At 41.9% G+C, this 102,952-nt stretch overlaps 1 protein-coding gene across 1 annotated transcript; it reads right to left on the bottom strand.

Moving 5' to 3' along the window:
• Positions 1-8,748: 8,748 nt before the first annotated feature.
• Positions 8,749-80,941, bottom strand: LOC139218997 (matrix metalloproteinase-17-like). The gene is made up of 10 exons (XM_070850761.1): positions 80,801-80,941; positions 39,149-39,281; positions 38,005-38,140; positions 26,399-26,685; positions 20,682-20,858; positions 19,977-20,079; positions 17,630-17,712; positions 16,776-16,928; positions 16,360-16,617; positions 8,749-9,074 (listed from the first exon to the last, which is right to left on the bottom strand). Exons 1-10 carry the CDS (start codon positions 80,939-80,941, stop codon positions 8,749-8,751), a joined length of 1,797 nt encoding a protein of 598 aa, XP_070706862.1.
• Between the last annotated feature and the right edge of the window lie 22,011 nt (positions 80,942-102,952).

Genomic DNA, 102,952 nt, shown 5'->3' with positions numbered 1-102,952 from the left:
ACTTTGATAAGTGGAAGGAAAAATGCCATGTTATCTTGATTAAAGTTCTAATTGGTGAGCTTGGTCACCCCTAGGTGGAGAGAGGGATGATCACGATCATTATCATAATCATCATAATGATCATAATGATCATCATTGTCATCATCATGGGCTTTATTTGTTGCATGTGTGAGATGTAGAGGAGAAGAGAAAAGGGAAAGTGGGACAGAATAAAGACTTATTATCTATCCTGCTAAAAACAGAGACAGGGTTGGGACAGCGGAAATGATGCAGGATTATGGCAAACGAGGAGAGCGGTGAAAGGGACCGAGGAGGGTGACGACTGTTGAAAGTTTAAACGGAGAGAAATGACAGGTGAGAGAATGAGAGACAGTGGACAAGAGGGGTGGACATGATGGGAAGAGCGGGGGAGAAAATTGGAGAATCTGGGAAAAGATGGAGACACATGGAGCAGCTGGAGATGGAAGAGCATCACATAAACTGACAAAAAGAAAACTATAGGGAGGGGAGGAGATGAGAGCAACATCTACAGGGCTTTCACAGAAACCAGTGCTTACATTATGTGTGAAATATATCCAACTTGTTCCAGCAAGCTCAGTTTGTGTGAGTGTCCAGCAGTATACAAGCTGTGTCACGACCATTTCATCAACTCACAGCTCTTCTGAGCAGGCAACTTTCCAAGATAGAGGCCTTTGAAAGAAGAGAAGAAGAAGAAGACATCAATTCCAGGTCCACATGGGGGATGGTGACTGTCTACAGACAGAGAATAATGAGATCACTATAATCTGTTAAAAACATGCTGAATGCAAAAACTCACAAAAGACAGAGTTAACCATCACTTACGTTTTTCTTTCTTTATTTGTGTGTCCAGCTTTTGTAAGGGTAGAAGATTAAGACATCTGTCTTTATTCCAGTCTTTCACTTCCTCCTTTGTATCGATACATTTGTTTCCCCGTCCAGTGTTAACTTTTTCTCATTTAGGATGTCAGCGGTAATGTAAGATGGCTTTGAACTTGCAGAGACTTGCAGAGACTGGTTCATAGCAACACCACAGACCACCCGCTTAAGTGTCCTTGAATCCAGTTATAAATGCAGAACACTAAATTAGTTGTGTGGATCTCTCAGGAATGAAATGTGCAACCTTTAAACAGTACGCTAAATCAAAAGTATGGAAATATTTGTTTCTGTTTGGTTGGATGAGTTGATGCATTTCTGACAAACACTTAATTATCATGTATTACCCTTGAGGGAAAGTCTTTCCACAGCCAGGTGCAAATGATAAACGTGCACATAATTTAATACTACAACAATAGCAAACAGACTGTGGTGTGAATTCATATCACAAAGTTCCAGTTGCTAGTTTTTTAGCCACATACTGTTCAGCTGAGGGGTGTGCAGCTCAGAGGCCATGGAGCTTCTGCAAAATTTGTATCCTGCCACCCTTTGCAGATTCTTCTAACACACACTAACACAAGGAAGTTCTATCTATATAGGAGGTGATAGATAAGCATTTAAAACTCCTTCTGTACCAGAGGAGGGCAGTAGAGGACTGCAACAGAGTGCACGTCTCTGGTCTCTGGTTCTGTGAATGTCATGGAAAACTATAATGAGTGAAAAGTGATAATCTTAAATCATTGTGTCCTTCGACCATGTATCGTATCTTAGAAATAATAAGCCATGGCAGTATTCACTCAGGAAATGTCTTGTACTTCGTGACAGTATCATGAAGTAATAAAGTATACCAGGAAACATTGTCTGAAGTTGTTCAAAGAAATCCTCTGAGAAGTTGAGTTGCAGTGGAAAAGTGTAACCGCGTTGTCAAATCTCAATTATTTAAAAGAAGATGACTTTTTGGGGATTAAATTTTCAGATGTTTTGACACACAGTGGAGGGACCAGTAACATCCCACTCTAGCTGCTATCAAAGAGGTGTTGCTTAAAGTCAGACGGCAGCCATTTGTAGTGTAATACTGGTGCAGCATTGTCCAACAATACTGGCGCATGCTATGCTATCATGAATTAGTCATAGTGGTTCTTCTCAGCCAAGACTCAGGCTACAGAGTGCCGGTGCAGGTCTGCATAATGACGCAGCGCTGACAACAAGCTGCAGTTACACCGATACTGTGATGGTTTGGGTGTGTAAAAAATGTTGAGTCAGTTATTCTTTACTACTCTTCCATGTGTTTCATTGTGTCACAGCGTTTATGTATGCAGGACAGGTGGTGCATTTAGCTGTAAGCGGGCCGCCAGCCTCCATCACAGGTGTCCACTCTGCGGGGATTTGCTCTGGTTTTGAATATTTTAACTGCTCTGTGGTTCCCTCAGAATGATTGATTGGTTCTCCCATGCCCACATTAAGTCTGCAAAGGCCCTCAGGTGTTCACTCTGGTTAGAGAAGAGACTCCATATCCAGCAGTGTCTCAATATACTAACACTTTGCAAAACAAGCTTTATGTAGGTTGCCTCTTAAATTACAGTTTCAATGTCCGATTATAGCACACTATATATGACACATTACCCACAACGTCTGTACTCAGTGTGACAGTCACATAACTTACGCACACAGAGGTATCACAAGTCATCACGTCCATGCAAGGGCATAATGACCTGTTTTATCAGGGCACACTGATGTGCAATGCTTTGTAATGAGGAACTATGCATGTACAACTGTGCATGTGGAAAAGCACATAAGCTTACTTGCACATGCAAAGTAATGTTCTAAAGTTGAGCTTTACTGGGGCACAAAAGTACCAGGGGCCCAACGGTCTTATTTTTATAGAGATCATTATTCTCCAACATGATTTTGAGGGGCTCGGGTTACTTGAAAACTCGTGAAAATTTGTCGAAAAGTTGTGTGACCAGCAGGTGAAAAGTCAAACTATGATGTCACAGGTCATGTGACAATGCAAAACATTATCTCCACTCTCTGAACCAACATTTTTGTTGAGGCTAAAATGCCGCCATGTAATGAACACCAGTTCACTTGCAGGAGGATCAATACAGAAATTCACAAATAATGAATGCACGTTCTTCATGTCTTGTGCATGATACAGTACATCATGGACAGCCGCCTCCTCCAAGGCTGCTCTGCACTGCTAACATCATATGCTGTGAGAACTGTGCCCTGCTCTTCTCTTCAGCCTGACAGTGAACCTACCCACTTGGTGAAAAAGTTGCATAGCTGAATGGTAGCCAACTTTTTCATGTAGATGGATAGCTACCAATCTTGCCATAAAGGTCAGTGCTCTTTCAAACTCATCTCCGCACTGAAATGAACTTTTAGGACTTGATCAGCATAATAGTTTTGTCGGCAAACTGCATTGCTATGCTCAAGCGTGTGATCCTCGCCAGTAGGTCATGCCAGATAATTAAAGTGAGAAGCTGAGGGAAATTCAATACACTCTATTACAACTGAGGGAGCCTTGGACTCAGGGGAGACTTTGGTATTCATAGACTGGATATAAAGCTTTTCTAAAGTATGGAGTAGCTCTAACTCCTGTTGGAAACACAAGTGGCCTGTAAACGTACCAACATGGACTTCAGTAGTGTCACACTACAGATCAGGAATACCCTGATACGTGCATACATCCTCCACAAGCCCTGAAACTGACAGGTGGCTCTGAAGGGAGCTCTTTACTTATGGATGTGATCACATCAGAACGCCGCATTTAGGAGCCGTTGGGAGCGAAACGTGTTAAATATTGTCCATAACTCTAAAGGAAATTCATTTCAAGGACTCCTGTGGTATTGCTCTCCTGTAACATTGGCTGGAGAGTTTCTGTTAAAAGGCTTCATGGTGATGCAGCAGAAATAGATAAATCTTTTTATTTTATTTCACACATTCTTTAGCCTTGTCAAAACCTGGTGACTACATTACCCACAATGCAACACAACCAAGACATGCAGGTCGGCCCACAGAGATGTACCTTCACTTCTCTCTAACTCCACTCCCAGTATTTTTTCATTTTCAGACTTCGTCGACTTAAGTGACATAACTTGAGTCTCCTTATGGAGCCACAAAGGTTTAATAAAACTTTATCACATGTACTGTGGTTCTCTCCAAGACCAGTAGACAAAGTTCTCTTTAAAGATATGGAGATTTAATAAATGTAAATGTAAATTATCATAATCTCAAACTGTAGCGACACGTATTGTTTGAGGATAAACTGTTTACATGCAAAGCAGTACACCTTGTTTGTTTGGAGTGCATTAATGAGTCACGTTCAACCTGTAGGATTATAAATGAGAACACTGGGCTTTAGAAAGTCATGTGCTGCTGTCTTATCTGGACTGGATTAAGAAGCTCCGGGGTATTTCACAGTCATCACCCGATAAAATGTGTCAAGTTGTTCACCAGAGAAAGACCAGATTGACAGTCCAGCAGAATCAGGAGTGTCTCTGCTCTCATCACCTGCCCTGTATTTCCCTTTTTTTAAATTCTGTTGCTCGTTTCACCTGTGCCTCATCAATCTGAGTATCCTCTCAGTCTGGCAGAATAATGATGAAATTACCTATAAGCCAGTGTTCTGAAAAAGACTTTTGGTGTTTTTAGTGTTTCGTATATTCTGCTTATACCCATTATACATTTTTTATTTGAGTTAGCACATGACACATGTGGCTTCATGCATTGCTTGTACCCTGTGCCTATTTTTGCAGCTCTACTCCACACATGTTCCATCCAGGGGTGAACTTTGACACGTCCAGAGCTGTTACTTTGTCACACCACACGTCAGGGGTGGCAGCGATGCCTCCGCTCAAACTTTGGACTGAGTGGAAATGAGCAGGTGCACCCTTCCTGCAGAATCCCTCAGCTTGTGTGGGCAAGAGTTGAATTCAAAGTGACCTTCTGAGGGATATGACGGCATGGGGCTGCCAGAGCCCAGTCTGACAAGTCTGCCAAATGATCCGCTCTCTATGCAAGCTTGAACCGGCTCTTTCTGTGGACACTCCCTTCAACCTCACTGCCATGCATCTTCTCTGAGCCAGGCTCTTGACAGCATTACTTCCCCGCAGTGCAGTGATGGTGGGACCAGTTGTACTTTGGTGCACACACACAGTTACGTATACATGCTGTTTAATAAAGGACTCCACTGGTCAGTTCTTCTGCACAGGCTATTTGTTATATGTTGCATTTCAACTTAACTTGTGAGTTTGAGAGTTTGGCATCTGTCTGCCAAGGAGCCACAGACATGAGACAGAAGTTGTTGTTGAGTGTTCATTGTTTGAACCTTTTCCTCTGTTTGTGGTGGATTCTTTACGGTCTAATTTCTACAAATGTTAGCCATAGATGTCTCTGCATCTGTCTGCCTGTGTGTCTTTGACTTCCAGAGCTGGATCAGTGGTTTCACTGAGAGTTCCAACCAGATGTTCATTACATAACATGATGATTAAGTTATTTTTCATGAAGTTCTTCTGAAATATACCACGATTAAAGTTAAACACATCACACCTAATATATTTACATCTCTATATGTCTCTATATATATTTCTAACATAATCAGTGCTGATTATACTGCAGGTCCTCAGACAGGAACACACACAGTTCAGAGCCTGAGGAGACAGAAGTCCTAATTTTAGTGATGCAGACCAGCCTGGCTGGAATTATTTCACACAGTGGTTAGACAAGAGTGCTAATCAAGGCCAAGCCAGTTTGTGATGCCTTAATTAATTCCAGCGAATGTGGGACTGCTGATAGGAGTGAAAGGATATTCAAAAAAGCAGTAATTTAACACAATTTGAGATAATGCTCATTACACTTCCCAGATCAAAACTGTTAAAAAATACCTACAAACCGTTTTAATTCTAACAATAAAGTGTGGCTAAAATAGCAGCTTAAATTGGATGAGCTGGACAAACTGCTGAAAAGTGACCCGTCCTGCAGCGTTTGCCCCTGGGAGCAGGTGATCTGCCGCTGGCCGACAGACCACACCAGTTATTTAACACCACTCAAGTGTGTCAAGAGGAGGAAAGAAAGATTGCTGCTCTTATTCGTGTCACATCCGAGCCTGCTAGGCTTGACAAAAGGCAGATGCAGGGGGAATAACAATGGATTCATTTTAAACTAACATGATAATAAATTATGAGAACTGTAAAAAAGCGAAAAGCATAAGAGAAGTACAAGCTATTACAGAAAAACACAATGGCAGCTGTGATTGTGCATGTAATGTCAGGATGCAGAATACTAGAATTGTAAACAGAGTAATAAACAATCAGCAGGAGGTTTGTTACAGCAGACATAAAGGTTGATGCTTTTTAGTTTTTACCTCAAAACAGATGGAAATGTGGTCGTACATGTTCATCCGCAGCCTCTTGCATAATCTAATCACGTTAATTGTGAAGTGAGGGTGAAGCCTGTGACTGACAAACAACGTTCCCAAGCACTCATCTTAGTTTTTGCTGACCCACAGTTCACTTTGATCTCCAGCTGTGCACAGTATTGGAGCTGCTCAGTATTCTTGAATCAGGTCTACATTTACATTCCTGATGAACAGCAGTGACCGTTACAAGAAAAAAAACATGCTTAAGAAGATCAGAGAGCTGGATGGGAGCTCCCAGTTGGTGTCTGCAAGCTGTCACGTTACCTTCATCTGTCTTCAAGACTGGGCTTCTTTTTAGTGACACCGAATAATTACACACTCAACCTACGCAGCTGTACCACTGAGTACTCTAAATAAACGTCTGCGTGCACATCCAAGTGACCACAGTCAGCCGGTCAAGTCCTTCATATTCTTTTATTTTTCTACAAAAATATTTTACATTAGAAAACACACCATGAAATATACACAGCCTGCTTGGTTTTGCAGTAACCATGAAGCATCACAACTCAAATATATCTGTGTCTATATTTAAATTGTAAGTAAATATATCAGCAAGAATAAAACCGGTTGCTATCTCGTGAGGTCTGCTAGCGACCGGGTCACCGGGTTGATGAGTTGACAGATGAAGGAAGTCGTCCAGCGGCGAGGAGAACGGCTCCATGAACTGTAATCTGATCAAAGCAGTATGGTATCACATTCTAAAAGTAATCTCATCATCATCATCATCATCATTTATTACAAAAATACAACAAAACCAACACTACCTCTGGTAATGGCAGGGAATGCTTCTGTAGCAGGGTTGAAAATGATGAGCTCATTATGACACATAAGCAGCGGCTCCTCAGAGAGTACAGGTGGAGGACTTACGCTAGGATAATGGTGTTAAGTGACACTGAGGAACTCTTTTTAATTCACCTTTCTGTCTTACAGGAAATTAATTTCTCTCACTTCCCACAGCCCTTTAAGTGCATTTAGGTGCCCTTTAATTCATGCAGCTGTACTGGGCGGTATTCGCCTGTCTACCTGTTTACAGCCCTGAATGCCATTCATCTACGTGTCAACATCCCAGCATGCCATTCATTTGTCTCCCTGTCAACATCCAATGGGGCCATTCATCTGTAAACCTAACTATCTATCTGCACTACATTCCAGGGTACTTTTCACCTGTCTGTCTAGATACATGCTGGGGTGTCAGTCACCTGTCTAACTACAGCATCTATATCCTACAGTGGTACTCTTTGCCCTGGTTTAAGGCTTTCAGGCAGCTCCTCCTGTCAGGCTGAGTTTAAAACAAAAAACAAAAAATGGTCTCATTCTCTCTAGGATTGGTGAACCGAAACCAAAATCATGGTCATAACTGAACTTAAACGCAACAAGCCGATTGGTGGAGAATGCTGGGAGGCAGTTACCAGCCTGGCAGGAAGTTCTCCTTGCCAGGCACTATTTAAAGCAATAGATCGACATTATGGGAAATGTGCTCATTTGCTGTCTTGCCCGAAAGTTTGATGAGAAGATCAATACGGTTAATGGTTAGCTTAGCTTACACTTAACTATACATAACTGCCTGGAAAACCACTGCATCTTCACTTAAGTCTTCTGTTATCACGGACAGAGCTGTTTCACCCATTTCCAGTCTTTATGCCAAGTCAACTAGCTGCTAGCTGTAGCTTAATATTTAGCAGACAGACCTGAGTGGTATTGATCCTCACATCTAACTCTTGGCAAGAAAACGAACATGCATATTTCATTCCCAAAATGTTTTCTTTAAAGGTAAAAATGCACCTTTATATTTATTCATCTGTCTACATATCAACATCTCAGGATGCCATTCATTATTGCTGTAAACTTGTTGTACATGGAAAAAATAACCATTACAGGAGCTGTTAAAATACTGCTGTATTACATGTACCTATGTATTTATATGTATTGTATGTCTGAACGTACATACATGTGTGTATGTATTTCATATGAACATATTTCTGAACAGCCACTCAGTTAGCTTCCTATCAAAGATGAGACGGTTCAGTCATTCAAGAAACTAAGAGAGAGAACTTCTAGTTCTATTTAACTCAATTTGTATACCACAGTACTAGCATGTTCACTCTCAGTGGCTTGATGACTACATTTACTCTAGTATGATAATGTAATAATGTCTGTCTGTCTGTCTGTCTGTCTGTCTGTCTGTCTGTATGCATGTGTGTATGCATGTACTATGTATGTATGTATGTATGTACTACCCAAACTGCAAGGCGCTTCAGAGGACCATCAAATGACGTGAAATAAATAACAGCAAAATAATAGCAAAAACATACCAATTCATATTTATATGAACAAATTTTCCCTTTTTTCATTTAGTCTGCGTGTCCACTGGCCCTCCACCAAAGAGTCTCTTCTCTGCACCCAGCTTGAGAGCGTTGTCCCGTGCTTTGGCATCATAGCAGTTCAGAGCGGAGGGCCAGCGAGAGCGTCCAGAGAGGTGGCAGCAGCCACAGGGGGGACGGGGAGGGGCGGGCACCTAAAGGCGAGGCGGTGTCAGAGGTGCAGGAGCACACCTCGTATCCATTCTCTGCGTGGTCGGGGTGATGGTGCACGTTGCCTCTCGTCTCCGTGCTTTTGGGCTCTGTGTCGGGAGAGTCTGACTGCATCTCGGTGCACAGAAGCCAGTCTTTAGCGATGAGGCGGGGGTATCCTGCCTCCGCCTCCATGTCACTGCCCGGCACCCTCCAGTACTCCTTCCCCTTGAAGAAATAGGATGAACCTTTGGAAAGAGAGGACACAGGTTTGGTATCAGTGTATGTAACATAGAACAGAACAAACTTCCCTTAAAGTCTCTTTCAGACCCCCATTATTTTGCAATAATGGATTTCAGAAAGGGCCTTAAGGGGCCAGATTAAAATGCAACAAGGATGCAAATCAAGTAGTAGGATGCAGCAAAATAAATACATTAGCAGGATTATCGAGAAACAACTAACAATATAGATGTTCTTTCGCCGCTTCCTCTAACTTATTTTTGCTTCCCCTCCAGCTTTGTTCTCATTCTCAGCATACATCTTATCCATCTCTTAAATCTGTGATTCCTCACTCACTGTTCACCATCAGTTGTCACCACATTTTCATAATGTCTCTCTCCTCTCCCCCTCCTCCCTCTATCTCACTGTTTTCTCTTTATCCCCGGCTCGTAGATGCAGCCTAAAAGCTTTGAAGTGGCCTCAGTCCCCTGGTCTAAAGGTGTGCATACATGTGAATTTGTGCGTTCTTGTATATACATACATACATGCATTTCTATGTGTCTTTGCCTGGTATTGGGCATTTTGCTGGGACTGCATCCTCTTCTACGTTTGGCTTGCTCCCACACACACACACACACACACACACACACACATCAAAGAGCTTGGAGCAGGACCTCTGAAGCTGGCGAAAGCTCAGACACAACACAGACCTCTAAGCACCTGACAGGGAAGAGAGCTTCTACACATTGAGCTGCGAGCTGCTGCAGGAGAGACAGGTGATGCTGTTTGCTCCCGCTGAGCGTGGCCTGAAATAAGGACTCAGTACATCCTGCTAATTAGTTGTTTTGCTGCCAGTTCTGAACATCTACAAGTGCTTTATCAAAGCCTAATCTGTACAGCCAACTGGTGGAGGAATTTGCTCGGTAAAGGCTGCCAAAACAACACAAGATTAAGCAAACATTATTAATCCTTTTGGGAAGGTAATACATCCTCAGCATTTGACCTATTGTAATTGCTTAGGAACAGCAGGCAACCTTTCCTCAGTACCTGGGGAACAACTCTAGATGAGGCCCTTCTGTATTCAAAGGAAATGTCAGGACTGAGCCGGTATAATCATTTTGAGCTGTCATTTTCTTAGACAAAATTATTATCATATATAATAAAATCTCAAAAATTGTGCAGTCATAAAATGGAATTAATATGTTTCCACTTAACTCAGATTTATATCACACTTCTTATCTCCTTATACCCTTTTAGTCCCACGGCAAAGACTGATCTTTTGTCATTTCTCCATTTATGTGGCCCTCAAAGTCATTTCTAGCTTCAAACGTGGGTGACATTTTCTTCTTCAGGGTATGTGAAAACACGCATTTGCGTAAATTATTTGATGTGGATTATTTATTCAAGTTTGCCTTGAAACATTTTATCACAAAATGCAGTTATGAGAAGTCTGAAGGTGTCAAATATGACGGGAAAGTGAAATCTACAAGGTTTATCTTCAGCAAGTATGACTTTGCAAGAGCTTCATGACAGATAGATAAAACAAGCAAAAACAGACAAAGCACGACAACAAAATAACTCTTACTTTAACTTTTCAAAGCACATCTCGAATTTCTGAGTTCACAGGGTGTGCACATGTTGCTTGGATTTGCCAGAACAACACACACACACACATGGGCTGATCGAGCATAATGAGATCCACACAAACATCGACTGCTTCATGTGCAAATCTCACTCAAGCACTTTGCAATAAATGTAAATGTTTTGGCCCATTTAAAAAGGTCATTTCATACAAATCAATTTTCATAATATTTTGAAGCTGAATAGATTCTGAATAGATTTTTTTTTTCTTTATTCTCAAGGCAATGTCATATTCATTACTTTTAATATCATTCAGGATTTTCTTAACAGTTTCCTTATTGATTTATTTCATATTTTGTGACTCATTAAGTCTCAAGCTATTGTCCTCCACACGTCCCCATGCTGCACAGTGATTGAATCAAGTCATGAAACAGGCTCTCAAGTTTCCACCTATTCAGCCAGCGAGTCTCAGTCACAGCGAGATTATTAAAGAAATATTTAAAAAAATAAGCTGCTGGAGAAAACTGTAGATGCAACGTGGTCTGTCGAAATATATTTAAACGTTTCATGTGATCACGCTCTTTACATCCACCAACAGGGTGGATTCTAAACGGTCCTTTTTGATCACTTCTCTCCTTTTCTTAATTCCATTTTCAGTACACACTAATATTCCCTCCTCATCCTGTGCAATGTCATGCTAATGCAACACATAATTACACAGGGCCATCTTTGCACACACACACACACACACACACACATGTATATGTGTGGGTTTAATGGGCATTAGACATTTTACAGGAGGTAAAAGACCAGACTGTTTTACCGGCACAGATGCACATAGTCTGTAAAGATTACTGATGTGGCAGATGAAGAGGCGTGACATGCTCCAGTAATGATCACATTACCTCCTGGAAAGCCAGCCACGTTGACAGAACGACGAGGGGGGAAAGGGGGGAGGTTAGGACAAGGTTTAAAAGCAAGGTGAAGGAGACAGATAGGAGGGGAGGAATACATGCATCAACACACACTAATTGAATAATATAACCTAAATTCACATTTGAACTGATGCATTTTGTTGGTGTATCATGGTTGGTGAGTATCACCTTGGGCTATCTCTAATGACTGATCCAATTTCTGTTGACAACTAGAATACTCAAATAGTCAGTCCGATAAATGCCTGATAGCGTTATTTGTACATGGATGATATTGATGAAATGATTATTTCAGACCTACTGTGAATGTACCTGCTATCTTGAGTGTTATATTGACATTCAGGAATATTCCATTAATGCTTCTCGTACTAGATGTAGCTGCTGCCTTCAAACTGCCCGAGTTTGTTCATTAGAATGATTCAACAAAAGGCAGGTGTCATCGCTCTGAGAGCTGATATAAATATCCTGCTAATCTGCTCTGTGTGTGTAGAAAGAAAGAAATCTGGATCTGGAACTGCACCGTGAATGTATTTCTTATGTCACACAGTGTCTAAGAAACCTGAACTAATATTTTTTCCTTTGACGTAGAACTTTTATGTTTCCTGCATAAACAAAGTCTTCCCTCTGACTAAACTGCTCAATCAAAGACTCTAATTGATGGATTTATTTATGCATGAAAAAGGTCATCAGTGATGGTTTTTCACTGTCACTTTCTGGGTCAGTGGTTGACCATGTGTCATAAAAACTATGAGCCAATGTGTGGCAGCTAACAGAGGACGATACTCTTGTTGTCCATCTGGCACCGACGCTTCTTCCTCGTTTCACAGACTAGAATGATATTCTGGAAACAGCTTAATTATACATGAGAAGGACCCAGAAGTCTTAGCTGTGGCCATTGAGAGCCACAGTCACACTCCCATACTGCAGGCCACAGTCTGCCAAGTCAAGTCAAGACAAACTTATTTATGTCACATTTCAGCCTCAATTTGCAAAAAAAAAGGGCAACATTCACACAAACAATGACACAAAATAAAAACCTAAAAGAAAAGGAGGTATTCTTTTGATTATTACTACTATTATTATTACTATTATTAAAAAGATCATAATGCATGAAAGCGCCATAAACTGATTTAGAATTTATTCTGGGAATAGTGAAGAGACCTTTACTTGATAATCTAAGGCACCTATCTGGTAGGTATTCAGCATCCAGGAAGGTACTAAGACATTCATAGATTTAAAAACAATAAAAAAAGAGCATTGCAGCGATCCAGACACATGCGCAACTGTCGACATACAACCGTTTGAGAATAGTCTGTAGCTCTCAAAAACAACTGGACAGAGGTGACTCTTTTCAGCAATGCTGTTATGATAGCATGTTTGAGACCTGCGGGGAAGATTTCAGAGAGTAGATATGCATTAACAAGCTCAAGGACATCATCTACCGTGCAGCTGAAAGCATTTATTGATTTTTATTTTAACAACTAAGTGGGCACTGGGTCAAGAGCACATGTTGAAGAAGTTAACTGCTGCACCACTTCTTGTAGTTCACTATGCTGAATAAGGTCAAGGTTGGACAGAGTGCTGGCACACAGCACTGAGTAAAAGAAGAGGAGTCACACCCACCAGAAAAGGAAGCCACAATATTATTCCTAATGTTGGTGGTTGGAGGCAAATTCACTCCATTTCTCTCACAAGTGGAGCTCAGCAGGTGTTGGTCTAAGAGGATTAACTGGTGTATAAATTGTAGTAGGAATGTTATAAGCAGCATTGTTGACACTGCTGCATCACAAGCGAACACAGCGCTGTAATAATGAGCCTTTAAAATAGAAAAATAGCAGCCGTGTAAGAGCTACTGTCTGTCTGTGACTGGCTGGCTGAGGGTCGCCACTTCCTGTGTCCATTGTTTCGAATGAAATGCCCTGTAGTGTTTCATACAGTCCAGCCAACATGCCATGCTTTGACCTAATGGATTATTACAGCCTTTGGTCCCCCTGCTGTGTTTGCAGACTCAAGCTGTATAAACACGGTATCTTAAACTTGTTGTAAAACTGTTTCAATAAAGTTATTAAACAGTCAGAAAATGACAGAAACTGGCATTTATTCTTGTCGTATCGTGTATTACTTTGATGGATATTAACAGATGGCAAAACCAGGCTAAACCTTTGCATGGATGTCTGTTTTTGAGCCATGAGAAATGCCAAAATGTGGCTTGCACCAGACTAGGTGAGGCTTGTTTTTGCCTAGCCGAATGCCTTTTGCTCTGCAGCTGTTGATCACTTGCGGGCGCTACAGGCCAGTTAGGATGAGTCAGGGGTCAGCAGTCAACAAAGATATTAACAGTCAATAAAAAACTTTCAAAAGTTGCAACTGCAAAGAGTAATTCGTCATACGAGCACAGACATGCACAGAAAATATTAGGCTGATCGGTCCAGTAGTTTTAGAGATTAGCCACGGACGGACGGACAGACAGACACACACACAACCACATACGTTATCCCCCTCAGGGTGATGAGTGGCAGAGATACTGAAAGTTTTATGACATTGAAAGATGCCAACTTTAAAGAGCTTCCAGAGAAAGAGAACAACAGAGTGACAGAGTCAGGTCGAGGATGGCCAGAGGTTTTCAGAGAGTCTGAGAACACTGTTACAGCTGGACAGAACAGTGGGAGACACAAAGGTCTGCGTCGGGTCTCGCTCTGTTGCATATCAGAACTAGTTAAGTCTGTGTGAGGACGGCACTCATGCATCAAAGTTTAACAAACTATCCAAGCTGAAAGAGGAGATGAGTACAGACAACTTGGGAGCCTGATGAATACCTTTTATTCTCAGCAAGGCTACTGGGGAGTGCATGCCAGATCTGAGGCCGAAATAACAAGGAGAAAAGTGCTCAAACAGAAGAACTGCGAAAACACAGTGATTTGGAATACTGGATGCCAATGCTTAGAACATATAATCACTTTCAATATTCATTTTTGTGTTCCACTTAAGCTTGAGGATGATTACAAGATTTGCATGATTAAATAATGTTTTTTTAATGACCATCTCAGCTGCCTCTTCTCTGTAGTTCACCCCAACTGGCACACTGAGAAATTATACCAAAGAAATCATGTGGATCAACCAGGGACAGATGTGTACAAATGTAGACTAACACGCAGACAGCCACAGAGAAGTGCCGCGAACATCCACCGTATCAAGCTGAAACCATTTGTTTGTAAAATCATTTACTGACTGTAGACGGCCCCAACATATTATCATTCTTATTTCTGCAGGTGGAAGCAAAGCAAAGCGTGAGTCTTAAAGCAGTATTAAAGATGTCACTGGCCACATGGAAGCAGCAAATCAAGCTGTAAAAACAGCACAGACATACGATCACCTGATATATAATAAAGATAAATAAGTAAATATCATTCACATCACGTTAGAAAACAGTTGCTTATTTGTCTGTTGGTCTCATCTGTCATTTGCACATTTGCAGGGTTCAGTCAGTGAAATGTGGAGTATATGGCATGTGTGCTGGAGTATGTGTGTGTGAGAGAGGGAGAGAGGGAGGGAGAGGGAGGGAGAGAGAGAGAGGAGACTGTGATGGTGATAGGAGGGCTGACTAAGGATGATGATGCTGATGCAGATAAGGTGAGGACTGATGCAATGAGGCTCTCTGCCTGAGGGCAGACTGTAAAATGCATGGAGTAAAGAGCAGCAGTTCTTTTATTTACCTTTTATTCAGATCCTTTACAAAAACAACTGCAAGCTTACTGACTGCTCAGCTGCTCAAATGACAAACGTCTGTTTTATCCTGGAGCAGGAACAGGCCTATCAGAAGACAGATCTATAGAGGTTAATGCAGGAGGAACCTTCTCTGTTAGACCTCCTTGATTAGATTAGCGATCATCCCATCTTAGTGTGCCCCCCCCGTGAATCTGAGCGACTTCAGGGCGCTCACAGCGGCAGCATGGATTAATAAGGGGAGACCAGCTTCAGGATTCATAACACCCAACATGGCTCTCCGCTGTGTTTGGAGTGTAAAGGTCAAAGCTGTTGTTGGCAAGCTGAGATTCCAGTCTTACAGCCTCCTTCTGGTAGACAGACTCGCTATCTGTAATCTAAAAAGTTTGTTGTCTTGAAACTTGGGCATCACGCATCCTAAAGGTCCCTGCAGGCACCTGAACACGCTACATCTACACTTCCTTTTCCATAACCACAGCCACAGCCACATTTTTCATGGCTCACTGATTATTTGTTTTTGTGTCCATACATATCATATTTGCAAAGAGCCCATATAGCTGTATGAGTTTTTGTGAGGATGTGTATATTATGTGCACTCATTTATAGTGTTCCCTGCATGATAAAATACTTCTCCGACATTGTTATTCGTAAAAGAATGATAAAAATGATCATTAGCGCCAGAAAAAGCTTCCAAACATTATCTGCAGGTAATAACATAGATGGGATTTATGCTCACGTAAGCTAAACTAATTGTTTACAGCCTTTAGAAGAGGAGCTGCCAGATGCTGCTGCCGGCCCAAATAATGTTCACTTCTGCCAAATTCCACGCCAACAATTACCTTCAGCACATTTTTCTTATAAAGTTTTTCATGTAAAGTCTCCAACTTCGAATTAAATTTACCTGAGTGCCGTAATTTTCCATGGCTTTTCACAGTTCCCTTTAGAGCCACAGAAGGCTTTATAAACCTGTATTCACATTTTAAGTAGTTTCCTACTGATGGAGAACTTAGCAACTCTGTTAGTTGATGTAAAATGATCAGTGAAAAAACCCCAAATGTTGATTTTTATGGCCACTCACCATCGGACCACCTCATGGCGTCGTCCAGCTGTGGCGGCAGCCCCTTCCAAAGCGTGCTGTCTTTAGGGTAGCCCAGGTCCATGCGCCTCAGGTGGTCATCGTAGCGCCAGTAGTGGTTGTCTTTGAAGAAGTAGGTTTTGTCGTTGTGCAGCCAAACGAAAGCTGCATCCACTCCCTCCATGGGTAGGCCGAAGTCGCTGATTGGACGAGGGTACCCCTCCTCCACGATGTTGTCTTTAAATATCCAGTACTTCAGACCTGAAGAGGGAGGAAGAAATTAAACCTTTATAGAATATAACTTCGCAATTACTACGGAAACATTTAGAAAGACATCAGTGTCATTTGTGCTTGTAATGGAGTAGCAAGAAGCCAAATGGACGCTGAGGGAAACCTGAAATCAGATAAGAGGGATTTACCTTTGAAAAAGACTATTTTGTGGTCGCCAGGCCTCTCATACACAGCATCCACACTGTCCAGGTTGGGTGGAAGGCCCCTCCAGAAGCGATGGATCTGAGCAGGACGAAAGGACACCAGGTGCTTCTCTCGAGTTAGCCGCCAAAAGTACTTCCCTGTGACAGACAGGAAGTGGTTAGAGCCTCTTCACGACATCCTGTAGGAGACTATTAGAAGAAAAGCCACGTTTAGCTATGACACAGAGTGCTATGTCTGTAATAACCGTCAACGTGACTATTAAAGTGATTTTGTTACCTTGTTCCATTTATTTGTCTACCTTTACTTACCTGTGGAAAAGAGCATTGGGAAGTATGGCGGTTAGCCTGGTGCTTAGGTCGAGATAACAAATATAATATAACAAATTAGCAGGAAGGAGGCCCTCAGTCAATACACATCATGTTTTCATAAATAATTTTCAATATGAATTTATCTTGCATGTTTTGCTTATGAAAGCTCTTTTGCTTTATAAATATACAAGCAATGCTGGCTAATAAGCCAAAAAGATCCATTTCAAGCTTAGCAGATAATAAGTGTACAGCAAAACAGTCTGGGCCCTGTGGGACCACTTTGTTCATACTGCAGGATACGTGATGGTGTGTGAGTCTGTGACACGAGCCCGGGGAGCCACACATGACTTGGTTTTCTATTGATCGCTGGAGCCACCATTGTCTTTGTGCCCAGCCCCTGTCCCATACTCTTTCACTTTATCTCCTCTCCATTCACCTCTTTTCTCTCTCTTCTTTCTCACTGTCACTCTCTATCTGTCTGCCTGTCTGCTTGTCTTTCTTGCTCGTTTTCTCCTTTTAAGCTTGAATACCTTTGAAAAAGAAGGCCTCCCCCCGTATTTGGGCCACAGCATCAAAGTGACTGGTGCATCTGTCTGGGGCATCTCGTGCCAGCCTGAGAGAGGAAAGTTGGAGGATGGAGGAAAGAAAAGTTAAACAGAACAGAGTAAAGAAAGGGGAAGGAAGAGACATTTTGTTTGTTAAACAGGAAAAGGAATGGAAGACAATGAAGTCAAATTCATATATTTACTTCTAATAAGGTATGCATTCATGAAAAAAAACAGCAAAACCAAATAAAGTCATTTGCATAAATAAAACAATGTGATAATTGCATTCCCCTATTGAGAGAATGTGTGCATGCATGTGCATGTGTTTCCTTCAATTAAATAGGCTAAACATTGGGTGATATACGATCACGCGGACACGGTGAGGTCCCCCACTGCATTTATCCCCGGGGTTATTATGTGATTTAAAGCACTGACGTGGTCGGCCTGCCAATGATGAAGCCATTAGCACCACAGGGCTGCCACTGTGAGTGGGAGGCCACCCTCGAATTATCAACAAAGATCTCCATTCAGAGCTCTATTAACACAACACCTCTGCCTAGTGGTCAGCGTTTGTGACCCTTGTCAAGCATCATCCAGCTTTTCCATGCAACACCACCAGACGGAGGTGGTGAAAATGAGTGATGTGACGATTTTAATGAGGAAAAGAAGCCTTTGTGTGTCTGTTTGGTTTAAAGCTGCTGCTGAGTTTTTGTATTTTAGTGTGAGTGTATACATGGAGGTCAGCAAGCATTGGGTGTTGCTGTCAGTGTAGTTTGAAGCACAGCCTGATCACTGCCTAAGCAAGCTGCCCTCTCTTGATCCTTTTAATTCAAGAGACAGTTAACACGCCGGCAAAGCAACTAAGGTCTGTTTGCATTTGTTAATAATTAACATATCAAAATCTATGAGGTTAGTTACTGTAGCAAGTTGACATTCGCTATGTAAATCTTTTATGCCCTGCTAGTCGATGTGTCGATGATATTCAGACATACACGAGCCACAGTCCCAGCAAATAAAGACAATATTAATAAGACATTTGCTGGTGAGGGGGAGAGATACTGTAGCGAGCCGGCCTGGCTCCTGCAGGGAGCAATCATTAGAAAAACGGTTTGTATGCTGTGTGGTCTGACTGGCACACTGCGCTGCTGCACCTATAGAGTCTGCTGGTCTGTCTTTGGTCAAGAGTGAGATATATTTACAAGCACTGAACAGATTGTAAGGACAATTTGTTATTCACGGTTCTTAGAACAAGTTATAGTGCCACCCTCACGTCAAAGTTGTCAACTGGATGAATCATATTTTAATTGCCTTAATGAGCACTCTTTGCCCAAAAATATCCACCCGCACATATTAACTGATCGTATTTATGCTCCATCAACTATCTCTGATAGTTCTGAGTGTTACATTAAGTCTCTCTCTCTGCCCACGTAAGGCTAAATGATCAGCGAATGCCTACATGGTTGTGAAATTTGTTTTCATGGTGGGCAGAGAGGAAACCTACTTAGTGTGGTGATCCATCAGCCTTTTGCACCAGCACACTGCCACGACACTGAGCGCACTCATGCTGAGCACACTGTGAGCACACTCCTGAGATGAGCAGCCACTGACCTGTGTGTGAGGTACGCTTAACATTTTTATATGTTTTTAGTTCCCCAGCGTGGGTACTTGCACCCCAGAGGGTACTTCTGCAGATGCCAGGGGGTGAGTGAAAAGAAGATAGGGTTGAGGAGTTAATTTGATAAAACAGAAATTATGATTTGAAGAAAAAAAACAAAAACACATCCAGCTGTAATACGAGAGCCTCATGTGGTGCAACAAGAGTGCAGAAAGACTAGAGAGTGGTTGAATCAGATGGCTAAAAGTAATGGATGAATGATTAGAGTAGCAAACAGTTACAATCACTGGTAAAGTGATTGTAACATCCATCACTAGATCCATTTTATATCATTAATAGTTTAACAATATGCAATATAAAAACATTTCAGGTCGTGGGTAGGGTAGTTGAGTTGGCTTCAACAGGCTGCAGGTTTGCTCCACGCTTTGTGGATTTAGTGGCTGTTAGAGGGTCTTTTTTATTCTTAACTGCCTTTCTGTGTTCCTCTATAGGGGACATTTACTACAGCCTCTGCTCCAATATCTTCACCAAAGCAGTGGACAGAGAGATTAGGGACCTGAGGGAGCTTGGAAAAGAATGAACCACCGGCCAGAATAGGAAAGAAAATATAAAGGAGACGATGAAGCATTATTGATGAAGAGTGGACTGATGTGGATCATTTCACAAACAGCTGAGTTCTTTGTGTTGCAATGGAAGGACACCAGATATCAAACGTACAGGAAAGTGGATCTGTTTTCAGGAAGGTCCAGCAGGACAGGGGGTTCGGCCGTCTGGGAGGAGCTCCCTGGCTGGTTTGTGTGGGACACTGAGTCTCTGACACCTGGGGAGCATATATGATTAAAGAGAGTTTGATTTCATTGGGTCTTGCAACTGCCTGTGAGAGGAAACAAGCAATTTAAAGACATGAATTTATGCAAGTTTGCAAATAAATAAATAAAAAAATAAATGCAAATTTACGTGGACCAATTTGTTTTCTATTTTTTGTAATTCCACTTAAACTGTTACCCTGTGAGTCAAAAAACTGGGAGCTACACGTGCTGCTGATTTTGATTTGTTAGTTCTGTTCCTCATCTTCAGCATTACTACACATTCATCTTATTGTACCACGCTTACTCCTACGCTAGTGTCTGTGCTCTTTCTTAATTCAGTTTGGTTCATGTCCCTCCCTCGCAGTCTTGGCCCTCAGCATTCTTTCCTGCACTTCATTCTTGTCTTCAAGATCATTAGTCTCTCCGCTGCACACAGCTCCTCTCTATATCAGGCAATGATGTGATAAGGTCATATGCCATAAAGAGGTCCAATTAACTCAATGCAAGCTTTCATTAATCAATAACCTTTCCCTACAGAGCTCATCAATTGCTCTCTGTCACACACACACACACACACACAAACACAGAGCAGTGGATGGGTGTTTCCTCGTACCGTAGAGCTGCCAGACGCGGACCTTGTCTTCATAGGGCAGGTCGTATTTCAGAGGGTCTCCTACGGGACCCTGGTAGTACGGCCTCATGATGGACTCCATGGCTGAGGTGTGGACCAGGCCGATGGCGTGACCAAACTCGTGGACTGCAACCGCAAACAGATCCATCCCATGGGAGTCTGAAGGAGAGACGGAGGAAGATCACCATGATGCTATATCGACATGTGGAACTCCTCACCCACTCAGAATGAATCATGAAGGGGTTCATTTTAAAGTTTAAACTGTTAACAGTTAAGTTAAACATCAAATAAATGTTTGTGTCATGCACTTGCACATGTCACATATTTGAACTTGGAACTTGAATAACACAGAAAGACACACACTCTCATTTAGGGGAGCAATCAATTTAATCATCAAAGCAACTAAAGAATGCTGCACACAGCATACTTCTTTCTTAAACTGTAGACAGAGCTCCTCTGTCCTCGCTCTCAACATTTCAAAACAGATCTGCACCCTTTTGGGGAAATAATAATACATCCAATACCATTAATGGAGTCATAATGAGACAGGACAATAAACTCTGAGTATTGGTATCCTTTAGAAATCATCAATGACTTCTAGTTTAACTGCTTCTGTCTCACCTTCAGCTGCGACCGAGTTCACCGTGCCCCTTAAAGTTTGTGACTCTTCTAGAACCAACACAACCCCTGTTTGCATGTTTATCCCTTTTATGAGGGAACTCTATAGGTTGCAAGTTAAGAGGCGTGACAGACAGCTCTGGTGGCTGTGAGTGCTGTTAGGCATGTGTTGTAGTGAGATAACTATGGTAATACTGCCTGAGCCCCGGGCTGCCAATCAAAACCTGAGTGTGGAAAGACACCTAAAGAGGCTGCAGGCTATTAAAGCACATTTCCCTCGATGTTCAACTAAAAAAGAAAAGGCAAAGCCTCCAAAAACTCCTTGTCTGGCTCTACTAAGCAAGACAAAACCGGGGGTTAGAGATTTAGATTAGTAAAAGTGTGAGTGCTAGCGTGTGAAGCCAAGCTAGCTTACAGTTCCTTGGTGGCTAGGCTGAAGCCTGCCTTCTGTTAACCTTATGTTGGCCTCGACTGGGGAACACCTCAGTGCTGTGGTCTGTCAAAAGACAAAGGACAATTGGAGACATGCACTTGTGCTTACAACACCTGGGATATTCAGAGCGCAAATGCCAACTCTAATCTACAGGAGCACATGGTGCAGAGAGGAAAGGTGGATAAAAGGAGGGATCGAGGGGGAGAGAACAGGGATTCAGAACAAAGTAGCTACCATGTCATCGTATTTACAGTCCATCTGAGGTTGACAGTAAAAAAAAAATCCTAATGCCTGCGGACAAAGTCAGAGCAGAGAGATTTGGGTGGATGAGCGAGACTCATTGAGTTCGACACTCGTGGCACAAAGATGGAGAGAGAGAGACAGACAGAGGTTTAGAGTAAACAGGAGCAAGATGATATTACTGCATGGTCGAGGGAATGATCAGTAACATCCAGCTGTATTCAGGTATTATAAGATACTGTATTAAAAAACCTCATTACTTTGATACACAGCAAACACAATAAAATGAGGGGTATTTCTACTTTGGATATAGCATCATATATCCATAGCCTGCAGCGCTGCGCTGAAAGTTTAATAAGGATGTTATAACATACGGCAGATGGAACGAAGCATCAGCACAACTAGCCGAGGGCTATCACTTTCATTTGATGTGAATCCTTGTAGCATTCTGACCTGGCATTACCTTTGTGCCATTGTGACTGCGTTTTTTTTAAATCAGGATCTTAGATGTTCAAAGCAGGTCAAACCTTACTGACAGTGCTGTCAACATATTCACTCCATCTATTCACAGGTGAAATTAGCAGAACTCCAGCAGCTGTTGCAGTTTAAATCCCACAGCTGGATATGTGTTGGACTTCATAAGTGCACAGATGAAACAAAGGTCAATATGAGCAGCATGGCTTGTGCACACACACACACACACACACACACACACACCGTCATGGCTGAGTCGAGAGCTGCGCCCTCCCCATTTTGAAGTGAAGTGAGATGAGAGATGGCAGTGTCAGGCAATATTTTAGAATTCATTAAATCGAAGACAAACATCGATTCTAAGAGTTGGAGCATGGTGCAAATAACAAAGATGAACAATAAGAGGCTTAATTTTTTATAGAAGAGTTGCTCAAGCAGAACAATTTATGTATTGGTTGATCTTTTTTGCAAGACTGAAACTATTTCATGAGCTCCCCAAAAAAAATCCATTCTGCCAATAGCTGCAACCATAGCTGACCCACATATTTCATTCCTGCATTTTTACCCTTAGTACGATGCCGCTGCCCATACACTGTGTACTAGACTGCTGGAATTACAATGATGGCTTCATTTCATTCTGTGCTTCCGCTTCAGCTTAGATCCCAGCCCTTATTTGCTAAAACTCAAATGGTGAAGCTGGTCACGATACTCCTGAGGAGGAATAGAATCCTTTGAAATACAGTATATGAAAAAGGTGTCTGCAGAAATGGAAAATTAGACCTCTGCACTTTATATTTATCAGAGTTTACCGAATTTCATCCAGCCTCCAAGAAGTGAGACTAAAACACAAGTCAGACTCTTGAACTCTCACTCAAGTCATGGAGTTATGATGCATTAAATATGGAAATCAGAGAATTCTGACCAAACCAAACAAACAATGTAGTGGTGACTGTTTCCAAATGACCTCAAATCACATCTTGTGCATCCTGTTCTGCAGTTTCATGTTACTGACCCGCCGGGATACAGACAATCGGCCGATAACATCCCCACTGCCAGCGTCTTGGTCAGACAGTCATTAAATGTAACTTCAGCTAATCTGTATGTGTTTAGAGACACTTGCCCACTCTGTGATTTTGGTCTGCCCAAGGCAAAGTAGATATAAAGAGCTAAAGTCATTTTAAAAATTAATTGAAAGGAAAGGAAGTCTGCTCCGTTACAGCTCCGTTAGTGAATATTTAGTGCATTAAATTAGGCAAGTTGGCAGCTCTAGAAAAGTGATCCTTTAAGCTACTCAACAGACCGGATGGCTGCTATACAAAGCAGGAGATGATGTGTCACATCAATTCCCCAAATTTAATTAATACATTTTCAGTTTGCCACAATGACCAACAACCAACATGTAAGTGCATCTGGCTCCACACCGGTGACTGTGAGGAAGAAAAGAGGATGCAACCTGTTGCTTTTCCAGACAAACACAAAAATTAACAGTCATGGTGAAACAACACTGTTTATAGGACTGTTTGGATAAACTGATTGTTATTCGTGGCCCGAGTATAAAAACAGTAGCCAAAACTAACTCAATGTGAAATTACAACTGTAACTTGTTTTTAAAGCTGCTATAAAACCTATTTTTTGTATTAAAGGTGCCCTGTGGTGTTTTCTAGTAGACAAACAAAAGCTAACATTACTAACATTTGGTGTTTCTTACCAAAACGATTTAAATGATTTAATCCTTGAGGTGTGACAGAAGTGTCGAATGCATTTTCTTCCTCTTGAAATGTTTTCAAAGCTGACATTTTTGAACATTTTAAATCCTGCTTTCTTTCCATCAGTGTCTACTAACACGGCGCTGCCTGCAGTGGGTAGATCAAAATTAAAAGTAAAAAGTTCTAATGCTTTAAAATGACCTAAATGTTGGGCTGAAACATTTGAATACCACATTGCATTGGAGTCACACAGTTAATTGGTTGGCTATTATTCTTTCCAGTGCATTAGAAAGAAGGAGAAGATTTGAAATTCTATAATTAGCAAAGACTTTGGCCTAGAGGTAAGTCCCAAATTGCTGAAGGCATTTGAGCGGACAGTCTCAAAGTAAGAGTATGAGAAAGAGTGCAAGGGCAATATCTTATTTTAATAGTGTGCAAATAATATATCTCGTACACAATCTGTATCTAAAGTCACATCAACTAAATTCTGTTTTAAAAGAGAGTCACAAAAGGCAGCTGTGTAGAGTCCACGGCTGTTTTTACTGGCATTGATTGGCCATAAGAAAGAGAGCGCTTCAGTGCCTTTACAGAGTGCAGCCGAAGAGGAAGATGCCTGATTTACAAATGGAAGAGTCTGCTGTGTTGTCCTTTAATGCACATTTCACCCCTCACTGCGGAGAGTAAAAGAAATAATAACCTTGAAAGGGGGAACATCTCACAAGGTTAGATGATTCACAGCCACCATCTCTCACTCTGTGTTTTTGACTGCATGCCTTTTAACAGACTGCCACCATTGTTGAGTAATTTAATCATTATTCATTTAATTGCCATGCCATCGTGTGCTGCTACTGCTGCTACCCTGCTGGGAGGTCTAATTGGAGCAGATTGGGCTGCTGTAACACAAGGCCCACAGCTTGAACACGGCAAAAACAAATAACGGAAACGAGCGAACGTCCTGGCTGCATCGTAGGCTGCTGGTACAGTCAGCATCATCCCATCTCTAGTGAGGAGGAGAGCGCAGTGAGCCTGCGAGCCAGAACAGCCTGTTTGCTACCTGTTGGACAGAGCCGAGGAGAGCTGTTCCACCACTTCCAGCCTCTGTGCTAAGCTACGTTAGCTGGTGGTAGCTTCATATTTAACAGACAGATCAATCTTCTCATCAACGAATAAGAAATAAGGAGTGTCAAGCAGCAGGACGACAGTGTAGAATTACTCCATTATGAGTTGAAGTCCTGCAACGTGTGAGTATACAGCTGGTAAAAGTACAAGCTTCGTATTTTACAAGATGCTCTTGACATACACTAGGGTTGGAGTACAAATACCCAAGTTGAGTAGGCCCTACAAGTACTTGAGTACAATACTTGAGTAGATGAACTCTCCACGAACCACTGCTCCTCACTGCAAAGACCGACTGATATTTCTGCACAAAACAGTGTGTCCACAGCCCTGGAAAACTCATCACTGTGTCATTGTGTTCAAATCACTCTTTTATCGATTGTCATTGAGGCAGCTGCTGGTTGACATCACAGATTATGGTGTAGCTTCGAGGTCTGGTAGAGACATGTTCCTCTCAGCCCGCTATTGCCATAAATCAAAGGAAACATTTTGGTGTCAGGTAAAAGTCCTTGTTTCTCTATTCCTTGTTTGGAACGCTCGGGTCTTGTGAAAGCCATATGGCATGATTTAACAATCAATATGAGTAAACTTCAATTTCTTTTGTTAATTGCTATAATAAGCATTCCTGGGTATCAGTGGTGAATTAGAGTAGATTGTTTGTTTATGGCAGTTAGAGGAAATGAAAGGATGCCTTTTACGCCTCCTAATAAGCTTGTGATAACAATCATCACTGCTTTAGTCACTGCTCTGAGTGAAGCCAATCTATGTTATTTTCATTGTTGTGACATATCAAATATCAATTATAGAACGTGGAACGTGTATGAAGGGTGAGAACACAGCTCAGCTCTAAAACACAGTCAGTGGTTTTGGATATAGAAGTGTTGGCGAGCACGAGAGTTCAAAATAATGTCTTTTAGTTCTTTAATTTAGTTATTTTTCATTTCTTTAAGTTCTCTAGACACCGACTGTTTCGGTCTCCTCATTATAAACGACTGGGGAGGCTGTTTTGAAGAGATGTTTCCCAGAATATCACTCCATCCTCCGTCTTTCACTAATTAATATAAGACATGCAGATTCACTGCACGTGTACGACACTTAAAAGCAGAGTTCCTCACCTGGAGATCTGAAGGTCCAGGCCTCGTCGTCGTCAAAGTGTGTATCCCCAGCTGTGAACCTCTCTCCAGGGAAAAACGCGTGTGCCACGGTGCCCCCTGGCCCATCGAAGGGATATCCATCATTATGGTCGGCCTTAGTGAAGTCGATCTGAATGTCTGCATCGCTGCCGGCCACCTCGTGGAAGTTAAGGGGTGCGATGTCGCTCCAGACCTTCAAGGCGTAGTACATCAGGGCCCGGACAGTGTCCCTGCCCAGCAAGGCCGAATCCTTGGGGAACGTCCTCACTCTGAGGGAGGAGAGTGAACAAACAGTAGGTTACAGAAGAGAGGAAAGAAGGAAAGAAGGAAGTTGCTTTTAGGTGCCAGATTTCACCACCTTGAAAAGGCCTTTAGCATTTTTCAGCATATTTACTGTTTTGAATTGATTATTTTACATGTATTTCACAAAAAAGTCCTCTGTACCTACCAAATATAGAATAATCTCCGTATCCTAACGCTCTTTTATGGACATTATTCAATGTTTACTAGAAAAATACAAGGTAATAAATGAATAAATCCATTCTAAATCCTCACATCCAATCTTTAAACTGCTATTTATAGTAAGACTTGTGTCCTCTTTCATGATTTACAGCGACGTCTTTTAGTTATTCTGCCGTTTGCAGTACAGTATTAAAAGAGAGTGACTTTTTCTGTCTGATTTCTAGTGCAGCTTTGATGTAGTTGATTACTTACTGATGCAGCTTTTAACAAGAATAAATTCCTCCTTTCACTCTTGTGTTTGGAAAGAAAACTTCTAATACAGTGTGTTAGAGCCAGAAAAGCGGTAAATGAGACACAATTGAGCAGACTGGAAGTCGGTCAGCTTTAGTCCTTCAGCTTCTGAAGTATGCTTTTAAAGGAAATCCTTTTACTTAAAATAAAAATGACTTTGACAGTCATTTCGCTCTCTGCCTTGCTATTTGAGGGGCTACAAATTCAATTCACTTTTTTAATTTATACATTCATTTATCAGGGACAATACACATTAATTAACATAAAGAACATCAACACATTAAAATATGATGTACATGTGAATTTAATTTAGCTAAAGGCTTATACATATTCTTATTCATACATTCAACACTATGAAAACACAGTTCAGAACCAAGCTTGTAGGACAAATAGCAGCTCATCACCTGCCATGGCAGAAACTCAAAGATGTCTGGACTTTTGGTTGCATCAAGGTGGGTGTTTTATAACTTTTATCTTCCTTGGAGTTGAATTACTCCTCTGCTGCTCATCGTTATGCCCATAACACCACAGGTATCAACCGGTGATAAAACTATGAGGCCCCTGCGTCTCTGTAGCTTTACAGACTTAAATGTCGTTGGGGAAATTCTGTTCTAACATATCACAGCTAACAGCTGCCAACCTGACTTCAACCAGCTTTGTCAACCACCTTCTACCGAGACATTTAGTTTATGTTCCTGGTCAGCAGTTATCTGCAATTGACCCTCACTTAAAATTAATGGAAAAAAGAGACAAAGCTTCATGTGACCCTTCAAGCTCTCCTCACAAGATAAATAATTACGGGAAGCCCATCCAACAAAGCTGTGAGCTGTGGTTTAGAGCTCTTCACAGGTTGGTTCATCCATCTTACGGCGTTTATCCTGCTCATGTTTTTTCAACACCCAAGGATAACTTCTGAGAGACAACTTTTGCCACCAGCTACATTTCAGACCTTTCATCCCCACATGAGCCTCAGCAGCAGCTGCTCTTATGACGGAGCTTGTAGCTCAGGCTGACCGGACCTTTACTGTCAAAGTCAAACTTCTGAACACCTGCCAGAGGAGCTCACACCAGAGAGACATCTTAAATCACTGCTTATGGCGCACATACAAGTAAGCATGGTCCGTCTCATTTTACTTCAGCTTTAGTTTAGTTCTTATTTAGCACATCTTACTAGTTATCCACTCGTCACCGATTGGTAATTCAGACAGTTACCTCGTCAGGCCATAATATTTGGCTGTATAACACAAGTATCTAGTGATTTCTATAAGTATCTATAAGTGTTTTTTATGCTTTTTTACAAACTTTCTTGTTTTCCTCTAATGAACAAACTAGTGATGTGAAAAGCAGGTCTGTTCGATGCCCCGTATGACTCGAGTCAGTCCATTAAAAAGATTTGTACAAAATACTCTCTCTGAATTGTAGAATGCTCGACCGGAGCTCCGACTGCACAGTCACCCTCACTGAAGTGAAACATGGCCGAACAGTTTATTCTCATGGACTGTTTAAAGAAATGCTCACAGCTTCACGCCAATGCACAAGTGCCATTGACCTGCAGTATTTCTACTGGCCAGCAGGGGGCGACTCTGTGTAGAAGTCTATGGGAAAAAGAGCCTACTTCTCCCTTGATTTATCACCCAGGTAAAGACTTCAACAATGAGTTTAGGGTCTTAATCGCTAGTTTCAAAATTTCTTCAATACACCATTTTGCAAATTATGGTCCCATGTATACGGGAGGTATGTTTTAAGGCAGGATTACCTGTAATTAACCAACCAGTGGCAGGTCATGTTAAATCCTAACCAATCTGAAGGCAAGAATGTCAAAACCAAGATGCCGACAGCCACAATGTCAAACTTGTGGCTTCGAAACAGCAGTGCTGTTGGTGGTATCACTTTTATAAACACACAAAACTCTGTTTATAATTCTTGACATTTCAAAAGTTTTCTTACTGAATGTTAATGGTTTTAACTTTCCCCAGTTTGTCAGTAAGGCCTCATGGTCACTCAGTAGTATGTTAGGTGAATGAATCAGTGAACATGGACCGTTCCCTCCCCGTGAAAGGACCTGAGACGGTCTTCAGAAATCCTGTTTTTAATCATTTTGTGTTCATCCAAAAGATTTCTTCTTTTGAACAGATAGCTCAAGAGCAACCCAACACTTGTTAAAACCATCTCTACCTCAGAGATGATGGGTCCTGGAATAACTGGATCCGTGTATACGATCATCCTTAGACTGTGAATGTTCTTTCATGGGACCACATAAATGTATAAGCAGTAATGGATATAATCAGCCCTTTATTTCAAAAAGAAAACTGTCATCTCTCACGTCACTTTTTTCCTGCTGAAATACTTTCAAGATCATCTTGGTAGCTTCCTCACATCCACAGTTTCAGCCTACACGAGCTGCTACTTTCTCCTGCTCCTCACAGCAGCGAGCACTGTGGCTGCCTGCATTTCTGCTGTTACCACAATGTCTTTAACACACCCAGTGATGCGAATGAGTTCATTAGTGCAGGTGATTAATGTATTAATTAGCCAATATGTCTGTGTCAATATGTTGTCGCGAAACATGTGGGCCGTATTAGCAACGTTAGCTTGAAGCAATGAGCATATAGTGGTTTCAAAATTAGTTTTATCTCATTAGGATGCAAATTTATGCTATAGGCACTTCAAAATCTCACCAGGTCACCCGTTCTGTGGGGAGACTTTCAGCGTACAGTAAGAATGATTTTTGTTGTTGTGTTTATTTGTTGACAAAAATGCGCCTACACAGTTGATTAATTCACACTGCAGAGCATCTGACTGTCACCGCAATCCACAGTTAGCCAAGGTCACTGCTAATGGCTCAACCTCCACAGACAATTCACCTGCTTATTAGCCCTAATTCAGACAGACGGGGGTGGGTGATTGTGTACGTCTGTGTGTGTGTGTGTGTGTGTGTGTGTGTGTGTGTGTGTGTGTGTGTGTGTGTGTGTGTGTGTGGGAGAATGTTGATGAGGGAGAAAAATGTAGAGGCAGGCTGCACAGTTTCGTCCATGTGTAAGTACGTATGTGCATCCAAACATGTGCGTCAGCTTGTGAGTGTGTATGCAATTGTAGGTGAGTCTGCCAAGGTCAGAACGTTCCTGCTGTGCATCTCAGATGCAGCGCGGGCTCCCAGGGAGCTGCCGGTGTTTACATAAGGAGACTATAGATGCATAAAAAATGAACCAGGTGCCATTTCCCTGCGGCGCCTCCTTTAGATTTGGCTAACCTTACAGAGCGTGGCAGGGATCTTGTCAGTTTGTCAATCTTACACCTTGATTTTAACAACCTTATTGATCATGTGTTAATCGAGCGTCCAACTGTAGTCAGATCTCATGTTTGTTAAACAGCTCGTCGTCAATCATTCAGGTCCACAACAGTGTAGTTTTTCTAAGCTTCTAGTGTTCCCAGTGCGTTGTGTTTTTTTTTTTTTTTTTTTACATAAACCTATAAAGACAAAATGATATGAACAGCCTAAAACATTGCAGAATAAAACATATATTTCCCCAAATCACCAATATCGAAATAAAAATCTTATATTTGGTAATAGTTTTGTAGGTAATGAGTCATTGTTAATGGTCATATACGGTGTGATCCAAGTCGAAACTCCTGTTAAAAGGTTTTGCAGCTGTAAAAATGAAGTACTATAAATACACAATTGGCAAAATGTTGATATTTATTCCAAATTAAATTTATTTCAATCACTCTAACAACGCAAAATCTGTGAGCTACTTCAGGCAATCGACCCCGGCCTGAGTTTGATCATCATGGCTCTGCAGGCTATTTAAAGGAATTTAAAGGAGTTTGACATGTTGGGAAATACTCGTCTTTGCTTTCTGATTTCCTGGCCTCTCCCCTAGTTGCCAGGCAACCTCACTGTGATGACAGGACTCCAGGAAGTCGCTGCACCTGGTCAAAATGTAGTTTTTTCTCCCCATGGGGGAGTTAGCATGATCAGTCCCCCATCCCTGCCGTACTGAGCTCACTGTTACCATGTGGGGAGTGACTAGTTCAAAGACTACAAACTTCTGATCCATTTCACGTCAGTTGGACTGAACTACATCAAAATATTATGTTTTTATATTATTTGTGGGATTCACAGAACAGAACTGTGATAACAGCCAAAAGGTGTGGGGAAGTTTTTGTTGGCATCGATGCAGTCACAGGTCATATCTTTGCACGTTTTTCTCAGCTCAGCTCTAAAAGAACAAACATGTGGCTGATCAAGCCAACGGCAGAGCGATCATGTTTATTTTCCTCAAAAGGGATGAGCACATAAGCCAGCAGAGTTTGGAGAAAAAAGTGCAGATCTAAGAGTTTTTGGCTGCAGCATGAAGCAGGAGTCATCAGTGGCTCAATGGCTGAGGGCTGTTTAGCAGCAACAGAGCTCCTGAGAGTGCATCATTGACTCACAAATAAATATCTGAGAACAGAGTGTACTGTCAGACGTTTCCACATCAATCAAATATAATACCTCCATAAAGAACTGCTTACATCAAAGAACACCCTGACACTACTGAGCCGGCAGTCCTGAGCAGACTGTGAATCTTTCGCTATGGTGCTTAGCTGACAAACAGAGGATGGAAGAGGAGGAAATAGCAGGCGGAAGAAAGACTCGAAAGAGAAAGAGGTATTGTTACAGGCTGATGGGAAGGAGGGAGGAACGGGAGAGAGTAAACAAGAGATGGAACATGCAAGCCAATGAAATGTTGTTTTATCTTGTCATTTGTTTTACAGAGGAAACAATTACATGTTTTAGTTATTGAATTTTAGGAGGACGTTTGTGAGTGAAACTAGCTCTGTGAGTGCATTTACCCTTTTTACTGGACAATCAAAGGAATATACAAAAGAGGACGAGTCTAATGAGGTCTGTAATTTCAACACAAAGTAGTTTAATCTCACATTAAAAAAGACTTTTGCGATGCAAAACTTTTTGACGGGTATTGAAATCAGCGTTTTTGCAGATACCATGCCCAGAGTGGGAATCAGAGTGTGGATAATAACTTGCTTTTAATTTGAAAGTACCAAATTACTTGGCTTCTTTTAGAGCGGGGTGTGTTTGTCGCTAAGAAATTGGATCTGTGAAGGTGTTAGTCTCTCTCAGTTCCTAAAAAGGAAATATTCAATTCAACAAGTTGTAAGGAAAGGAAAGCTATTAAATGGATATAAATGCAGGTTTTGGAGACAGCAGGTCTTTTTTTTTACCTTGAAATCTGTAAGAGAGAGGCAAACATTGGCGATGTGTAATGCATTGTTTCGGAAAATTAATAACACAACCATCTCAGATTCCTCCCACAAAAAAATCGTGATGCTGAAGCGACACACACAAAGCATCCGTTGAATAGGCACTGGTACAGAGTGGCACCAAGATGATGGCTGTGATGACAGGAAATGAATAAGTATAACTAAATCATTACAAGGTAAAGTAATAATCCTTCTGGTTATCATGTAAATAGAATGGCTGTGAGGAGCTGGGATCTTTCTCACAGTGGCAGAGCGACTGTGTGCTCAAAGAAATGTTCACATCTCACAGTATCTAAAAGGTGTAGAGTGGCCTTTTACTCAAAGTGTCTATGAAACCATGCTTGCAAGCCAAATTATGTTATACATTTTATACATTTCCCTCCTCATTAAATATCTAATGAGGAGGGAAATTAGTTTTGCCATTACAGACTCTATTATACAATCCTGGTTTGTTAAAGTCTGAAGGGAAAAAACAGCCCAAATACAACAGATTGTTGTTTTTTTATATAGTGGGATACAGCTTTAGAAAACATATAAATCATTTCATGGTTAAAGACAGTATCTAAGTAGGTGTTTTCCCATTGAGTGACTTAAAACTAACACAATTCAGTGCCTGTACTTTATCTACTGCAGATGGATATGAATGTTCTCTGTGTGGTTTCAACACAATACTGAGACCTTGGAGCTGAATAAAGGTACAGGAGACAATAGAGGGCAAAAGGTGTGCAAGTCGGTGTAGGAGTGCAGTGGAGTGAGCGAGTTCGACACAAGAATCTCATGGTAAACATCTGTGTTATAGAGCAGTAAGCTAGCAAGTCTCTGAAGAAGCAAGCAAGGAGCAATATATTTTCCACATTCAATAAAATACCTGAAGAAAAGATGCTTTCACTAAATCACACCATGAAAAAATCCAGAAGCAGCAGCTCTGTATAGAATACTTTACTTTACGAGGCTGCTTTATTGATGAATCACACCATATGGAAACTTCTGAAAATGTGACTGAATCTGAAATTTAGAAAAAAAGAATCCACAAGTGTTCATGATAAAAGCACAATAAATGTACCATCTGTTTCTTGGCGAGAGCTCCACTCTGGAAAACTATTTATGTATATATATATATCTTCATATCTCACTTTCCAGTAAAACTTGGCTGAGAGCTGTGTGCAGAAAGGTGGCTTCACCGGACTGAAAAGACAGGGCGCCGTATTTCACAGAGCCGAGTGGGGCCGAGCAGAAGGCGTGTGATTGGCAGTAGTAGGTTGGCAACAGTAGGATGGAGAGAGGGAGAGAGAGAGACAGAGGGGGCGAGGGATGAGAAACAGCAAAACACTCCGGTCATAAAACAGCAGGTCTTCACAGCAGTGTTGCATGCTGGTCGCCTGAAGCACATGTTGACTCTGTAGAACAGTTTCGGTGCAGCGTGATGCTGGAACGCTGCCAGTGGGCTTTCCAGGTCCCATGCAAACATATTCTGACCCAAAAAAAGAAATAAAAAAATCCCGTATCTCAGACTGAGAGCCTCCAGTGGGTGGAGGTGGGGGATTATTTCCAACAAGGAAATGCCACAGGGACAAAGTGACCAGGCAATTTGTTATCAATAAGTCATAACCATCTTGCCCCCCGGTGACAAGTGATCCTCCTGAACTCCAGTGTGGAGCAGGAAAGTCAAAGCCCAGAGCTGAAGCCCAGAGCTTACTCTCCCCAGTCGATCCTGGGTGGACGAACCAGCTCACTTGTTGGAAATATGTTTATACCGGATGATTCTGCAACTCACAATTTTGCATCCAATGCCAATTTTCAGTGCCAAAGGAGGAAGCAATTTACCCTCAATGAAGCGAGGCGGGAAATTAGGATGTGGCAACAAGGGTGACTTAATAAATGCAATGTCTTTGTTGTCGTTGAATCTTTCCCAAACCATAACTAAGTGTTTTAGTTGCCTAACCTTAATCCCACCATAGTTTCTAGACATGAGCACAATCCCAGTCAACCACAGTACAGCAGCGTGTCACAGATATTGAGAAATAAAAACTGAATTGCCAATTTAACTTTTCACAAGACTACAGCAGCCATTCCAGCGGCTCTGTGAGGCTGCACACCGGCACAACCATGTAAACTAAATGCTAATTGTTTGCACTGTTTTACAGTTTAACGTGTTAACATCCAACATAGCAACATTTGCTGTTTGGCAGTAAACACAAAGTACAGTCATGAGATCAACAAGGGCTCATCCTCTGGGGACCCTGAACACCTGCAGGGAATTTCATGGCTTCATGTGATAGCTGTTGAGTTATTTAAATCGGACGTGACGGACTGTCAGACCTACATGCCATCTGTAGAGCCAAGCAGCTGACATGTCTAATAAAACATTCGTACTTAAACCGTGCTTTTCATGCTGAATCTGGCGAAAGCAAAGACTGACTGTAAAGAATGATAATCTGTGACCCAAACAGTCTCATGTTTCTCTGGATTAGTAAGAAAGCAGTCAGAGAAATGTTTTTTAAGTCTTTGTTTCTCTTAGAGGGGAGCTCCACTCTACATTATATAACTCCCCTTCATCCTGCCGACCCACCATCCTCACCATCCTCACCATCCTCACCATCCTCACCATCCTCACCATCCTCTCTCACTCCGAGCTCTACTTTACTTTCTGCTCTGCATTAACAGTAACTACTGCAGCCCCCTCACTCCCCCGTGCTCCCACAGCCTTCCCATCTTTCCTGCTTATCGACCTGTTTCTTCAATCCTCCAGTGCCCTCGTGTCCTGCTTTCCCTCTGCACCTCGCTTCATTCTGCTTTTCTTCTTTCCTACCTTAGATCTATTAGGCTCCTCATTCCTCTTCAGGTTGCTCCGGCCCATCTGGCCTGTGTGCCGACTTTCCATAACTTTGGCTCGACATACAGACTTTCCTCAGGTACATAGACTAAATACTTGTGTAACCAATACTTGACTGAGGATTCTAAATATACGTGATGCTCTTTCTTTAATGCATGTGTCTGGAAGTAAGAAACTAGTTGGTCATTCATCTTGGTAAAACAAACAAAAAAAACCCTTATCCATAAAAAGCAGCTGTGTATACACTTTCAAACCAAACTTATTTTTTGCTAAACAGGATCTTGGCATCATATATTCTGAAAGCATAGCCCAGATTTTCACACCCTACCTGTCTTTTTCACTGTGTTCCTGCTGTCAGCTACACACTGCAGCTTGTGGCAAAGCAGCACCCAGTTAAAGTGAGATGCCTTGTTGACCTGCCAGCCTGCTCCTCTAAACAAAGCAATTTAACCACTTGCACTCGTGAAAAACAGCTCAACATTATAATTCACAGTGAATCAACGAAGATAAAAAATAAATAAAGTAGACATTACTACGGTCCAATCCTATTATACAGTTTGGTGTGTGTGTCTCATTAGGATGCCTAATTCTGCAGCTTTTAACTCTGCAAAGGTGGAATCATAATATTTAGCTTTTTCATGCAAAGTATAACCTTTGCAATTGTAAAAATTACACCTGTAACATTGGCTGAGCAATCAACATTCAATACTGAGAATTATGGAATAAAGTCTGAGCTAGAAACTGTAAAAGAGTTGTTGAAGTAAACTATATATAACTGATAAATTGTCACAGTGCATGTAGACATTTGTGGCAGTGCTTTGAGCTAAATGCTAACAAGAAAACACTTATAATTTTGTTTTCTGATGACGGTGCTTGATGGACAGTGAAAGGAAGGAATTCATCTTCAGGGGGACATGAGCACACAAAAAAAACCCTCTAAATGTGAATACTGTGGTGAGACTACATGAGAAGACAGGGCCATCTGTTAGGTGTGGAGTTATTTCACTGTATAATAAGTTGACCTCCATGGGGACCATGAATGTCTGTACAAAATTTCATGGCAGTTCCTCTCATACTTGGTTGGGATATTTCAGTCTGAACCTCACTGCCACGGTGGAGCCGAGCTCCTAACATGGCTAAAGACAATAAACCAGTTTGTTTAAGGTTGGGCCTTAAAACTTAAGGTGTCTGCACGTGCAGGAAGGTAAATACAAGCAGTGACTGTGCTTCATCGCTTAAATTGGCAGTAAGATTATTGGTCATTCATGCCCCTAAACAAGTTAGTTAAAGTCTGACTCCTCTCTCCAGCAGCTGTTGGCTGAGATCTGGGAGAGGTCACCACACATGAATAGGCACAGAGAGCAGTGGGGAGATTTTATGAAAAGTTATGGTATGACTGTTATGACTTGTGTCTGATGGCCGACTGACTGAGAGCACTGACCCTTTACGAACACCTCTCACCAGCAGGGAGAGAGAGAGACACAGCCTCGTGGGAGAGGGCGGTGTGGGTATATTCCTACTGTACACGTGTGTATATGCACTACTCATGTCTTTTTCTACATGTTTGAACATGCTTAGCGTTAATGTGTGGGTCTTCTGCCACTTGGCTACACACATATTCCAAACACTGGCTGACACACCAGCTTAGATCATCTTCTTGTTGAATCGCTCCTGATAGCGTGTGTGAGTCAGTGCAGGCCGACCATATGTTTCACTGCCACTGCTGTCCAATGCTAAGCTGTATCCCCGACAGATGGTCCAGCTGCACTTAACATGAACATATTATTTCACCAAACTGCAGAATGACGAAGCCTTTTCTCTTTAGGAATCATACAAACGACTTTGGTCCCCCAGTAGAACTGCACAGACCTGGAACCAGTCCACGCTGGGCTGTTTATACAGCGTCTGCCGGAAAGTATTCTGAATCATTCAACAGTTTTATACCAAAAACAGGACTTTTTATAGCATCCTTGTCACCCGTCATCATCCTCAGATGATGTGCTTGCTGTTTGCTTGAGGTCTCTCACCACCATGCCCTTTTACAAAATGATCTTCCTGTGAGTCAAGCTAGATGCAGAAACACTGGATGTTTGCCTTGAGGAAGAGTTACCTAATCTAATATAAAAGAGGATGCACATACGGAGAAACGTGATGCTCTCTGACTTCCACTTCCCCGCATTGCACTAATGATGTGATGTACTAAGTTGAACTAACCTGAACTATGTTAGACTTAGACATCCTGGTCTCATCTGACAGACTGAACTGAAACACAAACACTGCAAACATCGTAGTATTCATATCTATAAAACAGTCATTTTAGTGCTCAGTGGGATGAACTGGCCACATTTCTCTGTCTGTCTTTCCAGTGGGTCTGAACAGTTTTGTATTAGCATGGCATAGAAAGCAAATCTGAAGGAACGGGCAAGTTGCTTTGACGTAATGATGACTGCTTTCGATGAATCAATTTCCAGATTTGTTGTGTTTGTAGCTGCTGTTGACTGTTGAGCCCGTACAATAAAGTGAATAATAGCTTATTATGTGGTAGCCCAGCAACAGAAATATGCCTCCTGCTGTCAAAAGCATACCATTGTTTTCAGGACAAAACCACTGACTCATGTTCTCATCTCTTGAAGCACCTTTCAGTGTTAATTCAGATGTGAATGCTGGATGATGATGAAGATGATTTCTCGATATTACAGAGTTTGTTGAGTATATTGTACATGTCATGTGTCCATACCTCCAGGAGAGATGCCTTTTATTCCACTTGTTCTGAGGGTTCACGCCTCGTTTCCTGCGGCCCATTGTTACCTCTGCCTCGGAAACATCTGGCAGAGAACATCTGGGTGTTTTCATTAAACCCAGTGTGGCTTGGTCTAAAGAGGAGAGGGGAGGTAATTGTGATATAGACATTAAAACAAATATTAATGTAAGGCTGTAAACATAACTTTATGACTTTGGTTTTATGACGACTGGAAAACAAAGTTACTCAACACATGAATACGGATTATGTTTAACATAAACACACTGTATGTAAGAATGTATAAACCATTATGGTTCAACATCTGCTTGCTAATGACTAATTCAGTGGCTCTAGCACACACTGTACATGCTCTTATGCATATATATGTGCATGCACAGGAGATAATGAGTGAGCGTTTAGGCCATAAATCATGTATGTTGTGTTCGATACCCTGTTACATGCACAATCACACCCCCTAACACGCTGCTGTTTGGGCCATAAATTATACTTGCTCACACACACCCACCACTCCACTCTCTTAAAACCCATTCGCACACAGCGCCATGCTTTCTCTCCTCGGCAAGCAGAAATGGAGTTGTGGTGTGCAAAATAAAGAATGACATTGTTTAGAGAGAAGAATCGCGGGGTGTGAGCGTGAGTGAGGTCGACAATATGTACAATATGTGAGAGAGAGACCAGTTTAGGGTGTTCTAATCAATATACTGTTCTCCTTTACATATACCACTGCTATCGATCACTTTTTGTGCAGTGCTGTCGTTACACAGTGTGTCTGTGTGACAGAAAGTATGATTTACGTTTACACAATGTGACTGAAGTTGTCTGTGCATTTTAATGCAACCCAACACGAAGGAGCTGAAATAAATATTAGCTTTCTAATTGTGTCTGGATGTTTTTAACTCTAAGGCAGTTTCCAAAGAAATGGGTTCTGTTTTTGTTGGTCGGATTGCGTTATATTGTAGAGCGTAACTTATATTTCTGCCCCAGGTGCACTTTACTTTAGAATACAGCTCTCACTCTCACTTCAGTGAAGTAAACACACACTCAGTGCCTCCATCCATCCAAAGTACCAACTCTCTCATGTAACTTTCCCCTCTGAGCACAATCACATGCAGCTGCATACCAAAGACTCCGGTCTCCTTCAGCCCTCCGAACTTCTGCATGGCTTTGATGGCCTTGGTGAGGGCCTCCTTGGTCTGAAGCTGACCAGTCACTGGGTCGGGGGGCGGGAGGTAACCAAACTTACTCAGCCAGTCCTGGAGGAGAAACAGCAGACAGAGTTCAAGAGTCATCCCAGGCATTTCAAGGACTCCAAGTATCCCAGAGCGGCTCAGGAGGTCTGACACCTGTTCATGTTTACTCTCTGTGGAAACGTTGAGGTTAAGTGAGAGTTTGTACACCGCTTTCCAAAAATGACCCCATAACCCCATAACTTCAACACAAAATGAACCATTTAAAAGATCCTTTTTAGCAGCAGCTATGTCACAGAGGGAAAATGGCAAAACACAAACGAACTGATAACGCTGTAATAGCTGAATTGCACTTAGGCGTTCTCGTTCCAGGACCCTGCTATTGTGCATGTAGGCTGACTGCTCATTGCTTACTGGGTCACCGAAATAGACCACAGCCATAATTAACGTTATTAATAACGCTGTTGTTCCTGTTATGCTGAGGTCAAGAAGTCTGCTGTGAGGGCCTGTGGTGTTACACATGCAGACATTAGTCAGACATCACACTCTGCTCAGACAAAAACAATTTCACTAACTGAATACAGAAATGTCTGTCTCTCCGTGGGTCTTTGTCACAGCAGACATAGTGACCTGTCATCGTAGGGAACACACAGGTGTTACTAATAACATTAACAATGACTGTTGTATTCATGTGTCCCAGTCAGGTGATTAATTTGATCATTTACACCTGTGCTTTTCCCTCTGTGACATGTCAAAATGTCTTCTGTGAGAAAGGCCCCATTCACCGGTTCCCTCCACACTCTGATCACTGTTGGAATAGTTTCAGGCTGTTATATGACCGCTCCATGTATGAACGCACATTAAGAGGGTTTTGCAACTTGTGCAAGTAATGCCGAAAATACTGGTAATACAGTTTGAGATGTTTTATTCAGATTCAGTTTGATAGTGGAAACCATTTGTTTCCTGAAAGATTTCCTGTTTTCACTCCGGAGTCGTCTACAGCCAAATCTGCCAGTTTTCTTGTTCTGGCTCAGTCTGTTTCTCTTTCTGTGTCATGTCCTCCATCTATCTCAGCTCCAACTCTCCATGATCTGAGAGTCAGTCTGACAAGTGTGTTCTTTAATGGGTTTCTGATCAGCACTCATCAGAGCTGAGTGACACAGATCGATAGCAAGGCAACTGTTCTGTATTGACCACACTGGGAAAATTCCATTACAGCTTCTCTGTACGGTGTCTCAGCATTTCGGACTAAAACAAATGTGCCCCCTCCGCCCGTTCTCTCGTTCGCTCATGTTTGTTCTGAACAAAACCACTGACTGACAGCCTCTCTTAGCTTTTATGCTGCCGTGTTAGCTCGGTAGCTTAGCTGAGTCTGTCGTTTTTCGCTCCCTCAACGATTCACAGGCTCACATACACTAACATACACGAGCCTTTAACTAAACAGTTGAGTTTAGTTCTTATAAACCTGTTGACTGATACTTTACCACTCATCCTTGACTTTGCTGGGTTTACAGAACAGACACAGAATTATCCAGGATTATGACAAAGAAAAACAATTCTCGAAGACACAATTTATAGGAAGTAGAGGGCAAAAACAAGTTCTTAAGAGTTAAGTTCTTGCTTACTGTGTGTACAATGTAATGTGCACTGAAGTACATCATAACTCAGATGTCTAGAAAATAACTTCTGTGTATACACACACACTATCTTTTATTTTTAATGTGCTGATAAATGTCAGGGAGACAGGCCTCTTTTCATCTGCTAATAAAACTGAAATAACTGTTTATGTGATGATGTGCTCCAAGTATCTGCACTAATGCCAGGTGGTTAAAACCTGGCCTAAATATAACCGGTGAATGAGAGCAAGTTTATGATGGAGACATTCTCTAAGTGTATTAACACATATGCAATGTTAATTAGAGAAAATGTGATGGGGAAATGTGGTAGTTCTAGGAGAACAGAAGAGGTAAAAAAGAAAAAACAGCTCATTCAGAAGTGTGAGCAGCATCAGAGGCTCCGGCTAATGCTGTTGACATGTAGTATCTGTGCTCTGGGTCAAAGGCTTTGGGATTCTGCTGCAGGTTGTGCTGAGCTGGAGATTCTAACTAAGCACTTTAAGGTTCAAAAGCCACCTGGCCCACTTTGTCAGCATGTCAGCACAGTGAATATTTGGGCAGAATGAAAGAAAAAATAAAGAAAAAGATATTGATCCCTGCTGTAAAAGGTCCATGTCGATTTCTTTGTGTCCACGGTCACAGTACAAGGTCGTCTACAGTCGACACCTCTGCTGCTCAACTCAAGGACCGGCCTGCTAACGCTTCAACTCAGCGCCTTCGCTAGGACGATTTCATTTTTACACTCTGATGCTACCAAAGAGAAAGAATTTGTTTTTTTTGTTGTTTTTTTTACTGTGTACGGACCAGAAAAGAAAAACATGGATGTTACATTAGCTAGCTATATCCAGAACAGTTTAGATGTCCTTCACAAAAATGCAAAATGAGAAAAATAATAATATTCACATTCACACTATGCTTGTATACCTTAGTGGACCTTTTGATAAAAATGGAGCAATTTCTGTTGGCGTGGAAACCACTAGGAGAGCATCAATCAAAAATGCTGTCTTTGTTGGTTTTTAAGGCGAAGGTGAGGCACCTTTCATACACAGTGGAGGCACAGACATGCACTCAAACACTTACAGGCTGACTTAAGTGTAAAATAACCAAAGGAAAACCCAAACCAAAGCTGCAGCTGCATTTAAACTAATGACCATTACTACTTCCTCAGAACAGTCTACGTAACATCTGCTACTGAGTATAATTAGATTGGGTGTAATCAGTATGAAAAGCTACTGAAAGGCAGAGATTTTATTACTAGATATTTATTTATTGGTACCGTTTATAGTGGTGGCCTGTACCTAAAACAATGGAGCGCATCAAGGGTTAGACTCTGCTCCGACGCCTGGGAACAAATGTTCAATAGTAAAATGCGTGGCACCAAAGGACAGATGTGATTACACTAGATACCGAAATAACAAGAAGCAGTGTGAAGAGAGGGCAAACATCATGCAGAGACAGACACCGCTGTATATGATGAAAAAAGACGGAAGCTGCCCGCACGAGTTTATTCTCTCTAAATCTGTGATTAACTGTAGCATGAGGGGGCTGACGCAGATGGCTGGGACTCCAGTCTTCTTTAATCATGCATTATTAAGACACACATGCACAGAAAGCCCAGGCACAAGATGATGTCTAACACTCCAGTATTCCCATATTCTTGCACCTCAAATGAGAGGCATCTATTCAGTAAGCATGCTCTGCCAAGACTGCTGCCACTGTAGTAAGCTTTTATTCAAAACAATCAAATCTCTTTGAAGAAAGCTGCAGCGTTTCACTTGCTCTGCTGTGGTCTGCATAAAAGTTTACTGACTGTATATTCCTTGTCCAAGTTGTGAAGCGGAACCAAAGAAAAAACTGATTTGACAAACATGTAAACAAGCTGCTCACAGACTCAAAGGCACTCGTGCCACACTTGTTCAAAAAGCTATTTGAGAGCAATGTGGAGGTAAACAGAAAAAGATTTAACATTAAACACTTTTAACACTTTTTGTTTTTGCTAGATTGAGCAGAAAGAAGCTGATTTAGGAAAACACAATGACATGACAGTTAATTAGTTTGTAGGTAATAATCTGACTGTCCTGAAAGCTGCAGCTTCACATTTTCACTATGTTTATGTAAAACTGTCCCTATACAACTTGTGCATTATTGTGGGTCCAAAGTTGTTAATTATAACGGTGTTTGAGTCCCTGTGCTACACTGCCCTTTCCCAGACAGTAAAGGGTTTTAATTGGAGGAGTTTTGTTATTAAATTAAGGAGTTAGACAAGAAGACTAAGACTCTAGAGCCTCTCTAGCTGCTCTGTGAGGTTATACATGTGCTCAGTGCTTCCAGCTAAATGCCAACATCAGCATCCTAACACATGGGGAGGATGTTAACATGTTGGTGTTTAGCAGCTGATGCTCATGTATGTAATTAGTTTAGCAGTTACATGACTATAAACCAGAGCAATGAGCAAGGGGAAAACTGCTGGTGGTGCCAGACGAGAAGTGTGGAGATCAAAGTTATTACAATTCATCCTGATGCGAAAATCCGTATTTTATCAGCAGTCCTGCAGACTGTACCTGCAGAAATGATCCTCCAGTTCAGCACTTCTGCAGTGCACAATTTACACCCAATGTGAACATTCAGTGCCAAAGCCTGAACAAGTGTGACCTTTATTTAACAAGGCTGCAAATCAAGAGTGTGATGGTTGGGACAAAACTGCACTGGCACTGAATGTTGAAAAAATTTGTCATTGAACATAAACTGGAGTTCTGCACAATTGCCCAAAATCAACATTTTGTTTGGTGATGGGGTTGTTTGTTAGAACGTGTCGCGGAGTGTGTTTGTGGTCACAGAGGAAGGTCGTTGTTCTGCGCTGTCAAAAGCCCCAAACGCTGTCATTTATCTAACTGTCAGGACTGCCTCGTGTTCAGAAAGGTGACTGTAAAGTGACTGTTGGTGTCGGCATGTACGTGCGAGTGCGAGCGAGAGCGTGCGAAAGCAAAATAAAGACAGAACTTAACCCCAACAAACACCTCACTCAGAGCAGACACCCAACGGGGAAGAAAAAGGTGAGAGAAAACGTGGGGGAAATAGAAAAAGAGAAGATGGAGAACGATATCGAGGGAGATAGAAGGAGATCTCTGATGAAAAGCTCTTCTTGAGTCTTAAGATCTCCTCATCCTCAAGGGAGCCTTGTGTTGTACAGCCTTGTAAACATCAAACCAAACCAGTGACTATGATTTCACACACCACAAGAGAGTGAGAGTGTGTAAATGTGAGTCACGCATGAGTAGCATGAAAAACATGAAGGAAAAAGCAGAGGAAACACACTGATGCACATAGAAATAAAGTGCCTCCCGTGATTCCTGCTGGCCTCGTTCCATCTGACCTTCCTAAAAGTGATGCACTATAAGGCAGGACGGCAGGTCAGCGTGTGGCAGATAGTTGCATCTCCTGGTGTGTGTTTAGTACCAACTTTAATGGAGCTCTTGATCAATAAAAGGGGAGAGTAGAAGGTTTAGCCTATGGCCACGCTGGTTTTACTGTGAGCACTTTCTTTCCACTGTAAAAACATGTTTCCAAGCTGACCGCCACGGCTGGTTTTTATTAAGACAAAACACCCAAGTTTTTAACAGCCACTTTTCAAGCCAACAAAGCGTTGGGGGGGTATTTGTACAAAAACACTATCAAACGGTCTATTCAGCACATTTTAAATAGAAATAGACCAATGTCAAATTAATTAAGGAGAAATAATTGAAAACGGACGAAGAGTTTAGGTTTATAAGAGGGTGGATTCATAGTTCACTCTGGAGTTTGATAAACAGAAAAAGTCATTTGGGTCTATTTTAGAGAGTTTAATGATGAAAGTGCTGCCAGAATAATGCGTATTGATCGGTTACGTTAAAGCCTTATCATTTGTTGTGCACGCACCAATAAAGCCCGGCTTCTTTTACAGGGAGCGAAACGAGTCTTGGGAAACACGGAGGGACCAATCATCTTAACAGGAAATTTCAATCAAGTGATGGATGGATGCCTTGACGAGAGCAGACATAAGGGGTCATCGTGCAAAAAGGATTGTGAGGATGTGAGTGATATCTTGAGATCAACAAATGAGGGAAAATGCAATCGTTGGCTAATGTGGAGCAAAGTTCGTGCTCACTTTTTAACAGTATGGATGCCATTGTTGGTCCACATACTCATGCCTCCCTCTGGATGAACTGTAATAACTCTGGTGACTTCTTCCCTCATCCCATGTCTGTCTCACCGATGCTGACTTCTGACACGAGGTCAGTCAGTGAACTTGGCTGTAATCAGGCTCCGACAAAACAGAAGCACGGTAGGAAGGGAAAACAGGGCGGGGAAAGGGGGAGCAGGTGAAGCCGGTTCTGTCGGCCGGTCCTCCTTATCGCTCGCAAATCATGGAGTCAGATGGACAGATGGAAGCGGTAGTAGATCTTAGACTAGAACAAAGACAGTGAATGTCAGAACAACAGGCAGGGTGGGGATGGATGTGATATGGCGTGATCTAAACACAGCAGACACAGTGACATAGATCTTGTACTGGAAAGGAAAATGAACCGCTCTGTGAGAGCTGCTGTGATTTATATCACAATTAGGACAACACTAGTAGGCAGGAGTTGAAAATAACCAGAATTATGCTTTCAAAACAACAAATATAAGCTACAGAAACTTTTGGGACATTTTAAGTTGTTCTTTATCGCTAAAATAAAGCATTATCTATTAAAAAATGGTTGAAACTCACACAGGTTTCATTGTGCGACGTGCGTTGGAAGCGCGGTTGTCTGACACTTTGCTGCCTTTTTGTGGGATTTGTATCTGCATCTTAATGAGACCCTTTGATCTCCTCTAGTTTTAATTTAAAAATGAAGCAGTACGGAACTTCTGCAGCAGCAGGGTGAAGATGAAAGAATGTGGAACATATAAATACACACAGAGTCAATGCATTAGACAAAAATGTTTTCAAGTTCAAGAAGATATTGTAATATTAGTTTTTAATGCAGAATTGTAAACAGAGCAGAATTTCTCGTTCTTTTATGTCTCTTCATATGGTTCACAAATGCATCTTGTATACTAGTTTCACAGCTACATTAGGAATTATATTTGGTCATTTATGTGCCAACATGTGTAACACAGCAAACCCTGTGGTTCTTAGTAAGGTAGTTATGCAATGATACACAGATTTGAAAAGGATTAGTTAAAGCAGAGAATCTAAACGGCTACAGTAAAAACAGCAAAGCATTCACTGCTAAAGAAAGTGATTATATAACATCAGTATATTCCCCATCACTCTGCACCCTGCGTCACTAAGATGGTATACTTTTGGTTATGCACTGCTTTTCATAGACCGGCTGCATGTCAGGGAGCTACACAGCTAAGTGAGCACACAGCTGCAAACTGTGCAAATACAAAAGCAGGTTCGTTCCAGGCAGCAAGTCACTGTTTATGTATCGCGCCTTCGTTTTTAGTATGCGTACTACTGTCTTTCACAAAAACAGCATATAAAGAGACAAAAGGCCGGGTCATTATGGAAAAAGAGAGCGTTTGTACAGCGTGTTGTCCAACAACATCAGAGGGCACAAGTGTTTATAGGTATCCTGAACAGCCAGTGAAAAGCCGGCTCTCCCAGAGAGGAGGGAGACGTGACATTGCTTAAATAAAAGAATAATGGCGCACAGTCTCGCCTGGAAAACATTCACAGCGGTTCACTCGGCTGTGCATGCACATGAAAAGTACCACACAACAGTTGTGTAATGAATGAAAAAGGGCTAGAGAGAGATTCAACCCCTGGCTGCCTTCTCACCTCCACACAGCTGGTCGAGCACAGCACGAAGTGGGTGTGAATGTCAGTTTGAGGAAGTCACAGAAGCTGTCAGTAACAGTCGTAGATTAATCTGACATCAAGCAGACCAGGGCAGAGTGTTGGCATCTTAACAGTGACCTCTGTCAGCACATACAGAGCACCCTGACAAGGACTGGAAACACAGAGACAAACCAAAACCTGCATGAGCTTTAAAGACAATGCAAATGTAAATGTAGAAACAGGCACGTGTAGAGAAAGTGTAAATAAAAGACACAAGCTTGTTTTATACTCCGAGTACCTTGGAATGACCTTTTTGGGTTGCAGGATAAAAACAACGAGGAGTTACAAGATGATTATCAAGATGCGCTGAGAAATAATTGTTTTATTCTGAAATACTGGACAGTTTCACCTCAAAAGACATCAAGTGGAAAACTAAAAAGGCAAGTAAGGACTGCATTAGAGGATATTACCACTTATCTACTTAGAAACATCCCTGGAACTCATGCTGTCGTCAGTCCTCACTCATTTTAACATCCCAGAAAATGTGAAGCAACATGTGAGCCACGAATTGTATAATACAATTCTGAAGCATTTGAAAGAGCTCCAAAGCTCTCCGTTCCAGTAAACAACAAATCCAGTTTGTATTTCATCCACAGTTCTTTATAATAGAAGCTGAAAATCAATCCATACAATATTCTCAGTTTTGCTCTGCTATAATTTAATAGTTCTCACATACACATGCTCAGCCTCTCTCGTACCCCCACACCAATTGTCAGTGGGTATTAAAGTGGGTATTAAATCATCTGAGGTTTTGTTTGTTCCATTTCGTGCCACATTATCTGTGAAATAAAATTTGTTTGCTCAGGAATGCTGAGTCCTGGTCACTGTAATTCATTTATACAGTAAGGACTCCAGCAGGTAAACGGCGACAGTAGATATTTCTTGTTCAGTATCATCTCTCTCCTCCCCCCTTCCTCCCTCACTCCCCTTTTTTCCCCAATCACTGTTTTCTCATTTTCAATTTTCCTCCATAGACACGGACCGGTTTGGCAATGCTTCATGTTTACTGGCATGCTCCGGTGATAAATAAGAGCGATGCTCACAGTAAATATGAGAGTATAGAAAAAGAGCATGGACACACAGAGACGGAGACACAGAGGTGGACAAAAGAATTCTGTATTTCACTCAACAACATTCGCTCATCCTCCTTTTAGTCATTCCAGCATCATACAACACATTCTGCCAGATGGGATGAACTTTCGTCACAATTACCCAAAAGTCAAAGTTCACCCTCCCATCCCTGCTGCCCCTTATATAAAGCTCAATCTGTTCCACCCTCAGTGCTTGTGAGCTCCTGTGTCTGACAAACCCTCCCTCTGTTTCCCCCCAATGAACAGCCGCTAAGTCTCTTCAACCTCATTGACAAGAAATGAGTCACCGGGAGACGTTTAACCCCACGACCTCGCTGTCTCTCAGAGTTTGATGAGGTAGCAGTGGCCACTTCTGTGTTTACGTTGTTCTTTAATGCCTCGGGGACAAAGCAGACTTTTTACTGTCCTGCCTGTTAAAACGGTTATGAGGAAGTAAAGCGCTCATACAAAGCAGACAGAAGAGAGTTCATATGGAGGAGCGCAGTCACAGGGCTTTTATACTAACATACATACGATCATTTACGATGATCTCTAAAGAGCCAACTAAGAAGCAAAAAACTTTTTGGAAATCTATCAAACGACTTATCCCTTACGGCGGAGTGTAGGAGTAATCTTTAAGAGCAGCTCTCAAGTGATTAAATGATTAATCACTATACTTGGAGAGGAAGAGCCAATCAGTCAATGTTTTAACCTGCGTCTGCCCCATTTTCCTTCTTTTAAATCCTTACATTTCTTTCAGTGATTATTCTGCATACGCATTAAGGACTTGAAGCTTTTCTTTATTTTTTAATATCTCTGGGAGCAATTAAAGGTCCCCTGTGAAGTTTCCTTGTAAACAAACTAATGTTCACATCCAGCGTTTCTTACCAAAAACACATTGTGTGTTCTTAAACAAACATGTGTGTTTCCTTCCTCATTAAACATTTGCAAGTTGTTTTTTTTTTTCCCCAAGTATTTTTAAATAATGGTTTTGCGCACATTGATGTTTGCTTGCTAGCAGTCCAACTACAGAAACCACACCGGAAAAAACAGCCACTATAATAAGATGAGATAAAAAGATGAAGGCAAAGCAAATCGTTGTCAACTTTATTCCTGTCATTTGCATACCTGAGACATGCAAGGAAGTGGTGTAACATCCTTTATCCAGAGTGCATTTAGAGCAAACAGCAGCTGCATCTGATGAGCCCAAACCACACTATTCTGAATTATACATATTGCTTCAGAGGATGTGTGGTTCACTGTTACGAACATTATAACTGCAGTCAAACCAAAGCATGCTTCAAACGGTGTGTGTGTGTGTGTGTGCACATTTCGCACAATTAGCACACAAGCCAACTCTGGAGTTTGATGAATGCAGGCCAGGATCTAAAGACTATTTGTCATATGGTATTATTTAAAGATGGCACACAAAACACACGTGTCTATCCACACAAACGCCTCCAGTCTCACATAGGAAACACTGACGGTTGTCTTCAACATCTCTTGGCCCACCAGAAAGTCTATTTAAAAGACCCTGCCCCCTCTGTGTCACATCACTCAACACAGAATCTCTGCTCTCAGCCAGGAAGATTTCTCCAAAACCATTTCTCTCCACAACATCCAGGGAATGTATGCAATAGCTGCAGCGATGTTATCATTCTCCAAAGCAGTTGAGCAGCTTTCCATTTTATATCGCCGGCTTATTCTGAGAAATCGTTTACTTAAAGCATTACACTGAGATGATAGGCAGGCAGGCAATGACAGCCTGTGTGTGTTTGACTAAGGAGCTCATAAAAAAAAAAAACCCAAACCAATGGCATATTTTTAAAGGAAGCCCCATTTCCTGAAATGAAGGATTTAGTCTCACCTGTGCAGTTGACAGAAACAGAATAGAAGAAATGGAGGGAGAGAGAAATTGCAGGTGATGCACGCGGATGGCTGCACAGCCTTAGAAACATGTTTGATCACACCAAGGAATTACTGCCAGATTGCCAAGCAGTAAGTAGTGCTGTAAACTGAGGCTCGATATCATCTGTTTGGAGTGATGCATTTCTCTTACCGGTTGTCTCACACCTCAAAAGCAAACAGGGCTTCAATCTTTTTGACTCCTCTTGAAAGCCAGACGATAAACTAGACTTTCTGTAAAATAGAGAGCCAGGACTACATGTGTGCAGATGGCTGCTCTGATCTACGACAGGGATGCTTACAGGCTAAGGTGAAGCACTGTCTCAGTGGAGCAAAGAGATAATCTCTTTCTCGGCGCTAAACAGAAATAAAGAGATCATCGGTGACTTTAAATAGAAAGTCACCCATATTCCAAAAATCATGACGGTGGTGGAAATTGACTAATTCACGTCACCTAGCCTGACTATGCCAGCTGCATTTATGAAAAGGCTCAATAAACAATTTTGTGTCACAAAAGAAGTTGGTATCAAAAGACAACATAATTAGCAGGAAATTGAGATATTTAGCATGCTTTGTTATCTAAACCACACAGTCAAATGGCAGTTAGAGCTTTTCTAGCTTCTGTAATGTGACATGATTCAGAGCGAAAGGGAACATGCGAGCGCTTCATCTGGAGAGGAGTGGGTGTGGATTAGCACACAGAGTCTCTAGAAAACCTCAAAGATCTGGAGTCATTTATGACATTTCCTCTCAACCCACACCTGTTAGATCAAGAAAAACAAAGAGGAGCTGAAGGACCAGTGAGAAATGAATAAATTACACCACAGACAGAAGCACGAGTCATCAATAATGATAAAATCGTCACACGTTCAGTATTTACTGAGGGAGGAGTCGGCCAGTCCCACGAACAGGCCTGATGAGCAGTGGGTTTAAATTTGAGATGAGACGTGATAAACTGAGGCTTCAGCACGAGACACTTAAAAACAATGACATGGCCACTCAAGCACAAACCTGATGGTCGATTGCTTAATGAGCTTCTATTGGTGGTGTTACAGTTGTTGCATGGATCACTATGAACTGGCTACAGACATTCATTTACAGGAACACAACATAAGAACCTGGCCACACACTGATTACTCCCTGAAATTATGCTACAAAAAACAAGATATATGGCGAATGCATTTTGTTTGTTGTCATGTATTGTATTGTTGTGCTCAGTTTTCACAATGTGCAAAACTCAGATTACTTGTATGTTGGATTTACGAGTCGTCAAGGAACAAAGCTTTTTACTGGCATGACATGTACTGCTGTATTTGTAATGCAGATGATAGTAAGTTGCCTAAACTTGAACTTAATTTGCTCTTCTCCATTTCACTCTTATTCCTATTTCTCTGCTCAGAATGGAGGTCATTTAACTTTATGGTCTGGAAAAGAAAAAGGTCAACACTTCACAGAGCGAACAGAGAAGAACAACGCCAAACTGACTAAAATGTAAATGAGCTGTGAGCAGATGTATTAGACGCAGAAGGCTGTTGGATGCCTTGTGTCTAACTGGTTGGAGTGTGTAAAGCATGTTGAGTGAGAAACTGTAGTGCTGTGTGTGCACTACTTTAACAGCATATGTTGACCCCCGGGTCATCCTTAATCCGAGATGTTCCTACAGCATGTGTGTGTGTGTGTGTGTGTGTGTGTGTGTGACATTCACACTTGCAAGCATGATGTCAGAAAGGGTAAGAAAGCCAAGTTGAACAGAAACTTGGAGCGAAGAGCATCATTTCTCTCTGCATCTAATGGTATTTGTGCTTTAGAGGAAAGAGACGCTGCACAAAGAGAATGATTGAGGATGGTTGGAGGGACTGCACCGCAGAGACAACTCTCATCTTTCAATTACCGGACAAATAATCTTCTTCTTCTGCTGTTATTCATCAGTTTTCTGTTTAAGAACCAAAATATAAAGCTTATTAACATTTCTATATTAACATTGGATCAAATGACTATGCGTAATGTGCTTACATAAACACCCCCCCCCCTCTGCATGCAACCCATTAACAACATTACCAACTACTGAGCTAAAGCATGTAGCTAGTTTAAGTGCAAATACTTTCTTTCCTATCATTAGAGTGACCAGACATGCAAGTTTGACTGTCCTGGTTTCAAGCTGGAGGTCAGTAAATACCTGTAAAACACTAAAATGTCAACATTCACCACAAATTGGCACCAGAGTTATATATAACTCTAAGATTTGAAAATAATAACAGAATTGTTTTCAGTGCTTACATGGTCACTATGCTAACGGTTAGCCGTCTTTTCTTAAGAACTGCAGGAGTCTTACTGCTTCCTCCATAACACACTAAAATGCTGTAATTATGGCGTAGATGGTGCTGAAAGGTGCACTCAGTCAGTGTGCTAAGGGCTGAAATAATTGCCCCTCCATCCTAAAGAAATGGCCTATGCTGCATAAGCGCACATATGAGAATGTGCGTGAAGGTGTGGGACATGTGAGGGTGCTGGATTTAGAGGTTTGAAAAATATGGTCACCCTGGATATCATGGGTGTGCGTTCAGCTTGCCTCCTGATCACTGCGACTCCAACTACTGCACTGTATTTCAACCACTTTCCATTTGACTTCTATCCAACAATGGTGTCTTCTTTCCCTCGTGAGCTGATTGACCTGATGCTGTGTGTGGTCCTCCTCATGCATAAAACTGAGTGAAGAGAGACAAAGAGGAAAGTAGTGAAAGTGCGGGGGAGCGGCAGAAGATTTACCTTCCATCCTCTGTCTTGGGTAATATACATAAGGTCAAGAAAGATGGTGAGCAAGATGGATGAGCTCTCTGCCTTGGTTAGGACCTAATGGGAATATTGGCTATGCAGTTTTATCTGTAGCAGAGAAAAGGCTTGAGGAGAATACGGCTCCACAACTGAACTGGCAATTAAGCCAGAAGGGAAAAGAAGAAAAGAGCGTTGGAGATAAAAGACCCCACTTGTATCTGTTTATTCTTATCTGTGTATTTGTTCTGTAGTTTTGAGCCATGATCGAGGTGCGGCTAGGGGATCCAGGGATGGTAATGTGTCTCAGTCAACCATTAAGTCCACCTCTCTAGTCCAGAATAACATCTCAACAACTTCTGGCTGGACTGCCACGCAGCCCTGCACACACATTCACGATGCGAGCGGAGCCTTGGAGACACATTAAACTCTTCATAAAATTGAGGGAGGCAACAAAAAGTGTTAACAACGTCTTGACATTATCTTTTTGCACCTTTCTATCATTCCTCAGCTCAAAAACACATCTCAAAGGTCCATTTTAGGAAGACGTGTGATTTATGTAGCAGATTAAAATAGAATAAGAAGCGCCCTTTGGTCGGTAACAACAGTGGGCTGTCAAACAACAAACAGCAGCGTAGACCTGGTAAATGAAGAAAGAGAAATGCTGCAAAAGTGGCCAGAATGATTAGTAGATGCAGCTCTCACATCATAGATTGTCGTTTAAATAACTGAAGTTGTTTCTCAAAAGAAAACCTGTTTCAAAGTGTTCCAGAAATAAAAGGAAGCTGATATGCAGGAATGTGGCATCGGCAGAGCTCTGTACAGTGGTTAAATAAAACAGGAAACGGTATGAAACTGGAGGGGGGGGGGTGAGGAATACAAAGAGGTGACACAGCCTGTGGGCCACAGATTGAGGGCAAGGCACTTCTGGCTCTGAAAGGGACAAACACAATGGAGGAATTATGAGTAATGGATTGAAATGTAAGGCATTCATTCAGGAAAGGATTTGAAATCTGGCCTGATTTCAACGTCGTCTTCATTTCACATAAATATTAAATCCATTCATAATGCGCATGATAATAATCATACTTGGAGACCAAAGCCCTTCAAGTGTTCATACAGACTGGACTTCAAACATTCTCCACTTTTTATTCGATGATAAAACTCAGCCAAGGTCTGTTGAGATTCACGCTCGCTGAAGGAGGCAGTCAGAATCCATGCAGAGGCTGGTAGAGATATTCCTACAGTAATTGTTCAAGAACCATTAACCACCGTTATCCTGTTTTCTACTTGTTCATAGGTAAGAATGAAATTTAGAAAATCCACAAGACTGCAAGGCAAATATGAACCACGTTGCACTCTGTGCTGTAATATACGTCAGCCATGTCATTTTCAAAGCTACTTTACATGATGTAAGAACAAAACATTTGACTCGATTCCTTCAACCACTATTTCAAACACTCAGTGTGACGTACAAAAGGATAAACTACTTTCAAAAAGAGCATTTTAAGGGTAAACGAGTGCGCAAGTCAAATTCCGCCCGGAGGCCTCACAGGTTACATTGCATCTTGCAAGCATTTAAAGTTCCTTATAACTTTTTCATGGTTTTGTAGACTAGCTGTTGTGTGAAGCGATAAGTTCAGTACAAGGGGGCAACTGGAGTTCACACCCATCAATTCACCCACTCAGAATGTGCATCATTCATTTCTACTGTGCCAACCCTCTTACTGTCCTCTCTTGGCTGCAAGAGATGTACATAAAATATTAAATCAAACCATTTCTTTATTCATCAGTTCATTTCTTTGTGTAGTTTCTAGCTGATGCAGCATTATCGTGAGAATTTCCTTCCACGGTCTGAGTTTATCTGGAGCTTTAATGCCACTGCAACTTCAACTTTTTTTTTTTTCCAGATCCAAACTTCAGATGATATGATCACCATTTCTATAGAGGCAAAGGTTTTATCATCATGATGATCATTTCTTTGTTACTTAGAAGGCGTCCTGTCACAGTGGACAGTTTTCTCGCTTTTGTCTCTTTCTGCCAAATTCAGTAGCAACGTTTGTCGCTCTCTCTACATGCTCCAAATATCTTCTGCTATTACTTGGGATTACCAGGGTGTTTACTAAAGCTAATTAGAATTTCAGATGAAGTACACAATTACGCTCATAAGAGGGGGGTCTGCACATGCTTCAAGGTTTTATTACTTTTCATTTTTTCCTTTCTGTGTTATGCAAATGCAAACACCACTGTTCTGTCTGCTATTGTGTGGCAGACAGATAAAAAGACACAAACACTAACTGAAATATGGTCGACTGCAACAATTATCAACCTATTTTATTTCCGTAATTCTAAGTTTAAATAAAGAATAACAGATAATATGTTTGCTGGAACACATGAAGCAAATTATACACATTGTGCAGAGGAAGCACAGAGCAGAACACACACACACACACACACACACACACACTTACTTATCTGCTTCCAGTAGCCGTAGTGCTCTCACAGTCCAAATCTGATATATTGCAGTCATTATCTAATAAAATGTAGGCATCAGAGATGATACATATAAGCTCTTATGTCCTTTTACAAGTGGACACTGGAGAGCAAATAATCAGTAACACTACAGCAGGACTCTGGCCTGTCTGTACCCTACAGTAAATCAAATAGAAAATGGACGAGGGAAACATTATTGTGTAGGGGGGGCTGGGCACATTATGAGCAGAGCAGCTACTACCCCCACTGAAAGAAAGACCTTCTTTAACCTGAACTGCCCTGTATATTAATTACTGATATAGTGATATGAGGCTAGATATTACCTGCTGTATGACTTTAAATGGCTTAAAACATTACATTTCTTTATGCTCCACTCTCCTGCAAGAGCTGCAGTTAAAACTGTCTGATTTGAACATAACAACAGTATTTCAGATGATATGACTCAATTAATCTTAGTCACCTTTCTGAGCTGAAAGAGCGCTGGATAAGGAGCTGCTGATGTGATAGATATTGCTGGCTGAGATGGACAGGTATCATTTTCCTGAGGGGGGCTTCAGATGGATGGAAAGGGTTGGTGGCCAGTACAACAGCACATGCTGGAGTTTGTCCTTGGTGTAAGTGCAGGTTATGAGTGGGCACGCAGGGATGATTCACACAAGGATGCCCAACACACTCACAGCTGTGCTGCTGATTTACAGAGAGAGAGATGAGGTGAGAGATTTTAACCAAAGTCAGCCGTCAGCTCAAGTGTTTCGGTGTGGTGAGCTCTAAGTTTTTCTCAGAGCGCCACATGGTCAAGTGGGCCGACTCACGTCTGTGGGGCCATTAGGGTTGCAGAGCGGACATTGATTCTTGATGCAGTCTCAAATGAGTGTGCAAGTTTGATACACGGCCAGTGACAAACAGCCTGAAAAATGCTTTCATCCGATTCGGATCTGGAAAAGAAGCCGTAGTTTTACCAGACAGGAGTCTTAAATGGTGCTGAAGGATCTTGAAGCTATACTTCAACTGGATTCTCCATAACTAAAAGGCAGCGCTGTGCTAAATTACCAGCAAACCGTGTGTGTGCGATTACTTCATGGGGTGTGCATCATGATGAAGCATTATATGGATAAATTATCCATGGTGTGCATGGCCTGTGGGGGGGGGGCACGCAGCACGTGCAGCGGTAAAAACAATGCTGCATTCATTCAGTACATGTGTGTACTAAGCTGAAAGACCCATACCGAAACGTTCCAGATCAAAAACATGTACTGTTACATCCCTCATTGACAAACGATGCAATTAGGAGATCACAGGAAGAAGCGAGCTTAAAAAGTCCTGTGGCACAGTAGAGCCGGCTGCTGCTTTTTGTAGCATCTAAACAAGACGCTACAAAGATTGCATGGGATCTGTATTTCCTCCAGCAAAGAAGAGGACTGGGATTCTTTCTTCATTTTTCTCTCATATTCCTTCTCACCAAATATTGGGTTTAGTCATATAACATCCTTGAGACAGAAAATCAAAAGCAAGCTGGCACATTCACAAGCTCATAGTGCATGAAAGAGAACCACATGGCACAGAGTAATAACGAACAAAAAACCAGATGATGAATAAGCAGGAGCGCCAAAACATGGGGAGCAAAGGTTGGCACCAGAAGAACTGAGACACTGTTTGAGAAAATACCTTTTCCATACTATTTTCTTTACACAGTGATTCTAATTAAAAATGTCACTTTCCCATGGTAATATCTGAGGACGGCAGTGAATCCTCACGTGATTGATCAAATATTCTAATCGTTTCAGCACCACGCTACGACACATGCAGTGGACTGAAGTTGACAACCAAGAAGTGACATATAATAATAGTCATCTGTGGGATTCAAAGCCACCGCGCTGCAGGCAGATGGCACACGCCCCAGCCTGCCGAAGCACTCAATCACCTCATTAGACAAGTGCTTCCATCTAATGTGCTTATAATGGGACACATGGCTGACTTGTTGTAAGGATACGTTCTGCTAGATGTGCTTGCTTTAACACCCAGTTTCCACTCACAGCTGAATGTCAATGTTTAATTACACATATCTAACTCTTAGATATAATTTAAATATAATTCAATTTAGTGGACCCACGTAAAGCAACAATATGTGTGTGTGTGTGTGTGTGTGTGTGTGTGTGCATCTGAGAGCGAGAGTGTGACAGCAAGGATTAAAATGCGGCTGGTAAGTGAATCATTTAATCCCTGGCTTAGAGACAGCTGGTTTTACAGAGAGCAAAGACACAACTCCTGTCTGTTGAATGAAGGAAATCGGAACAGACGAAGAGAGGGACAAACAGTGAAGAAGTAAAACTGGCACACTCACATCTAGATCTCCAGCACTAAGTGACCTAGACGGGCCTGGTTAATGGAGGCCACCATTTGTTCAATCCTGCTAAACATGAGGCGGTGAAAGAGGGAAGGATGGAGGGATTGACGGAGAGCTGGTAACAGAGGGAAACGATCTGAAAGGCAGCAGCGCTGGAGGTTTCTGACAGACAAAATTGTCGTGTAATGAACATAATCACTCTCAAGCTGTGCACATAGGGCAGAGTGACCTCGTGGGTACAGAGACCACCTTCTATGTAATAGTTCTAACAATAGTTCAGCTGAACATTTCACCAGTTTTAAAGGCTATTCTACTGAAATGCATTTTTTGGAAAATGGGGTGGCGTCAATGCTCCTGTATGAGAATCTGCATCTATGATCATCTGCTGCTCCTTTATTGGAGGTTCCCAGCAACAGCTGAAAGAAAGCCTTTGTTAATCACATCCACAAATTATGGAACACATTACCTATAGACTTCAGGGAAGCTGAAAACTCATCTCTTCACTTTAGACTTTAACTAGCTATGATTTTTCTGATATGAGCTCGAAATCCTTTTTTGCACTTTGCCAACATGTTCTCACTCTCAACTCATCACATATGTACACAGGACCCATTTTTGAGCATCATTTTTCGATGTTAGGGGTCATTTGAAAGACTTCTATAGAACTCCCACATCATCTGAAATAGACGCCATGAGCCCCGAGCCAAATGCTCCCCGCTTCATTGAAAGATGATGCATGAGCGGAGGAGAGTGTACAACAGCACATGTAACAGGAGGGAGAGGTAGCATGCAAAGTGTTCATCCCTCATTCCATACTGATGGAATCGATTAAAAACCCACAATCCTGCACTGAAACTCAGGCCGTTTCTTCTTCTCTGGAGTGTTCATAGAGGTGACATGTCACTATACTGATCAGTACCACTGTAGATGGTAAATACAGCGGTTTTCTAGCTGGGCAGGAAAAGCAATTCACAACACTTAACTTTCATTTACCCATGCACACGTACAGTCACGCTGTGATGGTGGCAGAGCCCACCATGCAAGGTGCTAGACTACACTTAAGGAGCAATTTGGGCTTCAGTGGTTTGCTCAAGGACACTTTGACCTACCACCTGAGCCACAGACGCCCACAGCTAACCCTGTAACCAGCTGTGGGAGTACACACACACACACACACACACACACACACCTTCCATTGATGTCACTGGAGAGGGGAAGACCTACGACGAGAGTGGGGCTGGTTTTCCCCACTTTTCCTAAGGTTGTTGCTGCAGCTCATTTTGTTCAGGGCAAACATGCACGGTGTAAAAAAAAATAAGAATAAAAAAAAAAAAAAAAGAGACTGAATTCACTGCAAAAATGAGACAAAGTGAAAGTTGAGCTCAGCCAGGCTTCGCGTTGTCATATTAACTGTGTTGATTCCAGGACTAAACAATGCTTTTTTAGACAGCCATAAAATCCTTTCCGCTGCAAGCCAAGAGTCACAACATGTTTCCATGAGGCAGTGCTTTAAGTTTGGTGTGTTTTATTGGAAACCTTGAGGTTTGGACCTTTTCCCTCTTTCACAAAATGCATTACTTAAACAAACCTTTTGCCACAAGAGTGCTAAAACATTTCCTGCTGCCTCTGAAAGGTGCTGTTACAGGTCCTTCTTTGCCCTCTTTGACATCATTACATCTATGTTTTGAAGACCAAGAAGTACATTTTTCTTTTTAGCAGTGGATATCTATGTATTTAAAAGTAAAAAGTGCACTTAGAAAAAGAGGAAAAATACTTTTTACGTTGTGAAATTAAAAACTCATGTGTACGGTAATGCATCATTAGGAAGAAACTGAAGTACCAAAGTAGAATCTGTTGTTCCATGTGCGGGTTTGTGAATTGTTCTTCTGGTCACATCAAAGTGTAGAGCACAATACTAACTCTACAAAAGGTGCACAACTTGTCTCAGCTGTCAGAGTAGTGTGGAAGGTAGCTGAGGAACATTGGACAAAATCATCATATTTTACATTAGCTCCAGAGGGGATTCACATAGAGTGCACGCAGTAAAAATAAGCCAGCCTGGGTTTAAAGATAAACAAACTGATGGCTTTTGGAGCCAATTAGGACATGCCCCTGTAACTGGAGTTTATTTTAACAGGCAGAAGATCCAGTGGCTCCACTGAGGAAAAAAGCCCAGAAACTGTCTTTGAAGTTCCACTCTCTGTGGGCGGTAATGTGGCATGGCACCCAGCCAAAGCCCACAAACACAGGGATTGAATAACGCATGTCCAGTGTCCCCGCTGTGGCATTCATTCCATATGCCACAATAAAGAGGAAATATGCAAAGTCGCACACATACATTTATGCAAAGAAACACACACACACGCACAAGCTTGATTGCGTGACAGATCAGCTAAACTGTTGCATATGCAAACCTCTGCCAGGAATAATCTTAACTTTTACAGTAAGTGGATTTCAGTAAGCACAAAGTTTTATGACAGTCAAAATAAATCCAGTGAAATAAGACAGGTGTGTTCCTTTCCTATTTAGTTTTATTTATAGCCTTATTGGCTCGTATTGCATTCATGTGATTTATGAGAGATGGTATCTGTCTGCTCTTAGTTCATGCCAGCTGTAAGAATATATATGAGTGTATATATGGATCTAGTATGTAATTTATAGGCCAGAGGGTTAGCTATGGAGACAGTGGATGACAACACACACTGAGAAGTGGTGGCAACTGGTCTTAAACACAAAGACACACACACACAGCACCCAATCTTCTTCCCATGATGGCATTTCCTTGCCCTTAATACCCATAAAATATTCAGACAAAATAAAAAAATAAGTCAGGAGGTGCACAAAACTAATATCTCCATTTTTCTCTAAATTTCATTTTATGCCAAACCCTCTTGACATCATAAAGTCTGCCTGCTGTCATGGAGGTCAGAGCACTTGTGATCAAAATTATATTAGCACTTCATCAGACCCATCAAATTTTGTTGAACTTTGTTCAGTTTAGTTCAAGTGTGGCCCAAAAGCTAGACAATTAACTTCACTGTGCTCGTGTAGCTGCTCAGGAGAGCACAGACTCCCTCTCCACTGAAATACCTGGTCCTGCTTTGCGTGATGTCGTACTTGCTCACTCTTGTTCTCTTGAAGGAGGTTTTTACAATTATTGATTACTACAAGGGCAGCTAAACAATCGCTGATTTGACCCGTTAAACAGAAACACAGTATACAGCTCCACAGTGGGTTTGCCTCAACTCTCTTTCAGACTACACTAAGGGATAGTGTCATTATTTTATGTCTGTATCCTAACTCATGCACGCTAGTCCTGTCAAACAAACCCTCATCCCGACGAGGCTTAAATCTTAGTTCATTCTCACACCAAAGTTGTTTCACCCTCCAGCATGCAAAACTTCATCCCGTTATTGTGTAGCTCATCAAACAAAGAACACCAAATACGTCTGCATTTTATTTAGTAAGCAACTCAAGTGGGGGTAGTACAACAAGTACAAAACACACCAAGCAGTTACTGTGACACCACTGGAGTGTTTGAGAAAAGAGGAGTAGTGTGTGTGCTGGACCTGCAGAAAGACATGAGCTGTCTGGATTTGTGCTGGAAGAGAAGCTGAGAGGAGCTGTGCTGCTTTACTGGACCTACAGCCATAACAACCCTGCAAAGAAGCAAGCTGTGGATCAGCCGATTCCTCCACCGACAGATAAAACCTGCAGTACTGCTTTCAGAACTCAACAAAGTCAAACTTCAAGGCTGAAGAATGGGAAGTTAAATTGGACATAATGAGGTGCAGAGGGAGCTTGCTTGCTTTGCCATTTGACACGCCTGCAGCCTGGAAATTATGTCAAAGTTCAAACTCCAGCAATACTTTGGTCCAGGAACCAGACGAATCTGTGAGCTCATGTTTTATTTGCTCTGTCAGATGTGTCGGGCACCCCTCCAGCTCAGACAGGTTTCCAGCTGACCTGGCCTGGGACAATCATAACTGCTCATCTAACATGGGGTGGGTTTGATACAACGACTGGCAGAGGAGTGCGCCTGAAGTCTTTTCGTAACAACCACGATGGCTACCACTGATGGATCCATAGACTGTACGATGTTAATTCAACCTCTGGGTCTGTAAAGTGAAGCCAATGCAATAGTGCCTCACACCTGCATTCTTTCTAATCAGCAGCAGGGGGCGACTCCACCGACCCCAAAGAGAAGTCTGATAGTATCAATGACAAAATGAGCTTATTTCTCCCTTGATTTATTACCTCAGTAAACATGTTTCTAATTGACCCCCCCAATAAAACAAAACTGCACATTTCAGAGTGGCCTTTTATTGTGGCCAGCCTCAGACACACCTGTGCAGTAATCATGCTGTCTAATCAGCACCTTGATATGCCACACCTGTGAGGTGGGATGGATCATCTCGGCAAAGGAGAAGAGCTTTTTTTTTTTGTATATAGAAAATGTTTTAGATCTTTGAGTTCAGCTCATGAAAAATGGGAGCAAAAACAAAAGTGTTGCATTTATATTTTTATTCAGTGTAGTTCATGGTCTCAGTCCCTAGTTCCACATCTTCATTACAGCATGATGTTGATTTAGTAAATTATGGTTCCACTTAGAAAAAAATAAATACATAAAGCAGGATATGCTGTAGGAGGCAACTACCTTGTGACTAACCAATCAGAAGTGAGTTATGCCTTAGCCTAACCAGTCAGAAGTGGACATCTGGCTCAAAAATCAAGATGGCAACAGCCAAAACATGGTGATTATGAAAATTCACAAAGCAATAAGTGGTGTCATGGTGGCTACGTTCCTTTATAGTCTATGGATGGAAAGTTCTGCTGAATCCTTTGGGTCAGTATCAAACTAACTGGTTGGTATGTTTGAAGAACAAACTAGTGCACTTGATAAGAAACACTTTTGGTAGGATTTAGTAAGAGTGGCCCCGGGAGTGGTCACTTAAAACCCTGCAACTATTGTTGCTTCTGCGTTTGTTGCATGAAAGAGCAGATCGGGCAAGTGACCAAACCTGGAAACTAGCAGTCCATGATGAGGCAGAAATCCACAGCAGGTGAAGTTCAAATTACGTTCAACTGCAAGTGTTGGCTGCTAAATCATGTCATGCCAAGATTTAGGGCTGACAAATTCATTCATCGTTCCACTGTGGAAGTTTCAGTATGACTTTGTACAGGGTTATTTCAGTCACTACCTTAAGAAGGCCCTTCCATAAGCTCATCCATGTCAAACTGTGAGCCAAGAAAGGAGGTAGTGTTGACCTGCAAGACTGTAAGAGATATACTGTATGCAACAGAAGGGTTTAGGACCCAAATGCAGCACACAGTGCATCATCGAAAACTCACTCATTATGCTTGGCAAGCACATGAATGCAGTTCAGAGTCTGTGTTTGGAGGACACCCCAGGACTGCAGCTGGTGAGGCCGGATAGGCGAGCCAGAGAGCGTAGTGAGGAAAGACAGCTCTCACTCAGGACATTTCGGTGGGGGTTACCACGAGGACTGCAGCAGGAGCAGAGCTCCGTGAAGCAGCGGGTCCCAAACCAGGTGAGCACTGGGCGAGACAGAGGGAGAGCCGGAGCCAGGCAGAGGATCAGGAAGCCAGCCCGGGGAAATCAAAGCAGCAGAAAGCCAGGGAGCCACGAGCAGACAGGATCCAGGGAGGACAGAGACAAAACTTGAGCTGAGGTGATTACCGGGAGAAACGAGGCGGGTTGGTCAGAAACAGGCAGTCAGTCCAGGAATGAGTGCTGAAGAGTCTTGCATCAAGGAGCCAAGAACAATCTGGCAATGAATGAGTGAGCGGTGAAGGCTTAAATAGTGGCCTAATGAGTGCAGGAGCAGGTGAGTGGAACAGGTGGTGGGAGTTGGCTGATTTGTGGGAGTGGCTGGCAGGTGATGGAAAACTACTGAGAGGAGGGTGAACCAGAAGATGGACTGGCACTGATTGTATAATGACTGTGACTACATGCTTTGGGGCACAGTCTCATCGAATTAACTAATAATTAATTTCCTTCTTTCACAGCATCTAGCATATTCAACAGGAGGCGGCCAAAGCAGAGTCTTATTTCAGTGCAGTTTAATTTGAGGTCCTGGGTGGTGGGGAAGGTTGTCTCAGGCTCTGGCACAGACGGTACCACAAGGTTCTGTTTCCTTCATTTCATTGTTTTTATTGCTTTAAGCTATGTGTAAACACTTCCACACCCAGCCATGCTTCTTGTAAATTGCTTCTTCTGCAGAGGCTCTGTAGAAGTTTCTCTGCCACCTTTTGCAGCTTCTGGGACACCAAATGACAAATCTGTCCACAGTTTGTGATACAGTTCCACGCGGCCAGCTCCTTTTCACCTCTTATGGTCCAGCACTGACGTCATCTGGAGTTAAATCATCTGGGATTTCTGTTAATACATGGAAGAAAATGTTTTACTGACAACAAGAAGAGTATTATTAGCACAAAAGGTAACAAAAACATGAAATGGACTTTGGAGCTCTATTTAATGGAACCGTAAATATATTTCAGTTTTACGACATTGAGTATTAAGTCAATTTTATTCTATCTAAGGTTATTTTAAAGATCCTCATACAAATCAATATCTACACTGTTCATGTAACAGAAAGTTGACCTGTGACATCCTGCAACCCAAAGTGGTCCACTGCAGCTGACAGGATCAGTGTGGCTGTGTCTTTATGCACTAATTCTTTTACTAATTCTTAGGTAGGCTGCACATGGACCCTGTAGCATTGCTGCACCTCTGAAGTTATAATATTACTTATTTATATTTCATTATCTGTCTCTCTCTCTCTCACACACACACACACACACACACAATAGGGGTGTTAAGTAGGTGTTAAAGAAAGAGGCAATTAATTTATTATTCAGACTGTGTGACAAATAACAATTAAATAATGGTTGTCATCACCGAAGATGCAAACAATATATTTAAAAGGCTGTAGCCACAGGCACAGTGTTGAGACAATGCCTCAGCAATTATAGAAATTATTTATGGCAAATAAATTGTATCTGAACATATTTACAAGAAGTATCCAACGATCTTTAGCGGATGTCTGATCAAACTCAAAAGTATGTGATAGATAATGGAAAGAAATGATTTAATTCCCTAAAAGTAGAGTTAAATAATCTTTGTTGTTAATATTAAAGTGGTGCAGGTTTTTAAATATCTTCTCTATTGTGTCACTCACTTCAAACAGGTTTCTAGTGGCGCTCCAGTCCTCAGACTTGAAGAGCATGACTTCCAGTCAGTCTTCTTTGGTGGCAAAGGCCCACTGGATATTTTGGCAGTTCCCCTCAGTCAGCCGGTCACATCTGACTAACGCGTTTGACACTCCACCCAGGCCCTCCGGCACACACCAGCATTTAACACACAAAAAGATTCATGAAAGCCTTTTCCCTGCAAGGTAAAGAGACAATGGAGCCACTTCACAAACATGCTCATTCTGAAGGTGTCAGCACGTCCACCAGGCCTGCGGTTTAGCTTTTTGATCTTTGAAAAGCTTTATATTAGGAATTTGTATCAGGATACTGGCATCAGTGGAGCACTGTGCCATTTCATCTGAGTTTTGACGCAGCATGTGATGCACCACAACGTTGGAGAAAGGCTTGAGACCAGGCAGCTACAGAAGAGTTACCTCCCAAGGACAATGAATTAGATTTGCATATGCGCTCGTGTTTCCGGTCCAGGGAGAAAGTGACCACGATTGTGTGAAAAGGTGGCTTGGATTGTTCTTTCATTGTTGAAGCGGTGTGAGAGGACTCGGCCTTGGAAAGCAATCTTGTGGGTCCGGGGTATTGATCTGTTGTTGTCAAGGGTGGACTGATGGTGTGTTCGCATGAAAAAGTCCAAGTTGTCAAAAATGATGGAATATGTAAGTGATGGAAAGGCCTGTGTGACAGACAATACCATAGAGCTAATCTCCAGCCTACTGAAGGGCATGTTCATCAATGCTTTGTGTCACTTTCAGAACACACACACACACACACACACACACACACACACATTAGACCTTACTGCTATTTTGCACTAAAAAAACACCTCGATAGCATTTTCCATCTAACCTGAACACCCGAGGTCTCTGCCTACATTCTCCTCTTCCCAGCAGCCTCAGTGTCGGTGGAAGAACGAGACTTCTGGCTGTTCGTAGTTGAAAAGATGGATAACAGGAATGGCGAAAAATGGCTGAGATCTGACTCTAAGCTGGAAAATGGGAGAGACTTTGGGTGATGGCCTCCTCAGGTGATGACCTCCTCAGGTGATGACCTCCTCAGCATGAAACCCCGGGCAGCGTTGCAGAGGTTATGCAATAATACTAAATTGGCCCAAGAATTTTAACTTTGACTTCTTCCACAAAGTCCTTGTGTATCATTATGGAGCTGGTTTCCAATTCTTCATTGTGAAGTTGTTTAGTATCCCTGCATCACGTGGGTGGCAGACCATAACCAGCTGTTATGTTTGATGGGTAATTGGTGATGACCTGAAACATAAAGGAGAGGTTTCATTAGTATGTGCTGGTGCTTCACTGTGACATTTGACAATGTGAAGGGTTGTGATGGACTACATTGACATTGTGCTGAAAAGTACTGACTGTTAAATGTGTCGTGTTGGATTTGATTTATTAAGATCCCCACTGATCCACACTGGCTGTTGTAAAAGAGCATCTAGGCTGCGTGAGAGAGGGATAACATGAGTTCAAAGCTACCATCATCCTCGCCTTCTCCCATGTCAGCACCCTACCAACCCCCATAAAAGTAACACCCAAAGAGTCTCACGGCCCAACCCCCCCACCTCTGCTCAGGCACGACGGGTCACAGCAGATACTCAGGCCAAGGGGAGCCATGTTACTGCACTGCCCATCAACACAAGCACTACACTTAAGTGCACCTTAAGGTACTTGTGCTTAACTTTAGTCCTGCAATCTTATGCTACGTTATACTTTAACTCCACCACAGTCTGGAGGCAGAAAGTGAACTTTTTACTCTGCTACATTTGTTTATTTGACAGCTTTAGCTACTTCTTAATTTAGATTATTAATACAAACAAAAAAATGGTGATATAAAATAATATAATATAATATTATAGGTTCCAAGCAGTATACATATTAATTAAAATAATCTCCACCCATACCAAGTGCATTAACATGGGGCACATTAATGCATCACTAATACAATCAAGCAGTATATCATACATGATTCCTAAATGGGCCATTCTGCATAATGAGTACTTAATAGTACTTATGGTACTCTATTTTGATGGCAATAATTCTGTACTTATAGGTATTCATACTTGTAATGAGTATTTTTACGCTGCACTATTGCTACTTTTACTAAACTATGAGTATTTCTTCCATCGCTGCCTATCTCCCACAGTGACCCTAAGCAGAGGAGGGGGTTGCAGTGTCACTAAACTTTGCACATTAGACTAGCTAATCAGGTGCAGTACTCTTTTCTGGCCATCACCCGCAGTTTTCTCTCTCTGGCATATCATGAAATATTGATGGGCTACCAAATTAACTTTCAAGTCCCTGGTAGCCTACAAGGGTAATATGTCACATTTAAGAAGCAGGAGTTAGTTACTATTTAACACCAGTTTGCAAGCTTACCTCCACAATACTTTGCCTTGTACACATGGATATTCTGGTCTGGCTTGGAGTTGGTGGTTTTGGGATTTGTCCTTGGAGGAGTGGGCTCCCGACTGCTGCTGTTGATGCCAACGCTTCTTCATTCATATCGGCTGGTTTTTCTCCCTCTTCCCATCTTTTAAAAACTATTAAATCCCGTTTGATTTTACACAGAACTTTGGTAAATCTTTGACAAATTTGTATAGATTTTTTGAAGATCGACAAAAACTGACCTTTGACCTTTCCTGTTTTTTTAAAAAATATTTTAGCAGACCAACTAATAATAACTTTCAAATTCTTATGGCAAAAATGGCAACCCTCGTTCACAGACATATCGAAGCTACACCATCACAGCTCAACTCTGCACCCTGTAGTCTGTTTAGACGTTTTCCTGTCGCTCAGCGCTGCGTCACACATCTCATTGCCCTGATTGGTTGTGGGTCCATCCAAATGCATCCAGAGCCATTTTAGTCTGCACCCGTTGATAACGCTCCTCGGAAATCGAAAAAATGAAGGTTTCCATACTAATTCACATTTCCAAATTGGTCTGGCGGTGTCAAGCTAGCAATGTTTTTGGCCCTGGAATGAAATTGGGTGCTGTGGCACCTCCAGACTGACACAGGCAGCTTGTGCATGTGTGTATGCACAGGCATGTGTATGAGCCAATTTATTTCACGGCCTATCAGTTACTCCTCCATGTCTTCATTCTTAATGCATCTCTCTCTCCATGCTGGGTGTCAGGGGGTTGGTGGTGTGTGTATGTGTGTGTTTTTAACTCACCACCTGTGGATAAAGCTGTGATGCTCTATGGTAATAAGATGCGTGTCTAGCAGAGCACAGTCCAACTGCATAGCTAAGTGTGAAACTGTACACCAGGAGAATTCTAGTGTTGTAGTAGTAGGGGAGAAATCCAAGTGGAGCTAATGTTACACTCATGACAGTCTGGTGGTCGGGGAGAAAGTTATTCCACCTCAGTAACTGTTATTTTTTGCAATGTCCACAGAGGGTATAAGACGGCACTTAAAATGCACAGCTGAAATAATGCACAGTGTGTGTGCAAAGGACATAAAAAGAAAAACATTGAGGATATGACACACCAATAGAGATTTCATTTTTCACAGCACATTTTACATCAAAGGTTAAAAACAAACCAAAAAAATGGCTGTAAAAACTGTTTTCAAAACAGGTACACCATAACCATGGTTTGTACTCACGGCATTGAAAACCACTGACAGAATTAATCAACAGTTCTGCATAGTCCAACAGTACAAACATAACCAGAAAGCACACAATGTAATAAAACTGTATTGCTTCTGAAAATCAGAATGCAATTGTAGGAACATCTCTGCCGATTCACCTGTAAAAGTCTGTCATACTTTACAATCGGAAAATAAAATGAAGCCAAACCAAAAAGGACCACAAACACAACCAACTGAACAACTACTACAATGTATGCATAAGCAAGTGCATATATGCTTTATGTACAGAAAAAACATACAGTATGCAGTAATAAATCATAATGGAACCGTTTCCTATCGTTGCCTTAGGCACAAATTCCTTATCCAGCCAAATCTGCTCGACAATTGCACAGGAGCATATAAAAAAGTAAAGATTAAGACTGAGCCTGTGTTCATGGGACAAAGATAGAGAGAGCCAGATAAAGGAGTGAGAAAGCCCTTCAGTCCCTGAATATAATGAATATGTTTTTATCATGCTGATAAAATCTGATAAGACCAATAGATAGGCGTGGGGAGAAACATAGAAGTCTAAAGAGTATAACTAAGTTTGTGGAGCTACATGGTTTTAGTTTACCTCAGCAGGACTTCAAACAATAGAGCAGCTTTAAGCGAGCACAGTTATAAGAGCATCAGCTTGGTTCTGCAGTGATACAAAAATGCACCTTCATTCTAATTTTACAAGCATTAAAAATGCATTAGAAATTGCAACGCACTCCAGCAACCCTACTTTGATATAGACAATAGCTTCTAGCATACACAGAACCACTGTCTTTGTGAGCCTTAGGTAAGCAATTTATCTTTAGAAGCATTTCTTGTTACATTTGTTGAAATTCTCTTTATATCCAGACGGCAATCAGTGAATCAAATTGTCTGACAAAAATAAAGACAAAATCCACTATCTGTGGCTGTGGCAAGCCTGTAATGAGCCTGGTCCAGTCGTCTCATTGGGCCTGAGCAGGATGGCCTCCCTGCCTACCTGAGCACACACACTCTGTGCCCATGTCCACACGGCTAGGTAGACATAGCCTGCCAGCTGTGAATACTACTAATAACCATTTCATTGTTTATGCACATCATGATGACGTTAGGTGTTTTCTCACATGTGAATGAGACATACGGTAGTTGGTCACGGCGAGCGCTGACAGCGGTGCACTGCCCTCCTCTCCCCGCTGCTCTCTCGTGGACTCGTCCTTGGAGAGAAGCCTAAAGCGAGGAGTTGGGATTTTATCGCTCAGATTCTTTCAAAATCTAGCTTACTCTTGCTGGTTTCCCCGAAGTTGCCTACCCCAGCTTTAAGCAATTAGTTGACTGAGGGGAGTATGAAACAACTCTCCAAGTAGTTTATCATTAAAAGTGTCTAAAATTAATAGGTTCCAGTCTCTCAGATGAAAGCATTTGCTGCCACTCTTTATCTTACATCATTAAAAAGTGAATGTCTTTGAATCTTTTACTTTGTTCAGGCTAAACACCTTGGGCTCTTGGAGTTGCAGTGACTATTATCCTTAGCTTTTGGACATATCATAGAAAACAGAAAAATACTTTTTAATTTAGTATTTATCTAATTGATGCTGAAATCACTAGAATGCAGCGCCAGTTGTCTTTGGTTACTGAGAATAAGGGTCCTACGGTGTACAGTAGCTATTTGATCAGGCTTCAGAGAGGAAGCTTAAAGCCATAGAAAACAAAAAGCATATTTTTGGGATAATAAATATGAAAAGAGAGAGAGTTCAGTAAAGAAGTGTGTGCAACAAGGGGGCGACTGCCCTAACAGGATAGCATGCTCCTACATATGCCAACATATGCTTACATCTGTTGGTCCTGTCAGTTCTGCCGCCTCACTGCAGACACTCTGCCCTGCTCAGGCTGAGCACGGAGCCGCACGGAGCCGCACAGGAGTATTTACTCACTGAGTGTAGCTTCAATTCTGTGCCCTTAATAATGAATGTGAGTGTCAAAGCAACCGTGGATGACAGACAGGCTGTCAGATCTGAGGATTTGTTTTGCACCTACAAGTTTAATAAATGTCAGCATCTAAAATAAAACGAATACAGTGTCATAGCCTGTGGTAAATGCTAAGATCACTCATGATACGACGGAATTTATATGAAAAGCAAACTATAGTACACTACTCCTGCATTTAAATGCACATGGGGGTCCATAGTAACACATGATTTGATTACAATTCATGGTGCTGCAATTAAAAGCACAGCAAAAGCCAGCTTGCAGGTTGGCATTATGGTTGCGTGCATTAGAAAGTCAGCATATTCTCCAACAGTGTGACTATTCAAAGAGACGGGAAACAGTGTGCTGCTTTGCCACTTGCTCGAGGCTTCTCTGCTTGGCATCAACAGCTCCTCCAGCTCCAGGTGAAGGAGTGTAATGTTGTATTGCTGAAATATTTGATCTTTCCATGACCCAGTTTGCATACTGTATGGCTCCTATCCAGCCCCGTCCTCTCCCTCCAATGTATATAACCAAAAATGTGTCCAGTTGGATTGCTGGAAAATTCAAAATGACAGCTCAGACTCAGCCAAAAAGAAATGGCTGTGGAATGACAATATTATCAGTAAGGATAATGAAGAAGAAGGTCTTTGGAAGAGGCACAGAATACTTATCAGGCTCAGCTAATTAAACTTGGTTAAACTAAACAAGATCAAGGAGCAGAATGGCTGTCCCTGATTAATATAACATTCATCACCGTCAGTTAAACGTGATGTCATTGTGGTGTATTAAAATAATCGGACAGCCTGAGGTCAGTAGTTGGCTGCTTAGCTGGCCGCCGATGCTTGGGGAGCTCAATGAATTCAAATTGAGGAGTTTTCTGCACCGACGCTCCGATCGAAGAAAATAGAATCATAACAAACAATCCATTATTTTTTCCTACTCCTGAAAATATGCAACTGAGAGGAGTGTTACTCCATTCCTAGTGATCAAGAGCCATCCAAGAACTCAGGGTCCAACTATACAGGTCAGGCAGTGTCAATACAGGAATGCGTCCTCGCTGACGTGACCACAGGGGAAAAATACTGTGTGAGATGGAGAGCGTTAAGTGTTAAGTTCAGGGGAAAAAATTATATGTATTACTTTTCTTTTTAATGTGTCACCTTGGCACTGACAGACTACAAGCCTTTCAGTTTGCAACTTTTCCAAAATATGTGTTTTGATGTTTTCTGAAGCCTACAGAGTAAAACACACAAGATTTAAGATAAGATAAGATAAGATAAGATATTCCTTTATTAATCCCACGACCTGCACAGGCAGGAACTTTACTCTTTACTTTACATTACCTCCCATTATTTACTCTCTGAAGGTTGCCTCTGTGTTACAGTAAATGTCTAAATACTAACGTCGCAGCATAGGAGCCTCCAATCACTTTTGTAAATCTGGGAAGTAGCACAGTGGCTACTCGATGGATTACCAAGCCCCTGGAAGAACTAGTGATGGCTCCTTGTAGTAGCTGATTGGTGCTCTACAAGGGTGTTTTTTCGATTAAGTTGCTAGGTTACAGACATATTATTAAATATATGATCAGAAATAAGTGGCCTAATGCTGCGGCACCTGTAGGGGGTGCTAGAAAGCTGGCGGTCCTGGTGTTAATTACTGTTTAGAGTATTACATCTCTACCAGTGTTGATGTTCTTTCTCTATCTGGGTCTGTTCAGGTGGGCCACAGTGGATTACATCTGAGTATCCTCTGCTATATTGATGTCATTTCTACTTTGTTCCAGTAGAGTTAACTGTATTTGGTAAAACAGCCTAATCACTAAATTACTTGTTCTTTTGTAGAGGATATGTAATTAGTTTAATTGTCACTTAGGGAAAAACATACTGAGAAATACGTCTTTTTGTTTGTCTCCCATGGGCTGGAGAGAGAAAAAACACTGCAAATACCCAATTAGCAAATGAATAATTGCTGAGCTAATGGGCACCTCAAGATACAATCTTGAAACAGCCACCCTCCAAATTAATGAGGGTGTGTATTGTGCGGTGGGACAAAGTGATTCTGTTCTCTGATTTTTATGCCTTAACGCTTATTGCATCCAAGCTTTTATTATGATTCTAATAAACTCACAGACATTGGCCGAACACCCAACATCTCCCAGTTGTGCGATCTGTCTCTCTGTCTGTCTCCATCTTTCTTCATTTCACTTAGACATACGCCAAAATGTGCCTTTATGTTGAGAGCATACAGTACTGAAATATAATTCCAAAGCACACATCAAACTCTCCCTCAGAACCAGTTTTTCTTTTCCTTTTCTTCCCTGTTTTGCACAAACCCTCCTTCAGGTTGATGTGAAATAAACTAAAAGCCAGCAGTGCCCATCACTCCTGTGCCAATGTCAGTGATGGAAATCAGTATGCATCTCACTCTGGAGAAGTAACAGCCTTTTTCTTTCCTCGCACGCATACAAACACAGAAACATGCTGTACTTATTTCAATTCTGCCAGTTTCAGAAGACAAACTTCAGAGGAGCTCTGTTGTTGCTTTGGGGTTTCCTCCAGTTCAGCTGGTGGGCCTCTGGATTATTTTAACTTAAACATGCAGGCAGCACAACTCAAGAAATCACCATAATTACAAGATCAGGTCAGTCCTTTGAATAGCTTTGGCAACCACAACCTTGATCTCCACTATGACTAGAAGGGGGCGGGATGCCTTGGTTAAAACAGGACGGCCACATGGAATTAATTTGGGGTTTTCTACATGGGGAGCCTGAGAACGAGCCTGCTTGCCTCCAACCCACAGTTACAGTAATTCATGAAACCAGTAAGAGCCACTGGGAGAGACATCATCATATTCAGCGGAGGAAAACGAATATTCTTGCTCGACTCCTTACACAGTTTGGTCCATTACTCCTGTAACCTCACCTACTCTGATATTTGGTTGTGCCAAAAGTCTGCATGCAAAGAAAAGCACATACATGCGTACATTTTGTCATTTGCATTTTATCAGATTTATAGAGCCGTGCATATGCATGGTTCTGTTTAATAAATCTCACTCATTGTGAAACTGGGCGCACATGCACTAGCCTGATTTCCACTCCAACAGTAAGCCATGGATGGATGTACATGCAGATAAAATGCTTCTGTGTGCTCCATAAGAAAAAAACAATTTTACAGATTTCCATGGGCTAGGTCCTCAATCATCACCAGGGCGAGAATCAGTATGTATGTCCGCGGCTACAACACCCAGGGCCGTATTTTCACGGTGGCGCTGGTCATGACCTTGAAATTTATTTTTCCCGTTTGTGTGGTATTTTGATGCCCAGAGCAGAGCGCATAGTGTGCAGGTGGGAGGCAAGGGAGAAAAAGGTGGGTGGTTCATTCAAATGAGGCAGCAAAAAGACAGTTGTTTAACGGAAATTGAGTCTTAGACATTGTGCTGGGATCAGACACCCCAGAACCACATCTGTTCCTGATGCCGGGTCAATCCACTGCCCCAACAAGTAGGAATAATGTGAAAAAATAACATTTAATGTGGTTACAGCAGCAGCAAGTGCATTATCTGTTGTCCACAGCTGCTTTATACTGTTTGAAAGCCTTGTCCTTCACTTCATTAAATCCCTGCAGCCATCTGAAGGCAGCAGGACAAATGTGTGAGATAAAGCTGCAGACTCCAATTTGGGAAGTGCCACGCCAGAGCACAGTGCCATCATGCACGACCGTTCACTTTGATTTAATCACATGGAAACGACACCGGGAAGCTACAAAATGACCACACACGTCTATTACAGCTCTGCATTCTGCATGTTTACGCAGTAGATGTTGGTTTTCTAGGCCTCATCATTTCTGTGCATCAACATTTTTCCTCCCCCAAAAGTATTTATTTAACTTAAGTTTTATTTTTGAAAGGCACTGCAGTGCAAACACTGCTGCATCACATTATGATGTCGCCCATTACGATGCGAGATACAGCAGCATTATGAATGAAACCGTGTCACATTGGTGTGGTCATTTCATCTTTGTGGTGCTTTACTTAGAGATGCCCACACAGCCTGTGTGTATTTTCTGTGTACACATCCTTTATACATCTGGCTCCTGCTGTTAACCACAAAACTCTTTCTCTAGGACAGCAAATGGTTGATCAGGCCTCAAACTGCTATACTTCAATTTGCAGATGAGGATTATGAGGCCAAAAGTCCTGTAAGACTTATTTTACAATTCTATTTATTGTAATAATGAGACAACATGCGGGTAGCCTACAGTAAATCACGTCCCGAATTCATGTTGTCAAACTTTATCTGGAAGTCGATATCTGGAAGCGTCATGCAGAAGTCTTGCAGCTGCCACACATCAATCCCAAGCCGCTATGCTACAGTGGCAGCCAATGAGGTGTCAGGGCTCTTGGGACCTTTGTTGAATTGGTTTCTCAGGAAATCATAAACTCCTCAGTAATGCTGACAGTCTTCTCAGAAACCTACAAGTCTCTGGAGGACTTTTACGCTTAACAAGGCTGAGGTGACAGATTGGATGGGAGTGAAGTGAAGGGCTGGTTTCCCTCTAAGAAGCTAAGGATGTGCACTACATCACATGCTGAACATTCACTCTCTGTCAATCTTTAAGGAGAAATATACTCTCTCCAACATTCAAGGCCTGTCCCATATGAGATCGTTCCTGAAATAATCTCTTTGCCCTGAATATGAGTCCCACGATGCATTTCTACAGACAGAGGGTCACGCTGCTTGATGGAAGTGGGACAGCGGAGCTAAAAGTATCTCTGATGATCCATCCAGGTTCACAGAGCAACAACAGATGTACATTGAAAATAGTTTTCATAGAGTTTTTTTTACAGGTATGGCATCCAGAGGTGTTACCCTGTTCATTAGGCTCACACTCACTCCTAAATCAAAGACAAGATATCAACATCTTCCTCTTCATTCAATGTGTTTTCGCTTCTTTGTCAGTTGTGTTATTTCAGTGCAGGAATCCTTCCATCGCACTTTCTCGTGACTGTCACTGCATCGAGCTTTCTCTTCTCCTCTCCTCTATCCCTGGGTGTAATCAGAAGCACCATGGTGTGCTGCTAGAAGGTAAAACCTCCTACTCAAAGTACAGGAGGAAAATGGAGGAAAAGACACAGAAAGAGTGAATAAATCTAATGCTGGGGAAAGTACACAAATTCCAGGCAAACACAGTGCTAATGAGCCAGACTGGTTGTATGAGAAACGGCTTGGAAATAAAATGATTTCCCTGTTATACCCTTCAGAGCAAAAACTGAATTATTAAAATTAACATTTTTCATCTTCCATACTGAAAGTTCCTGAACCGTTGTTGGATGGAGAATGGAGGATTAATGAAAATGAGTTTCAAACAGCAGAGTGGCTGAATTTCTTCCATTAGCATGTTGAAGGCTAAGGTTTTATTTTGGTTTGAACGCTCTTTGTTCTGGTTCTCTTTAGCACTTATAGTATTGACCTAATTACTGAGCATATCATGAGCATTACTGAGCCCCATCTACGTTTTTTTTTCCAGAGTCTTTGCATTTTTTGTTTCATGAAAAACGACCCAAAATAATTTTTATTGATTTACAAGTTATCAGAAAAGCCACTACAAATTGAGGAATTTTGGGGGCTGGAATAATCAGAAAAAAAGATCCTGGTGGGATTAATTAATACCAAAATAAACATTTTGTTCCAGAATACCTGATTTCACTTTTTAACTCTTTGAGTCCCGGGCCAAGCCTGTGTTCCCCGTGTTCCTCTCAAAGTCTTTTATTGGCTTCAAATATGGATGTGCTGCACATTTATTCACAGCACATTCAAGATTTATTTCAGGTTAATAGTTACAGTCCAAATTTGTAATGGTTTATATTCAACTGTAGAATTTACGAAAGACACAATTGCTATAAAATCCATCTTATTAGAATTGTGAAGGAAGTAATCCCATAATTAAAAAAAGGACAAAATAGCACCGGCTAAAATTGGTAAAATCACACCATGACCTGTCTGACTTGATGGGGGTCAAGGTTAGTTCACTAGAGCATCACAACCAATAAATAACACAGGCGACGTTTAGTGAACTCTGTACAGCCTCGTTTCCCATTAGGAGGAATGGGACGAAGCCAAAAGCTTTGACATGTTAAGTGGTGTCACACTTTGATTGATCTGTCGATTGAACAGCAAGAAAGGCAGATCAGTTCGAGTTAAAGCCTCACGGCAGGGTTAAACTTCATCTTCCCTCATATTCCTGCAAATAATTTGTTTGTTTTTGGTTTTTTGTTATTCCTTCTTGATGCAATTTCAACACCTGATTAGGACTCGTTATTTTGGTTTCTAGCGAGCAGGGAGAGCGAGCGCCTACCGCTCCAGAGGAATTGATGCCAGATGGCGCCGTCAGTGAAGAAATTAGACGGGAAAATGAGAGTGAGAAATGGACTGTGGTTGTCCTTCCAGGCGTGCACTCACACTTGCACAGTCTTAAGGTTTTAGGTTCATTGGTCGTGTTTCTTTAATGACTCAAATTCCGCAGGTGGCTGAATATACAGTAATTTAGGTAATTTATCAGCTGCTAATCTACTCAGCTCACGCTCGCTTATCAAAAGGGAAGCCCTGAATGTTCAGGTGAATAGTTCCTCTGGGAAACTTGGCGGTTCTGTTTCAGTGGAGAAAATACTCCTCATGAGGAACATAATATGATGAGCAGGAAACACAAAGCATATTACGTTTTAGTTGCTATGACTCAGTTCCCTCAAGTGCTGAAATTGCAAATTGGCGCTATGCAGTGATGTATCAAACTGGAGAGCAGCAAAGCTATAAAATGAATGCATGTGATCTGTGCTTGTGTGTAGTGTGGTTCAGTTATTTACAGACTGAGCGTGGTGTTGTTATGAAGATGCACTTCATACATTAGATTCACAATCTCAGCTAAACGCCAAGTGATGGAGGATCACCGTAATGAAGTGTGAGGGGACTGGATAGGAGCGGTGATCGAGATCAGAGGATTGTTTTGAGGTTGTTTTCATGTCCTGAGTGAATAGCAGTTAGAATCAGATACACCGGACACACACACACACACACTCACACACACTGTGAATGATGTGTGTAATCATCTGATCATATCTATACTTTACAGCCCATGCAGTGGCACAGAGTGATGCTCACTGTCTGTCCTCTGGCTCCCTGCTGCACTCCAAAGACATGAAATCAGTCACTGGCCAACTAATCATCATCCGAGCTGTTTACACTGATACTTTCTCCCCGTCTTCATTGATGAACTAGGAGCTTTAGTTACGTTGTCTAGATAAATTGTCTTTGCTGTTGGTAATCAAACACGAGAACCTCTGTTTTTACAACAATAAAAGCAGGATAACGTTGAATCTATCAGGTAATTAAGAAAAGTGTATGTCTGAATTAGCATTTCCTGCAGTGAGCCCAACATCACACATGCTTTCCCCTCTAGCAGAGCTTTTCAGCAGATGGTATGGTCGTGTACGTTACTGGAATAGCTACCACTGTGCTCTCTTCCACCCCTCATCTCCAAAGTGACAGTCCCATGTGACCTCAGAACAGCAGGCAGGAGGACACCACCTCCCCGGAGCTTCAGGAGCTTCTACAAAGACATCCTATTTCTGTGCCTTCTCTTAAAGACTGAAGCAAAAGTCTCCACACTCCCCCCCCCAAAAAAATGAAAGTACAAGACCTGTGCAAAGATCACTGCACCTGCTCACTCGAAAGAACTGGTCGAGCTGGGCGACTGGGTGAAAAATGATAAACTTGAAAGGCACTTTTATGTCATTGTGGTTTGTAAGCACAAGAACTTAAAAGTACAGAAAGAAACTTTTCAGATGCTCCCATTTTTCAAAGTGTGTGGACACAGTGAGAAATATGGTGCAGTGCTTCAGAACGCACGTCTTCTACTGCCTAGACCACCTCGTCATCAGAGCCCAGCACATTGCAGCTAATGGTCCCTGTTGCACAATCATCCACAAAGAAACTGTCAGAAGCAGCGTAGAAAGTGTGTGTGCATAAATAAATACACAGATTATGCTACAAGAGGGTTTGGAGATCTTTCTATGCTCGTTTTTATTCTGTGGATTTTGTTCCACGGGGAAAAAAAACTTGTCACTAGCTGCTTTTCTTCTACAAGAAAGAAACTACCGACATGTTCCAGCCAGTCCGCAGGCCTACGGGCTGTGAGTGATTGATACTAGAATAGAGAAGATCAATATTTTTCTATGCATCAGCACAAAGACTCAAATCCCACGCACAGGAGCTTTTAGCTGTGGCTTTTAGCTATCTATGATATAGATATTATTTTATTCAAAAGTCAAAAGACATGTTCAGATTTTACCTGCCTGCTTGACAGGCAGCGTGAAAGAACTGTTTGAAACGGTCAGCTTGCTAAAAATGAGCTGGAAAAAGAGGGAAATTGACAGTTTTATTGCATGAACTCAGCGACATCCATAGACCAAATGTGGACGTTTTCAGGACGGCATCCATCACTGGACTGGCAGTGTTGCTTTACATTTACTGGCACATGAAGAAGGGTGATGCATCCAAGGCATCACAGCGAGAGTAATGGCCCTCTGACTGCGCAGAAGCTTGCAGCACCACTTTGGACCGAGCGCAGCCTACAGCTCTATCTAGACGTGCAGGAAAGCTCTCACCTTGAGCATTATTTTCTCTTCCACGGTAAATGGAGGAAAATCACTGCTGTTATCACAGCTCATAGTTCACCCAATTTTCCAGAAACAAAAGAAAAGTTCTAACAAGAATCACTATAAAAAACAGTAAAACCTATTACCTTTACCAAGGCTGATGTGCCAGCTGAAGTGCACTCATGCACTTTCATAACTATGTTTTGAAAATTAATATTAAACTCGTCTGGTCACACAGATAACCTTCCAAAAGTTACGTGGTGACTAAGAAAAAGAGAAGCAAGCATGATACACAAGAGAACATTTTTTTTTCATTAACTCCTGAATGGTCATAAAGCTGGAAAATATTATAGTGTTCAGAATGAGAAGCAGAGTTTTATGTTACAACTGGAAAATAAAACAAGACGATAAGTCTAAAGTCTAAAAGTCTAAAGTCCAAGGGTGGGAGGGCTATTCTGTTAATGTAGCAGTCTGTTTCAAGGCTCGGGTTGTTTGTTGCCAAGTCTACTCAGGGAGGAAGAGGTGTGTGCAGGTTGTGATGAAAACCCTGTCAGATGTTGCCAAACTGACCTTTGGGAAAACCTGAAAAAAGATTGGCTCAGAGCTGCGGTGCAGCAGACCATGTCCTGATGTCAGGGTTGTTGGCATCCACCTCGGCAATGAGTGAGTGTGTGTGTGTGTGTGTGTGTCGCACTGACAGAAGATGAGGATCACATAAGCTTCCTGGGTGTATACTTTGTGTGCTCTGATCTCATTAGAACTACTAGATTATGTAACTTCTGAGCAACACGAGGAGCATAAATGCCATTTGTTTAAGTTGAAACGCTCTGTCTCGCCCACACACATTGTGTAAAGTAGATTAGAGATGATGGCCTCACTCTCACAATCACAGCGTCTGTTGTGTTCGATGTGAAAAAAACAAGCAGCTAGTAAAAGGGAAGGTACACCGCCTGGAGGTGGAGGAAAAACCTAAAGTAACACACGCGTTAAGAAACAAAAACTGATCTACTCAGTGCCCTTGTTCTAGTCTTTGTTTAGAAAGACGTAATCCTCAAGCGTCGGTTTCAGAAAGAAGAGTTTGAGCACCGACAGAAAGCAAAACAGAAGTTGGGATGAGCAGCGACAAAAGAAGCCTGATGTTCCCCGACAGGGATGCTGCCTCAGTGACGACCATAATGTTTTCTAAAGACATTTCAAATGATCTTATATCTACAACAAAGTGTACCATCCATCCATCTGGAGAAATGTCAAGAAGACACACACAGATAGAGACCCAGTTCATCTACAACTCTTTTTCTGCCTTAACCGGAGCCTTGACTGTGTGTCATGCTCTGTGATGATGATGATGATGATGATGTTTAGCCAGTGCCTGCTGTGCAGTCCGTGTGGCTTCCTTCATCACTCGTACACATGCAAACATAAGATGATGTATGACTGTGAGTTAGAAGTTCTGAGGCGATCCTGCAGCTTCTGAGCACACAGCTACAAAAAATAATCAGTGTATCAGAGAGGGCTTAAGATTTCAGCTCAAGTCGATGTGTTTACACCCTTCATCTGTTCTGATGGATTCTTTTAGCTCCATTTATTGCTCCACCACCTCTGTTGGAAACACAGTTGAAGACTATGGTGATAAAACAGCCCATGATGCCTTCATGGGTCATGTCTGTCCCAGTCATCTCATTAGCACAGGATATGTCAGCACACTGCAAATCTCCTCACATACATTTATTTATTGCAAGGAACTTGATTGAACATTGATTTCTTTTTTTTCTATCCATTTCTCTTGTGTTTGTATAGTCACCTGATCAGTGAAGTTCAAACACAGCTTTAGTAATTTTGCACCATTGTGCCTCGTGCATCGGACTGCAGAGCGGCGTTAGAATTCAGAGCAAGTATCTGGAGAAGACGCACTGGACGCTCCAGAGTAGCCCAAGAGAGGAGGAGGCGACCCCGGCAGCCCCCGGCACCACGGCACGGTGGGTGTCACACACACATTCACCGTAGAAAAACTTCCACCCCCCCTCCCCTCCATAAGTAGGTAGACAAGAAAACTTACCACCCCCGTGTCCAGCTGCTCGGTGGTCAGAGAAGGAGCCGCTCCAGTCAGAGGTAAAAACCACAACATGGGCACCAGCAGCAGCAGCAGCATCTCCGGAGAAATACTCCTCATCCACTTGTGAAGAAGCAGAGAAACCATGATGCCCTATGACAGGCTGCTCCTGCAGGGCTCAGACACCGACCCCGACAGCCGCATCCACGGGATAAATCACACGCCGACCCTGCTGGAAAACGAAGTCTCCCTCACTGTGGAGCGCAAACACAGAAAACACATGAAACCCGGCGCCGGTACGAACACTTGAGAGCATCAGAGCAATTTATGTCCCGCAGAACTGCGCTTGTAAGTGGCACCTAAGTGTCCGCAGTCAGAGATGAGCTGCGGGTTCTCGTCTTATGCTGAGTCCATGTGAGGGATCATCTCTGGAGGAGGAGGCAGAGCTCCGCGCTCCGTCGCTGCGTCTGGAGCGCCTGAGAATGAAGCAGCTGTGACTCTCTCAGCAGACATCACCCTCAAAAGTCAGCACAAGAAACTAGAAAACTTCCGGACAGAGCTCACAAAATAAAATCCCCCCCCCCCCCTGCTGGACTTGGAGAAGTTTCTCTCATAAAGGGCACGAGTGTAATTTCATCAAACATTTCATGGTTTAGTGTCCCTACATCTACCAAACATCAGCTGGTGTTTCAGTTTTATGTCACTGTGACTTAAATACACTGAATTTGTTTGTTTTTAATAATAAAACATCTCTTCTGAATGTCATGACTTGTTATAGACTTAATGGTTCAATTAATTAATCAGTCAGATTCAATTATATTTATTGTTTAAATAAAATATGCACAATATAGATGTGACCAGCAGCTACATTTAAATCGTACATTTCCTGATCATGCCCGCAAGCTTAATACTCTAAAAATAAAATGTCAACATGTTTTGCTTATTTGGCTTTTCTCCAACACCTCTGAGCAACCTTGTGCTTTTATTTTGAAGTTGGATTTTCAAACTTCCAGTCGCCTACTTTTGAGTTTTTTTCTGACTTTATTTAAACAGCTGTGAGATAAATTGAATTCAGTTTGTGGCACCTTTTATTTAATCTCTTTGGCCTTTTATCATAATTTATAAATCAGCTCATTTCCAAAGGAAGATAATTAAAGAGTGGCCATGTTGTTCCAGTCATAGTTACGGTACAGTAAGGTTATGTAATATGATGCTGTATGATAATAATAATACTGTGCTCACACTAAATATTAGTGCTGCTATTGCTGACTAATAGTGTTGCTTACATGATGATAATTATTTTTCCTGCAGGGTCAGACAGCTTTATTCAGTGGTGGAGTCTTCACTGACAAGGATGATTGCCGTGCTCAAGGTTAAATAAGCATCGTAAAATCCTCATTTAAAATAGATGAAGCCAACAGAAACATGATGAAAAGTTGGATGTACTTCACCAACAAGCAATTACATTTTATTTTCTCAGTTTGAAATTTAGAACATCACAGTAGCTTAATGATAAGCAAGCTCCTTCAGCTGGGGGATTCAAGTTCAAGCCCCCAATATGGCAATTATCCACCCTCGTGAAATGTCCTCAAGCCATACTGAATCCTTATTAGTCCTAGCAGTGCTGGCCTGAGACGACCGTGCACCGCTGCACTCAGACCTCCCTGTGGAGGGTGCCCGTAAAATGAACATTTTCCAGGAGGAATTTTAAACAGTAAAACATTATTGTTATCACTGCAGACAATCGCCGCTAACTACCTCCACAACATCAAGGTGAATTATCTATTTAAATCTTGAATCATAATGCAGAAACACGCTCACACCCCCCGGTGCCCGCCCACATGCAGGCGCCCACATGCAAGTATCTTAACTATTCTGTGTCTACTTTGATAGACAGTCTCCTTAACCTTACTGTGCTGTCACTAATGATTCACAGCTCTCCTTTATTGTACCACAGCCTCATGACTCGACTGCAAAAGAAATGCATAATGATTGCACGAGCGCCCACACACACACACACACACATTTAGCTTATCCAGTTGATCTTCTGCTGGAACTGTTAATTTCCTTTTCAAATAGTTTTCTATGTAATATTTAGCCTACATCATTATTTTCCACAGGCAGGTCTAGACAACCGGTGCTTCATGATGTGGCTGTTTGTGCCATTATAGTCCAGGAGCCCCAGAATGTGCTGGGAAACACTTGACACTCAATTAAATACACATATCAGCAGGAGCTCGCTCCTAAAAGTGAAGAAAGTGCATGTCTCTGAAATGTTAAGGTTTCTGTTCCCCTCATTACACCTCTATTTTCACCATATTTCAGCAAACGTGAGAGAGAAGCACAACATTTGCTGAACTGCAGAGATGATCCGCATTAAAACGCCACACTGGGGAAAACACTGTCAGTTACTACATGACACAACTCTGTCAGCCCGCTGTTTATCTCCACCGAGGAGAGATTAAGTTATCTATGTATTTCATCTTAATAATTAGCAACATTCACCAGCTAAGCCAGGAACATTTTATGATCAAGCAGCTAATCAGTGAGTCAATCAGATTCATTACAGCAGTCGTTCATCACTGGGCCGCGAGAAAATGACACGAAAACCATGTTTTTCACTCAGCAGCATTAAGTTCTGCCGTCTTATCGCTGAAGGCTTAAAACTTTTTAACTGTACTGCTTCCAGTCGCAGTCGGACTTGTTGTACAGCCACAACATTATGATAATTGTAGCATCTCATTATTGTGTCTCACAGCATGTCTGCTGGCAAAGAGAAGCTCCTGTCATTCAGTTTCACATTAACAGAAGGTTAAAACATCTATTTAGTCATCTCAGTCTGCTGAGCACATTTTACCTGAAGTGTTTCACCGTCTTCAGACTATTTCCCAAAGAAATTTAGCTCATTTTCTTTGGTCAGCTTGTATAATTATAGGAAAACCTATTGCCCCGGGTGGATGTGGACTGAATAGAATTTCTTGCCACACACATTTTAATATTTGTTGTAGCATATTGGTGAAGTTAATATCCACAGGGAGGACAGGGAGGACATGCAAACCCCACACAGACTGGCCCCGTCTGGTCGGCGGGTTTGAACCCGAAATCGTCTTGATGTGAGGTGACACCCCCTGCTGAGGTTAATGTCCAGAGGATAAATGACGGTTGTCAAATATCTTTCTATACCACTGAATCATGTCACATAGTAGCAGGAGAGTGTTTTTGTGTGTCTTAGTAGAATGTAGTTTGATTATGGAGACAGTGTTTGTAATTGTTCCGATAATTTAAGTCATACTTCATGTAGTTTGTATTCACACTGTCAGCGCTGCTTAATGGGTTTTCCCATTAGACAAGTTAACATTGTGGTATTAAAAACCATCACGGCATTCATTAATCTCTTTGTCTTATCTACTTTGTGTGTTTGTGTGCTCCACTTTTAGTCGTAATCTAGCCTTGAATTAAAGCAGTTTTTTCGTTTCACGCTCTGCTTAGTCTGAGAAACCTTTAGCGTTATCAAAGTTGAAATCCATTGGGTTAATTGAAATAACACAGACGGCAGAGCATTCATCATCATGATTATGACCACGTCTCTCCTGACCTCTGTGTTTGAAGCCATATCCTAAGATATGTGCCCAAAGCTTGTTCCATAGCTGATGATAGATCATTAGCACCATGATAAAACTAAAGAAGCCATACAAGAACCGGTAAACAACCAAAGATTATCAATGGCAACAGAACTAAAACTGGAGCAGGTGTGCAGGCGTACCATGACCAACCAGAGTGAGGAGTCACTGCAGCAACAAGGGTTGAACCTGCACCAGCTTCTACACCAGTTTGTTGAAATGCTCAACCAACCTGAAAGCACCGTGGTGGTGGTGGATGGCAACTTTATAGCCGACCACCTGTGCGCCCAAAGGAAAGCATTTAAAGCGGATTTAAAAGTAAAAATCTGATTCTGATTTAAGACCTCAGATTTGGCTTTAAGATGTGCAAACTGTTCCAAAGATTAGAGGCTTTAACTGTTAATACGGCCTATTGAGAAATGAGAGGAAACGCTGTTGGCTGATACTAAATGGAGCAGTATCAAATACTGTTAAAAACATGGAAAAACACTACCGATAAGACCATGTTTATCTGACAAAAATAACACAGTGCAAACCGCTTATAACTGCTCTGTCCAGGTCAGATTAATCTCTGTAAGCCGATTATAGCCAATTTTTTATTTCTCATGCAAATACCATCTAATTGACCTTTTTTTTTTAATATGTATGACATGAAAGTAATGTAAAGTCATGAAACAGACAGCTTTGGTGTTCATTCAGGCGTCATCTGACATCACCAGTCCACTTGATGAAGGCCGGATCAAACCACAGGTGCTTTCCTTGTGCGCATTCGTTTTCTGTCCCCGTTTCTCCTCGATTGACTCGACTACATGACTTTGTCTGGGGAACATTAAGTTTCACTGCTGCATCTCGTTCTCGGCAATTTGTGAAGAAGCTTAGAGGAAATTAAATTAGCGAAAATATAAGAAAAAAATGACAAGACAGGGTACTGTGATTCAAAGAGCCATGGGATTAAAGTGAAGTTTTTAAAAGACTGATAATAGTTTACATTTTTTCCATATGTTGTCATGTGTGAAAAACAGCAGACTACTTGATCACTATTAGCAAATTCCTTTAACAGGGTTCGATCACTATAAATGTCTTCCACTAACTAACCAAAGATAACACAGTGCATGACTTGGCAGATAAAGCTGCTACAACTTACAGTAGAAGAATAGTAGAATAGACAATAAATAAATGATGCACGTGCATACACGCTGGGAGAATTCCTCGAGTATGTTGTGAGCCATGTCATTCACCAAGTTCCCACAGTCGACTGAAAACTCACCTCAGATCTCCAGACATGAAATACCAAGTCAGTCATGTATGAGGGCCACAAGGTTCAAAGCAGAAAAAACAAAGAATACAATCGTTTTGTTTTTTTTGTTATTTATTTTTTTATGGGATTCATTGAAAGGCTTCTCCCACACTGATCCTCAGAGAGTCTCTTTTCTTCAGCTTATTTTTTCAAAAACTGTGCATTTCTGTCACATTTCTGAACATGTCCTCTATTTAAATTCACTCTGATGCAGCAGCACAGAAAAAAAAAATAGCCTACACATTATTCTTATGCAAAAAGAGCCTTCTTGAGTTGTTTAAAATGCAGTTTTTCTCCCCTCATCTTCAGAAGGAGCACAGGGCACTAAAAAGTAGAAAATTCTATCTATTCCAGCAATCATACATTGGGCAGAATGCAGAAAAACACCCCAGAGAGGTCACTGGTCGATCACGGATTGAGAGAAATTCAGTTTTGACAAATGCAAATCCAACATCTGTCACCCTGGGGAAGTTTAAATGTGGAAAACTTTACTAAGTCTTCCATTCTGCAAATGTTTGTCTGGAAACCCTTCAGTTTAAAGTGATTCTGAATCAATGGTAGCAATAGATAAGTGATAAATGTTAAATAGCGAAAGACCAGCCAGTAAATCGCTATCTATTGACCACATACTATGGTTGCATGTGCTGAGCATCTCTTATGTATTTGTACAACACGCAGTCGTCCGTGCTTGTTTTTCATAGTTTGAAAGACGGATGTATTCAGACAGGAAAGCTAGAATTATGCAGAGCTGGAGAACTACCACTTCAGTATGTGGAGTGCTGTACTCCTCTTACCACGAGGGCCTCATTTTCAAGTCCCTCTAGAGCTGCGTTCCACCATGAGACTGTTTTACATGTGTTACAGAGACGTGAGCGTGTGTTTGTGTGTTATAAGTCTGGAGCTACATCGAACTGCTGTAGCTGCTGTAATCCACTACAAGAATAATGCATCATCCTTATTCTAAACACCACTTTAAAAGCAAAATCAGTGTGGATAATTATCTCTCCATCTATCTCTATTCTCTCATTTTTCTCAGATCTCCCCTTGTATGATCAACAAAATGGATGTCAGATTTTACAAGGTGCAAAGCTGTCAGAGTTTTTCATCACCCTGAAACAAAGACGCTTTAATTATTAGGTGCTCCTGTTCCAAAGATGAAAGGCAGATGAAACTGAAGCCAGAATCAGGGTTTGAAATTCCTTAATTAAACGGATATCTTTGGAGCTTGAGTAAATTAAAGGAATAGTACCACATTTTGATACTTACCCTAAATCAAACACCTCCCGCAGAGAGTTAGTTGAGAAGATGTCACTCTCATATTTGCCTGTTCAACAATTAAGCTGGACTTGTACGAATAAACGAATAAGCATATTTCCTAAATCCTACACTACAAACGACAGCGTCAAGACATGCAACAAATGCGAGATTGCAAAAGCAGCTCGAGCAATAATAATTGTTCAGCATGCAAGTATTAGAAAGGAGGAAAGAGAAACAGTGCTTGGACCCACTGAGCACGTCTCCTGCTTTGTCCTCTAAAGATGGGGTCTGTTACTGTCAGTGTTACAGCGGTCGAAGCAGCGAAAAGAGCCCCACACCTGCTCCCATCTTGTTACAGTGACTGCTCTAATAGAAAACGTGCTCTGTGTTAAGAACTTGTTCGTCTCATCGGTAGGACCTCAGCATGAGCCATCAGTGAGAGCCATCAATGATTTAGATCAACAGCACTCTCCTCGCTCCTTAACGGGATCCGCAGGTGAGCTGGCACTATCATTCATCACTGAAACATTATCAGTTCTCCTCCAATTTCCTAAAGTGGCTTTTCCAACCAGTGGCCCTCCACTCTCTCTCTGCTTCCCTAGCAACATGTAACATCTTTTTATCAATCATATTCACCACCTGGTAAACCATTGTGCTGAGAGGTGTAATTAATGAGCTTTAATTAAAAGGATTTTTCTTTCAACAATGAACATTTTGGCGAGATTCTTGTCAGACTCCACACAACACCGGGCACCTTTGGGCAATTAGCTGCTATTTTGCATGTACACAGAGCTCGTATTATTTGCTTGATTTCACTGCTGAAACAGCCAATGTACGCAAGATAACCAGCGACGGATGCACTGACTGTGTCTGTGGGCATGTGGCTGCGTGCTCAGCTCAGCCTCAGAATGAACTCAGAACTCTTTTTGGTTATTTCATGGCCTCATGTCTCTTTCCCTTTCCCTGTCCGTTTCATTTCCTGTCTCTCATCAATACGTTTATGAAATAGAATCACAAATATCCAGGACGTGCACGTATTTCTCATTCAAGTTGAAACATTTTTAATTTGCACAGACGCATGTTTGTATAAATCTTCTCGCAAATTTACATTCAATCGTGTCTTTCCATTGACTTTGTATGCAATCGTGCTGCCTCTGCAATTTGCTTTGCATCCTGTCTGAACGCACAGTAAATTTACATCATGATCTATTTTAGATGTATGTTATGTTTCTGTTTGAGCTGCAGGAAAAGAAAAAGCCTGATAAGAAGACGAGATTCCCATTTTGTTCCACTGACACAGTGGTAATGATTCCTGGTTGCAGGGTTGGGGTACTTTCTTTGGCTATAACCAATCGGTAAAAAGTGAAATTTTTAACAGAAGCCGCAGTATTGGTTGGTGGGACATGAATATGTTGATTGAACAGTTTCTGTATGTATGATCAACAGCTTGTATAACTGCACTGATCTCATCCACACCATTTTTCTGTCACTATTTTCCATGATTGTAGTGGGTAGCTGCCTCGGAAGATAACTTCCCCAGTCTTACTATTGGCCATGGCCAGAAAACAGACACTGTTATGGTGTAAACGACAATGTTTGGGATGTTTTACTAGGTTGCATAATAAAGCATACATCTGAATTGTATTGACTTGAAGTACTGAAATCTAAGAAATATGTTGCTACTGAAATCTGCTCTCCTATTTCAATTTCCAAAATAGCAAAAGAAGTAAGGCACCACCATCTCTGAGTCAGCCAGACCAGCTCCTGTGTGGCAGCAAGGATAAGGGGGATGTGGTGGTTCAGCTTGACTTCCTGTACGGTGCCAGTCAGGTTTGTGTCTGGAATTAGAGATTGTTCCCCTCTCATCCTTTGCTGAGGAGCTGCTGGGGTCCAGAGTGGCCACCCGAGCCAGTTAAATGCACCAGTTAAATATTGGGATTTACCTCAGCTGCAGAGGTTATCAGTTTTTGCCTTCTAAGCCTAAAGAGTTTCATTAGCGGGCTCTGACTTTTGGAAGATTAGTTATGCAGTGCAACTCTGGTTCTCTGAGAACAGGTGGACCCCTCTTGCCAGCTTCCCTGCTGCTAAAAAAAAAAACCCTCCTGTGGCTAAGCATGTGTATGCAAATCTTCAACATGCAGAGATGAAGAGACGCCAAGTCTTACAAGACATGCAAGCGGGTGGTCGGAGAACTGATGCTGCAGTATGCGCCTATATTATTTTGCTTTCATGACATGCATTATGATCAGAGACTGCGTTTCCATTTGTTGTTAGTGGCAATAGTATGATTACATGCTTGATTAGGTCTGCAGCCACAGCCCAGTTACAGCACACTGTAATGAAACCTGACATCTTGGCTGAAAGAGGGCTGCATGCAGACACTGCTACTGTAAAAAAGATAAATGTCCACATGTAATATCTACCGTCTCCTTGCTCTCTGTTCCCGTGAGTCAGAATGAATGCCAGCAGGAATGGGATACTGAAATGAGGGAGGTCAATAGGTTAGTGAGCTATAAGCCGTACATATGCATCTCTGATCTGCCCACGTTAATCAAACTGTGGTTCCAACGTGCACCCAAAAGACGTGTGATTGAGATTCCAGCCCCCCCACACAAACAAAGATGGAAATGGCACACTGTCCAGTAAGTGTTTTTAGTCGTATCCAGCAGAGAGCTAACGGGTTCAGGAGGTTGGCCTTTGGTTTTCCATTACTCGAACTTGAAACGACACTGCCAACCCAAGAGTTTCCATGCACTTTTAAAAACATGTTGTTCTCATATGTATTTCAAATGTATTTTACAAACTGTGACATTTCACAAGAAGCAGCAGCGGTCCAACGCAGCATGAAGTGCATCAAATCACTTGTTGTTTTTCTATATGTATTTTACCCTTTTCTTCTTCCCCGTCCTCCCAAATGTAATATTCATTGGTACATTTCTGATATTGTTTACAGTCAATTTCAGCTCCCTCTTTCCTCCAAATTCTTATCATTGGTAACACTTTGAAATTTACTTCCCGGACCAAAATTGTGTGCAAAGCAAAGGAAACTCAGGACAGTGACTGGATTTCACTGAAGCAAAATGTCCCTTGTGCCTTTTTATACAGGAACAGTTGTGTTATGTTATGTATTGATACACTATGGTAGTTAATATTGCTTGCTTCCCTGACTATACTGTATGTTTAGGTGTTGGGTGGTCTATTTAGATTCCATTCTTCAATCTTAATGAGTGTCAGCGCGAGGATGCCTGGTTAGCATTGCTTGCTTTTCCTCACATCGATGGTGCTGCGACTGTGACAGATAACAAACAGCTGCACTATAGGGGATGCGGCAAAGTAATGCATCATGAAAGCAATGGTCTAGTCACCCTGCCCTCCTTCTTCTTCTCTGTATTCCCCTTTCATCTGCTTTTCACACATCCCGCTATTCCATCGCCCATGTCATTCCCATAATTTGTATTTGTCAGTGGACGCGGCTTTCCTTTGAAGGCCTGCTGTGTCTCGCCTACAAGACAATAAAACACATCAACTAGTGTTAAGCAAGTAGAGCAGTTCAAAGAAAAGATCAATCCTACTTCATTTGCATAGTCTCTGTATGTGAGGCAGTGCACGAGTGCTACAAGGTTACACGCTATTCAACAACCAAAGGAGTGCTGCTGCCCTGAAAAGTCCAAGTACTTAGATGAACAAAAATAATTGTTATGAATCTCTCTTGGTGATATGGATACAGGAGAGAAGGAACCTCTTAAAATAATCTTTAATTTACAGGACACAGTGTAAGGAGGGGAAAACAAAATCCCGTGCTTTAATAAGTCTATTATCATTATCGATACACAACTAAATACACGGTCCCCTAAAAGGATGGCTTATAATTTATCATGCTAGTGTTGTTCATGGCTCTCTACTCTAAAGTGCCTCTCACTGCCTCTGTATGGAACAGACAGAATTAGGCCATGGAAACACCCAAAGGAGTCCAATTAAAGGCTCTAATATTAGCAAGCAGTAGTAAAGACGGTGAGGTTAATCGCTCTTTAGTTAACCATCTTAATTACCAGCCCGCAGCTTCCTGCAAGTCCTAGAGAGTCGAGGTTTGTGCAGAAAGACCTGTGATTCTGACAAGTGCATTGTCCATTATTAACCCTCTATGTGACTTAATCACTTCCTCAGAACTGTATATATTCATTTGATAGTGAAAGAGAGACAATGCGACACGCTGACAAAAGAGTGTGTAATACTAAATGGAGATTGTTTTTAAGAGCAGCCGTTGGGCATTGCCCATTACTTACTCAGAGTTTACAATGCCAAATGTTTTGGCTTTGACAGCTTTGCAGGCCGTGTTAAAGGCTTGACTTGTCCTTTGGCAGTTTAGCAAATGCTGATAAGGAAAAAGACAGCCGAAAGTTGTGACTTGGCTGCCAACACGTTGCTACTGTATGTGTCCTCGTCCAAATCTGTGACAGTGAGAGGCGTGACATCTTTGAAGGATAATAGCGCTGTACTTAAATATAATGTAGTGCCTCAAGAAAGGGTGCTGAACAGGCTCTTTTCTGTGATGCATCCATCGGCCCTGGATGCCACAGAAGTTTTACTATTGGCAGCTCATTTTAAGCACATAAACACTAACCACAAGAACACTGGAAGCACCTTGTTTTGATAAATGAATTCATTAGTTACAGGCAGCATCCCAGAGTATTTATTAAACAGGCAAACAATTAATCAGCCCACACCCTTCAAATTATATATGTATGTATTCTGATGGGTTTTTCTGATGTGTGAGATACAATAATGTTATATTATTTTGCTGAGTAAAGATTAAAGGCATTCTGTGGAAACATAAATGTGTTTATCACCTCGTAGTTCTTGAAAATACTGTACAGTGAAATCTGGAAAACAAGAAGACTATTAATCCTGCTGTAACCTGCTGCCACATGGATATCTGCTAATTACCAGCTAATTGAAAGACACAGTGACTCACAGTGTGGTTATCTCACGTTCAAACTTGCATGGCAAGATGTCTTGGCTTCGATCACAACATGTTGGAGAACAAAGACATTCTTTGAAGTTGAGGCTGAGAACTGTTATAATTGATCATCTACCACAGCTGGGCTGAGATCAAGGTCTAGTCATAGACTGATGCAGTGAAATATGGGTCGGCCTTCTAGAAAAGCCTACACGTTTAGGGCACGGATTTAAAGCATTAACTTTAAACTTTCCACCTAAGCTGTTGTGTTGGTTGAGAGTTGAAAGCCACCTTGAGATTGTGACATGTTGCATTATTCAGCTGGAAGCATCCAAACAGGAACAGAGCGACCATGAAGGGATAAACGGAGTCCACAATGCTGGGGTCCACTGTGGATCCTCACCAGGTGTTGGGAGTCCAGTATGCAAAGATGGTGTAAAAGTACACCATCACAAGGCTGATGTATTCATGTTGTTTGTACCAAACAGCTAAAGAAAACAGCTGCTAGTGAATTGCTGCAACCATCACACCTGGCACCAGGAGTCACCCTGCATTTACTGTTGCTTGGATCACACATCCAGCTCTGTGTGTTGTTTTGCCAGATTCAAATGCAGCATTTTTGCACAATGTGATAGATTCTCTACAGGACATACTGGTGGCATGCTTAAACCTTCCATTTTCAAAATGAGACTCATTTTGTAATTACATGCTGCTGTTATTTTAATTCCGTGTTCACTGACAGCTGCACTTGAAATGACTTTCTTTGTTGTTTAGACATTATGTCACTTTTTACTCGTTAATAGAAGATATATCTTTAAAAGATTTGACTGACCGTCGTGGGGTTCAGAGAGGTAGTCAGTCTGTCAGTCTGTAATGAATTAGAATCATGTTTAACCTTGTCCCCAATCACTTATTAATAAGAAAAGGTTACACATATATTCTAAAAAGGAATACTCTTCAATTCTCTCAGCAACAGTGGGTCTTATTATTGATATGATTGCCAGTTCAGAAATGTGTTAGGTGTTAGAGATTCCCCTCATGCATACAAGAACCATCTGTCTTAACCTTTTCCCTGATTATTTATTCATACGAACACAGTTCAGATAAATGCACCCTGCTCTGGGTCTTTTAAAACATTTGGATTCTTCCCTCAAATTAACGTTAATGGAATCATCAGACTACAAGTAAACAGAGTGCAACGTTTCTGTGCTGTTTGACTGCACATGGCTCCATGTCGTTCTGCTGTTTATCCATCATCTTGGTGTTTTTTAGCTTTAAACAGCTGACTTCATTTTTGACACAGGGAGCACTGACCAGCCATCCACTCAGCTTCTCATTCTGAAATTCCATTTGGCTTGCTAAATAAATTATGCTAATGCTAATGCTTTTCCATCCCATTCACATCTCCCTCCCATCCAGAGTTAAAATTCTGCTTGTGTATGTGTTTATGTGTTTGTTTCAGGCCGCTCATGGGAATAATTGGCATTCAAAGAAGTAATATTTGGGGCTTTTACAGTTAATTCTTCCAAGAGAGAAATCATCCTGGAGGCTAAAATGACTGCTCAGTGGTTCATCAGTGTTAATCATCCTGTGCTGCTCACACAGTTGTTCCTCTCTGCCACGGTGGCTATAAAGGTGTATAAATCCAGGCATTAATAGTCTCAGTCGAGGACATTCAGAGCCGCGTCCCTAAACTACTGTTGCAGCAGTGTTAAAAATATGGAAATAGATTGGTCTCAGTCTTATTTGTGTGAACAGATCAACAATCCATGTGTAAATGTGTAATCTGTAAATAAAACATCTTTCTACAAATACCAGTAGATTTGTAAATGATCAGATTTGGTTATTTGGTAAATGAATCTGTAAATACACAAATAAAAAAATATGTGTGAATACATTAGATTAATTTAGAAATAATTGAAAAGCATTTGCGAGTATCTTCCTCACATTTAGATAAACAGATAGATAGACGAACAAATTAAAGTGCATAATGGTGCAAACGGACACGTGTGAGTTTAGTTTCTATGTGTGAATCTCATTTTTCACCGTTGATTGACATTTTACACACACAGAGACAAGCATCTCTAGACACAGTCTTTCTATCAGCTGCCCTTTTTTCTTTATTCTTCTTTTTTAAATAATCAGTGATGCGAGTCTCAATCCATGAGAGCAACATTAACAATGTTACTACATAATTATGTCTCCTCTCGAAAAAAAATCCCTTGGGTGCCTGTGTGTTAAAGCCCGTTCTGGTGCACAGGCTTTAACTTTAATTCCTTGGCCACAATCCCAATGGGACCTTCTCTTTTACAGTTATGACATTTTCTTTGGTAGAAAATGATAAAATCCCACTCCCTTCTTTTGTTGCCCCAGCCTGCAACATGGATGCTAACTGTCGCCATGGCAAGGCAACACATGCTGGTTTAAAAGCTACCGAGGGTTTAGCTCAATCTACATATTAACAGTAAACAATACTTTTGTGAGGTCACGAATCTTTTTTGTATTTGTGGAAGGTGTTTTATATTTACAGATTACACAGTTAGACACTGATTGTCGATCTTTCCACACAAACAATATAGGCCATTTCAGAGTCGCTCCTCCTTTTGTTCAGGGGTTCAAGGGACTCTGGGTCCTCCATAATTCAGCCATAGATATTATACAATAAGGGATGCATGGGCTCTAACTTTCCCCAGACGCAGAGTTTGACACTTGAGCAAGAAATCATTTCCCTCATGCTCCAAATCCTGAAGGGTCTTCAAACTCCCAGTTGTGCTGTCATGTGCCATTGAGTGTTAAAACCTTGCCACTCTAGCACCATTTCTTAGTTGTCAAGTGTTTCAGAGGTGCTCAGATGCCCTGGTAGAGTGGCCATTGGGGTCTTGGATTCTTCTCCCAGCCAGACACTCTGGCAAGTGTTCTGGTTGTTTCACACTTTTTACACACTTTACAGTGATTACAGCAGTGAAGTCCGTTGTTCTCTCGGTAACCTTTTATGCTTCAGCAATTTCTTCTTTCTGATTTGTGGCGATCTCTGCCTCAAGTCATATGTCTACCAAGGGTTAATTATACTGCAAGACATAATATTCTGGCATATCCATCGACTCAATATAACTTTTTGGGATGATATTAAGTGTGGATTGGTGGCAAATAATGTAAGTCTGTAACATCTGAATATTATCTGAGGTCATTATATATAAATAAGCAATCACTCAACTGGAATGGCCAATTCTTTGGTGAAAACACTTTATAAGACAGCACTTGGAGCTGCATTTCCAAACGGTTTCTGTTATTACTTGACGTGAGGTAGAGAGCACAGTGGCCCCATGATAATGTGTGATGCTTTTGGGAAGATAAATGTACCCTTCAGATGGGTCAGTCCTTCAAAATGTCAGCTCTTAGATTTAGTAAAGCATAACCGACTGGCCATCTTTAAGCAGCTTCTCTAAGATGTTGTTGTCCCATATAAATCTAGAAAATGTCCACTGTGCTTTCCTCTGAGGCATAAATGAGAGGAGAGACACTGTATTTAGAGAGGCAGAGGTTTTTTCGTTGAGATACTGTTCATCACCCTCTGCTACTTTGTCGCAACACCTCCAAAATGGAGCTGCCATAATGTTGCCCATATTTATCAAGCGACCTGACCAAGAGAGCAGCATGAACACAAACAATGCAGTTTCACACATTACAAATGGGTGAACACAATATCTAGAGAATGTGCAACACAAGACAAGATACAAGATGTACTAAAACATACTAGAAAACTAAAAGCAGTCACGCTGACCAAGGATACTACTCTCTGGATACTTTAAAATGTCTCCCATACTGGGCAGCTCTCACAATTTCAAATCCTTCAGTGCATTGCTGCAGGAAGAAGGTTCAGCATATTCATTTTTTTTTTGCCTAATATTGTTCTAACTATGGGCAGCAACATCTGTGAAATATTGTGAGAGCTCAGGCCAGAGTGAGCTTGGTTTGCATACATGTATGCACACACATAAGGAGGAACAAGGGTGAGAAGAGAATTACATATAAAAGCCAACCAATCCTAAAGTCTGCAAACATACAGTTAAGGCTAGTACATCGATTCAGAACATCAGTTCTCCTGCGGTCTTCTGGAGCTTGGAGACTCGGTCCACAATCACAACACAGATTGTGTCTGGTTTCTCTCTCTCTCTCTCAAAGCTGGCATCTTGCATCTGACGTTAATGTAATGTTCAAGGTTTCTTCCCAGCGTCTGTAGCATTGAAACACAGACAAAGAGCAGATTCCAAGGACGGCTTAGGGGCCGCAGAATGCTCAGATATCTTGTGGGGCAAAGAGTCTTGTTACTATTGAACAGATCAGTCAGTTCTGCTACAAACTCTACAGCTAATTTAAAAGTACAGGTCAAGCTTGTCAGGATGGATCTTTCAGATACCAGGTGCTTAAAGGCTCTATGGACCTCCATGATATTAACAGGAGTAAAACTGAATGGCTGAACCAAGAAAGTTTCATCCATCTGAAACATGTTGGATGCAGTAAGCGTACTTCTGGTACTTCTGTCTTTGTTACTTTAAGACATGCCTGTGTGTTGTGATTGTGGTGTGATAAAAGTCCATGGGATAGATGAGATATCTTATCACAAAGGTAACTGCAATCGAGAACTGAACCATGGAAACAAAAAATGATATTTCAGCACTTGGTGGATACTTTCTATAATATTAGCACAGGTGCACCTCTGTTGATCAAATCTGGCTCTTGGCATGGCAAGACAATGTTTTTTAACAAAAATCTGACATGTAATTCTTGAAAAGACCCTCTGAATAGAGAGCCTTAAAGGGAATTGGTTTTCAGTGATGCCACAACATTTACTTTGGCTATTTCTACATTTACCTTATGTCAACTGTTTTTGTTGGCTGTACAGCGAATACAAGTGCAGTGAAAACAATTTGGGGATGCTGGTTTTGCCCCCAATTGCACTTTCCCCAATCAACTGGTTTAGAATCCAAAATTGGTCCTTAAATGTGACACAAAACAAACACAACCCCACACGGTAAAACCTCAGTAGCACTCCTGCGTGCCCCAGTGACACTCCATTTAACTGTCCCATTAAAATCTGGAGGGCCTACAAAATGTAATGATTTATTTATGGCCAAGCATCACTGAAGCACACTTAAAACCCTGCTATACAAATACAGGCCTATGTTGTCGAAATGTACAGCTTGAAGTAAATGTTCATTTGTACATCACAGGACAGTGAGTGGAATTTCAGCCGGGCAGCGCTGAGGGAAGCATTATCCTCTGTCAATCCTAATCATATAAACTATCTGGCTGCATGAATGTAAGAAAGGATTAATTACAGGATGAACGAGGATCCATAGACATTCCCATTTTTCAATTTAACTGGATTATCATCGTCTTCTTTAGCTCCATGAAATTGCTTAAGCTGCCCAGACTCTTATACATATTTGCCCACAGACACTTATGTGCCCTTCAGTGAGCAATGGAGGAGAGAGGAGCCATTATCCTCCACAAGAAGATCCCACATCCATATCCCTCCTCCTTCCCTCTGTCTCACTTTTTAATCTTCCTCTGCCGCCTACCTGTTTTAACTTTCTTTTCCTGTCTTTTTCTCCCACGAGCCAGTCCTCCCCTCTTGATATCTCTCTTCATCTCTCTTTATTTTTCCCCTTTTTCTGTTTCTCTCTTCCTCTCAGGTGTCTTTACTGTCCCACACAGCTGTCTATCATTCTCTTTGCACATCTCATCCTCCCTCTTCCTCTTCGCTGTCATGGTTTCTGTCCCCTCTCCCCTCATCTGTCCTTCCACATTCATCCAATCTCTCAGATGAATCTGGTTAATGGGCCCAGCCCTTGTGCAACCAAGCAGAGGAAACGGAACAAAGACATAAACAAAACATGCACAAATGTGCACTTTGCATCGACAGATGCATACGCACGCACAAGCATGTATGCACACTGTGAGCAGCTGCAAATAGAAAAACGTTCCTGTGGTCAAGAACATTCAAAAATATGTCAGTAACCAAGTACATGAATTCAACACCATTCATCTCTTTACTAAATGGTTGCTCTGATGATACTGCCAGCATCCCACAGGAAAAACCTTTGATTTATGTGTCCAGTGATTTGATTAGGTAACCCCTTCACAGCACTTCATTAATCAGCAGCTGGACACAAGTAAACAGCAGGGTGGAGCATACCAGAAGGGACTAGTGGGGGGTTGGGGCTTTTCTTTTAATTACCCAACTAACTCTGGCAGCAAGCAGATAATTGTGAAACTGTATTTCACTGTCATAGAGGCTCTTGTACCTTTACCCACTTCACATGTGTATCCAAGAACTCAGCAGACAAATCATAAAGAGGGGAAATTACAGTAAATTACTTTTCATCTCATAACAGAAGTTCAATGGTTTGTTATGTACTTGAACCTTTCAGAATAAATCCGAGTGATTCATTTAGCCTTTTCTTGTTTTGCATTTCCATGAGCCACGACACACTTCCAGTTAACTTGCTTCAAGCAGTAGACATTTTGGGGAAGTTGAGGGAAAACAAAGACAAAGCCCTACAGGATTGCTGAGAGCTTGTCTGCATAAGAATAAAAGTTAGGGAACAGACTTCCATCCATCCAACACTAATCTGGGGGCCAGGTCACATTAGCAGCAGAGTAGGTAAGGTAGTCCAGAATTGAGAGCTTTGCCCACAGGCTCATCTCCCCTTTCACCACAACAGTCAGGTGCAGTGCCTGCTGATTGCTGCTGATGCCGCACTGCTCTGCCTGTCTTCTGTGAGCCAGAGGCACTTGGACTTCTTCACTTGAAGCAACTCATTCCCAACCTGGAAGGGGCAATCCACCATTTTCCAACAGAGAACCATGGCCTCAGACTGCCCCAGTGCTTGCTGGAGGTCACAGTTGACTCACCTCAGTCCAGCAGGTCCTTGACTTTCTGTCCATGAAAATTACAAACAGAATTGGTGACGAGTCCCACACATCTGTCTGAAAACACATGCCTGACTGCTGGGGACACAGCTTTCACTTAGGTTACACTTGTAGCTAACCCTAAAATATGCTGGAGCCTCCTTTTGCACTTGAAAACTACAGATGTTTAACAATTACAATCAATCATTACAATTTCAATATTAGATTTTTTCCACGTTTTGGTGCCAAGTTGTTGTTGTTGTCCTTTTTCTGGCTGCTCCCTTCCGGGGTTGCCACAGCAGATGATCCGCTTGTAGATTTTGGCATTAGTTTTGTACACCGGATGCCCTTCCTGACGCAACCCTCGCCCATTTTAGGTAGCCGGGACTGGGAGGGAATCGAACCCAAGCTCCCCAGGCCGATGGCATGTGCAATCATCCACTGCGCTACCACTCAGTATACATGTTCTGGTGCCAAGTATACTTAAGAATCTTCCTATGCTCGGACATGATGTTATGGTGAAACCATGACCAGCCTAAACTAAGCTAAGCACCAACTAAGCACCGCTCACCACCCAGATTGGGGAGGCTGTTCCTCGCAGTTTGGCTTTTTCTTTATGATGACGATCCGTCATTCCTGGCAGGGGTATTAAAGACTGAACACTAGTTAGCAAGCAAAGAGGCTGAATTCGGCAACTAAAAGTGGCTCACACAGTCCATCCATCCATCCATTATCTATAGGGTCGCAGGGGAGCTGGAGCCAATCCCAGCTGACTTCGGGCGAGAGGCAGGGTCACCCTGAAGTGGTCGCCAGCCAATCACAGGGCCACAGACAGAGACAGACAAACGCTCACTCTCACACTCACACCTACGGCCAATTTAGAGTCACCAATTAACCCAGCTTGCATGTCTTTTGGATTGTGGGAGGAAGCTGGAGTACCCGGAGAGAACCCACGCTAGTGTGCAAAACTCCACCCAGAAAGATTTCATGTTCAAACCAGGATTCGAACCTGGAACCTTCTTGCTGTGAGGCAACAGTGCTGACCACTTTTATCTTTTGTTCATACATGATGCTGCTAACAGGCGCCTCCTGAGAGACAAAGGTAACGACAGTCTGCTACATTTCCACAGGACCTTCTGTTTGGATCCACGGCTGGTTCAGCTTCTCCTCCTGGGAAAACACAGAGAGAGTGACCAGACAGAAGGTTGAAGTTGTTCATTTCATTTTCAATAAAGTTTGATGTGACAACATCCTGTGTTCATCTTTACTGATTCCTGGATACTTTTATTTTAGATTCTCTCTTTACAGACAGGCTCCAAGAGAGAGAATTATCTACTGCAACAATTCACAAATGTTTAATGTGCTCCAATTCCAACATTTAGTGACATTAACATTAGAGAACTGTTTTCTACCTGGAAATCATCCTCATATTAGAAAAGTGGAGCAACAAGTAGTTCAGGAAGAAATCAGAGTTTGTGGATGAAAGTGATTAGTTTGCTCTGTGAGGAGAAAATAAAAGCTCACATTTCATGTCAACACATCCATCTGATGTTCCAGGTCAAGTTGAGCGTTTTTACCACAAGCTGTTGTCCCACAGGTTCTTCAGCCCAGAGGAGCACCACCTGCAACAGGAAAGAGATTTTCACAATAAAACTACAGCTCTTTCCTCAAGCGAAAAGGAAATAAATGACACATTTAGTTTGATGTTTGCAGGTGAACTTAATGTGACAATAAAGGTTGATTCCTCACTTCAAAGCTGCTGTTAAACTTCCTGTGGTTCACCTGATCTCAGCCACAATAAACCTCTGATTTATTAATACTTCCCTGAGCTTTAAGCTAATTTTAGAGTCTGAAGTTTCATTAGAGCAGAAAAACCAGGAAACAAACTTTGTCCCTTAACTGCACCAAGTGGTTAAGTGGACACACCTGAGCTCCAGGTGACACCACAGGGAGCTACGTCACTACTCCTGAAGAACGTCCAGTTACAATCAGGCTACATGCTAATGCTACATGCTAACACTAGCCAGCGTGTTAGCCACTGATTAGCCACATGGTGAAACTGATCAGTGATTATTGATCCTGCAGTCCAGTCATTAGCAGCAAACTCACTGATGAAACAGGACTTTAATGAACGTTACACTAAGTCTGAGCTTTAACTCTCCTGCTGCTGCAGAGTGTCGGTGTGATCACCGTCTCCTTTCTCCCTCTGAAGCAGCTGTGAGGATCCATGAGGAACTTCTGGAGGTTCTAGAGCAAACAGAGAACATGAGAACCATCAGTGTTTATTACAACAGTAATCTGGTACTTTAGTTCCACAATGAAACCACCAATACATCCAAAAACCACAGAGTAAAACTGTTGTGCCCTTACTAGCATATATATATTAGCATATATCCCTCAAGCAGCAGTAAACTGTAGCAGCTATGAACACCTTAGCTAGCATTAGCTAACGCTAGCATTAGTTAGCATTAGCTAATTAGCTAACAACTGACCACTGATTTGTTTGTGATTGTTCGGCCATTCAGCCTCAGACTGACCTCATTAACCAAAGCCAACTCCGCGTCTCCATGATGTTTCCTCCTCTCGCCCTCCAAAGACTTTATGAAGCAGAAGCAAAGCCTCCGACTCTTCGCAGCTGAAGGAGAAGTGCCAACTGCTTGGGAGCGCCGCATCGTTAGGCTTTTATTGTGAAGGGCCCACCGTGCGGCCAATCAGATGCGAGAACAGAGTAGGATCATACCATTATGTGAAAGTAGGAAGGGAGACGCTCTGAAGACAGCTAGTAGTGGTACAGTCCAGGTACAGAGCCGCAGACAGACAGATTATTTGACCTCTGCTCTCTTTTCTTCTTACATCACTGCCAATGACCACATATATTAACACAACGTTCATAGTCTGCACATTATCACACAACTGTGTGTGATGGAAAGAATAATTCAATGAAGTATGTTGCTGCTTATATAAAGCTATTATTCTTTCACCACTCATTGTAAACCAGTTCACTTGACCTACATTGTACCTTTGAGACTGCTTTTACCATAAATATGGTAACATTTACCATCCAGCAAGCCCTTTGTGTGTTCATCATGTGCACATCACTGGCTCATTGATCTTCACCCACACATCACCTCCTTTGCAGTGGGCATGGTAAGCAGAATAGTAGATCCCTGGTTCGCTACAGGTGAACATGCCAGTTTGTGGATTGTAGTCCTGGTTGTGCAGGAGTTTGTCAAAGATGACGGCAGAGCCCACAGGAGGGAAGGGATCTGTGAGGTGTTGCCACGGTGACAGCGTTTGACAAAACCTCAAGAGCTTCATAACTTTGCATCATCCACGTCTTGGGAATGTTTGGACCAAATTTGAGGTGTCTGTGGCTAACCTGCTGAGAGAGAGAGACGTCTGGTTTTTCACCACGACTGATGCGTGTGCAAAGTTTCATGAGTTTTCGTGTACGTTTAGGCCGTCAAACTTTATTTCAGATGCATTTCCTTACATTTCAACAGGGTCCTCGCACCTAACTACATGATGCATCTGCTGAGAATTAAAGCAGGGAAGAAGAGCCACTGCTATTCCACATATGCTCAAATAATCTGCACGTATTCTATAGTGATAAGAGATTAAGGTGATGTTAGGTCTGAAGGAGTGTGATGCTGCCACATACACACACTAAGGGCACATGTAGAGAACAGGCTATCTTGCTTCTATACGCTCACAACCTTTGATCCATTAAGCCCCTAATCCCGAGATGAGCTGTAGTTTGGTTCACCGGACAAGCTCCTCGATTTGTAGCTTGTGCCGTTTTGTGTTGGAGTGCACGTGCACCCTGTGACTTTATCTGAAAATAAGCATGCTCATGACAACATCTGTGCTTCCCTCTTAGAAGGATCAGCTGCCCACAGGCTCTGAGAGGAATACATCATCCTTTATCCCATCCTTTGGTGCAGGCTCTGCTGGCAGCACACAGAGTCACTCCATATTCCACTGATCTAGTCCTTGTGATTAAGTGTCCTTTTGTACACTGTGTACAGGAGTTATTTTTCCAGCTGAGGGCAACACAGAAAATCCTTTACTGGTGTGAAGTCTTTAAATTAATGTTTGTACCTGTGGCGCAA

The sequence above is a fragment of the Pempheris klunzingeri genome, chromosome 19, assembly GCF_042242105.1.
Source record: "Pempheris klunzingeri isolate RE-2024b chromosome 19, fPemKlu1.hap1, whole genome shotgun sequence".
NCBI classification, from domain to species: domain Eukaryota; kingdom Metazoa; phylum Chordata; class Actinopteri; order Acropomatiformes; family Pempheridae; genus Pempheris; species Pempheris klunzingeri.
The sequence above is the reverse complement of the archived record's forward strand: the minus strand, read 5'-3'. Positions and strand labels throughout refer to the sequence as shown.

Bases quoted from the DNA above. Each gene is read 5' to 3' on its own strand.
- LOC139218997 (XM_070850761.1), bottom strand. From the start codon at position 80,941: ATGGTTTCTCTGCTTCTTCACAAGTGGATGAGGAGTATTTCTCCGGAG. The intron at 38,141-39,148 runs GTATGCAGCTGC...TCTCCTCTTTAG, and splicing joins GAAGGAGACCGGAGTCTTTG to ACCAAGCCACACTGGGTTTA. The intron at 20,859-26,398 runs GTGAGGAACTCT...TCTCTCCTTCAG, and splicing joins CTGGACCTTCAGATCTCCAG to ACTCCCATGGGATGGATCTG.